General features: G+C 40.0%; 1 protein-coding gene across 1 annotated transcript; it reads left to right on the top strand.

Moving 5' to 3' along the window:
* Positions 1-75,028: 75,028 nt before the first annotated feature.
* On the top strand, positions 75,029-143,689 carry ACADL (acyl-CoA dehydrogenase long chain). The gene is made up of 11 exons (XM_037849451.1): positions 75,029-75,303; positions 100,813-100,968; positions 102,492-102,629; positions 108,465-108,629; positions 121,138-121,204; positions 127,040-127,204; positions 127,845-127,946; positions 128,943-129,056; positions 135,918-136,045; positions 138,071-138,157; positions 141,786-143,689. Exons 1-11 carry the CDS (start codon positions 75,227-75,229, stop codon positions 141,877-141,879), a joined length of 1,293 nt encoding a protein of 430 aa, XP_037705379.1. The 5' UTR covers positions 75,029-75,226; the 3' UTR covers positions 141,880-143,689.
* Positions 143,690-144,179: the final 490 nt, after the last annotated feature.

Raw genomic sequence — 144,179 nt, 5'->3', positions numbered from 1 at the left:
GATATTGGGAAGATAAACTATTAATATCCTGATGAATGAAAGGAAAGATATCAGTTATTATTTTAATCCTTTAGGGTCTAAAAATGGTAGCAGCACACACACTCACACACAAGCATAATCTCTATGAAAGTGGGAAACACATCATCTTTGCACACCAATGTATCCCTAGAGACTAGCATGGCACCTGGTGGCTGATGGTCATTCAGTCAACAATTGTTGAAAAGATGAATGGACTAATCCAAGAAAATGGATCAGATTAAGCCAAATTAAATTTTTGAGAGCATGTAGAGCCAACCAGCAAGCAATTAGAAATACAGAACTGAAACATGAAATACTGTTGAACTAAACTGATCTAACACTTACTGAAGGCTTTAAAATATATTTGGCATTGGAAATTTAAAAATAATAATAAGACTACTGTTCCTACCTTCAAGGTGCTAATGGTTTATTAGGCTGGAAATCTGTATTTAGTTTATCTTTCTAGATGGAAGTTATAGTTTGATGATATCTCCAAGGAAGTGTATGCACTGAAAAAGGACAGAAGTTTGAGATCAGAATATTTAAGAGTACCTATTTAATGGGTAAGAAGAAGAAGCTAATAAGGAAATAGACTAAGACCTTTCTGAAAGATTGGAGAGAATCTAAAGAATATGATGTTACAGAAGCCAATGGAAGGGAGAGTTGTAATGCATTTGACACCAAGAAGAAGTCAGGTTGTTGGTGAGCCAGAAAATGTGAGCAATAAAGGCAGATACTATTCATCAGCAGATGAATGGATAAACAAAATGTAATATACAATGGAATATTACCTGGCCTTAAAAAGAATGAAGAAGAACCTAAGATGGCGGCTAGGTGAGACGGCAAAAAAACACCTCCATGAAAAATACTAGATAAAAGCCAGAAAGTGACCCTATTGCTGACAGGGCGACGCAGGAATGAGACACGGATACAAAGCCAAGAATTAAGGGAGCAGGGGGCCCACTTGCATCTCGTGCTAAGTGGACGACAATGCAGCCTTGCTCCGGCTATTTATTTCAGAAGATCAGGTGTAGATGCTAAAGGTGCTCAGGTGGGGGAGAGCCCATCAGGTGTATCCAACCTAGGTTTAAGATAATGGTAGTCACAAGACACACCTCTTCACAGGGCGGGCCTGCATGGCATTCTATGCAGGCCTGCGGCTCAGCATTCCAAGTCACCACCCTAGATATGCCTCAGGCAACATGGAAGACTGTTTCCCACATATCCCCCTTTTTATTTTAGCTGCTGGCCAGATCTCTGTCTGCCACTTGGGCTCCAATCTGAGCCAGGTGTGGGAAACAAAGTAGCCACGGGGGCAGGAGACCTCCCTTAAAAAAGGGTGAGGGTTCAGACCCTCACAAAGCTGGGGGGGTGAGGTTCTGTGCCCCACCTCTGTTGGCCCCCATGTTTTCTCCTGATGGCCCCTCTGTGACTGTGCCTGTCTTAGGTTGTTCCTTCCCTGAGGAATTTACCCATCTCTGGCTAACCAGCCATCCTCCAGGGCCATATAGGGTGATGTAAGGGAGGGGCAATGCCCCCCAAGAGAGTTAGTTTTGTCTCCTTGACAGCCTATGCCCCGTGGCCTCCATGCCCAACAATGGTTTGGATTCAGGCAGCCAAAATAAGGAGGAGGGAAAACTGAATGAACTGTTGCCTTGTTGCAGCAATGGGGGGTTAGGAATATAAGCCCAATAGGTATAATTTCCAGAATGAGCACATGCTGGAGATATAATTTCTTTATCTGCCCCCAAGTTGGATGTCGGGCTTCCCTAGTTCGGGGTGTTGGCCCGATCACTGTTGTCTTCAGTGTCAGACTCTGGAACTGCATCACTGGTGGCTTGACGTCCCACAGGAATTCTCTTTTCTTTGCTGGGTTCATGGTACGGCTTCAGTCGTCGGGCTGGTATCCAAAATGGTGCTCATCCGTCACCTGGGGAAACACAAGCATAACCTCTTCCCCATGTTAATAAAGTACCCATTGTCCATTCATTAGTAATGATTATCCACCTGGCTAACATAGTCAGCTAGAGCAATTTGCCAGGCTAGATGTTGTTGCAAAATAACTGAGAGTTCTTTAGCAGTTATAGGGAGCACAATTAAATGAAGGTCAAAACCATTGAGTTGTTTTGCCTTTTTTCTGCCTTGAGCAACTAAAGTAGCTAAGAGATCTAGATAAGGGGAAATGGATTTTACAGAAGAATTTGGCAAAAAGATCGATTCTACAAGCTTATCATTTTGCAAAAGAAAGCCTGTGGGGGATTTGGGAGTGGAAAAGATAAGTAGAGATAAAGGTTGTGTAGGATCAACACGGGATATCTGAGCTTGTCGAACTTTAGCTTCCACTAATTGTAATTCCTTCTCTGCAGCTGAAGTTAAAGATCTAGGGCTGTTTAATTTAGAATCTCCACAAAGGAGAGAAAATAGGTTGGAAAGCTCATAGTTAGCTATACCTACTTTGGGGCAAAGCCAATTAATATCCCCTACTAGTTTTTGTAAATCATTTAAGGTGGTAATAGCATCTCTGTGGAGTTGTACTTTTTGGGGTTGAATTGTAAGTCTATTGATACTAGAACCCAAATACTGTACAGGTAAAGCACGTTGCACTTTGTCAGTAGCAATATGCAATCCTACATTCTGTAAAGCTTTTTGAACAGCATAGAACAAAGCTTCTACTTCAGTCTCCTGAGGTGCAGAGCACAAAATATCATCCATATAATGGATTATATAAGCTTTAGGAAAATTTAAATAGACAGGCTGTAAAGCACGGTTGACATAATATTGACATATTGTAGGACTATTTAGCATACCTTGTGGTAAGACCTTCCACTGATATTGTTTAGAAGGGGTTTTATTGTTAAGGGACAAAATAGTAAAAGCAAATTTTTCCTTGTCTTGATCAGCTAAAGGGATGAAAAAGAAACAGTCTTTAATATCAATGACCACTAAAGCCCAGTTTTCAGGAATCATGCTAGGATTGGGGAGCCCAGGTTGTAAAGGTCCCATGGGCTGAATGACAGCATTAACACCTCTTAGGTCAGTTAACATTCTCCATTTTCCTGATTTTTTCTTTATTGGGAACACAGGAGAATTCCAAGGACTAAAAGACTCTTCGATATGTTGCAAGGACAATTGTTCTTGAACCAATTCAGGTAAAGCCTCTAATTTTTCTTTTGTAAGCGGCCACTGCTCTACCCATACCGGTTTTGTTGTAGTCCATACTAATGGGACAGGTTGGGGAGGCGAATGAACAGCAGCCGCCACTAAAAAAGGTTTGTATCCTAAACCAAATTGATCACATTTTGGTGAGACTTGGGTGGGTGAAGGGGTACCTTGCAAACATACGCCAAGCCCACAGCTAGGGGCACACCCCATATTTGCCATCATTTTGTGGCTTTGAATACTGTACAATCCACTAGGAGGAGGGATATGTACAGTAGCACCCCATTGTTCAAGTAGGTCTCTGCCCCAAAGATTAAGAGGCAGAGCAGCCACATAAGGTTGTAAAGTGGCTTTCTGTTCCTCACGGCTAAGGCAAGGCAAAATACGAACACTTTGCATAAGTCCCTGAGGGGAGCCTAGGCCCACAACAGTAATTCATGCCTCTTGCAAAGGCCAATGTCGGGGTCAATGTTGTTGACTAATAATAGAGACATCTGCGCCCGTCTCTATAAGCCCAGTAAAGCTATGCCCATGAATTGTAAGAGTGCACATAGGGCGCGGCTCCTGCAGAACCTCTGTGAGAAAAATTCCTGCCTTTCCTGTGCTACCAAAACTTCCATTTTCCCAATTTTTTGAGAAGGAACCAACAGGTACATAAGGTAATAATAAGAGTTGAGCAATTTTTTCACCTTTATGGGCAGTCCATGGAATAGAAGAAGACATGACCACCTGAATTTCCCCAGTATAGTTAGAGTCAATGACTCCAGTGTGTACACAAACACCCTTAAGATTGAGAGAACTGCATCCAAGCAAAAGACCCACCGTCCCTTTAGGTAAGGGGCTATAATAGCCAGTGGGGACCTTAACAGGATTATTGGGGAGAAGACATACCTCAGCATTGGCAGCGAGGTCTACTGCTGCGCTCCCTTTCTGTGAGGGGCTGGGAGCCCGCCCCAATTGCCGTTTCCCGAAAAGGAGGTGCCGTCCTTATGAAAAGCAGATCGGCACTGGTTAGCCCAGTGTCGACCTTTTTGGCATTTTGGGCACATACCAGGCTGCTTTTGTGGAGATTTATTTTTAAAGTGACCGCATTCTTTTCTGGTATGACCCACTTTTCCACAGGAAAAGTATTTTCCTGGGAAACGAGAGCCAACTCTCAAATTAGCCATGGCTTGAGCCATCATTTCTGCTTTATAACCTTCAGTCCCAATATCTTGGCATAAACGAATATAGCCAGTAAGATCAGCTTTACCTTTAAATGGGGCAATGGCTCGTTGACAATCTTTATTAGCATTTTCATATGCTAGCAGCTGCAAAATAGTATCGGCAGCCTCTGAACTAGTAACCTGCCGGTGTATTGCCTCTTGGAGCCGGGCAATGAAATCTGGATACGATTCTTTTGGCCCTTGTAAAACCTTTTGAAAGGATTGTGCAGCTTTACCCTTAGATTCAAATTTGTTCCAAGCTTGCAAACAACAACGGCGAATCTGCTCGATTGCCTGATCATTATAAACAGACTGATTTTCAACATTGGAATAAGCTCCTTGGCCCAGTAATTGATCTAAATTTATATTTACTTTCTGTTGCCGATTATGTGCAGCCTGTCGTTCTGCATGCTCAGTCCACCAAGTCCTAAATTGTAGTTATTCTCCTGGGCTAAGGACTGTATGGGCTAATGTGGTCCAATCTATGGGAATTAGACGAGAACCTTCAGCTAAATTTTGCAATATGCCAACTGAAAAAGGGGAATGAACCCCATACATTTGTACAGTTTTTTTCAATTCTTTAAGAACTGCAAATGGGACATGCTCATGGAAGTAAGTATAAACTCCATCAGGATAATTAGCATCTTGTCCAGGAGGCACTTTCTCACGAACCTTAACAGGGAAGGCAACAGGACAACATATGGCCTCTAAATCTCCTTGCCGCCTGGCTTCTGCCAGACCCTGCTGTATGCCAGAGAGGCGGGCAGGTTTAACTGCCGGGGTACAGCTATGTGCAGGAAGAGGCAGCAGAGCAGGTGGGGGCCATTCCTCCCAGCAAGGTGCAGAAGGAGGTTTGGGGCATTGACAAGAATAAAAAACTTGAGATTTTACTGGATCTTTTTTACCCTTATCATCATCAGAAAGAGGATTGGAACCAGTATTGTCATCAGACTCATATTCTTCCTCATCATCATCAGTTTTTAAAGTTTCAAGAACAGGCTTAATTAAAGACCATGTAGACCAAATAGTAACAGGTAAATCAACTCCTTGCATACGTTTTTGTTTCAGTTCCTTACCTACCCGCTCCCAGTCATGCAGTTCAAGGGAGCCAAGGGTAGGGAACCAAGAGCAGTATTTTTCAATAACCTGTAGCAATTCTAAGATTTGTGACTCCCCCACCTTGACACTGCTGGCCCGCAGCAGCTGCCATAAGAGGGAAATACAGAAAACATATTTATTGTGTCCTTCAACATTACCCATTACCCTGCTTATAATGCTCGGGAGTCGTTCTACAATGGAACGCATACAAACACGGCCGTTACCTCCACCCGAGTTCCAGCACCACTGTACCTCTTTCGTTCAAGCGATTCTTCTGTCAGGAACCAGGTCCGGTTCTTAAGTCCCTGTTCGGGCGCCACTTATTGCTGACAGGGCAACGCAGGAATGAGACACGGACACAAAGCTAAGAATTAAGGGAGCAGGGGGCCCACTTGCATCTCGTGCTAAGTGGATGACAATGCAGCCTGGCTCCAGCTATTTATTTCAGAAGATCAGGTGTATATGCTAAAGGTGCTCAGGTGGGGGTGAGCCCATCAGGTGTATCCAATCTAGGTTTAAGATAATGGTAGTCACAAGACATACCTCTTTACAGGGCGGGCCTGCATGGCATTCTATGCAGGCCTGCAGCTCAGCATTCCAAGTCACCACCCTAGATATGCCTCAGGCAACATGGAAGACTCAGTTTCTCACATGACCCAGAACACCAGTTCCAGTGATGCACCAGCTGGACAAGGTCTGCTAAATCCACAGGGACTGTGCATTTGGTGAAACCAGGAGTCTACGTTCCGAAACGAGTAAGTGAGCCGGCTGAAAGTCTGGTGGCTGAGCTGCGATGTGGGGAAACCATGGGCTGGCATTTGGAAATGGACTAGTTCTTTAAAAAAAAAAAAACCCAGGAGTGGCTGCGGATACAGTGGCAAGAATGTCACAGTGAAGTGTGGCAGGAATGGGCTGTGCCAACACCTCAATATCTGGCATGGAAGATAGCCCTTCCCACACCCGTTGCTAATTGTCTTGGAGCCAGGAGGGCAGAGGAGAGTCAAAAGGAGAAAGAAACCAAGCCCCTTGCAGCCATCTCCCCAGCAAGCTGGGGACGCTCCTGCCCAGGGCTGGAGCCACAGCCCAGAGCCACGCCAAGGGTCCCAGTGTGATGGGGAGTGTTTCCCACGGCACTGTGTACATGCCACAATATCAGCCGTGGACAGTGGCTTTAGTGCACCCACAGCTAATTGTCATGGAGCTGGGAAGGCAGAGCTGTGTGAAAAGGGTGATATTAACATAGCCCATTCAGTCATCTTTACATCAGGCTTAGAACACCCTGCATGGCCTGGCAGCCCAGGGCTTCCCTGGTGGGTTGGCATGCACTTGTGACATGGCACAGCCTTCCCTCAGCAGATGTCCTGGAAGAGCACAACTGAGAAGGGGGACCCACTCGGAAATTCCAGGGACCCTATGCCAATACCAAGGACTTGCGCATCAGTGTCAGAGACAATCTGTGGCAAGACTGAAATGAAGGCTTAGACTCTTGCAACAGCCTTAAATCTCCGGGAACACCTGGGAGGTTTGATTTTTAAAGCTGCCCTGCCTCCCTAACCACTCAGACACATGCCCCACATTCAGGGTGGACAGCACCAACAACACACCCAAACTTAGTGCACCAATTGACCCCCACAAGAATCAGACCCCCATGCACCACAAAGACAAAGTCAGGGAGAACTGACTTGAGGGGAACAGATGACTCGCAGACACCTTCTGTTGGCTAGAGAAAGTGTACACCACCAAGCTGTAGATCTGACAAATTAGAGACCAGTATTTTTCATATCCTGAAAGAACCCTATCAAGTAAAGCAAATGCCAAGAGAACAAAAACAACAGAAAATTTTAAAGCATATGATAAAACCAGACAATATGGAGAACCCAAGCCCAAACACCCAAATCGAAAGATCAAAAGAGACAGTACTTGAGCAATTAATCAAAGAACTAAAGACAAACAGTGAGAGCATGGCACGGGATATGAAGGACATGAAGAAGAGCATGGCACAGGATATAAAGGACATAAACAAGACCCTAGAAGAGCATAAAGAAGAAATTGCAAGAGTAAGTAAAAAATAGATGATCTTATGGAAATAAAAGAAACTGTTGACCAAATTAAAAAGATTCTGGATACTCATAGTACAAGACTAGAGGAAGCTGAACAATGAATCAGCGTTCTCGAGGACCACAGAACATAAAATGAAAGAACAAAAGAAAGAATGGGGAAAAAATCAAAAAAATCAAAATGGGTCTCAGGGACATGACAAATAAAATAAAACATCCAAATTTAAGACTCATTGGTGCCCCAGAGGGGAAGAGAAGGGTAAATAGAAAGAGTATTCAAAGAAATTGTTGGGAAAAACTTCCCAAACCATCTACACAACATAAATAAACAAAGCATAAATGCCCAGCTAACTCCAAATAAACCCCCTCCAAGACATATTCTGATCAGACTCTCAAATACTGAAGAGAAGGAGCAAGTTCTGAAAGCAGCAAGAGAAAAGCAATTCACCACATACAAAGCAAACAACATAAGACTAAGTAGTGACTACTCAGTGGCCACCATGGAGGTAAGAAGGCAATGGCATGACATATTTAAAATTCTGAGAGAGAAAAATTTCCAACCAAGAATACTTTATCCAGCAAAGCTCTCCTTCAAATTTGAGGGAGAGCTTAAATTTTTCACAAACAAATGCTGAGAGATTTTGCTAATAAAAGACCTGCCCTACTTCAGATACTAAAGGGAGCCCTACCAACAGAGAACAAAAAAGGAGAGAGAGAGAGAAAGAAATTTAACAGACATATATAGAACATTACATCCCAAATCATCAGGACACACATTCTTCTCTAGTGATCACGGATCTTTCTCCAGAATAAACCATATGCTGGGAAGTAAAACAAGCCTCAATAAATTTAAAAAATTTGAATTTATTCAGAGCACATTCTCTGACCACAATGGAATACAAATGGGGTCAATGACCATCAGAGACTTAGAAAATTCACAAACACCTGGAGGTTGAGGGTGGGGGGGAGATGAAAGCATTCCCGGATGATTAGGGGCTGGGGGACTTCATCGCCAGTAGATCAGTCCTATGGGAAATGCCAAGGGGAGTTGTGCAGGCTGTAAGGAAGGGGCACTAAACAATTGACTGAGACCACATGAAGAAATGAAGATTTCCAGTAGAGATCACATGGTAACTATAAATACCAATATTACTGTATTTTTGATTTGTGACTCCACTGTTTACTTCCTACAAGATCTAAAATACATAAACTGTAATGATCAATCAGTGGTTTTGGACTCAATGTAAAATACGTAATTTTTGACAGGAACTACATAAAGGTGGGGGAATGGAGGAGTATAGAAACATAGTTTGTGTGTCCTATTGAAGTGAAGTTGGTATCAAAGAAAAACAAGATTGTTATTGATTTAAGATGTTGGATTTAAGCTCCACGGTGGGCACAGGGAAGGTGTCAGAGAACAGGACCATGGAGATGGAGAGTAGAGTGTAGGTTGCAGGAGGTGGGGGAAGGGGCAGTGGGGAGCTGGGACGTGAGTTTTGGGTTTCTGTTTGGGGTGAAGGGAAATTTCTAGTAATGGGTGGTGGGGGGGGGTGATGGCATTGCAACATTCTAAATGTGATTGATCCCACAATGGAATGCTGGGGAGGGGTTGGAGTGGGAGGATTTGGGCTGTGTGTGTGTTTCCACAATAGAAAAAAAAAAAAAAAAAAAGACAGTCTAAATAGATAATGACAATTTAATGCCAAGGTTGATCCTGCATGGGATCTGAGGATGGAGGAGAGGAGGCTCAGAGGGACATAGTTGGGACATAAGGACTAAAAAAAGGAAATATAGAATGTAAGCTTTGTATCAATGTTGAATTTCTTGAACTTCTTGGCTGCACTTGATGGGCTTGCATGAGAGGGTGTTCTTGTTCATGGGAAATGTATATGTGAATTATATTGTTTGTTCAAGGATGTGTGCAGCTTGCTCTCATGTGTTCGGAGGACAGAGCAGTGCATGATGGGTGATGGATGGGGAGGGAGGGAGGCGGGGAGGGGAGGAGGGAAGTAGTGGTGTGACAGGATGTTGGAGTTGGTGGATCGGGGTATCAGGGGAGGGGGTCGGGTTATGCTCAAGTTCTGTGTGTGGGGTTTGTATTGTTTTTGCAACTGTTCCTGTAAGTTTGAATTTATTTCAAGGTAAAATTAGAAAAAAAAAAGTACAATAAAACTCCTAGAATATAATGTTGGGAAGCATCTTCAAGACCTTGTATTAGGTGGCCACTTCCTAGACCTTACACCCAAAGCACAAGCAACAAAAGAAAACAGATAAAGGGGAACTCCTCAAGCTTAGAAGTTTCTGTATCTCAAAGGAATTTGCCAAAATGGTGAAGAGGCAGCCAGCTCAATGGGAAAATTTTTTGGAAACAATGTATCTGACAAAAGACTGATACCTTGCATATATAAAGAAATCCTACAACTCAATGATGACAGTACAGACAGCCCAATTATAAAATGGGCAAAAGATACGAAAAGACAGTTCTCTGAAGAGGAAATCCAATTGACCAAGAAACACATGAAAAAATGTTCAGCTTCACTAACTATTAGAGAAATGCAAATGAAGACCACAATGAGATACCATCTCACACCAATTAGAATGGTTGCCATTAAACAAACAGGAAACTACAGATGCTGGAGTGGATGTGGAGAAACTGGAATTCTTAATCATTGTTGATGGGACTGTATAATGGTTCAGGCACTCTGCAAGTCAGTCTGGCAGTTCCTTAGAAAACTAGATATAGCGTTACCCTTCGATCCAGTGATTGCACTTCTCGGTATATGCCCGGAAGATCTGAAAGCAGTGACATGAACAGATATCTGCACACCAATCTTCATAGCAGCATTATTCACAATCGCCAAGAGACGGAAACAACCCAAATGTCCTTCAACAGATGAGTGGATAAATAAAATGTATATACACACGATGGAATATCATGCAGCAGTAAGAAGGAACAACGTGAAACATATGACATCATGGATGAACCTTGAAGACATAATGCTGAGAGACATATGCCAGGCACAAAAAGAGAAATGTTATATGCTACCACTAATGTGAACATTGAAAAATGTAAATTAAATGGTATATAATGTAGAATATCTGGGAATTAGCGATAGAGAGCAATTTATGAAGAGGGAATGATAACCTAATAAGAACAGACAATTATGGTCTCTTTGAAATGTTCTTTTATTGTATGTTTTTTTTTTAATTTTTTTTTAAATTTTTTTTGCATAGTTGATTTAAAAAGGAAAAAAAGGTTAAAAAAAAAAAAAAAAAACAAGGAAAAAAATATGTAGTGCCCCCTTGAGGAGCCTGTGGAGAATGCAGAGGTATTGGCCTACCCCACCTCCATGGTTGCTAACATGACCACAGACATAGGGAACTGGTGGTTTGATGGGTTGAGCCCTCTACCGTAGGTTTTACCCTTGGGAAGACGGTTGCTGCAAAGGAGACGCTAGGCCTACCTATAATTGTGCCTAAGAGCCTCCTCCCGAATGCCTCTTTGTTGCTCAGATGTGGCCCTCTCTCTCTACCTAAGCAAACTTGAAAGGTGAAATCACTGCCCTCCCCCCTACATGGCATCAGACACCCAGGGGAGTGAATCTCCCTGGCAACGTGGAATATGACTCCCGGGGAGGAATGTAGACCTGGCATCATGGGATGGAGAACATCTTCTTGACCAAAAGGGGGATGTGAAAGGAAATGAAATAAGCTTCAGTAGCAGAGAGATTCCAAAAGGAGCCAAGAGGTCACTCTGGTGGGCACTCTTACGCACAATTTAGACAACTCTTTTTAGGTTCTAAAGAATTGGGGTAGCTGGTGGTGGATACCTGAAACTATCAAACTACAACCCAGAACCCATGAATCTCGAAGACAATTGTATAAAAATGTAGCTTATGAGGGGTGACAATGGGATTGGGAAAACCATAAGGACCACACTCCCCTTTGTCTAGTTTATGGATGGATGAGTAGAAAAATAGGGGAGGGAAACAAACAAACAGACAGACAAAGGTACCCAGTGTTCTTTTTTTACTTCAATTGCTCTTTTTCACTTTAATTATTATTCTTATTATTTTTGTGTGTGTGCTAATGAAGATGTCAGGGATTGATTTTGGTGATGAATGTACAACTATGTAATGGTACTGTGAACAATGGAATGTACGATTTGTTTTGTATGACTGCATGGTATGTGAATATATCTCAATAAAATGAAGATTAAAAAAAAAAAAAAAAAAAGAACAGACAAGCTATTGTGGGTAAATTTAATGTTCTTGGAATGCCCAGGAATGACTATGGTTTGTGAATTTCTGGTGGGTATGGTAGGAACAAGTTCACGGAAGTGTTGCTATATTAGGCTATTTTCTTCGGGTAAAGTAGGAACATATTGGAGGTAGTTATTTTAGGTTAGTTGTCTTTTTCTTATTGCCTTATTCTGGTTTGTTTGAAATGTTTTTTTTATTGTCTTTTTTTTTTTTAATTTTCTTGACATACTTAATAGTTGATTTAGAAGAAAGTTAATTTGAAAAAAAAAACAATGAAAAAATATGAAAAGCCCTCCTGAGTAGCTGATATAGAATGCAGGGGTGTTGGGCTTCCCCACCTCAATGGTTGCTGATGTGCTCACAGACACAGGGGACTGGTGGTTTGATGGGCTGAGCCCTCTACCACGGGACTTGCCCTCGCCAAGACTGTTTCTGCAAAGGAGAGGCTAAGCCTGCCTGTAATTGTGTCTAAGAATCTCCTCCTGAATGCCTGTTTGTTGCTCAGATGTGGCCCTCTCTCTCTAGCTAAGCCAACTTGGCAGGTGAAATCACTGTCCTCCCTGCTATGTGGGATCCGACACCCAGGGGAGTAAATCTTCCTGGCAATGTGGAATATGACTCCCAGTGGGGAATCTAAACCTGGCATTGTGGGATGGAGAACATCTTCTTGACCAAAAGGGGGATGTGAAAGGAAATGAAATAAGCTTCAGCCACAGAGAGATTCTGAAAGGAGCCAAGAGGTCACTCTGGGGGGCACTCTTATGCACAATATAGACAACCCTTTTTATGTTCTAATGAATTGGAATAGCTAGCAGTAAATACCTGAAACTATCAAACTATGACCCAGAACCCTTGAATCTTGAAGATGACTGTATAAAGATAAAGCTTTTGAGAGGTCACAATGTGATTGGGAAAGCCATATGGACCACACTCCCCTTTGTCGAGTATACGGATGGATGAGGAGAAAAATGGGGGCAAAAAAAGAGGCACTTAGTGTTCCTTTTTACTTTAATTGTTCCTTTTTAACTTTAATTTTTATTCTTATTATTTTTGTGTGTGTGGTAATGAAAATGTTCAAAAATTAATTTTGGTGATGAACACACAACTCTATAATGGTACTGTGAACAACTGAATGTACATTTTGTATTACTGCATGGTATGTGAATATATCTCAATAAAATTGAATTTAAAAATGGAAAAAAAAAAAAGGAATGAAGTCCTAATACATGCCACTACATGGATGAACCTGTTGATTGGAATAAGTCATTATGTTGATTGAAATAAGCCAGACACAAAGGACACAAAGATATTGTATGATCTTATTTACATGAAATAACTGGAATATGCAAATTAATAGACAGGTTAGCATGGGTGAAGGGGAGGAGAAATGGAGAGTGTAGAGTGTAGAGTTTCTTTGGGAGGTGATGGGCAGTTCTTGTAATGGATAGTGGTGAAGGCAGTACAAGATTGTGAATGTAATTAATCCCATTGAACTGCACACTTGGCAGCAGTTGGGAAGGGAAATTTTATGTTGCATCTGTGTTTCCACAATTTAAAAACACGAGAGAGAGAGAGAGAGAGAGAGAGAGACTGAAGAGACAATGACAATTAAATGCAATACATGATCCTGAACATTATTAGGACATATAAGAGAATTGGAATGTAGACTGTAACCTTTATGTCAATAGTAAAGACCTTGAACTTGGTAATTGTATTTGAGGGGCTACATAAGTAACTATCCTTGTTTTTGGAAAATATGCATGGAAATGTCAAGTGTTCAAAAATCATGTTGTATACAACCTACTCTTAAATGTTGAGACAGATAGAGCAAATAAAGCAAGATGTTAAAAGTTAGTTGATGGTGTAAACATACAACAGAATATTGAGTGGCTGCAAGAAGGAAAGAAGTTGTGAGGTGTGCAACTAGGTGAATGAAACTTGAGGCCATTATGTTGAATGAAATAAGCCAGAAACAAAAGGACAAATATTGTAATTCCTCTCTAATATAAACTAACTATAGTGAGAAAATGCTGAGAAGTGAATTTGAGTGCATAAGTTATCAGAGGATAGAATGTGGGCAGAGATCGGGCAATCAATAATGCAGAGCACAGAATGTTCAATAAGGCTTATTGTAAAGATTCCTAGACTGCAATCTCTTACAGCATTCACATCTATACTTGAGTTTTAACTGGTATTTAAGATATTTATTTGGCACAAAATTTCTATTCATCTTGGCTCAAGAAGAAATAGATCTCAATAAACCAATTACGAGTAAAGAGGTTGACTCAGTAATCAAAAACTTCCTGACATTATCAGAGAAGGCCTCAGGGAGGAGCCAGAAGTTGGAAGTCAATGGGACCTAGAAGAGAAAGGAGAGGACATCACCTTGTGATGGAAGGCAGGGATACAAGCCAAGGAACACCAAGGATCACCAGCAGCCAGCACCAGGATGTTAGAGGCTTTGGGAGAAAGCATCACCTTGTGATGTCTTGGTTCCTGATTTCTCCTAGCCTCAAAACTGTGAGCCAATAAACTCCTGTTGTTTAAGCCAACATGTTGTGTGGTATTTGTCACAGCAGCCTGGAAAATTAAGAAACTAGCTTTCTACTGGTTTATATTTACCTAAATATTTTTTCATTCTTTTACTTTCAAACATTCTGGGTTCTTATGTTCTGTCTCTCGAAAACAGTTTATAGCTGAATTTGGTTTCTGTTTTTAAGGTTTTGTTGTTGTTTTTAATTGCTCTAATCCAACCAGATAATCTCTGTGTTCCAACTGGCAAGCTTAATCCGTTTGCATTTCATAGGATGCCTTCCCATTTGTTTGTCTCTTTTTTCCATTTTTTCAAGATTTTTTTCTATCATTCTTCAAACCATTTGTTGTTCTTTGTATTCATAAAAACTGTGCATTTCTGTACATTATTATGTATGGAACTATTCTATATGGAGTGGTTTTTCAGTTGATTTTCTTGGGTTTCTAGCTATAAAATCATGTCATCTGCAATTAGAATTTCCCCCTCTTTGTCAATTTTTATGTGTATTTTCTTCTCTTGACTCCAGGGCAATGTTAGATAATAGTGGTGAGAAGAGGCATTTTTATCTTATTCTTTTTAATTTTAGCCAATTCCTAGGGGCGCATATTTGAAACCTAAACCAAAGTGAGGTCAGGCTAATAGTTATGAATCCTTGGGAGAGTATTTTTCCCCATACCTAGTGCCAAGATGGAAATACTCAAGCCCCCTTTTCATCTGCCTGTGCTAGTGGCAAACTTTTCCTTTGTCTGTCTTTTCACTTAGCATGCAACCTTGAAAGGATTCCAACTTAAGGCAAAACCTCAGTTTCTTCTCCCCACCTTTTTTGGTTTAAAGATCTTATTTTCTCTTACCATGTTATCTAGTCCCCAGTTACAAAGATTGGGTAAGTTCCCACCTTACCTCCAAAAGAAGTCAAATTTCCAGCTTGCACTTACTCTACCATTTGTTTTCCTCTTCATTTTTGGCATCCAAGAAGTTCCTGTATTTCTTGTAGACTCATTTATGCATTTTAATTTAAATTTTGAAAATGTAATAACCTTCATAAGCCTCAAAAATTGTAAAGTAAGCAGTGAGAATTCTCCCTATTAAGTCAGTCCCCCACTCCCCCAGTTCCTAACATGCACACACACACACCCCCCACAAACAACCCGCAGGAAACAACTATTAGTTCCTTGTATATCTTTCCATGTTTTTCTTTATGACTGTGCAATAAAATTTAAAAATATTCTAATATCTACACTCTTTTACTCAAAAGAAAGCATGCCATACACATTATCCTGTACATTACTATTTTTTCTTAATGTATCTTGGAGATCTTTCCATATTTGTGTGTGGAGTGATTCTTCATTTTTATACAGCTATATCATATTATTGTTTGGATTGAACAAAATTTATTTAATCAGTTCCCTACATTTAGGATAGTCACAGTCTTTCTTTTCTATTATAAATGGTGCTGCCAAGAATAATTTGTGCATAGATTATTTACTGGGTATGTAAGTATATAGCTGTAGGATAAATTCTTCCAATTAAATTGTTGAGTCAAAGGGCATTGGCATTTGTGATTTTGATGGAAATTACTAAATTGCCCTCCTTAGAGGCTGTACCAATTTTTCACTCCTACCAATGATGTATAAGAGTGCCTGTATCCCGACACATTTGATTATTGAAAAGTGGTACTGTATTTTTATAAGCTTTAGTTTCATATCAGTTATTATGAGTTGAGCATCTTTTAACATACTTAAATTCCATTTGCATTTTCTTTTTTGGTAACTATATGTTCACATATTTCTTATGTTGGGTTCCTCAAAACCAGACCCTCATAGAAGGATTTGTGTGCAAATAATTTATGAGACAAGTGTTCCCAGGGAAACTGGTAAGGAACCAAGATAAGGAAGAAGCAAGGGTATGATGTCAGGTAAAGTCCCAGGTTCAGCCTAATCCCACAGGGAAACTCTGGAGTATGTATGATACCTTATAGTTTGTCCTGACTCAGTGCAAGTGTGCTGGGTTTTTGTACTCCCACACCAGTAGGTCATAGCTGAGCACTTCCCTAGAAGGACATAAATGGCCAAACTCCTCAGGCTCTTTGGTACTGCATTTCTGATTTTTTTTTCATAATCTAGTATTTTTTTAATATTATATTTTATTTGATTTAGTATTAAATTTTATTTGATTGTAGCATACTTGAATTTTTTTTATTAATCTAAAGACTACAAAATTCAATTTTAACATTACAGTCCCTCTTGAATTAATGTGATACCTCTTCACAAACAATCTAAGGACTTAACAGTAATATAATTCTATTTGTGCTGCATTTGTGTTATTGTCTTCTTATATTTTGCTTTGTATATGTTACAAACTCACCAATAAATTTTCATAACAATAGTCTTTTAATGGATTTTTTTTAAATTTTAAATATTTCCCCAAAGACTTATTCTTTCCAATGTTCTTCATTCCTTCCTGAAGATCTGAGATTCTATCTAGAATCCTTTTCCTCCAATCTGAAAATGTTTGTAGTATTTTTGAAATGAGTTTCTCTAAAAATGTCCTTAGTTAACTTCCAATTATGAAGGGTATCTTTACTTGGTATAGAGTTCTAGGTTGACTTTGTTTCAGTACTTTAAATATTTTACTCAATTGTTTTCTGACGTCTAGAGTTTCTGATGGTGTTGTGCCTTTTTCTTCCAACTGCTTTTAATATAGTCTTTTTACCTTTAATTTTCAGTAATTTTGCTGTGTGTCTAGTTGTAGTTTTCTGTGTATTTATCCCTTTGGGGGTTGCTGACAGTCATGAATCTGTGGGTTGATATCTTCCATCAGTTTGGAAAATTTGTGAACATAATCTCTTCAAATATTTATTTTGCCTCATTTTCTCTCTCCTCATCTTCTGTGACTTGAGTTTATGCATGTGTTAGATTTTTCTATGGGTATCTGACACCCTGCTGTATTTTTTTCTCTCTGTTTCAGTTTAGATAATTTCTATTGACTTTTCTTCTGCTGTGTCTAGTAGGCTGTTAAGCCTATTCTATGAGTTATGATTTCAGACATTGTATTTTTTCAGTTACAGAACTTCCATGTTTCTTTTTTGGAGTTTCTATTTCTTTTTTGAATTCTCCATCTTCTGACTCACTTATCTTCCAATTTCTTTAACGTATTTATGAGTTATTTTTAAATTCTTGTCTGCTCAGTCCTATGTTTGGATCATTTGTAGATCTGTTTCCTCAACTCTGATTATAGGTCACATTTTCTGCTTCTTCATATCTCCTATAATTTTTTAAAATTCTATACATGTGAGAAGACAGATAATCTTCCACAGGAAGGGGCTGCTGTTCATTTTGCCAAGAACCTAGGGTGAGGTGTTGTTTTCTCTTTAACCTAATCAGTAGTTGAGTTGACTAGGAACTAGGTTTCCATCCACTTCAGTTAGTTTTGATTCAATTCTTGTGGTGGACACTGTCATGTATCACCCAGATTCCCCATCAGATAGAGAGTATTTATTTCCATAGCAGCTGTGAGTGCTGTCACAAGATTGTTCCCAGCTGTCAGCCTTCTTTGGCAATTGTTTCAGCTGAAGAGATCTACTTTGATCAAGGTCACATTCAATGACTGAACAATGCAGAGGTATACAGACATGGACTCCTAGCTCCATATCAGGGTAACTCTAAAGGGCAATCCCAACTTCAAATTTTCTTGTGGGTTTAGTTAATGTCTTTTCAATGTGGTAGTTATTTTTCTATATTGTTCTTTGTTATCTAGGAAGATTTATATATTTTTTCTAGTGAATATCTCTATAATTATATATATAACTTATATATATTTATAATATAAAGCCCATTAGTCCTCTATTAAATCCCTCCTATGAGCAATGATAAAATTAGCCTGTTTTCTCTATCTGTTCTCTAGATTTCCATTTTATCACTCAATTTTGGTCAGTAATATAACTTTCTTATTGTTTTCCTTTGTGCTATTAAATATGATTCTCAACTGCATCCAGCCCAACTGCCAACTCATTTTGCAAACAAGAAATACTGTCTTTGCAATTCAGAGTGAGCCTCTTGCCTTTAGGAAGTATATCTTCCCTGAGACTTTATGAAATTTGCGGCCACTGGGCACTTTTAACATCCTCCATACTCCTATTCACTTTCTCCCATAACTTTCTTCCTGATTTCAACCCTACTCTCACCAGTTCCCATCCTGTTTTTGCAAACAAGAGATAAAGCTTTTACACTTAAGGGTGAGTTCTCATTTAGAAGTGTATTTCTGCAAGGGCTTTCTTACATCCATCAGTCTACACTTCTTTTCATCACTTTTTTGAGGTTTCCATCAGATCTCAGTTGCTTTGGGGAAACTCTGTATGTATGTTCAGGTATGTAAAATATACTCATCTACTAATTTCACAGAAAGTGGAGTTTGTGAGTTGTTCCCCTTGTTGCTTTTTTCTATGATTTTCATGAGCAGAAAGATGCCAACTTACGCAACCAGGTACATACCAAAAATCTCACTATGGATGTTAAGTATGTTTGTTATTACTTTATCGATTATCTCTATGGGCTTTATAATTGAAAGAGTAAAGAATGCAGGGCACTGGCCAGATACCCTCATCAAGGTAAAGACACCCATCCCTTTCACTGCTGGGAGTGTTTAGAGCTGACAGCTTTCAGCCCCACCTCCAGGGACAGACCACACCAATGCTAGGTCACTGCTGGGTTATAAAGGCCCAGCACATGTGTGTCAATTCAGGACAACTCTGAAAGATTATCCCAACTCTAGAGAACCTGTGGGGTTGACTAAGACCTTTGTTGCAACTGCATTGCAGTTCAACATCTACCTCTGCCCATTCCTATGCTCTTCACTCTTTGTAGCTATTGATCCTACGAGCACTACCAAATGAACTTCCTGCATGTGAATCTCTATGTCAAAGTCTTTTCTAGGATACCCAACCTAAGACAATTGGTTACAGATATGGACCAATAAGCAAATTCGAAAATGGGATTTTGGACCTGGATCACCTGCCCTCCAACTGGCAATGAAGATCACATCACTGGAGATAGGAGGAGCATGAATATCCCCTGGCTTGCTGTACCAGTGCAATTGGTGAAATATTCATGGGTGGTGAACTGGATTTGATATCGATGAAAGGAAGTGTACTGGAGGGGGCAAAATCTGAGGCATTTGAGAAATTCAGGGGAAGTTGCAACTATTAGGCCTATAGAATTATTATGGCTAGAGGAGTGGGAGGGGGAGATACATTAGAGGAAGACAATGAAAGGATGACAGACCGATAATTAAGGAATAAATACATAAACCAGAGGGCATCCTTAGCAACCTACAAAGAGACTACCATTTCCTGTAGCCAGAGAGAAAATACTGAGGGTCAGGTCCTAGACATAATTACAAAGTATCAGAGCTCCAGAGGAGACTGAATTCTCAATTATGGTGAGTCTGCTGCAGCAAAATCAGAATCCCTAATTAGGAAGAACTGGGACCATGAGGCATTGGATTAAGGTCTTTGGTTTGATAAATACAAATATCTGGAATCCCAAATCCCTCTGAATCCTCTGTGCCCACAAAAATGGTACACTCTTCTTTGTTAAAGACTTGATCTCCCTCTTGGTTTGGGGATGATGCAGAACCCTTATAAAAGAGTTTCCCTCAAAATCTACTCCAATCACCTCTTCTGGCCATAAGAACAATAATAAGGGTTAAGTCATGATAAAATCTGGCTAAGGAAGTGCTGAGCCTGCTAACATAAAAAATGATTTATACCCAACATGTACTGGCAGGAGTCAGGAGAGTATGTATGAGTTTCGATCCTAATGATGATGGATAAAGAGTAGGATATAAAGTTGGAGAAGGGCAAGGTTATCAATATGGGAACATATTGATCCACTTCATAATACAGGATTTAACACTAGCAAGGACCCTAGGATATAGTGATAATATGCTGCTATAATACCTATAGGAATACTGGCGACAGCATTCATCCACATTAAGTGAGATAGATGTACCAGAATTTCCATGGCAGACAATGGAAAAAGAGATCAAAAGATTCATAGAATTTGACACGCTAAAGTGGATATATTATGTAAGAGCAAAAGACCCAACAGCTGAGTATCCTGAAGGACCTTCTGTTTACCAAAATGATAAAGAATGTGCTTCAAGGGATGCACCAGCCCCAGAAGCTAACTGGTGTCTACCCACTGGTGGTTAACTGACAGTAGGAAATGCTGTTCCAGAGGTGGGCTCCTTCATAAGAATGGAAATAATAGGATCCTAGAATAATGGAAGCCTTGGTTATGGGTGGGGATACTTAACCATGGGAAGCAAGGTGAGATCGCATATTGTAATGAGTAGCAAGACTGGAGGGGCATCTAGGGAGACATGACCTACAGAGAGCCATGGAGATGATCAGCAGAATACAGCGTCCCTTGGGGAAAAATAGATGGGCAGCCAACAAGGCAATGATAAATCTATAAAATTAAAAGAAATCAAGGAGAAATGATCAGGACCCTAAAGGCAGTCACTTGTGAAAAACAAAGTCATAATAAACCCTTGCTCAATTTTCAGACATGAGCTAGTTTTCAGACCCAAACTCATAAATTGAAGAAAAGCTGGAGAAACAACACAAAACACCACAGCAAGAGTATCTAGTGATGAATATCCTCATCCTTCCTGAAAGGCTCTATGGCCATTTACTTGAATAACTGAGGACTGTTGACATTAATACAAAGAGACCCAAAGCATTATCATGGCCCCTGGTTAGCATGGTGCTATATGCTACATGGAGTCCAGAAAATAGAGTTCTCACCAAGATCTGGCACATACTGGGTTCACTAGGTCCAATAGTGGTCATTCTCTGAATGTAAAATGGAAAATGACATACTTGGAATTTGTCAGAACCTCCATATTAGTTCCATGGCCTGTGGTATAAGAGCTAGTATAGAGGGGAAAACCAAGAAGAAACCTTTGAAACTGGTTCCCTCTCCCCACCCCCCATGCCACAGCCAAATCAAAAATAATGTCACATTCAACAGAAGTGATTTGTGCCACCCTTAAAAAGCAGAATGATTCAGAGACAGTGGTTTCAATCATATCTCCATTTGATTCATGAATCTGGCCCCTTTAAAAGTCATATTAATGCCAGAGAAAGACAATGTATTACCACAATCTCAACACGTAAGTAACACCAATCGTAGTGGTCTTATATACATGATATACAGTAATTTATCTGGTAAGTATGTTGTTTTCTATCCTGTGATGGTTAATTCCATGTGTCAACTTAGCTAGGTTATAGTGTTCAGTTGTTTTGTCAAGCAAGCCCTACCCTGATTGTTACTTTGAGGATTTAAATTATCAATCACTAGATTCCATCTACGGTTAATTACATCTACAATCAACAGAGGATATTGCCTTAATCGATGAAAGGAGAGTCCTCACCCTATCACTTGGAGGCCTTAAAAGAGAACTGAGGATCTGAGCATTCAGAAAGAAGAATTTCTATCTCTACTTCAGCCAGCCAGCTTCTTCTAGAGAATTCATCATCACCTCTCAAGTTTCCAACTTGTACCCTGCCCTATGAAATTTGGATTTGCCAATAGCCATAGTCACATGAGCCAACTCCTATAATAAATCTCTTAATATTTACCTATGTATTTATGTGAGTGGAGATATATATCTCCAGTTCATTCTGTTTCTCTGGAGAACCCTAACACAATCCCTCTCAGGAAGTTTGATAGCAAACTGTTCTCCTTCCCTTGGAACAGATAATGTTATATATTATACATTATACCCACAGGCTATGTTAATGCATTCCTCCTCTATCATAAAAGAGTATGAGAGATGGCCACAGACATAGGGGACTGGTGGTTTGATGGGTTGAGCCCTCTACCATGGGATTTGCCCTTGGGAAGACTGCTGCTGCAAAGGAGAGGCTAGGCCTCCCTATAATTGTGCCTAAGAGCCTCCTCCCGAATGCCTCTTTGCTGCTCAGATGTAGCCCTCTCTCTCCAGCTAAGCCAACTTGAAAGGTGAAATCACTGACCTCCCCCCTATGTGGGATCTGACACCCAGGGGAGTGAATCTCCCTGGCAACGTGGAATATGACTCCCAGGGAGGAATGCATACCCGGCATCGTGGGATGGAGAACATCTTCTTAACCAAAAGGGGGATGTGGAAGGAAATGAAATAAGCTTCAGTGGCAGAAAGATTCCAAAAGGAGCTGAGAGGTCACTCTGGTGGGCACTCTTATGCACAATATAGACAACCCTTTTTAGGTTCTAATGAATTGGGGTAGCTGGTGGTAGATACCTGAAACTATCAAACTACAACCCAGAACCAATGAATCTTGAAGACAATTGTATAAAAATGTGGCTTATGAGGGGGGACAGTGGGATGGGGGGGCCACGGGGATCACACTCCCCTTTGTCTAGTTTGTGGATGGATGAGTGGAAAGGTGGGGGAAGGAAACAAACAAACAAACAGACAAGGGCACCCAGTGTTCTTTTTTACTTTAGTTGCTCTTTTTCACTTTAATTATTATTCTGGTTATTTTTGTGAGTGTGGTAATGAGGGTGTCAGGGATTGATTTTGGTGATGAATGTACAACTATGTAATGGTACTGTGAACAATCGAATGTATGATTTGTTTTGTATGACTGTGTGGTATGTGAATATATCTCAATAAAAGGAATATTAAAAAAAAAAAAAAAAGGAGTATAGGAGTACCTAAGATGGCAGCTAGGTGAGACAGGGCAAAAAAACACCTCCATGAAAAATACTAGATAAAAGCCAGAAGATGACTCAGAATGCCAGTTCCAGTGATGCACCAGCTGGACAAGGTCTGCTAAATCCACAGGGACTGTGCATTTGGTGAAACTGGGAGTGTGCATTCTGAAACAAATGAGTGAGCTGGCTGAAAGTCTGGTGGCCATGCTGCCATGTGGGGAAGCCATGGGTTGGTGTTTGGAGATGGATTGGTTCTTTTAAAAAAAAAAAAAAAAAAAAAAACCCGGGATCAGCTTTGGATATGGTGGTGAGAGCCATGTAGTGAAGTGCAGCAGGAATGGGCTGTGCCAACACCTCAATGTCTGGCATGGAAGATAGCCCTTCTCACATCTGCTGCTAATTGTCTCGGAGCCATGAGGGCAGAAGGGAGCCAAAAGGACACAGAAACCACGTCCCTTGCAGCCAGATGGGGAGTGTTTCCCACAGCACCACAAACACACCACAATATTGGCCGTGGACAGTGGCCTTTAGTGCACCCACAGCTAACTGTCCCAGAGCTGGGAAGGCAGAGTTTGCAAAAAGGGGGAAATTAACATGCCCAATTCAGCCATATTTACAGCAGGCCGGGAATGCCCCTGCACAGCCTGGCAGCCCAGGGCTACCCTGGGGGGCTGGCATGCACTTGTGATGTGGCACAGCCTTCCCTCAGCAGAGGTCCTAGAAGAGCACAACTGAGAAGGGGGACCTGCTCGGAAGTCCCAGGGACCCTACGCCAATACCAAGGACTTGTGGGTCAGCGGCAGAGACAATCTGTGACAAGACTGAAATGAAGGCTTAGACTCTTGCAACAGCCTTAAATCTCTGGAAACACCTGAGAGGTTTGATTATTAAAGCTGCCCTGCCTCCCTAACCACTCAGACATACGCCTCTCATTCAGGGTGGACAGCACCAACAACACACCCAAACTTGGTGCACCAATTGAACCCCACAAGAATCAGACCCCCACACACCACAAAGACAAAGTTGGGGAGAACTGACTTGAGGGGAATAGGTGACTCACGGATGCCATCTGCTAGTTAGTTAGAGAAAGCGTATGCCAGCAAGCTGTAGATCTGACAAATTAGAGATTGGTGTTTTTCATATTCTGAAAGAACCCTGTCAAGTAGAACAAATGCCAAGAAGCCAAAAACAACAGAAAATTTTAAAGCATATGATAAAACAAGACAATAGGGAGAACCCAACCCCAAACACCCAGATCAAAAGATCAGAGGAGACACAGTACTTGGAGCAATTAATCAAAGAACTAAAGACAAACAATGAGAGCATGGCACAGGATATAAAGGACATAAAGAAGACCCTAGAAGAGCATAAAAAAGAAATTGCAAGAGTAAATAAAAAATAGATGATGCTATGGAAATAAAAGAAACTGTTGACCAAATTAAAAAGATTCTGGATACTCATAGTACAAGACTAGAGGAAGCTGAACAATGTCTCAGCATCCTTGAGGACCACAGAACGTAAAATGAAAGAACAAAAGAAAGAATGGGGAAAAAATCAAAAAAATTGAAACGGATCTCAGGGATATGATAGATAAAATAAAACGTCCAAACTTGAGATTCATTGGTGTCCCAGGAGGGGAAAAGAAGGGTAAAGGTCTAGAAAGAGTATTCAAAGAAATTGTTGAGGAAAACTTCCCCAACCTTCTACACAATATAAATACACAAAAGCATAAATGCCCAGCAAACTCCAAATAGAATAAATCCAAATAAACCCACTCTAAGACATTTTCTGATCGGACTGTCAAATACTGAAGAGAAGGAGCAAGTTCTGAAAGCAGCAAGAGAAAAGCAATTCACCACATCAAAGGAACTAACATAAGACTAAGTAGTGACTACTCAGCGTCCACCATGGAGGCAAGAAGACAGTGGCATGACATATTTAAAATTCTGAGAGAGAAAAATTTCCAACCAAGAATACTTTATCCAGAAAAACTCTCCTTCAAATTTGAGGGAGAGCTTAAATTTTTCACAGACAAACAAATGCTGAGAGATTTTGCTAATAGAAGTCCTGCCCTACTTCAGATACTAAATGGAGCCCTACCAACAGAGAAACAAAGAAACAAAGAAAGGAGAGAGAGAGATAGAGAAATTTAACAGACATATATAGAACATTACATCCCAAATCACCAGGACACACATTCTTCTCTAGTGATCATGGATCTTTCTCCAGAATAGACCATATGCTGGGACATAAAATGAGCCTCAATAAATTTAAAAAAATTGAATTTATTCAAAGCATATTCTCTGGCCACAATGGAATACAAATAGAAGTCAATAACCATCAGAGACTTAGAAAATTCACAAACAACTTGAGGGTAAAAATGAGGGGAAAATGAAAACATTCCCAGATAATCAAAAGCTAAAGGACTTCATCACCAGTACATCAGTCCTATAAGAAATGCCAAAGGGAATTGTGCAGGCTGAAAGGAAGGGACAGTAAACAATTGACTGAAACTACGTGAAGAAATAAAGATTTCCAGTAAAGATCACATGATAAATATAAATACCAATACTACTGTATTTTTGATTTGTAACTCCACTATTTACTTCCTACGGGATCTAAAAGATATAAAGTGTAATGATAAATCAGTGGTTTTGGACTCAATGTAAAATATGTAATTTTTTACAAGAACTACTTAAAGGTGGGGGAATGGAGGAATATAGAAATATAGTTTATGTGTCCTATTGAAGTTAAGTTGGTATCAAAGAAAAATAAGATTGTTATAGATTTAAGATATTAAATTTAAGCCCCACAGTAAACACAAAGAAAGTATCAGAGAATATGACCATAGAGATGAAAAGTAGAGTATGGGTTACAAGAAGTGGGGGAAGGGGCAATGGGGAGATAAGAAATGAGTGTAGGGTTTCTGTTTGGGGTGAAGGGAAATTTCTAGTAATGGATGGTGGGAAGATGATGGCATTGCAACATTCTAAATGTGATTAATCCCACTAATGGAATGCTAGGGAGGGGTTGGAATGGGAAGATTTAGGCTGTATATATGTTTCCACAATTGAAAAAAAAAAAAAAAGACTGTCTAAATAGATAACGACAATTGAATGCCAAGGATGATTCTGGATGGGATCTGAGGATGGAGGAGAGGAGGCTCAAAGGGACACAGTTGGGACATAAGAAAAAAAAGGTAATATAGAATGTAAGCTTTGTGTCAATGTTGAATTTCTTGAACTTCTTAGCTGCACTTAATGGGATTGCATAAAAGAATATTCTTGTTCGTGGGAAATGTATATGTGAACTATATTGTTTGTTCAAGGATGTGTGCAGCTTGCTGTCATATGTTCAGAAGACAGAGCAATAAGTAATGGATGATAGGGAGGGAGGGACAGAAGGAGGGAGGAAAGAAGGGAAAGAAAGAAATGGTGGTGTGATAGGATGTTAAAATGTGGATTGGGGTATCAGGGGAGGGGGGTTGGGGTATGCTGGAGTTCTGTGTATGGGGTTTGTATTGTTTTTGCAACTGTTCCTGTAAGTTTGAATTTATTTCAAAATAAAAAAAAAAAGAGAGTATGAAGAGATGTAAATGATCTGGATATTCCATACGTCACTTCATTTCACTATAAAAATGATATCATTTAATCAGTTAGATGAGCAAGAAATGGCAAGTAAAACATATGTGCTCCAGAGACTGAGAGATAAGCTCTAAAGATTTAAGGGTCTGTCAAATTAGTGAAGATTTTAGGGGTCTGGTTGTCTGAGGTAGGCCAGGACATACCCTCCAAAATAAAGAACCAATAGTTTATCTGGCACTTGCCACCACAAGGAAGGAAACAACACCTTGTGAGCCTGTTCAAGTTCTGGATACAGTGTATTCCATACCTGGGAATACTGCTCCAATTCATACACAAGTGACATAAAAGCTACTGATTTGAGAGAGGCCTGGGGAAAACAGCTCTGTAGCAACCGAGAGTGTCATTTTGGAGAGAAGCTGCAGCCTAGAGAACATCCTGGGAGAAAGCCATTTTGAAACCAGAACTCTGGAGCAAATGACAGCCATGTGTCTTCCCAGCTAACAGAGGTTTTTTGGACACCATTGGCCATCCTCCAGTGAAGGTACCTGATTGTTGATGCATTCCTTGGACACTTTATGGCCTTAAGACTCTAACTGTGTAACCAAATAAACCCCCTTTTATAAAAGCCAATCCATTTCTGTTGTTTTGCGAAAAGGCAGCATTAGCAAACTGAAACAACCCACTTTAAGCAAAAATGTGGCAGTGAGCACATAATTCTGGAACCCACTGGTCTTATGAGGCACTGCACCACAGAAGTTGCCAGCTTCATAGAATAATATAATTGCCTATTAACAGAAAGACTGAGATACCTAGCTTGGAGATGATGCCCTTTCAGGATGAGGTGTCATCCTTCAGGACACAATGAATAAAAAATATTTATACAGTGCTGTGTCTCCAATAAAAAGAATAATGAGCTGTATCCCACAAGGGGTGAGGAAGTATCCCACTTATCATCACTCCCAATGGCCAGATTAGGGAAATCATGCTTCCTATCCCTGAAACTCTGGGCTTGGTGGGCTTAGACACCCTGATTTCCAGAGGGAGAATACTTCCAACAGGGGATACAGCAAGAATCTCTTTAAATTTTAATGTTCAGCCTCCATCTGGCTCTTCCTGCTAAAAGACCAGGAAGCAAGGGATAATTGGCCTTCATCACCAGGAGGTAGAGTGGCTATTACACCATGGAAGCAGGGAGGAATATATTTGGTACCCCATGATCCACTTGGGTATCTCTTAACACTGTTACCCAATTTTGACAGTAAATGGACAAATGCAGTAGCCAGGGCCTCAGAAGTGCATGGTAACCAGAAGCTCAGACCCTTTAAGGATGAGGATCCGTGTCACCCTGCCAGGTAAGCCACCTAAACCACCAAAGGTGCTAGGCAAGTTCGAAGGCAATCTGGAATGGGTAACTGAAGTGGAAGACAATGCAGTGTTGAGGCTACATGCAGTGGCAGGGTTATAGTTTATCCCACTCATACTCCTCTTCTAATTTTTCCAATGCAAAGAAACTGTCCAAAATCCTGAAAGGCTATTCCCAAAACTTATTCTATAAAGAAAGGAGATCCAAGTGGCACAATGGATCTATTCTGTGATCCTATTCTATGTCAAGGCTCATGCACTTAATCCTGCAGCTGCTGAGAGTGGTAACAGCTGACAACTCTCAGCTGAGTTCCTCTCCAAACTTGCTCTCAATTGAGGAGAGCCACCTTGTCCAAAGTCATGCATCTTCCCCAGAGCCAGCCCATATGCCTTGACTATTCGGTGCAGTGGTACAAAGCCCAACCCTCTTACCTCAATTTGGAACAACTTTTCAAAGTCAAGCTGTCCTCACAACTTCCCATGGAATGGCCTGCAATTTCATTACAGTTCAACTTCTCCCTCTGCTCAATCCTATTTCCTTCACATCCCCACAGTGTCATCCCAAGAGCATGCCTCCCACAAACCTCCTTTATGCAAATCTGTGTCAAAGTCTCAACTATGACAGAAGGGTCTTCAGGTAATCTAATCTTCAAAGTTCTAGGAACACCTATGTAAATTTATTCCTTAAATTTCTTACACTTAGAAAATATTTTGAAAGGATATGTGCTTTACTAGAATGAGATCATCACCCCATCTGTCAGCCCTTGGTTAAAAGTCAGCAATCACATCACTATCCTAAAGTGGCTACATGACAATGAAGAAGCAAGACGTCTACAGGCTTGATTCACTGGCCTCCAAAACACCTACACCCTATCCACCTACCTTACCTCTTTATTCTTTCGTATTTTGCAGTCCTGCATTAAATCACTGGGGAGTTTATAACACAAGAGAATGATCTCCTTCCTGTGTGAAGGGGAGGCTATTTCCAGTAACCATTTTTATTTAAAACCATTTTCATTTAAATTTTTGCTTAAAAAAGCAGAGTGATTCATTGAACCAGTCTCATGGACTCAGAACTCAACATTAGAGAAAAATTTGAAAGTTATTTTTATTGAATAGAAGCGGCAAGACATGACAGATTTTTCCATAAACTATTCCATGACTATAAAATGATCATATTCCAAATAACTAATGAACCATATCATCTATCGATATTCAGGGAAATATCACCACTCCTTGAAGAACCCTCTCTGAACTCCAGAAATCTAGAACTCAGTTTTAGTTCTTTCCTTTCCCTCATTCCTGCCACCTCCTCCAATCTGGTGGCAAGTTCTGTTGAGTCTATTTCTAAACAATATATATTGAAAATCCATTCACTTCCTTCCATCTCTACCACCACATCCATTTTCAGGTGACCATCATATGTCCCCTAGAAGAGCACACTAACTTCCTGACTAGGCTCCATAAATCACTCTCCAATCCTTTCTCCACACACAGTCAGTGATCATCTTAAAAATGTAAGCAATCATTCTACTCTCCTGCTCAAAACCCCTCCAGGGCTTCTCCTTGCTGCTAAAGTAAAACCCCAGATCCTTATCCTGGGCCAAAATGTACTGCATGACCCAGCTAGACCCTGATTGTCACTCCCTCCTTCCAGTCACACCTTTTCACACTCACTACACTACATTTCAAACAGGCCAGGCTTTCAGTTGCTCTCCAAGCTCTTTCCCTCCAGTCTTTGCAACTGCTGTTCTTTTTGCCTATAAGGTAGAGATGATACATAAAATGAAAAATTGTCTGCTATCTTTTTTTGAGAACTCACTCCTCAAAACCAATGGGGTAAGTAAGAAAAGAAAATGGGAGAAAAGAATGGAGGGAGCAGTATATCACAGAATCCTAATGAGCTTGTATTTAGTTTTGGCTGGATGAGATGAGGAAGAAAAGAATAAGTCCCTAATCCTCCTGCTCCTGTTTTCATCACTTGTGAGAGACTTGAGAACCATGAAAACAAGGAGTTTCTCTTTGGACTGAAATGCTAACCAGCACATAACTATGCTGCCTCCTTTATAATCTAAGAAAATTTAGAGCTATTATATTTGATGCTACTTTTCTGCTTCAAGAATGATATCAAGAATTAGACCATTAGTATAATTTGCAGTGATTCTAGATGGAGCAGAAAAATTGAATCAGGCATGAACAGGTTTCTTCACAAGATTCCACCCTCCAGAGACATGTGTTTTAGGGGATTGAACTACTGAGCTCTAATTATTGAATCTTTATAAGCCTGATTGTTTTCAAAACAGAGTCTCTTAAGCTTCATATTCAGAAAAAAATCTGTAGTTTTTACTTTCAAATGCTCTAACTACTGTTTTAGTCATGACTGAAGTCAAAAGGAGGACCGTGTAAGCAGGGAGAGTGAAATAAGAGAGAACACCCTTAGACCCTACATAATTTTTTGCCCAGCTCATTCTTTGAGTTACAACTGACTATAAGGGAAACAAGTGCCACCAGGAATGCAAGAGAATTTTGAATTTTGGTGCAAAATTGGCAGAAGGCACTTTTTTGTGTGTTAGAAAGGATTCATAATACACATGGATTTGCCTCACATAGACTCAACTTGAAAGTGCTCTTAGAAGCAATCATTCATTAAGATGAGGATATGACCTTTTTTTCATAAGTGCCTATTTCTGTTTTATTATTTCACCCCTTCACAGCAGGAAATGGTTGTACTTGACATAATTTATAAATTTATAAGCATAGCAATAAGGTGCACTTGCCAGCCTTCCCCACCCCAGCTCACTTTGCACAATTTCACTGTATTCTATATAAATCACATAATCTTCAGGCAATCCAGGGGAACTATCTGTGACCTGGAGCTGGGACCCATGCATACTCTTTTAGGACTAGGCCAATAAGTCCAGTGATGTCTTCCTGTAGAAAATGGCCTGCAATTGCCATTGCATGGTGCAAGCAATTGCCATTGCTATGGAGACAATGTAAAGGGCAGAAAAGTTTAATAGTTGCCTAACAATCCTGACTTCTTTGAAGTAGAAGAAACTATTGTTTCTTTATCAGGTGTTGGCATGCTCCAGATGAGCTCTAGATGTCCCAACCAGCAGACAGATCCCAATGATGTCATCATCAATGTCAAAGTCTACTACTACAAAAGAAAGGAGTAGTGTAAGCTTGAGGCAGTTGAGCTCTCAAACATGGCAATAGTTTTATTAACCTCAAGAGCCAAAGGCCAGATGGTCTATCAGTGATCAGTCTTCTAATGTTGGTCTTCTGCATTACAACTTCCTGTAGGAAGTCCAGCTTTTCATTTGTGGATCATGGGCATACCAGAGCTGCTTTTCCAGATTGGATTTGCAAAGGAGGATACTGCTTTATCAAGGCTCAATGTTTATTTGGTATCAACTTCTGAAAATCCTTTTGTCAATGTGGAGTCAGAGGATACTCTGCTCTTTTTCACTATGAGCTTGCAACTGAAAAGGATCCAGTTGTGACTGACAACATTGACAGTGTCAGATTTTCCAGGATGCCACTCCCCCACAGAATCTTTAACAACTAGCAAAAACTAGTAGAGCCATTGTTTTGGTTTCTTTGGCTGCTCAAGGAAATACCACGCAATGGGTCAGCTTAAACAATGGGAATTTATTAGGCTGAAAGAAAGTCCAAATTAAGATGTTATCAAGGCAATGCTTTTTTCTGGGACTGGCTGCCAATGATCCTTGGTCCTTGGTTCCTCTGTCACATGGCAGCCTCTCTTAGCCTCTTTGTTCTCTTCTGAGTTCCATTGAATTTTAGCTTCTGGCTGCTTCCTCTGGCTTTCCCTTATTTATCTGATTTTCATTCCATCTATAGAGGATTAAGGATTACAACCCATCCTGACTGAGGTGGACCACACCTTAACTGAAGTAGCCTCATCAAGTCCTACTTCCAATGGGTTCACATCAACAGGAATGGATTAGACTTAAGAATATATTTTTCAGAGTACATACAGCTCCAAACTACCACATTCCAACCTATGGGCTCTAAAAAGACATATTCTTTCGACATGCAAAATACATTCAGTCCATCACAATATCCCAAAAGTCTTATGTCATTTTGTTAAAGTGCAAAGTACAACGTCTCATAAAAATTGGTTATTGGTATGGTATGTACTAGGACCCAATTTCCCTCCACTTGTGAACCTATGAAACCTAAAGAACAAGCTACCTGCTTCCAGTAGACAATGGAGGGACAGGCATTCCCAATCCAATAGAGAAAAATTGGAAGGAAAATGGGAGTCACAGGTCCCAAACAATTCCAGAAACCATCAGGGCAAACTCTATTAGATTTTAAGGTGTGAGAGTCATTCATAGATCCATGTTTCATCCTCTGGAACTGATGGAGCAACAGCTCCACCCCTCCTGAACACCGGGGTGAAAGACCCCCTCTCTCCAAGCACTGGGGTTTTAACCAGGTTCTCCACAAGCCCCAAGGTATAGAACCCATCATCTCCAAGCATTGGGGTGGCAGCACTCTCCCTGAACAACAGGGTACAAGTCTTGTCCCCTCCAAGCATAGGGCAGACCTGCCCTTTCCACATATATGAATGGGTCCACTCTCTTGGCCTGAGGATATCTTTTTAGTCCAGACCTCGGCTTCCCTGTTCTGCTCTTGAAGTCATTCTTCCTTGAATTTGTCCCTTCTTTGTCCTTTTTAGTGCAAGCTGGCATTGGTACTGCTCATTCAAATTTCACAAAACACTTGTCAGCTTCACATGTAGTTCACAAGGGTCCAAACCATTAGACAAAAGGACTTTCCACAGATCCTTCCTGCATAACTGCATTTCCAATCCTGGCTTTCTCTGAAATGGATGACTGGTTCCATGTTCAATTAAACCATCACACGGAGCCTTATTCTCTGGGGACTCATATGGAAGCTTAAAGAGGTCCCTGATAGAGGAACTTCTGGTCCTAGTCTCAGAGAGCATTATCTGAATTGGCTCATCATTTTCCAAGTCTTCCACTTTTGTTTACTTTGTGCCCAGGTTATCCCTTTTCTCTTTCATGTCACTGTAAGTTGCAAGGAAACACCAGGCTGCACCTTCTACACTTAGCTTGGAAATCTCCTCAGCTAAATACCTAAATTTATCGCTTTCAAGTTCTGCCTTCCATCTGATATCAGAACTCAATTTTGTCAAGTTCTCTGACACTTTAAAACAAGGATCACCTCTCCTCCTGTTTCCAGTAACACGTTCATCATTTTCTTCTAAGGCCTTGTGCCAGTTTGAAACTGTTATGGACCCCAGAAGAACCATGATCTTTTAATCCAATCTTGTTGGGTGGAACCCTTTGATTGAGTGTTTCCTTGGAGATATGACTCACCCAACTGTGGGTGAGAACTTTGATTAAATTGTTTCCATGGAGATGTGACCCTGTCCATTCTGGGTAGGTCTTAATTAAATCACTGGAGTCCTTTAACAGAGCTCACAGAAACAAGGAACTCAGAGATGCTAGGAGAGACATTTTAGAGAGAAGCTAAAATATTTAATCCAGAGTTTGCCCCTGGGAGAAGCTAAGAGCTGACACAGACCCAAACACTTGGAGATGCTGGGAAATGCAGACAGAAGGATGTTTGGAGATGCTAAGCTTGAAGATGAAGCCCAGAGTTAGCCCTAGAGAAGCTAAGAGAGGACTCCTAGATGCTTAAAAAGAATCACCCCAAGAGAACCAAGTAGAGAGCTGAGAGAAGCTAAGAAGGACAGAAGCCCAGAGACATTTTGGAGAAAGCCATTTTGAAGCCAGAACCTGGTTGCAAAGGACCAGCAGACACCAGCCACATGCTGTCCCAGCTGACAGGTGTTCTGGACACTATCAGCCTTCCTTCAGTGAATGTGTCCTCTTGTTGATGCCTTAGCCTGGACACTTTTATGCCCTTAAAACTATAAATTTGTAACCTAATAAATCCCCTTTATAAAAGCCAATCCATTTCTGGTATTTTGCATAACAGCAACTCTAGCAAACCAGAACAGGCCTCATAGGAAGTACCTTTAGCTTCCATATTTCTACTAACAGTCTCTTCGAAGTAATCTAGGCTTTTTCTATTAAGATGTTACCAATTCTTCCAGCCTCTACCCATTACCAAATTCCAAAATAGTTCCACATTTTTTTTGTTAATTTCTTTTTTTTTTATTAAATTCCGTTTTATTGAAATACATTCACACACCATACAATCATCCATGATATATAATCCACTGTCCACAGTATGATAACTTAGTTATGTGTTCATCACCACAATCTGTCTCTGAACATTTTCCTTACATCAGAAAGAACCAGAACAAGAATAAAAAATAAAAGTGAAAAAAAACACCCAAATCATCCCCCCATCCCACCTCATTTGTCCTTTAGTTTTTATCCCCATTCCTCCACTCATCCATACACTAGATAAAGGGGGTGTGATCCACAAGGTCTTCACAATCACACTGTCACCCCTTGTAATCTACATTATTATATAATTGTCTTCAGGAGTCCAGACTGCTGGGTTGGAGTTTGGTAGTTTCAGGTATTTACTTCTAGCTATTCCAATACATTAAAGCCTAAGAGGTGTTATCTATATAGTGCATAAGAATGTCCACCAGAGTGACCTCTCGACTCCATTTGGAATCTCTCAGCCACTGAAACTATTTCGTCTCATTTTGCATCCCCCTTTTGGTCAAGAAGATACTCTCAGTCCCATGATGCCGGGTCCACATTCATCCCCGGGAGTCATACTCTGCATTGCCAGGGAGATTTACACCCCCGGGAGTCGGGTCCCACGTAGGCGGGAGGGCAGCGAGTTCACCTGTCGAGATGGCTCAGTTAGAGAGAGAGAGGGCCACATCTGAGCAACAAAGAGGTACTCAGGGGGAGACTCTTAGGCACCATTACATCCACATTTTTTTGTATTTGCAATAGCAGCACTCCACTTTCCTGGTACCGAAATCTGTTTTAGCTTCCTTGGCTGCTCAAGCAAATTCAATGCAATGGCTTAAACAATGGGAATTTATTAGCTCATGGTTTTGAGCCTAAAAGAAAGTCCAAATCAAGGTGTTATCATGACAATTCTTTCTTCCCAAAGACTGGCATTCTGGGACTGGCTGCTGGACAATCCTTGGTCCTTGGGTCCTCTGTAACATGGCAATGCAAAAGGCAGCCTCATCTGGCCTTTCCGTTTTCTTCTGGGTTCCACTGATTTCAGCTTCTGGTTGCTCCCTCTGGCTTTCTCTCTTATCTGTCTGAATTTCATTCCACTTATAAAGGAGTCCAATGATAGGATTAAGATCTATTCTGATTGAGGTTGCCTCATCAAAAAGTCCTACTTCCAATGGGTTCACACCCACAGGAATGGATTAAGTTTGAAAACATGTTTTTCTTGATTGCATATGGCTCCAAATCACCACACTTTCACCCCAGGCTGATCTTGATAGGAAGGCTCAACACTGAGGGAGAACACTTGCCAACACAGAGCCAGTTTGCAGAGTCTGTGAATGGTGTTTATGCATTAGTTTATTTGTTGTTTTTTTTTTCATTTTTATTGAGATTGTTCAGATACCATACAATTATCCAAAGATCCAAAGTGTACAATGACTTGCCCCTGGGTACCCTCATACAGCTGTGCATCCATCACACTTAATTTTTGTTCAATTTTTAGAAACTCTTCACTACTCCAGACAAGAAACAAAGTGAAAGATGAAAAAAGAAAAAAAGAAAAGGAAATGCTAATCCTCCCCTATCCCCAACCAACCCCCCTCAATTGTTGACTCGTAGTATTGGTATAGTACATTTGTTACTGCTTATGAAAAAATGTTGAAATACTACTAACTGTAGTATATAGTTTGTAATAGGTATATATTTTTTCCCTATATGCCCCTCTATTATTAACTTCTAACCATATTGTCATACATTTGCTCTGGTTCATGGAAGCGATTTCTAGTATTTGTACAGTTGATCATGGACATTGCCCACCATAGGATTCAGTTTTATACATTCCCATCTTTCGACCTCCAACTCTCCTTCTGGTGACATATATGACTCTGAGCTTCCCCTTTCCACCTCATTCACACACCATTCGGCGCTGTTAGTTATTCTCTCATCTTGCTACCAACACCCCTGTTCATTTCCAAACATCTAAGTTCATCCTAATTGTACATTCCGCCCATACCAAGCAACTACTTCCCATTCTTAAGCCTCGTCCCATATCTTGGTACCTTATATTTCATGTCCATGAGTCCACACACCATAACCAGTTCCTACCAGTGAGACCTTGCAATAACTGTCCCCATGTGTCTGGCTTATTTCACCCAGTATATTGCCCTCGAGGTTTTGTCATCAACCCATTTTTTTTTTAATATGGTTTTGTTCACTCACCATACATTCCATCCCAAGTAAATAATTGATGGTTCTATGCATGGTCATACATTTATGTGTTCACCACCTTCACCACTATCTATATAGGGGCATCTACATTTCTTCTACAAGGCAGGAGGGAGAGTCAAAGAAGGTAGAGAGGCAAAAGAAAGAGGAAAAAAAAATGACAGCTAAGAAGCAGCAAAAGGAAAAGTAACCTTAAATCAAAGTAGAATAAAGAATCAGACAATACCACCAATGTCAAGTGTCTAACATGCCTCCCCTATCCCCCCCCTCTTATCTGCATTTACCTTGGTATATCACCTTTGTGACATTAAAGGAAGCACAATACAATGATTCTATTAGTTACAGTCTCTAGTTTATGCTGATTGCATCCCTCCCCCAATGCCTCCCCATTTTTAACACCTTGCAAGGTTGACATTTGCTTGTTCTCCCTCATAAAAGAACATATTTGTATATTTTATCACAATTGTTGAATACTGTAGATTTCACCAAGTTACACAGTCCCAGTCTTTATCTTTCCTCTTTTCTTGTGGTGTCTCACATGCTCCCCACCTTTCTCTCTCATCCGTATTCATAGTTACCTTTGTTCAGTGTACTTACATTGTTGTGCTACCATCTCCCAAAATTGTGTTCCAAACCACGCACTCCTGTCTTCTATCACCCTGTATTGCTCCCTTTAGTATTTCCTGTAGGGCAGGTGTCTTGTTCACAAAGTCTCTCATTGTCTGTTTGTCAGAAAATGTTTTGAGCTCTCCCTCATATTTGAAGGACAGCTTTGCTGGATATAGGATTCTTGGTTGGCGGTTTTTCTCTTTCAGTATCTTAAATATATCACACCGCTTCCTTCTTGCCTCCATGGTTTCTGCTGAGATATCCGCACATAGTCTTATTAAGCTTCCTTTGTATGTAATGGATCGCTTTTTTCTTGCTGCTTTCAGGATTCTCTCTTTGTCTTTGACATTTGATAATCTGAATATTAAGTGTCTTGGCATAGGCCTATTTAGATCTCTTCTGTTTGGAGTATGCTGTGCTTCTTGGATCTGTAATTTTATGTCTTTCATAAGATATGGGAAATTTTCATTAATTATTTCCTCTATTATTGCTTCTGCCCCCTTTCCCTTCTCTTCTTCTTCTGGGACACCAATGATACGTACATTATTGTACTTCGTTTCATCCTTGAGTTCCCGGAGACATTGCTCATATTTTTTCATTCTTTTCTCCATCTGCTCCTTTGTGTGTAGGCTTTCAGGTGTTTTGTTCTCCAGTTCCTGAGTGTTTTCTTCTGCCTCTTGAGATCTGCTATTTTATGTTTCCATTGTGTCTTTCATCTCCTGTGTTGTGCCCTTCATTTCCATAGATTCTACTAGTTGTTTTTTTGAACTTTTGATTTCTGCCATATATATGCCCAGTGTTTCCTTTATAGCCTCTATCTCTTTTGCAATATCTTCTCTAAACTTTTTGAATTGATTTAGCATTAGTTGTTTAAATTCCTGTATCTCAGTTGAAGTGTATGTTTGTTCCTTTGACTGGGCCATAACTTTGTTTTTCTTAGTGTAGGTTGTAATTTTCTGTTGTCTAGGCATGGTTTCCTTGGTTATCCAAATCAGGTTTTCCCAGACCAGAACAGGCTCAGGTCCCAGAGGGAAGAAATATTCAGTATCTGGTTTCCCTGAGGGTGTGTCTTAGAAAATTGCTCCACCCTTTGATGCCTCAGGTCACTGTGCTTTTCTGCCCAGCAGGTGATGCCTGTTAGACTATAATTCTTGACTGGTATGAGGACGTGTGGCCGTGTTCCCCCAGGCTCTGGGGTCTGGTTCTGAATGGAAAGGGCCCCACCCCTTTCCTCCTAGAGAAGACAGACCCCCCGGTGGAGGTCATTAGCATTTCAATGGTCTCACTCTCTGCTTGTGCTGTCTCCACCCTTCCCCGAGTCACAGCCCTGGAAACTGAAAATGACTGGGGCTTTCTCCAGTGAGCCAAAAAAGACACAGATAGTCCCCTTCAGACCCAGTCCAAGGCGACCCTCTGGCTCCCCAAGGTCAGTCATCACCCAAAGCCTCTGTCTGTTTTTTGGGGATGCGTACCTGTAGTGAGCAGTTCACACTCACTACTTATAACCCCAGTTGGAGCTCAGCTGAGTTATATTTGCTCAGGCTATGGGGGAGGGGGTCTCACAACTTGGATCCGCAGGTTTTACTTACAGATTTTATGCTGTGTTCTTGGGCATTCCTCCCAATTCAGGTTGGTGTATGATGAGTGGATGGTCTCGTTTGTCCCCCCACAGTTATTCTGGATTATTTACTAGTTGTTTTTGGTTTTTTGTAGTTGTTCCAGGGGGACTACTTAGCTTCCACTCCTCTCTATGCCACCATCTTGCCCCCCCCCAGTTTATTTGTTTTTGTTAGCTCCTGGAACTCAACAAAGAGATAGAAATTTTTAAAAGGAGTCAAACAGAATACTGGATTTGAAGACTACAATTACTGAAATGGAAAATTCCCTACAGTGTTTCATCAGCAGATTGGAGCTAGCAGAAGAAAGAATCAGTAAACTGGAAGAAAAGATTATTGAAATGATTCAGGTTAAGAAGCAGAAGAAAAAAGAATTTTAAAAAGTGAACAGAGTCTAAGAGAACTGTAGGACACCATTAAATGTACAAATATAGGCATATGGAAGTTCCAGAAGGAGAAGAAAGAAAGAAAGGGCCAGAAGGAATATTCAAAGAAATAATGGCAGAAAAAATCCCGAATTTAATGAAAGATATGAATATGCATATTCAAGAAGCCCAATGAACACCATACAGGATAAATTTGAAGAGAATCATGCCCAGACACATAGCAGTTGAAATTTCAAATGCCAGGGATAAGGAGAGAATTCTGAAAGTTGACAGAGAAAAATGACATGTTAAGTATAAGCAAACCCCAATAAGATTAAGCGCTGATTTCCATCAGAAACCATGGAGATAAAAAAGGCAGTGGGAAGAAATATTTAAAATGCTGAAAGAAAACAACTGCCAACCAAGAATTTGTATCTGGTGGAAGTTATATCCATCAAAAATGAGGGAGAGAGTAAGACAATTCCAGATAAACAAAAGCTGAGGGAGCTTATCACTATTACACATGTCCTATGAGAAATGCTACAGGGAATTCTTCAGACTGAAAGGAAATGACACTAGACAGAACATCAAGGTGGCAAAAGGAAATAAAGAACTCTGGTAAAAGTAACCATATGGGTAATTATAAATGCCAGTACTATTATATTGTATTTTTTGGTATGAAACCCCACTTTTAACTTCTTATAGATTCTATAATGCAAACGCGTAAAAAATAAAGATAAATCTATGATTTTTGACATACAATGTACAAAGATGCAATTTGTAACAAGTATAACAAAAAGGTGGGGACAGAGGGTGATGAAAGGTGGGGACAGCTGGTGATGAAAATGTCCATTACTGAAGTTAAGCTGGTATCAAATAAATTGTGTGTGGCATAGATTTAGAATGTTAAATTTAAGCACATTGGTAACCACAAAGAAATTATATTAAATATATACACAGAAGGAAATGAGAAGGGAGTCAAAATGGTTCACTACAAAAAAAATCAAATAAATATGAAAGTAGGTGTGATGGTTAGGGTCATGTGTCAACTTGGCCAGGTGATAGTACCCAGCTGTCTGGTCAAGCAAACACTGGCCTAACAATTGCTGTGAGGATGTTTGAGGCTGGTTAATAAACCAACAGGCTGGTTTATTAAATCATCAGTCAATTGACTGCAGCTGTGACTGGTGACTCACCAAAGGGCATGCTTTCCACAATGAGAGAATGCAATTGGCTGGATTTAATCCCATTAATCAGTTGAAGACTTATAAGCAAGACAGATTGAGGACCTTCACTTCTTCTTCGGCTGCCCAGTGAAGAATTTCCTGAGGAGTTCGTCGAAGATCCCAGTTCATTTCCTGAGGAGTTCGTTGAAGTTGCTCGTTCATTTCCTGAGGAGTTCATCGGACATCTTCCTTGGAATTGACAGTTTGCTGATTGCTCTATAGAATTTGGACTTGTGCATACCTACAGTTGTGTGAGTCACTTTTACAAATCTGATAGTCAGAGACACCTCTCATTGATTCTGTTTCCCTAGAGAACCGTAACTAATACAGTAGGCAATAAGGGAAGATTTGAAGTACAAAGAAAAGTATAAGACTTACAAAGACCAAATAGAAAAATGGGCAGAAGAAAGTCCTGCATTATCAGTAGTGAATTGAAGTGTCAATGGATTAAGCTCTCCAATCCAAAGACAGAGTAACAGAATGGATAAAAAAAAAAAAGCATGTCCCAAATATATGCTGATTACAGGAGACTCACCTTATATTCAAAGACACAAGTAAGATGAAAGTGAGAGGATGAAAATAAATATACCATTAAAATGGTAAACAAAAGAGAACTAGGATAGCAATACTAATAACAGATAAAATAGACTTTAAGTCAAACATTATTATGAGGGATAAAGAAGATCGCTATGTACTGATAAAGGGGTCAATTCAACAAGAAGACATAAGAATTACAAATATATATGTACCATTGGCAGAACTCCAAATTATATGAAGGAAATATTGACAGACTTGAAAAGCAAAATAGACAGTTCTACTTTAATAGTAGGAGACTTCAATACACCACATAAAATAATGGATAGAACATCTAGACAAAAGATCAATAAAGAAATAGAAAATATGAATGGTACGATAAACCAACTAGACTTAACAGACATATACAGAATATTTCACCCCACAGTATCAGAACAACCCTTTTTCTCTAGTGCACATGGGTCATTCTCCAGGATAGACTGTATGTTAGGTCACAAAACAAGTCTCAAAAATATTGAAATCATATGATATATCTTCATTGACCACAATAGATGGAAGCTAGAAATCATTAACAGAAGGAGAACTGGAAAATTCAAAAATGTGTGGAAATTAAATATCATACTCTTAAAAAACCAATGGATCAAAGAAGAAATCACAAAGGAAATTATCTTGAGGGGAATGAAAATGAAAACACAACCTACCAAAGCTTATGGGATTCAGTAAAGGCAATGCTAAGAAGGAAATGTATAGCTCTAAATGCTTATGTTAAGAAAAAGAAAGATCTCATTCAGAGCCTTCATACCTGGAGGGTCTAGAAAACTAGAGCAAACTAAATTCAAAGTGAGGAAAATGAAGGAAATCCCAAAGATTATGGTGGATATAAATGAAATAGAGAATAAAAAAGCAATAGAGAAAATAATTGAATCCAAAACATGTTTCTTTGAAAAAATCAATAAAATTGACAAACTTTTAGTAATATGGACAAAGGAAAAAGAGAAATGATGCAAATTGCTACAACCAGAAATGGAAGGGAGAACATTACCATCAACCCAACAGAAATAAAAAGGATTATAAGAGTGTGGTGGCTTGGAGCTATGTACCCCAGAAAAACATGCTATTAAACTTAATCCAGTCGTGTGGTATGAAGCCTTGTAAATGGACCTTTTGATGAGGTTACTTCAGTTAACATGTAGCCCAACTGAATGAAGGGACTTAATCTTATGACTGAAGACCTCACAGGGAAGATCACAAAGAGAGATAAAGTCACAGGGGCATAGCCATTAGCTGACAGTCAATGGAACCTGGAAGAGAAAAGAAAACCCAGGAGGGTTGCCATGTGCATTGCAAGTGACAGAAAAGTCAAGGGCCAGGGATTGCCAGGAGCCACCCCTAGAATACCACAGACTTTTGGAGAAGGCATTTCCTTGATGACACCTCAATTTTGGACTTTTACTAGCCTCAAAACCATGAGCCAATAAATTCTGATTCTTTATGCCAATCATTGCATGCTATTCATTTTTTTTAATAAGGTTTTACTGAGGAATATTCACATACCCTACAATCATCTGCAGTGTACAATTATTCACAGGACCATCATATAGTTGTGCATTCATCACCAGAATCAATTTTTGAGCATTTTCCTTATTCCAGAAGAAATAAAAATAAAAGTAAAAAAGAACAGCTAAAACATTTCATCCCCCCCCCCATTTTTCATTTAGTTTTTGTCCCCATTTTTCTAATCATCTGTCCATACACTGAATAAAGGGAGTGTGAGCCACAAGGTTTTCACAATCACACAGTCACACCATGTAAGCTTTGTAGTTATGCAATCACCCTCAAAAATCAAGGCTACTCGGTTGCATTTTGACAGTTTCAGGTATTTCCTTTTAGGTATTCCAATACACTAAAAACTAAAGAGGATATCTATATAGCACGTAAGAATCCCCTCAAGAGTGACCTCTTGACTCCATTTGAAATCTCTCAGCCACTGAAACTTGTTTCATTTTGCTTCCCCCTTTTGGTCAAGTAGATTTTCTCAATTCCATGATGCCTGGTCCAGGCTCATCCCCAGGAGTCATATCCCATGTTACCAGGGAGATCTCCACCCCTGAGAGTGCACACTATTTGTTTTAACAGCCAGGAAACTGAAACAAAGAGGATAATATGAACAACTGTGTGGCAACAAATTAGATAGCCTAGATGAGATGGACAAATGCCTAGAAGGACACAGACTACCTACATTGACTCAAGAATAAATACATGATCTCAGCAGACCAATAACAAGTAAAGATAATGAATCAGTAATCAAAAACCTCTCAACAATTATAAATAAGAGTGCTGAATTGTAGTGAATTGGGTTTAAGGGGTTGTTTAAAGTCATATTTGTCACCAGAAGTAAATCTAGAGATTAAAATATGGAATTGTATAACACAGTGATCCTTGAGGTGGATGTTGTTGAAGTTTAACACTACAAATATAAATAAGTTATTTCATGAACTAGTACAAATGTATGACACTTGTACAAAGAGTTAGTAATAGAGTGGCTTATGGAGGAAAAGTACCTATTACAAACTATAGACTATAGTTGAGAGTAATATCTTAATATTCTTTCATCAACAGTAATGAGTGTACTGCACCAATACTATGGGTCACTAATGGGGAATTATGGGGTATGGGGTGTCCTGGGTTTTCTTTTTTTATGTCTATCTTTTTTCTTTTTGGAGCAATGAAAATGGTCTAAAATTGAGTGTGATGATGATCGCACAACTAGGTGATGAAACTGTGAGGCACTGATTCTATACTTTGGATGGATTATGTAATATGTGAATATATCTAAATAAAATATGCAGTTGAAAAAAAAGCTAAGTCTAATATTAATTAATGCCCCCAAAGTCACCCCTGAAAGCCTCCTTGTTGCTCAGATGTGTCTCCTCTCTAAGCCAAACTGAAAATATGCTCACTACCTCCTCCCCACCCTCAATGTGTGACATGACTCCCAGGGATGAGCCTCTCTGGCACCAAAGGATTAATACCAAATGTTGATCTGTGATGCTTTCAGACAAAGATCTTGATCGAAAGAGAGAATTGTTGAAAGAAATAAAACAAAATAAAGTTACCAAGGCTAAGAGTTCTATAATGGATTTGGGAGGTCATTCTGGAGGTTTCTCTTAAGCAGGTCTCAGCCAGATATCACAAACTGCCACAGAATGCAAAGCCTCAAGCAACAATATTCCTCAAAACTCAAGGTTATCCAGACACCATAAACAAACCAGAAGATAAATAATTCAGGTAACTGTCTAACCTGAAGGATAAATGGAGTACACCAAATATCCACAAACAACTTGTCTAATCTTTACTTTTAAAAACCTTTACCTGGATGCACAAAGATGGGACACAACTTGGGTTGCTACCTGAATTTGTGCACCCCAAATTGTAATTCTAAGACCCCAAATAAATGCCTTTATTGCCTTACAAAAAAAAAAAAGTTACCCTAACAAAAATTTTATATATTCTTTTGGCCAACTTAATTTATCTCCAGGAAATAAATTCCCAAGCTCTGCAAATTAAAGCAACAACAACAACAAAACAAACAAACAAACAAAAAAAAAAAAAAAAAAAAAAAAAAAAACCACCTCCCAACAAAGAACAGCCCAGGACTGGATGGCTTCACTGGTGAATTTTACCAAACATTCCAAAAAGAATTAATGCCAATCTTGCTCAAACTCTTCCAAAAAAATTGAGGATGGAATACTTTCTAACTCAGTCTATGAGGCCAACATCAGGCTAATACCAAAGATGGATAAAGTACCACAAGAAAAGAAAATTGCAGACCAATATTCCTTCTGAATATAGACGCAAAAATCCTCAACAAAATATATCAAGTCAAATATAACAGCACATTAAAAGAATTATATACCATGACCAAGTGGGATTTACACCAGGTATGCAAGGGTGGTTCAATATTAAAAAAAATCAATTCATGTAACACACCACAATAATAGAATGAAGGAAAAAATATGAACTTCTCAATTGATGCAGAGAAGACATTTGACAAAATCCAGCACCACTTCTCAATAAAAACACTTAGAAAACTAGGAATAGAAGGACACTTTCTCAACATGATTAAGGGAATATATGAAAAACCCACAGCTAACAACATACTCAATGGTGAAAGACTGAAATCTTTCCCTCTAAGGTCGGGAACAAGATGAGGATATCTACTTGTCACCACTGCTATTCAACGTTGTACTGGAAGCTCCAGCTAGAGTAATTAGGCCAGAAAAAGAAATAAAAGCATTCAAATTGGAAATGTGAAGTAAAACTTTCTCTATTTGCAGATGACATGATCCTATATATAAAAATTTCTGAAAAATCCACAAAAAACGACTAGAGCTAAAGTAACAAATTCAGCAAAGTGGTAGAGTTTGTGACCAACATGCAAAAATCACTAGTATTTCTATACACTACTAACAAAAAATATCTGAAGAGGAAATCAAGAAAAAAAAATCCACTTACAATAGAAACTAAAAGAATCAAATATCTAGGAATAAATTTAACCAAGTATGTAAAGGACTTGTACATGAAAAACTATGAAACATTGCTAAAAGAAATCAAAGACTAAATATATTGTAGGAAATTCTGTGTTCATGGATTGGAAGGATAAATATTAAAGTGTCGATTTTCCCCAAAGCAATTTACTGATTTGGTACGATCCCAATCAAAATTCTAACAGACTTCTTTGCAGAAATGGAAAAGCCAATCATCAAGTATATGTGGAAGGGTAAGGTGCCCTGAATAGCCAAAACTATCTTGAAAAAGAAGAACAAAGTTAAAGGACTCACACTTCCTCATCTTAAAACTTACAAGAGAGTTACAGTAATCAAAACGGTGTGATGTGATACTAGCACTAGGACAAATATATAGACCAATGGATTTGAATTGAGAATTCAGAAATACACCTCACATCTGGCCAATTTATCTTTTACAAGGGTGCCAAGTCCACTCAATGGGGAAAGTATACTCACTTCAAAAAATGGTGCTAGGAAAACTGGATGTCCATATGCAAAATGAAGGTGGATCCCTACCTCATACCATATACAAAAATAGACTCAAAATAGATCATAGAACTATATATAAGAATCAGAAGTATTAAATTCCTAAGAGAAAATGTAGGAAAGCATCTTCAGGACTGGGTGTTAGACAATGGTTTCTTAGACTTTACACCAAAAGCACAGGCAAAAAAAAAAAAAAGGACAACCTATCGAATACAAGAAAATATTTGGACACCACATATCCAGTAAGGGTTTAATATCCAGAATATATAAGAACAAATCCTACCAACAAAAGACAACATGATTTCAAAATGAGCAAAAGACTAAAATAGATGTTTCTCTAAACAAGATATAAAATGGCCAATAAGGACATGAAAAGATGCTGAACATCATTAGTCATTAGGGAAATGCAAATCAAACCCTCGATGGATGCCATTTCACACCCACTAGAATGACTGCTGCAAGCATACCTTGTTTTATTGTGCTTCTTTTATTGCACTTCACAGATATTATGTTTTTTACAAATTGAAGGTTTGTGGCAACCTTGCATTGAGCAAGTCTATTTACACCATTTTTCCAACAGCATGTGCTCATTTTGTGTCTCTGTGTCACATTTTGGTTATTCTCACAATATTTCAAACTTTTTCATTATTATTATATCTGTTATAGTGATCTGTGAACTGTAATATTTGATGTTATTATTGTAAATTGTTTTGGAACACCACAAAATGCAACCATATAAGATGGTGAACTTCATGGATAAATGTTGTGGGTGTTCAGATGGCTCCACTGATTGGCCATTCCCTCATCTCTCTCCCTTTCTTCAGGCCTTCCTATTGCCTGAGACACAGCAATATTGAAATCAAGCCAATTAACAATCCTTCAGTGGCCTCTAAGTGTTCAAGTGAACAGAAGAGTTGCATGTCTCTCACTTTAAATCAAAAGCTAGAAATGAGTAAGCTTAGTAAGGAAGGCATGTTGAAAGCTGAAATAGGCTGAAAGCTAGGCCTCTTGCCCCAGTCCAAGTTGTGAATGCAAGGGGAAAGAGTTCTTCAAAGAAAATAAAAGTGCTACTCTAGTGCACACAAATGATAAGAAAACAAAACTTCCTTATTGCTGATATGGAGAAAGTTTTAATGTCTAGAAGACCAAACCATCCCATAAGGGAATGTTGTATTCCCTTAAGCTAAAGCTTAATCCAGAACAAGTCCCTAATTCTCTTCAATTCTATGTAGGCTGAGAGAGGTGAGGAAGCTGCAGAAGAAAAGGTTGAAGTTAGCAGACATTGGTTCAAGAGGTTTAAGGAAAGAAACCACCTTCAGAACATGAAAATGCAAGGTGAAGTAGCAAGTGTTGATGAGAAGCAGAAGCAGCAGGTTACCTAGAAGATCTACTTAAGATAGTTGATGAATGTGGCTACACTAAACAATAGATTTTCAACACAGATGAAACATCCTTCATATTGGAAGAAGATGCCATCTAGGACTTTCATAGCTAGAGAGGAGATGTCAAGGCCTGGCTTCCAACTTCATAGGTTAGGCTAACTCTCTTGTTAGGGGCTAATACAGCTAGTGACTTAAGTTGAAGTGAATTCTTATTTATGATTCCAAAAATCTTAGGGTTCTTAAAAATTATGCTAAATCTACTCTGCCTGTGCTCTATAAATGGAACAACAAAGCCTGGATGACAGTGCATCTATTTACAACATGGCTTACTGAATATTTTAAGCCCACTGTTGAATCTTACTGTTCAGAACAAAAAGATTCCCTTCAAAATATTACTGCTTATTGGGCACGTGCCTGGACATCCAAGAGCTCTGATGGAGATGTACAATGACATGAATATTGTTTTCATGCCTGCTTAACCAATATCCATTCTACAGCCCATGGGTCAAGGAGTCATTTTGACTTTCAAGTATTATTATGTAAGAAATACATTTTGTAAGGCTATAGCTGGCATAGATTTGTGATTCCTTTGATGCATCTTGGCAAAGTAAATTAACAGCCTCCTGGAAATGATTCACCATTCTAGGGTCATTAAGAACATCCATGATTCATGGGAGAAGGTCAAAATGTCAACAATAACAGGAGTTTGGAAGAAGTTGATTCCAACTGTCATTGATGACTTTAAGGGGTTAAAGACTTCAGTGGAAGAAGTAATTTCAGTTGTAGCAGAATTAGCAAGAGAACTAGAAGTGGAGCCTGAACATGTGACTGAATTGCTGCAATCTCATGATGAAACTTTAATAGTTGAGGAATTACTTCTTATGGATGAGACAAGAAAGTGATTTCTTGAGATGGAAAGTACTGTTGAAGATGCTGTCAATTTTGTTGAAATGACAACAAAGGATTTAGAATATTACATAAACTTGTTTAATAAAGTAATAGCAGAGTTTGAGAGGACTGACTCCAGTTTTGAAAGAAATTCTCTGGGTAAAATGCTGTCAAACAGCATTGCATGCTACAGAGAAATCTCTCATGAAAGGAAGACTCAATTGATTAACTTCACTGTTGTCTTATTTTAAGAAATTGCTACAGCACCCCCAATCTTCAGCTACCACTATCCTGATCAGTCAGCAACCATCAACACTGGGGTAAGATCCTTTGCAGCAAAAAGATGATGACTCTCTGAAGGCTCAGATGATGGTTAAAGTTTTTTAGCAATAAAGTATTTTTAATTAAGTAATGTACATTGGTTTTTAGTTATAATGCTATTACATACCTAATATACTACAGTATAGTGTAAACATAACTTTTATATGCCCTGGGAAACCAAAAAATCACATGACTTATTTTATTGTGATGTTCGCTTTAGTGTGGTGCTCTGGAACCAAACTCACAATATCTCCAAGGTATGCCTGTATTTAAAAAAAAAACACAGAAAATAAGTGTTTGAGAGAATATGGAGAAATAGGAACACTTATTCATTGTTGGTGGGAATGTAAAATAGTGCAGCTGCTATTGAAAACAGTTTGGTGGCTCCTCAGAAAGTTAAGTATAGAAATATCATATGACCTGGCTTTTCCACTTCTTGGTATATACCTACAAGAATTGAAAGCAGGGACTTGAACAGATATTTGCACCCCAATATTCAGAGGCACATTATTCACAATTGCCAATAAATTAAAGCAACTCAAGCATCCATCAACAGATGAATCAATTAACAAATGTGGTACATAGTTACAATGGTATATTATTCAGCTATAGAAAGGAATGAAGTTCTAGTACACATGACAACATGGATGTATCTTGAAGACATCAAGTTGAATGCAATAAGCCAGATACAAAAGAACAAATATTGTGTCCTCACTGACATGAAATAATTAGCGTATGCAAATTCATGAAGTCAGAAAATAGAATACAGGTTACCAGTAGTTGGGTGGAATTTGAGAATGAGAATTAATGCTTAATTGGTTCAAAGTTTCTTTTTGGGATGATGGAAGAGTTTTGGTAATAGGTGGTGGTGATGGTGGCACAACATTGTGAAAGTAATCAACATCATCAAATTATATATTTGAATGTGGTTAAAAGGAGAAATTTTAGGTTGTATATATGTTACTAAAATAAAAATTTTCAAAACACCATAGGACGGCACAACACAAACAATGAACCTTAATGTAAACTAAGGACTATAATTAATAGTATAATTATAATAATATTGTTTCATTGATTGCAATGAAGGTACCACACTAATGCAAAGTGTTAATAACAGGGAAAATTGTGGGGAGTGGGGCATTTATTGGGAACTCTGTAGTTTCTCCATGATTTTTCTGTAAACCTGCAACTTCTTTAATAATTAAAAAAAAATACACAAATGCATAGAACTCTGACTCACAGTCTGTAGTAACCATTCCAGGAAAACAAATCACAACCTCTGCAGCAATTGACCCAAAACAGGACTTAGTAACTGCCAGTTTCCCTAATTTTTGCCCCTGCTCCAATTTAGGACCAACCAAAGAAAGCCAAATATGCTTCCCTAACCAACCACATAGGATGCCCCACTTGTAGTTAGCCTCTCGCTTTTCCATACCAACAACTTCCAGTCAGGGCACATCTGAAGCCTTCCGTTTATTCCACTATAAAGCTCCCTGCAGGTCTTTCAGTCTCTGGCATATTCAAGTAATGATGGTTGACTCCCTTGCTATAGCTAGCTCTGAATAAAAATTCTTTGCTTGTTCTCCTTTGGCTGGTCTTCATTTACTTCTGTAGTTTTCCTGGAGGTCTTACTAGGATACAGTCTCTACTGCCTGTTACCATAGACCCCAGTTTTCAACCAGGCATAGTACGCAGAGGATCCTTATACCTTGCTGCTCACGGCTTGTCTAGTCCACGACAATGTGGTAAGTCAGCACTGGTCTGAACTCTGCCCTCTGTATTAAGTTCCTCCACTATTTTTTTCTCACTTTGTTGCCCAGGTTTTGTTATTGATTCCATAGCCAGCTCTCTCTCTCTTCCTCTTTATCCTTCAATAATTGGGCATTATTGGTTTATTATTTATTTGGCATTCTTGGTAGAATCAGGTCATTCTTTTTCAGCCCTTTTTGCTATCTGTTGTGCTAATGTTTTGTGTTCTTCTGTCTAAAAGTGTGGTTTGTTATACAAGGAGAATCATAGGATAGGGTAAAACACAGGCATAGGCTCCAATGAGCCTGTTGTTCAATCTGGCCTCACAGGCCAGTGAGTTTGCAATCCTTATTGGACTCGCATTGACTTGGACAAATTTTTCTATAAGTCACCAAAAAAACTGGATGAGGTTTTCCTGTTTTGATTTTTTTTTTTTTTTCCTTGTCCTGAGAGCTTGGCTTTGATCCAGATTATTCACTGTAGTTTTCCACTGTTGGGGGACCCAGACTGTCTTGTCTGTGTTTAGAGGCAGCCAACTTTCTGTTTGGAAGCTCAAGACATGAGGTACATAAGCATTGCTTTAATATCAACCTTTGCCAGCTCTCATAGGATTGTCTAAATCTAAATCTCCTCTTCCAGGAAAAAAGAAATCCTGCTTTTTATACGTACTTTCATTACATCCTTCTTCTTACACCTTTCTTTCTAAATGGCATAATTTCACCAAAGATGATTTGGGCCCTCAATGGCCACTCTGGGGTATATTTGACTTGAACAAGTGTTCATTTGTTAGGCACTTTGGAAGATCAACGGAATAAGATTTCTCGGACCCAATCGGCAGCATTTTTTTATAGGTGTGCAGAGACCTCCAAATGAAATTCTGAATCAAAACTTGCATCATTTAAGATTCTTTGACCAAAGCTAATGAGCACTTTGACAAGCGAAAGCAACAACAAACTGTATTCATTTCCCTAGAAAATCCTCCCCCTCCTTGCCTTACAGTTCTTCCAGATATAGCTCCCCATATCCAGCTCTCTCTCTTCCCCTTTATCTTTCTGATCTCTCTCCTTCAGCATCTCCATCCACTTCTCCCTCCTCTTCCCTTAATCTATACTCCTCCCATTTCCCAACAATTCTCCTGAAACCCAAAATGCCAGTTGCCTGTAGAGCACCATCCCTCCCATAAGTCAGGTACACAGGCAACTATAGAAAGCAAACCTTGGACCTGGGCTGAAGTAAGTGCTATAATTAAAGATTTCCCTAACCCCCAACAAGACCAGCAAATATTCTTGGGAGAGTTTAGAATTCTTTTTTGCAAATGACTTTTGCAAATGACCCAGTTGATCTATATCAACTTTGTACACATGTTGGTTGGAATCTCAGATCCAAAGTTCTGGATGACAAATGCTAATTGGACTGACCTGAAAAGTGATGTACAGGAACCCCCTTGCCACAATAAACTTGAAGTCCCAAAAAGACTGAAAATAGGGTTAAAAGCTGTGGTGGTTTGAAGATATATATATCCCCACCCCCAGCCCCCAGAAAAATGTCCTTAAATCTAATCCATTCCTGTGGCTATAAACCCATGGTTAAGTAGCATCTTTTGATAAGGCTACTTCAGTTAAGGTGTGATCCGCTTCATTCAGGATGGGACTTAATTCTATTACTGGAGTCTTTTATAAATGGAACAAATATGTAGAGAGAAGACCACAGAAGCAGGAAGTTGAAAGCAATGAAACCCAGAAGAGAAGAGAGAGATCAGCAAATGCCACCATTTTGCCTTGCCATGTGACAGAGGAGCCAAGGGTTGCCGGCAACTGGTCTTTGGGAAGAAAGAATCTTTGATGATGCTTTTTTTCCCCAACTTTTTTAAAATTCAGTTTTATTGAGTTTTATTCACATGCCGTATAATAATCCTCAGTGTACAATCAATTCTTCACAGTACCATCATATAGTTTTGCATTCATCATCACAATCAATTTTTGAACATTTTCATTACTTCAAAAAGTAAAATAAGAATAAGAATAAAAATAAAAGTAAAAAATAAAACCCCAAAACATCCCATCCCTCCAACCCCCAATATTCATTTAATTTTTGTCCCCATTTTTCTACTCATCTGTCTGCGGGATACTGATCACGTGCTTCGACTTGGCGGGCCTGGGCTGGGGGACCTGATCAGCCCCTGGGGAGGGTGGTGGGCACGGGCGACAGCGCCCTCCACAGCCCCCCAGGCCTGGGAAAGTGGAGCCGGAGGCAGGCCCCATTTCCTCACCCAAAATACCACCGTTAGGGGAGGCTTGCCGGAGGGAACCGCCTTTTCCCCACCCCCTTATCTTGCCCCTGACACTCCCCATTGCCAGAGCAACTCCCCCACTGTCAGTGCGCATGCACAGTTACCAAAACTACTCCCGCCCCTTGTCTATCAACCTCCGCGCCCTCTCTGAACCAATCCAAGCCTTCGACCTCTACAGCTACCCCGCCCTCTAATCGCCCAATATAAGCTTGTGCTCTCGCCTAATAAAGCTCTCTTGGTTTCATCATCCCTCAAAGAACTGTGTCCTGCCTGTTCTTTCTCGCCGCCCTCCACGCCTTGCACGCCCCCCCGCCGGGGACCTGGCCAAGTCCCCCGCCTCGCCTTCGCCTCCGTGAAAGAGCCCCCGCCGCCGGTACCTTCAGAGCAAGCCTGGGAGCCTAGGATTTAGCTACCGGCCGCCACCCCCCCCCCCAGATAAATCAACTGCGACCGCAACTGGCGCCCAACGTGGGGCACTGGGATTAAAAGTCCTCTCCACGCAGCGGTCCAGTGGAACCGCCCGCTCGCCCGGACGCCTCTCCAGCTCCCCTTCTCCTCGCCTGCAAGGTAAGGGCCGCCTCTCCCTCGCCGCTCCCGGAGCCGCTTCTCCCTCGCCGCTCCGCGTCAGGGGCCGCCTCTCCCTCGCCGCTCCGGAGCCGCTCCTCCCTTCCCCAATTATCCCGGCTGCCTCTCGTCCTTTTCTTCTATAACCCCCATTCCTCCTAACGCTCTCCCTCTTTCCCTCCATTACTTTGCTGTAGTCCTTTGTATGTTTCTCTCTTTGTTTGGCGCCCTCTGCCTCTTTGCAACCGCCCCCCCAGACTGCTCCAAAATGGCGAACTTCCTCCTTCTTCTTCCACTGAGGGGAGGAAGTGCTCTAGTGATGACGTCAGCCCTAAGCCAGACCGGAAACCGCATGCGCTTTACCCCGCCCTTTCACAGGGCGGAGCTAGTCCGCCATCTTATGCCTTAGGCCCCGCCCTTTCACAGGGCGGAGCTAGTCCGCCATCTTATGCCTTAGACCCCGCCCTTTCACAGGGCGGAGTTAGTCCGCCATCTTATGCCTTAGACCCCGCCCTTTCACAGGGCGGAGCTAGTCCGCCATCTTATGCCTTAAGCACCGCCCTTTCACAGGGTGGAGTTAGTCCGCCATCTTGTGCCTTAGATCCCGCCCTTTCACAGGGCGGGGCTGGTCCGCCATCTTGTGTCTTGGCCACGCCTACCGCGCCGCCATCTTGCGACGCTTGGGGCCTCCCACTTCCGCCTCCCCCTTCGACAAGCTCCCCCTCGGAGCCGCTACCGGCAGCTGCCGCCGCCCCTCCCACCCTGCCGACTAACAACCCCTGGCTGCCTTCTACACCTCAAGGCAACCCTTGGGACAACGCTCCCCCTACCCCTACTCCCGTGCCAGGCCCTCTGCTTTGGGTGCACCCTGCTAAAAGCCAGCTTAGGAAAATTTGCCCCGCAGTGTGGCTCTGAATCAGCCTAGCTTCAGATCTAGTCACTCTGGCTGTTCATGTATTTGGAGAGCCGCCGGAAAAAAATTGTTTGGCCCCTGGACGCAGGCCAAACCCGCCTGCTTACACGTATCAGGTCTGCCGAGTCCTCGCGTTTTCCACCTTTTTCCCGGGAAACTTGGCCATTGATAAAGCACTTTCTGACCTCAGAAGCATCCTGGAGCATCGACAGGATCCTTGGTTCATTAGCCACATTCGTAGTCACTCAGGCCTTCCGGGGCCCCTGGCTAATGGCAATAGTATAGTAGACCAAGCGGTCTCAGCTCAGAATACCCAAGCTATACTAACCCACACGGCAGCCCCTCCGGGGGATGCTGTTAACCAGGCCAAGTTATTGCATTCCAGGTTTCACTTTTCGGCTACGTTGTTACATCATCTATGTGGCCTCCCCCTAGATACCTGTAAACATCTTGTCCGCAATTGTGCAACTTGTGCGCCCTTTGCGCCGCTTGGCCCCCTGCAACCTCAGGGAGTCAACCCATGAGGCCTAAAACCCAATTCTAAATGGCAAATGGACGTAACTCACGTTCCGTCCTTTGGGCGCCTCAAATATGTGCATGTAATAATTGACACCTTCTCGGCCATGTGTTATGCAGTCCCCCTTGCCGGGGAAACGGCCAAACACTGTATCAAGGCCCTAAGACAAGGAATTCTCTTCATGGGAGTTCCCTGGGACCTAAAAACAGACAATGGGCCTGCCTATCGCAGTGCCTCCTTTGCGGCCTTTCTTCAGTTATATAACATCACCCATCATTTCGGCATCCCCTATAATCCTCAGGGGCAAGCCATTGTGGAAGCAGTCCATCGCCGCTTAAAAACACAAATTGAAAAAGAAAGGGCAATGCTCCCCCAGGCAACTCCAGGGGACCTTATCATAGCAGCCCTTATTCACCTTAATCTACTCACATTCAATAAGGAAGGGCTTTCGCCCCTACATAAACATTGGGGGCCCTCGTATAGGCCCACCCAGGCCCCGATGGTTTACTGGAAGGACCCAGAGAATAATGCCTGGAAGGGTCCCTCCCCACTCCTCGCCCAGGGGCGCGGGTTTGCTTGTGTTTTCCTAGATGATGCAGCACAACCAATCTGGATCCCAGGAAGGGCAATCCGGCCCGCCACCAGCAACCACGCGTCTAACGAGACGAGAACGCCGTCGTCTCTGCAGCCTGGTGCACCAGATGACAACAGTACACCTGAGCCTGAACCCCAGCCCGAGTGAGACCCCAGAGAATATAGAGATCAGAGAAATTATACGCCTCTATAGGCAGGCAAAAGCCAGCCCCCTACACCTCCACAACCCTCACCCTAGTATTGCTTCCCTTCTTACGATCATGTTGGCTCTCGCCTCTTCTACCCGGGCCATCTCTCAGCCCCACTCCCCCCACCAACCTTGGAAATGGACCTTGGCACGATGGGAAGATTCCACAGTTATACAAACCCAAGTTACAGCAGGGCGACCTTCTTTTCTTGTCAACGCAACTGATTTATTTCCCACTCCTTTAGTACGCCCCACTGGTTGGAATCAAGCCCAATATTACATGTGCCCATCCTCAAACTCTGGAAAACCTTACTGTAATACTCCCAACCAATATTACTGTGCATATTGGGGATGTGAAACATTAGCCACTTATTGGAAGCCTTACACCACTGATCTTTACCTAACTCTAAAATGGGCTCCCCTGAACTGCAAGCCTCCTGAAGAACCCATTACCTGGGGTATCTATGGAGGTTATCACCACACTGCACCTACAGGTGACTGCTCACATTTAAATCTCACCGTGCAGCTCCCTGCTGATCCCTCTTGGCTCCTCGGTCGAACTTGGGGCTTTCGGATTTACATAAAAGGGACCGACCCGGGTTCCCTTATATTAATAAAAAAGGAGGCTGTACTAAAAAACCCCTCTGCCATTGGTCCTAATAAAGTCATTAACCCCCTTTTTCCACAGCCCTCCAGCCGCACCTCAACTCCAACCAGCCACACCTCAGCTGCAAACAACGCATCGCCAACCCCACCACCCCAACCTTTCCTACCCCCCTCTCGTTACTCCTCTCCCCTTCTCGGCCTTATCCAAGCGACCTTCGCCTCAGTGAATTCCTCCCACCCCAATCTTACCTCCTCTTGTTGGCTTTGCCTCTCCACTTCTTCCCCCCTATATGAACCAATTGCCTCCAACCTTTCCTTTTCAGAAAATACAGAAAACAGCCCCTTGGAATGCAGTTGGAATACCTCTGCCATCCCCCTAACCTTTCATTCAGTCTCCTTTACAGGAAAGTGCATCCGCCCTCGCTCAAGTAACTCTCCCAACCTCACAGCTTGTGCCAACTACTCATCTCCCAGCAGCACTGCCAAATTTCTTATTCCTCACAACTCCTCCCAATGGCTCTGCTCCTCTACAGGACTTACCCCCTGCCTTAACGTGCAAACCATCAATATAACTAAAGAAACTTGCCTCCTAATTGTCCTTATCCCTAGGGTCCTGTACCACAGCGAGGAAGACTTCTTCCTCCGCCTGGAAAAAACTGCAGCATCACCGCCCTCACAATTGCCTCCCTCCTAGGTCTTGCAGGCGCTGGCACCGGAATCGCTGCATTAGCCAGTCAAGGCTCCGCCCTAACTCACCTCCGGGCGGCTGTTGACGAGGACATTCGTCACCTACAAGACGCTATTTCCCATCTTAAAAATTCTGTCAATTCCCTCTCTGAGGTAGTGCTCCAAAACCGCCGAGGTCTCGACCTTCTCCTCCTCAAAGAAGGAGGCCTCTGCGCCGCCCTAGGAGAAGAGTGTTGTGTTTATGCCAATTCCACAGGTCTCGCCGAAGACAGCCTAAAAAAGGTCCGAGAGAGACTGGAGCAACGTAGAAGAGACCGTGAAGCCACCAGCTATTGGTCCCACATCTTTACTCCCCTCCTTCCTTACCTTCTCCCTCTCCTCGGCCCCCTACTAATGATTATTCTAGCTCTCACTTTAGGACCCTGCATTATCCGCAGAATTGTCCAGCTTGTAAGGAAACAAACGGATGCTATTTTTTCCTCGTTCGTGCAAGTCCAGTACCAGCGACTCGCCACCTCTGACGCTCCCTACTCCGAGATGACAACCAACCCTCCGCGACCTCACCGCCACCGGTCAACCCGCCGACCGCGAGGCCCTTCTCGATCGCCTGGACATCACACCAACCTCGAGCTCCAGCTTATCTGAACCTCCAACTTTAAACCTCCCATCCTCATCCATCCCGCAAGCAGCAAGGCCCCTGTCGAGCGCCCGGGCGCCACACCAACGCTGAGCTCCAGCCTTGCTGAGCTACCGTCAACCCTTTTTCCCCTCCCCAACCTTCCCCTTCCCTCATCCTTTAGCGGACCTCTCCGGTAAGCTTCTTCCTTTAATTAGAAAAAAGGGGGAAATGCGGGATACTGATCACGTGCTTCGACTTGGCGGGCCTGGGCTGGGGGACCTGATCAGCCCCTGGGGAGGGTGGTGGGCACGGGCGACAGCGCCCTCCACAGCCCCCCAGGCCTGGGAAAGTGGAGCCGGAGGCAGGCCCCATTTCCTCACCCAAAATACCACCGTTAGGGGAGGCTTGCCGGAGGGAACCGCCTTTTCCCCACCCCCTTATCTTGCCCCTGACACTCCCCATTGCCAGAGCAACTCCCCCACTGTCAGTGCGCATGCGCAGTTACCAAAACTACTCCCGCCCCTTGTCTATCAACCTCCGCGCCCTCTCTGAACCAATCCAAGCCTTCGACCTCTACAGCTACCCCGCCCTCTAATCGCCCAATATAAGCTTGTGCTCTCGCCTAATAAAGCTCTCTTGGTTTCATCATCCCTCAAAGAACCGTGTCCTGCCTGTTCTTTCTCGCCGCCCTCCACGCCTTGCACGCCCCCCCGCCGGGGACCTGGCCAAGTCCCCCGCCTCGCCTTCGCCTCCGGGAAAGAGCCCCCGCCACCGGTACCTTCAGAGCAAGCCTGGGAGCCTAGGATTTAGCTACCGGCCGCCACCCCCCCCCCCAGATAAATCAACTGCGACCGCATCTGTCCGTATGCTGGATAAAGGGAGTGTGATCCACAAGGTTTTTACAATCACACGATCACACCATGTATGCTACACAGTTACACAATTGTCTTCAAGAGTCAAGGTTACTTACTGGATTGCAGTTCAACAGCTTCAGGTATTTCCTTCTAGCTAGTCTAATACACTAAAAACTAAAAAGGGATATCTATATAATGCATAAGAATAACCTCCAGAATGATCTCTCGACTCCATTTGAAATCTCTCAACCACTGAACCTTTATTTTGTTTCACTTATCTTCCTTCTTTTGGTCAAGAAGTCTTTCTCAATCCCACAATGCTGAATCCAGGCTCATCCCTGGAAGTCATGTCCCATATTGCTAGGGAGACTTATACCCATGGGAGTCATGTCGCACATAGTGGGGATGGCAGTGAGTTTACCTGTGGAGCTGGCTTAGAGAGAGAGAGGCCACGTTTGATGATGCTTTGATTTGAACATTTTCTTGGCCTCAAAACCTTAAGCTAATAAATTCTCATTGTTTTAGCCCACTCATTTCATGGTATCTGCTTTAAGCAGCCCAGGAAACTAAAACAAAAGCCATACCTGGATCATTTCCAGTAAAACTTGATTGAACCATCATTCAATCATGCAAACAGAGAAAAGATGAAACTATAGAGATTGACAGGATAGTCTAGAACATTCCTTCCAACAACATTTGGGAGCTGGGTTGTGGTAATATTCAGGAACTTGGATTACAGTTTGCAAATTCACCTCTATATCACTTCAGATTGATCCAAGAGAATGGCAATTATCTGCTGAATTGGGGCTGAACAAGGGCTACTTTAAAGTATCTGCAAAATATAACCTGTTCTCTGATAACTCATTGATTACTCAAAGAGAATGAACCTCGGAAACATGTATGGGGCAAAAGGAAAGTATTTGTTTATATAACCCATGATACATGTACTGAATTTTTTATTTCCTCATATTGATTAGAAATGGTGGCACTTTGTCAGTATTCTTTAAGACTCTTCAGTATTTTCCCTCCTGTGTATGCCTAAAACTTCCATTTCATCTTTTAATGTTATTTTGATATTTCATTATGGAACAAAAAATCAAAATAAGATTGTGTTCAATATAAGCCCCCATCTGTATATGTCCTTCTACATTATGTCCGCTGTGTATCTCACAGCCCTTATAAATCCATTCATCCTTTCCTTCATTAGCTTTCTTATTCCCTTGTACTCACTCACTCATCAGATATAATAGAGTGCTTAGCATGTCCAAGACTCCCACACACATCCTTTATACTTAGAGAGACACATAGACAAATAAGACAACAACCCCTCATCAAAAAACTGTTTCCCCTATGTTTATCAGCAATTTGTAAATACCTCTACAACTATGCCTTTCACTTCAATGTCTATTTGTTTACATGGATTAACATGTTTTACATGAACTTCACAACCCTGTGAGGTGGATGCTGTGCTATCCAAATTTATGATTTGGTGGGTTTATGCCTGCTCATACTTGTTATGTCTTGCCTTTTACTTCAGCTTCTACTTGTTTATGTTTATGTTTATGTCTTTGCTGGGATTGTTTGTTACAGAAGTTATTCCCTCACTAATACAGAAGGTGATGACTTTCCAGGTAAAGAGAGTCACATAAACAAAAGCAGAAAGGCAGGAAAACACACCGAATGGTTGGGAACATGAGTTCTTTGTGGTCAGGGACCAGGTCATATTCATCTTTGTGTTTGTGGAATTCAATACATGCATGTTTATACATATGCTTGGTTGACTGAATAAATCTAGAAGAGGAATAAGTAAACACACAGAAAATTACTCTATAAATCAAATTTTTGAAATGAGAATGTGGAGAAATCTTTTTATTTGGCAGATTTTATCAGGTGGAGATGGAAGATATGGCAGAGCTAAGGCAAATATGTTCACCAACCATATCTTTTCCTCCTGAGTACAAAGACAAAAACTTTTTTCTAGCCCCTAGACATCTAGATGAAGTCATGTGGGGTCATGTGACTAGTTACAGTCCATGGAATATGGGAGAATAGAATACAAGCCACTTCCAAGTCTGGTCCCTAGAGTTCCCTTTATATCTTCTGTCCACTCTGTTTTCCTCTCCCTCAACAACCCTGAAGCCACATGTTCTAGTTTGCTAATGCTGCCAGAATGCAAAACACCAGAAATTGATTGTATGTTATAAAAGGGGGTTTATTTGGTTACACAGTTACCATCTTAAGGCCAAGAAGTGTCCAAGGTAGCACATCAACAATCGGGTACCTTTACTGGAAGATGGCCAATGGCATCCAGAAAACCTGTTAGCTGGGAAGGCACGTGGCTGGTATCTGCTCCAAGTTCTGGTTTCAAAATGGCTTTCAGGATGCTCCTCTCTAGGCTTCAGCTCCTTAAAAATGTCACTCTTAGCTGCTCCTGGGGGGTTTGTCCTCTCTCAGCTTCTCCAGAGCAAAAGTCTGCTTTCAAAGGCCATCTCGAAAATGTCTCTCACCTGCAGTTCCTCTGGTCTCAGCTCCTGTGTGTTCTTCAAAGTGTCCCTTTTGGCTGTAGCTCCTCTTCAAAATGTCACTCTCAGCCACACCAGGTTCCTTCTGTTTGTCACCTCATTTATATGGCTCAGTGATTTAATTTAGACCCACCCTAAATGGATGGGGTAACAGCTTCATGGAAATTATCCAATCAGAGCCATCACCCACAGTTGGGTGGGGCACATCTCCATGGAAACACTCAAAGGATTCCAAAATCAAATCAACACTAATATGTCTGCCCACACAAGATTGCATCAAAGATAATGGTGTTTTGGGGGACATAATACGTCGAACTGGCACACCACATGTCAAAGATATCAGTGTCATAAGATAGAAGAAAGCTTGTCCCTAAATGTCTATCCGGTCACTGCCAACCCACCTTCACTTTCACTGAGAACTGTGATATAAGTAAGCAATAAACTTTAATTGTGTTAAACTCCTGAAATGTTGGGGTTGTTTGTCACAATAGTTATTCCCTGACTAATTGTGCTGGTTTGAATGTATCATGTCCTCCAGCAAAAGTCATATTCTTTGATGCAGTTTTGTGGGGCAGACATATTAATGGGGATTAAGTTGGAATGCTTGGATTAGGTTGTTTGCATGGAAATGTGCCCCACCCAACTGTGGGTGATGACTTTAATTGGTTAATTTCCATGGAGGTGTTATCCCACCCATTCAGGGTGGGTCTAAATTAAATTACTGGAGCACTATATAAGATTAGGCAGAAGGAGCAAGCTGCTACAGCCAAGAGGGACACTTTGAAGAAAGCACAGGAGCTGCAGATGAAAGACAGCTTGAAGATGGCCATTGAAAGCAGACTCTTGCTCCAGAGAAGCTGAGAGAGGACAAATACCTCAAGTGCAACTAAGAGTGACATTTTTGAGGAACTGCAGCCTAGAGAGGAATGTCCTGGGAGAAAGCTATTTTGAAACTGGAACTTTGGAGCAGATGTCAGCCACGTGCCTTCCCAGCTAACAGAAGTTTTCTGGACACCATTGGCCATCCTCCAGTGAAGGTAGCTGATTGCTGATGTGTTACCTTGGACACTTATGGCCTTAAGACTGTAACTGTGTAACGAAATAAACCCCCTTTTATAAAAGCCAATCCATCTCCGGTTTTTTGCATTCCGGCAGCATTAGCAAACTAGAACAGATTTTGGTACCAGAGAAGTGGGGTGATTTTTCTGCTGAGTTTGTAAATACCAAACATGTTGGAATGGCTTTTTAAATGGATAAGGGGAAGATTCTGGAAGAATTGTGAGGAGTTTGATAGAAAAGGCCTAGACTGCTTTGAAAAGACTTTTTGTGGAAATATGGACTCTGAAGATACTTCTGATGAGGCCTTGAACAGAAATGATGAATGTGTTGTTGCGAACTGGAAGAGAGGTGATCCTTGTTTTAAAGTGGCAGAGAATTTGGCAAAATTGAGTCCTGGTGTCAGACAGAAGGAAGAATTTCAAAGTGACAACCTGGAATACTTAGCTGAGGTGATCTCCAGACTATGTGTGGAGGATGTACCCTGGCTTCTCCTTGCAGCTTACAGTAAAATGCGAGTGGAGAGAGATAAACTTAGAACTGAACTCTTGGGTTCCACGAAACCAGAAGCTGATGGCTTGGAAAATTACAGGCTTCCAGGAGGTGGAATCCCAGAAGCTGCAGCCCAACCTGCGGATGTTACCAAACATGAATCCAGCCACCATTTCAGTGCAAGCCAAGATTGGAAAAGGAGTTAAGCAGAAAGGATTTGTAGAAAGTCCTATTGTCTGATGGCTTTGACCCCTGTGTGCTTCATGCAAAGCCAACAGAATTTTTGTGAGATCTTTATAGACAGAGATGCTGCCAGTCTGGACTGGAGGAGACAGACAGGGAACAAATTGAAGGAAAAATTTCTTCAAAGACAGAGCCATGGAGGTTGAGGTCTGGAGTCAAGAGGTCTCAGGCTGGGAGAGGGTGAGTTTGCCCCACCCTCGATGCTCAGGAAATGTTCTGCCACCCCAAGCCCCAAAGAGGGTGGAATGCATTCCCAGGAAATTGGGGAGAGCCTGGCTGCCACCACACTGTTTTGAAGAGGTTAAGCATGTGCTCCAGAGATGGAAGGGAATCCGGGTGCTGCCCGATGTTTGAGGAGGGTGAGGCCGAGAAGGTAGTCTCCCCAATGTGTGGATATGTTGAAACACTCACCCAAGCATTTGGAGAGGAAAGGGCTGCCACAAAGGCCCTTAGGAGTGGTTAGACTCCCGCTCTCTCAAGCCCCAAGGATGTTCTGAAATGACTCTCAGACTTTGAAATCTAATGCAGTTTGTCCTGCAGGTTTTAGGAACCGTTTTAGTCCTGTGAACCCTGTTTTCCTTTCAGTTTCTCCTTAGGGCAATGGGAATGTTTATCTTATGACTGTCCCTCCTTTGTATATTGTCCCTCCTTTGTAAACTTAGAACAAGCACATAACTTGTTCTAAGTTTACAGGTCACAGTCAGAAGGGAATTTTGCTTTTGGACAGACCATACCTGTAACTGATTTAATGGGATCTTGTACTTAACTATTGTTACTGAAATGATTTAAGTTTTTGTGGTATTGTGATAGGATGAATGTATTTTGTATTTGGAAAGAATATGTTTTTCTGGGGTCCAGGGGGTGGAATGTGCCAGTTTGAATGTATTGTGTTCCCCAGAAGAAGCCATATTATTTGATGCAATCTTGTGGGGCAGACATATTAATGAGGATTAAGTTGGAATGTTTGAATTAGGTTGTTTGCATGGAAATATGTCCCACCCAACTGTGGGTGATGACTTTAATTGGTTAATTTCTATGGAGGTGCTATCCCACCCATTCAGGGTGGGTCTAAATTAAATTACTGGAGCACTATATAAGATCAGGCAGAAGGAGCAAGCTGCTACAGCCAAGAGGGACACTTTGAAGAAAGCACAGGAGCTGCAGATGAGAGACAGTTTGAAGATGGCCGTAGAAAGCAGACTCTTGCTCCAGAGGAGCTGAGAGAGGACAAATACCCCAAGTGCAACTAAGAGTGACTGCATCCTAGAGAGGAATGTCCTGGGAGAAAGCCATTTTGAAACCAGAACTTTGGAGCAGATGCCAGCCATGTGCCTTCCCAGCTAACAGAGGTTTTCCGGACACCATTGGCCATCCTCCAGTGAAGGTAGCTGATTGCTGATATGTTACCTTGGACACTTTATGGCCTTAAAGACTGTAACTGTGTAACCAAATAAACCCCCTTTTATAAAAGCCAATCCATCTCTAGTGTTTTGCATTCCGGCAGCATTAGCAAACTAGAACACTAATATAGAAGATAACGACTTTCCAGGCCAAGGGAGCCACATAAACAAAGGCAGGGAAGTAGGAAAACATATAGAATGATTGGCAGTATAGGAGGATCCGTCAGAAATCAGCAGTAAGGAAATATTCCTAGCCAGGTGCTAGAAAGGCCTTAATTTCTGGACTAATCTGAAAGAATATGAAGAGTAAGACTCTTCTGAAAGTGAGACTGTCAAAGTAATATTTAAGGAAGTATAAGTTTGGCTGCACTGTGAAAATTTAAGTTCTTTTGAAGACAAATAACAAAATACCAACTCAAGCTGGATCTAGGAGTAAAAGAAAAGTAATGTCATTAGGTCTCAGTCTCTTTTTTTATTATTCATTTTTCTCCTGTGATGGTTTTACTCTCAGGAAGTGATGTTCCCCAGTAAATGCAGTCTTGGTTTCTACTAGCAGCAAATCCAGCAAAATCCAGTTCAGAACTGAGGCTCTTTGAAGAGGACATGATTAATATGTCAGTTCTGAAACAATCACTCTATTCAAGTCCAGGTCACATGCTCACAACTGTAAGAGCAGAGCAACCCCATTGTATCTGCTATCTGTTGCTGCAGTGCTGCTGTGTAACAAACAACCACAGAACTGCAACAGCTTACGATGATAAGCATTTATTATTCATACATCTGCAACCTGCTGGGGGTTGGCTAGGAAGGCTCAGATCCTTCTCATTGCCTTCTCATGGTTTGGTAGAAGCACAAAAGAGCAATCAGAAACCATTGAAGCCTCTTAAGGCCTAGGTTTACTTTCACCTAATCTTCTTAGCTAAAGCAAATCACATGGGGTGAGGAAATGTACTCCAACATTATGGGAGAAACTCCAAAGTCATAAAGGGTATGGATACAGGGAAGGGTAAAGACTTGGGGCTATTGATGCAAACAATCTACCACATCCACCTAAATCCCATAGACATAGTGGGAGAGGGATGATTCTCCAAGGAAAATGTGGGTGCTGTTAAAGGAAAAGTTGATAGTGGGAATATAAAGGAAGCAAGGTCTGAAAAATGTCTAAGAATCGCTAGCATTTGGTTGACTGCAAGTAGAAGTGAGAGAAACTGGATCAAGGATTCAAGTCTACATGACTTAGAGAATGCTGTCATCAACAGAGTTGGGGATGTTTCAGGGAAAAAAGAGCAAGGAAAATGTTAAGTTTGGTTTTGAATATATTGTGTGCATTGATGAAAGAAAAGAAAAGAAAGTTGAAGTAGAAGGATGATAAATTAAAGATTGTTCATCTAGCTGACTCTGTAGTATCAAAAAACTTGACTTTTGATTTCAGGATTTTCAGAAGATTTTTGAATTTCATCTTGGGTCTGAACAGCCAATTCTTTATTAAATATATCCCTTTTATTCCAGAGAAATAGTTCTTGGAAGGAGAGTTTCTGGTAAAATCATTAGCATTTTATTTCGCCTAATTACTTTCCACAAGTACCGTTAACTATCTTAAAGTGCTCAATATCATGCAATGTCTTTGGGATCTCAATAAGAAAATACTGAATTAAATTTGATGCTGGGTTTAGAGCACTTTTTTTGAAGTCTGATTCCTTTTAATTGAAATCAGAGTGTAGAGTCTGTTTTGACTCTCTATTAACTAGGATATTTGAATAACTAGAAAATTTCAAACCCATGATTATCAAGTGGTATCTGATATCTTTCTAAAAACAGATGCCTTTCATGTTGGAGAGCTTTCTGCATTCCACAGCTAGGACACTTTGAGCAGTTTCCTGCACCAATAGATAATCTTTTATCTCTTCTACAGCTTCAATTAGAGCCTTAAAATCTTGCTGCCATTTTCTCCATTTCAGCTGGGCCTACTAATGGGGAGGCAAAATTCACCCTGAATCCATAGACTCCATCCAGTCTGTGACTGACACAACACCCCCACATAGACTTCAGGCAAACAGCTAGGTCTGGGAAGCTAGCACAACCTTCCATAGCTGGCAAGGACATGGTGTTTCTTAAGATTTCTTCAGGCTTTGAGGCAGCTCCTGGTAAACAAAGTTTGCCCTGGGGACGCCAGGACTTACATCACACCCTTTGGAGATGTTCCTTCTCTACCCTTCTCTCTCCATGTGGGTGACTGCCTCCCAGGCCCCTTGCATTTTCTTTCCTTCTTTCTTCAGCTCTAAGAAGCCTAAAGACCCTCAGACCCCAGAAGGCCTCGGGCTTAAATTTCTAGGCAAGAGTTGGGTAGTTTTCTCATCAGTTTTTCTCAGAATAATGAAGTTTTGTTCAGCTTCAACATTTCCAAGCCCCCAGCCCTAGACAGACTACATGTTCTGAAAGTTCAACTTTGAAAGAGGGGCAGTAGGAGGCTTTGAGTATCAAAAATTTGAGAAGCTCAAGAAGAAAATGTTTTAATGATTATTGTGTTTGTTATGAGTCAGGTAGTTGACAAATATTTCATCTGTCCTCACAAGTCGTTGTTTTATTTCTGTTTCAGTTGAGAAAGCTGAATCCAGGATAAGCAACTTGCCTCTTTATTTAAGATGAGGTTCAGATGGGAAATGAGAATTTGAAGGAATTACCAGCAGATAGGGAGATGCACAGGCTAATTTTTTAAAAATCAATTCTGCTCTTAGATGATAAGTGAAATTTGTGGTCCACATAGTTTCAGGCCACAGACTGACACTAAACAAAATTTGGTGCAATTATAGACTCACTTGATCAACTATTTTGCCTTTAATTAAGATGCATATCACCAAAGGAGCATACCCTACAGAAGCAATTCTCCCAGTACAGGATGGGAGCTTTAGCAGATACATTCTTAGTCTTGCCATTTAGGTTTCTATCAAAGTTATGTTGGCCAAATTTATCTACTCAGATAAAGTTAAAAGGATTGTCAAATTGAGATCACCTCCAGTTACTATGGCAGAGAACATATATCCTTGGAGAAATCCTACCATGAAGACCAAAGGCCAACTATTTAGAGGATTAATTCTTATTACACAAGAGAAATTGTCCTTTTGACATTGTCCAGAATTAAAATAACAGCATTACATATGTTAACATTTCTTTACTCTAAGACGGTAATGCCCTAAAACTTATATAAAGTTTCTATACTTTATTATCAGTTTTACTTTGTATCAAAGGAAATATATACTTATTCTAGGGAGCTCTCCAGACAGAATGAACATAAAAAACAGTGCAGCCCTAGAATATAAATTTTATAATCCATTTTACTTTTGAGCAGTGATTGATTATTTAAAAATGGGTGTGATGGAGTGGCATCAGCAAAAATGGCAGAGTGGAGAGCTCTGGGACCTGTCGCTCCCCAGAAACACTGAAAAAACTGGTGAAAACTATCAGAATCAACTTTATCAAAATTCTGGAAGATAGTCAAAGGTTAGAGCAAACAAGGGAACACTTACTCAGGAGAAAGGCCTCAAAGCATGTAGGAGGGCTTTGTGGAGTTTTCACTCAACCTGCCTTAACTTCTCTCCCCAGCATGGCAGCTGTCTTGGGGATGGAAGTCTCTGTTCCTGGTGTGGCCTCCTGATTCTAGAGGGAGCAAAACAGACCCTACTCCTGAGGAATCGTGTTTGTCTGTTTTGACCCATCTGGGGGCTCCTTGAAGAATTGATGCAAGGATCCTGCCTTTCCTTCACTTAACTCAGAACACTCAGGGTAGAAAAGTAGCTACATGGAGATGTTCCTTGAAAACTTTGAAAGACAAATTGCAGTTTCAACTTTCTTAGTAAGACTATCATCAAGATAGTCTTCAAATCAAGTATAAAATAATAAAATAGTGGTCCATAACCACTCAGTTTTTATACATTCATAAAACAGATTCCTGGTGATTCTGGCTAGAGAACCTGGCATTTGCCCTAGGCTCGGAAAGTACCATGTGGCCATAACCATACCTATAGGCGTGGGGTAGAAGCATAAGAAGTTCCTTTCCTCAAAAACTTACCCTTTAATTGAAAAGCCATGACATACACACAAGACAATTTTTGAAAGTAAAAGACAGCATATCTTTGTATAATATAAACTAAGTACTTCTGGAATCAGAGAAAAAGGGCTAAATATGGATGGTTAAGAAGTGTTAATAATTATTTTGTTTGAATTGGAAGACTAGGGGTAACTTTTTTCCCTCTTTCACCTTGAAATTTAAAATGTAGTGGTTTTTTTTTAGGAGTTGCTCTGCCTTTTTTTGTACTCCAAAATATGGGTATTTTGCAAGGATGATAATAATAATTGCCAATAATTAGCTTGCTGTGCTTCTAGCATTGACTTTCACTTGACCTTCATTGTCTGATAAAACCTCCCACAAAAAAAAAAAAAAAAAAAAACTCCCACAAACCCCATGATATAGGTGAGAAAATAGAGGTTAAGAGAATTTATGCCATAGCTACCAAGTCAGTGTCTCCTAGTGTTTAGCCTGTTCCAGTCATCTCATATACAAAAGGGGCCTTCAGATATTTCAGACAAGCCCAAGTACATTCTAGACATCCAGTTGAGCCCTGTCCTTGCAACGCCTTCCATTATTGCTGTTTTAATTATGATATTATAAGAAATGATATTATAATAATTAATTATGATGTGATCTCCACATTCTTGAACTTCTCTGCTGTCTGAGTTAGTTTTTGGTACTCTCAGCTTCTCATGTGACCTCTGTGACACTGCCATATTCATCTTCGTAGTTAAATGGATTTTGAAACTTCCAAGAATTCAAACAACTCTTCTGTCCATGATCTGAAGTCTTTTCTCTTCTTTGAAGAATGAATACTATTTCCCCAAAAGTAGAGGAAGATGAAAGTCTAGCATTATCAGCAGTAGCTTACATTAGACCAGAACAGTTAGCCAGAATTATTACTCAGATTTTAGAATCCAGATACAGTGGGCTGAATTATATACCCCAACAGAAACATTCTTAGTCTTAATTCAAGTCCTTGTGGGTGTGAACCCAGTGTAAATAAGACCTCTTGAAGATGCTTGTTTTAGTCAAGGTGTGGCCAACTGAAGCAGGGTGGGCTTTCATCCAGATTACTGGAAGCTTGATAAAGAGGTCCTGGAAGTCACAGAATTGAGAAAGGAGAGGACATTGCCACGTGACAGGAGGGGGGATTCAAGCCAAAGAACCCCAAGAATTGCCAGCAGTCAGCACCAGAACATACAAACTCTGGGAGAAAACAAGTCTTGCAGATGCCTTGAATTTGGACTTCTTTTGATTCTGTGAGCCAATAAAAATTCCTGTTGTTAAAGCAAAACCAGTTTGTTGTATTTGGTGATAGCAGCTTAGGGAAGCTAACACCAGACAAACCAGACACTCAGTTGTACCTCATCACATATTGATATTAGCTTTAAAAATTCCTAGTGTTGGTTATGAACTTTCTAGGATGCAGGAAGCCAAGGGCAGCATTCTTAAATGGGAGCTTTAACATTCTCTTTCTTGCTTTCTCTAAAATAGGAAGAAGTAGCTTTTGAAATAAATGAACAGAGTAGAGACTTAAAGCTAACGCTGGTAACTCTTGCTCACCCTGGGGTTTAGCCGTAACACAAGGATTATCTAAACTGTACAATAAAGATAATGACCTAAATCCTTGGAAACCAGAAGAAGCAGCTGCTGCAAATCCTTTCTGAATGAATGATAGCTAATTAAATCAGTAGGAAGGTGTGCCAGTTTGAATGTATTGTGTCCCCCAAATGCCATTGTCTTTGTAGTTTTGTGGGGCAGACGTTTTGGTGATGGTTGGATTTGCTTGGAATGTGCCCCACCCAGCTGTGGGTAATGATTCTGATGAGATGTTCCCATGGAGGCATGGCCCCGCCCATTCAGGGTGGGCCTTGATTGGTGGAGCTATATAAATGAACTGACTCAGAGGGAGGAAACTAACGGAGTGCAGCTGGGAGTGATGTTTTGAAGAGGAGCAAGCTTGCTAGAGAGGAACGTCCTGGGAGAAAGCCGTTTTGAGGCCGGAGCTTTGGAGCAGACGCCAGCTGCCTTCCCAGCTAGCAGAGGTTTTCCGGACGCCATTGGCCATCCTCCGGTGAAGGTACCCGATTGCTGAGGTGTTACCTTGGATGCTTTGTGGCCTTAAGACTGTAACTGTGTAGCGAAATAAACCCCCCTTTTTATAAAAGCCAATCCATCTCCGGTGTTTTGCATTCCGCAGCATTAGCAAACTAGAACAGAAGGGTCAGGTTCTATAGGTTTTATTTGTATCCTGGAAACCAGGGAGGGGCCTAGCCTTTTCTTAGACCTAAGGTGTGCCAATTTGGGTATATTATGTCCCTCCAAAAGACATGCTTTAATCCAATCTTGTGAGATATTTGGATTAGGTTGTTTCCATGGAGATGTGACTCACCCAACTGTGGGTGATACTTTTGATTATTTTGATTATTATTCAGCATGGGTCTTGATTGGTTTACTGGAGTCCTTTAAAAAGAACCAACGCAAGCCCAGATGGTAGCTGTCACTAATGCTTAGACATGCTTGGAGATGCAGACACAAGGATACTTAGCTAAGAAATGAAGCCCAGAGATTGCCCCAGAATATGCTAAGACGGGTCCCCCAGGCACTTAGAGAGAAACATCCTGGGAGAAAGAACCACAAACACACAGGAGCTGAGAGAGGAGCTGGAACACAACCCAGGATCAGCAGACACAAGCCACGTTCCTTCCCAGCTAACAGAGGTTTTCGGGACACCATAATGACCTTTTCTCAGTGAAGGTATACTCGTGTTGATGCTTTAATTTGGACATTTTCATGGCCTTCAGACTGTAAATTTGTAACCAAACGAACCCCCTGTATAAAAGCCAATCTATTTCTGGTATTTTGCATAACTGCAGCATTAGCAAACTAGAACATAAGTAAGGAAGAACAGTAACCATTTTGCTGGGTCCTGGACTCCTACTGCTGCCAGCCCTGTACTGGATGCTTTACATATTTACCTTGTTTTATCCTCACAACAACACTGTGAGATAGACACTATTAATATCTCCGTTTTACAAATAAAGAAACAGAGATTAAATAACTCAGAGAGAGGTTTCAAACCTCATTCTGTCAAGTGCTATAGCCCATATCTTTTCCATTAAGCCATAAAAATAAAGTGGACCAAAGAAGCAAATCAAGAAGGCCATACACAGTGTCCATTCTCTATTCTGGACTGTTACCTTACCCCTTTATTATCTATTACAATCTGCCCTGTATTTTAAATCATCTTATACAATCTTATCTTTACAACTGCATTTCAAGCTCTTTGAAAGTAGAGATTTTATCTTGTACAATGCTGTACCCTCAACATTAGGAGGAAGTCAATAAATATTTATTGAATAAGAGAATGAATGAATGAATGAATGAATGAATTCCATTCTCCTGGCAGTTTGTAACTCTGTATCTCCCACCACATCAAATCTACATCAAATAGTCTAATATTCAATGATAGTTACCAACATTAATGAAATGGTTACAATGCAAGAAACATTTGTGCCACACTCTATAAGCACCAACACACTTAATCTCCACTGAAAACAGACAACTGGTAAATGGCAGAGCCAGGAGTCAAATCCAGGTAATCTTAAACCTTAATCTGGGCACTTAACATCAGAGCATTGTCTCTCATGTACTCCCTATCTAACAAAACTAATTTCCTACTTCTTCCGAACATATATCCTCCAGTTAGTCTATTTTTCTTGTTGTCCCACAGACCACACTCATTCCTTTTTATGGGCATTTCCTAATTTTGTTCCATACTCCCCACTGTCCTGATCTTTCTTTCTCCTTTGCTTTTTCATAAAGGTCCAAGTTCAAGGTGCATGCACTAACTGGAATATTCCCTTATTACCTTCATTAATATTTCTATTAATACAACTTGCCTAGTAGAATGCTCAGGTAAAAGATGTGACATATTCCTGCAACGGAGATGTAATTCATTCCGGGGGAACATGAAATACTGAGATTTGTCTAAATTATCTGGGACTACATTTAACTTTTCGTCTCATTTTAGCACAGACGACTCTGCATTCAGAAATATATTGGTACTAATTTTACAAAAGTAAACATAATAACTTCACAGTGGAGAAACCTGTTGGACATCATCTTAAGCAAGAGTGACCTACATTTATTTCACCAAGAACAGGGCACATTGGCATCATGGACACTCTGATATGAGTGTTCCAAGAGGAACTCCACATTATTTACACATCAGTGGTGCTATGATGACACCTCAAACAAACATAAATGAATTCATTTCCACAAAATAACTGACCTTTATTCTTCAAAACTGTAGATGTCATGAAAGATTTAAAAAGTCAGAAGGAATTGCACTGGGTTAAAGAAGTCTAGAGAGACATGATAACAAAATACCCTTTATTTGAGGAAAATATTGCAATGAAAGGACATTATTTGGACACTTGTTGAAATTGGAGTATGAACTGTAGATTACTTTAGAATATTATGTCAATGTCAAATTTTCTGCATTTTGTAACTATACTATGGTTACTAAGAGAATATCTTTATTCTTAGGAAATACAGATTGGGGATAAAGGGTTATGATGTATACAACTTATTCTCAAATGATTCAGAAAAAAAATATGTATATATGCCAAAAGGATCAAAATGTTAGCAATTGGGGGATAGAATAAAGGGTATATGAGAGTGTGTTTTGCAACCTTTCTGTAAGTTTGAAATAATTTCCAAATTAAAAGTTAAAAAATAACTTCGGTGAAATAGTGATAAACTGAGCCTAAAGTTCTCAAATAAATATTTGTTTTGGGAAAAAAATACAGAAAAGAAAAAGCACATAAAGGAAAAGAAGAAATAAAGGTGCCAGGTAACAACTTTATATGTCAAAGGAGGCATTCAAACTTTTATTCAGAGTTGTGGCAGATATCCAAATCAATTGTTTAGTGTTTTTACATTTGAAAAAAAGTTTGTATATCATTTTAAGTGTTGTGTAAAAAGCAGCAAATACATAAAAAACATAGAAAATCTATTCCTACGTTGTTATATAATTGAAAATTATGATGAAACCCATCTGAACATAAAGCATTCATTACTCCCTCTTAGATTAGTTGCCTTGGGTTTTTTACATTACTGTATTTCCTAAGGACTTTGGACTTTTCCCAAAGCTCTTGCTTTTGGCATCTACATGGGCATACCTGACCCTAATCACAGATTAGAAAGATAGCCATCCACATGATTTTATTTGAGAGATATCCCAAAGGCCTGCTTGCCTAAAAACTCTCCCTCCTGGTTCTATCTTAATCTGAAATATCACTATTAGAACCAATTCTTTGAATAAGGGAAAAAATAAACTATTTTTTCCACAATTGATTAGAAAAGGCCATTGTAAAAAGTCACCATGACCTAAAAGGCAGGGAAGACCTATGATTATGTGGGTGGAGAACAAAACCAGCTTACACTTATTGTTATGTGCCTAGCATTGCACTGAGCACTTTGCAGGGAGTATCTCACTAATTCCTTACAATCTTATAGGGATCCATAGCTCTCAATCTTTATTGTGGATAAGAATCACCTGTGAGACTTGTTAACTCTACAGAATCCTGCTGGTTCAAACAAATGCTGCTGCTGGTAGTGACTATCAGACCACACTGAAATACTTTTGATCATTATCCTCTGTGTTGGTTTGGATGCATTATGTCCCCCAAAACACCATGTTTTTTGATGCAGTCTTGTGCTGGCAGATGTATTAGTGTTGATTAGGTTGGAATCCTCTGATTTTTTCCATGGAGATGTGACTGAATCAGCTGTGGGCAAGACCTTTGATTGGATAATTTCCATGGAGAAATTACCCCACCATTCAGGGTGGGTCTTAATTGAATCACTGGAGTCCTATAAAAATGTTCACAGACAGAAGGAGGTGCTACAGCCAAGAGAGACATTTTGGAGATGGCCATTGAAAGCAGACTTTTGCTGACACTTTGCTCCGGAGAAGCTAAGAGAGGACAAAACACCCCAAGAACAACATTTTGAAGAACGCACAGGAACTGAGAGACAAGCTGGAACACTACCCAGGATCAGCAGACATCAGCCACATGCCTTCCCAGCTAACAGAAGTTTTCCAGACGCCATTGGTCTTCCTTCGGTGAAGGTATACTTGTGTTGATGCCTTCATTTGGACATTTTCATGGCCTTCAGACTGTAAATTTGTAACCAAATAAGCCCCCTTTATAAAAGCCAATCCATTTCCGGTGTTTTGCATAATAGCAGCATTAGCAAACCAGGACATCCTCATTTTTCAGAGACTCAGCAAGACCATGAAGGAAAAGGGTCTCTAATTGCCCCATACTGGCAGGTTAATTAATAAGCTAATTATCACTCTGAAAGTGCAAGAGTTTGGTTTCATGAAACTAGTAAATATCCTAGCAAGCAAAGTGGTATACATAATAGAGCCACAGATTTCAAATTGTAGAGGTAGCTTAACATGGTAGGCCAGGAAGTCCAAAATTCTAGCAAGCCTGGATGGAGCCCTGTTCTCTCTTGTCAACGAATAATATTCACATTCTTCTAATTGTTTCTTTTTCAACCTTTTCTTGCTTATGTTCTGCATTCCATCAGTTGTTTGTTCTTGATTTTCTAACACAAAAGTTTTCCTTTTCACCGCCTACATTTCAGATCCTTGGTGCCTCTGATTGGGACAAATAGAATAGCCTTAATGAATTGGTTAGCTCCTTAGAAATCCACTCTATAAACTCCAGTTCAAAACCTTGAGGGCTTTCCAATTACAAAAGTAACACACAGGCAGAAATCTCAATAGCTCAGACTTTATTAATTGAAAAACAGATTCCTCAACACTATTGATGACTTGAGAACAAAGGAAACGGCAAGACTTGAGTTCAACTCAAATAGTATTGGAGAACTGAAGTTTTTTATTTGCATACTGAATGTATTTTAATTTCTTTCGGGAAGTCGTGACTTCTGAGGGCAGCATAATTCTTTTAAAACCGTGTTTACATAGTTGGCAAAGTGAAGCAAATCAGTTTCCGATGTTAAAAAGTATAAACTGTATGCAAAATTTTGTGGGTATGTGTTTGGGGGTGCACTTTGCGGCTCTATGGCTTTCAACCGATTCTCAGAGGTTTAAGACACCATAAAAATTAACCACTACTTAGAAAAACACGGAAGAACCTGCGGGCAAAAGCGACAGCTTGACTGATAAGAGGGCCCTGTAGCAACGGTGAGCTACATTCGTCGCGCGGCTGCCTGGCTCCGAAAGTCGGGGAGGGAGCGAGAAGCGCATTTGTTAGGGGACGGCGAAACAACGAAACCGCGGAACCACGCACAGGGACTGCCCCGCTGACACGCTGCTCGCCCCGCGCCCCGCCCGCCGCCCACTTCTGCGCCGTCCCACTGCGCTCCCGGAGTCTCCGAGAGGCCGGTGGATCGCGTTCCCCTTCATTGCTGCCCTTCATCCACCCACCATGGCCGCGCGCCTCCTAGGCGGGTCCCTGCGTTTCTGGCGCGGCCGATGGGCGTCCCGCTTGCCGCCAGCCACGAGGTGAGTGCCCTTCCTGGCTCCGGCGGTCCTGGCTGCGGAGGGCGGCAGGGCCGGGGCGGTGATGCTCAGACTTCCTGGGGGCGTGGAACCGGGCGCGGGGCTTGAGCTCGGCCGGGAGGGGTGAGGCTGATCTTTGTCCTTCTGCTCCCCGAACCCGGGTCGGGCAGACACCAGAACGAGCCGCCTCTCCTACCGAGCGGAAAGCCGGAAGGGGGGGGGGGGGGGGCGTTTCACTAAATGCTCACTCCCCGGCCCCAGGCGCGTCTGGTTCTGCGGCCTGAGGGGGAAGGGGGCTTGGAGCCTGCGTTTTGAAGAGTTCCGTGAGGCAGGAGTGGGTGGTTGGCACTTGGGAACGGCTGGCAGTTCGGGCTGCGAGAGTTCCAGTTCCTGGAGCGCTGCAGAACTTTGGCTGAGGGTGTCGGCTGCCGCCGCTAGGTCTCGCCGCCGGATAATGAACTTCGGAGCCCGACCCTCTCCACTTCACAGGTCTGGAGAAAACACCCACCGCCATCTGTAGCGGCGTGGACCCGGTGAGGTGTCCAAGACAAATAACCCGTCGTCAGGAATGACCTGGTGATGACCCCATCTGACAAAGAGGTTAACTGTAGATTTATTAACGGATCTTTTAATTAATTAAATGCAGAGGAATTAATGGAGAGAGCTTTGAAGTGGCCCAGCAACTTATTAAGGTGATGTTTTAAGATCAAGAGTTTCAGATACCAGCAGACTCGTAAAATCCATTGGTTGAGTAAATGAACTGGAAGCACCGACGTGTCAGTATTTAATGAGGGTGACAGGGTATGTAATTAGCTAACTACAACCTGTGGTAAAATATTCTAAGATACTGCAGGAGCCTGAGAGGGGGGAGTCAGTGCTTCCTCTTCCTGGGGAGGTGACCTTGTTTTAGGATACACATACTTTTCTAAGCTTTTCCCAGGAACTTCCTTAAACAGTGATCATCAAACTTTTTTGACATCAGGACCCCTTTACTTTGTTAAACTTAGAGGATTCCAAAATCCTTTGTTTATGTGGGTCATATATATGGATATCAATAGGAATCTACAAAATGAGCATTTTAAAAATATTTAATTCTTTTGAAAGTAACGGTAATAACCCTTTACATGTTAACATAAATAACATTTTTATGAAAAATCGCTTTTACAAAAAAGAGCATGTGAGTGGAGTGACATTATTTTACATTGTTGCAAATCTTAATGCCAGCTTAATAGAAGACAGCTGGATTCTCATTTCTGCCTCTGCATTCAGTCTATTGCCGTGAGTTATTTTGGTTGAAGTATAAGAAGAAAATCTATCCTCACATGGAGAATATTGGAAAAGGGAGGACCTGAGACCCCCTGAAAGGGTCAGGAGCTATATTTTTATTATAACAGGCTTCTCAAACTTTAATGTACCTGTGAATCACTTGGGGATCTTGGTAAAATAGATTATGATTCAGTAGGTCTGGGGTCAGGCCTGAGAGTTTATTCATAACTAGCTCCCAGGTTTGCTGGTAGAGGCTGCTTCCCATTTTATAATGTACATAAGGTTTTTTTTGTTTTGTTTTGTTTTTTTGACCACGGCTTAGCCTGATATATTAGTTGCAGTTTATTGCCTTAGGGAAAAAATGGCCAATTTATTCAGTACAGATTTCTTGGTCTCTTTAGTGAGAAACGGATGTTCCAAAACACTTGTTGCCAAGCATTTTGGTTCTCTTCCCTCAGCATATTCTCTCTTGAATACTGTGGTGGTTTGGAGCGATGTACCTCAGAAAAACTTTCTTAAACTTAATCCATTCCTGTGGGTGTGAACCCATTATAAATGGGACCTTTTGAGGAGGTTATTTCAGCCAGGGTATGGTCCAACTGACTCAGGATGGGTCTTAATCCTATTACTGAAGGCCTTATAGGGAAGACCACAGAAAGGGAAAAAAGCCACAGGGAGCAGCCCGAAACTGGAAGTCAACAGAACCAAGAAGGCAGGAGAGGCCACCATGCGTATTTCCCTGTGACAGAAAAGCAGCCAGCCACAGAACACCACATTCTTCAGGGAGGAAGCATCGCCTTGTGATGCCTTGATTTTAGACTTCCCCAGCCTCAAAACCATGAACCAATAAATTCTTTTGGTTTAAGCCAACTCCCTGTATGTATTTGCTTTAGGAATGAGGAAACTGAAACAAACACCTGTGACTGATCTAAAAGACTTTATTCTGTCTCATGCCTCTTTTGCTTTCCTGTGTCTTAGTGTATTTTAGCCAGAAATATTCTAAAGGTTTCCTGAACACAATGTGAGATATAAAATTTTAAGATCGGAGAAACTAAGATGGCGGCTAGGTGAGACAGGGCAAAAAAACACCTCCGTCAAAAACACTAGATAAAAACCAGAAGGTGACCCAGAATACCAGTTACAGCAATGCACCAGCTGGACGAGGTCTGCTAGTATCAGAGGGGCTGTATACTTGGTGAAACCGGGAGTCTGCATTCTGAAATGAGTGAGTAAGCTGGCTGGAAGACCCGCAGCTGCGCGGCATTGTGGGGAAGCCAGGACTAGGTGTTTGGAGACTGACTGGCTCTTTTTAAAAAAAAAAAAGGGAAAAACCCAGGAGTGGCTGCAGTTGCAGGAATGGGAACCACACAGTAAAACACAGCAAGGGGGGGCTGGTCCGGCGTCTCGGTGTCTGGCCTGGAGGATAGTCCACTGCAGATATCCTCGGGTCCAGGGGAACGGAGGGGAGAGCCAGAAGCTGAAGGAAACCCCGCAGCTCGCAGCTGGCTCCCCAGAGGGCTGGATAAACTCCTGCCTGGGGCCGTGCCCACAGCCCAGAGCCCCGCCAGTTGTCCCGGAGCTGGGAAGGACGAACTGTGTGAGGAGGGGGGGCTTTGAGATGCCCTGTTCGGCCATCTTTGCATCAGGCTGAAAGTGCTGCTGCACGGCCTAGCGGCCCAGGGCTTCCCTTGAGGGATGGCTTGCACCTGTAACATAGCATGGCATTCCTTCGGCAGAGCTCCTGGAGGATCACGGCTGGGAGGGGGGACCTGCTCGGAGAACCCAGGGACACTACACCAAGTCCGGTGGTTTGTGGGACAGCGAGAGAGAGGGTCTGGGGCTGAAATGAAATGAGGGCTTAGACTCTTGCAGCGTCCTTGAATCTCCAGGAACCTGGGGGATTTGAATATTAAAGCGGCCCTTCCTCCCTGGCCACCCATACACATGCCCCACATTCAGGGCGGATGGCTCCAGCAACACACCCAAACTGAGTTCTCCAACTGAACCTCACAAGAATCATTTCCCCACACACCACGGGAACAAGGTTGAGAACTGACTTGAGGGGTATAGGTGACTCACAGACACCATCTGCTGGTTAGTTAGAGAAAGTGTGCGTCACCAAACTGTGTTTCTGAAAAATTAGATTGGTATCTTTTTTTTTACAACTTGAAAGAACCCTGTCAAGCAAAGCAAATGCCAAGAGGCCAAAAACAACAGAAAATCTTAATGCATATGATAAAATCAGATGATATGGAGAATCCAACTCCAAACACCCAAATCAAGATATCAGAACAGACTCAGTACTTGGCAGAATTAATCAAAGAACTACAATCGAAGAATGAAAACATGGCAAAGGATTTAAAGGACATCAAGAAGACCATGGCCCAGGATATAAGCAACATAAAGAAGACCCTCGAAGAGCATAAAGAAAACATTGCAAGAGTAAATAAAAAATAGAAGATCTTATGGAAATAAAAGAAACTGTTGGCCAAATTAAAAAGACTCTGGATATTCACAATACAAGATTACGGGAAGCTGAAAAACATCTCAGTGTCCTAGAAGCCCACAGAACAGAAAATGAAAGAACAAAAGAAAGAATGGAGAAAAAAATCGAAAAAATCGAAATGGATCTCAGGGATACGACAGATAAAATAAAACGTCCAAACTTAAGACTCATTGGTGTCCCAGAAGGGGAAGAGAAAGGTAAAGGTCTGGAAAGAGTATTCAAAGAAATTGTTGGGGAAAACTTCCCGAACCTTCTACACAATATAAATACACAAAGCATAAATGCCCAGCAAACTCCAAATAGAATAAATCCAAGTAAACCCACTCCGAGACATATTCTGATCAGACTCTCAAATACTGAAAAGAAGGAGCAAGTTCTGAAAGCAGCAAGAGAAAAGCAATTCACCACATACAAAGGAAACAACATAAGACTACGTAGTGACTACTCAGCGGCCATCATGGAGGCGAGAAGGCAGTGGCATGACATATTTAAAATTCTGAGAGAGAAAAATTTCCAACCAAGAATACTTTATCCGACAAAACTCTCCTTCAAATTTGAGGGAGAGCTTAAATTTTTCACAGACAAACAAATGCAGAGAGATTTTGCCAATAAATGACCTGCCCTACTTCAGATTCTAAAGGGAGCCCTACCAACAGAGAAACAACAGAAAGGAGAAAGAGATATAGAGAATTTTAACAGACATATATAGTACCTTACATCCCAAAGCACCAGGACACTCATTTTTCTCTAGGGATCACAGATCTTTCTCCAGAAGGGACCGTAAGCTGGGGCATAAAATAAGCCTCAATAAATTAAAAAAAAAAAATTTTGAATATACTCAAAGCACATTCTCCAACCACAATGGAATACAAATAGAAGTCAATAATTTTTGAACTGTAACTCCACTATTTACTTCCTACATGATATAAAATACACAAACTCTAATGACAAATCAGTGGTTTTGAACTCAATGTAAAATATGTAATTTTAGACAACTGTATAAAGGTGGGGGAATGGAGGAATATAGGAACATAGTTTATGCATCCTATTGAAGTGAAGGTGCTATCAAAGAAAAGATTGATATGGATTTAAGAGGTTAATTTTAAGCCCCACAGTAAACACAAAGAAATTATCGGAGAATATAACCATAGAGATGAAAAGTAGAGTATGGGTTAAGAGAAATGGGGGAACGGGCAATGGGGAGGTAAGAAATGAGTGTAGGGTTGCTGTTTGAGGTGAAGGGAAATTTCTAGTAATGGATGGTGGGAAAGAGCATTACAACATTGTAAAAGTGATTAATCCCACTAATGGAAGGCTAGGGAGGGGGTGGAATGGGAAGATTTAGGCTGTATATGTTTCCACAATTGAAAAAAAAAGACAGTCTAAATAGATGACAATTGAATGCCAAGGATGAGCCTGGATGGGATTGGAGGATGGAGGACAAGAGGCTCAAAGGGACACAGTTGAGACATAAGGAAAAGGAAATATAGAATGTAAGCTTTGTTTCATTGTTGAATCTCTTGTACTTCTTAGCTGCGCTTAATGGGATTGCATAAACGAATGTTCTTATTCATGGGAAGTATATATGTGAATTACAGTGTTTGTTCAAGGGTGTGTGCAGCTAGCTCTCATATGTTCAGAAGACAGAGCAATAGATGATGGATGATAGGGAGGGAAAGAAATAGTGATGTGACAGCATGTTAAAGTTGGTGGATTGGGCTGTCGGGGGAGGGGGTCAGGGTATGATGGCATTCTGTGTATGGGGTTAGTATTGTTTTTGCAACTGTTCCTATAACTTTGAACTTATTTCAGAATAAAGATAAATAAATAAATAAATAAATAAAATTTTAAGATCCAAGCAGACTTGGATGTAAATTATGGCTCTATTATTTACTAATTATATCGATTAGTGATTCAGCATCTCAGAGCCCGTTTTCAGTCTCAGGACATTAGGAAAAAGCCAAAAGACAGAAAAGTTATACAGATGCATGTGCACTGTGCTGGTTTGGACGTATTACGTTCCCCAAAACGCCATTATCTTTGATGCAGTTTTGTGTGGGCAGGAAACATATTGGTGTTGATTGGGTTGCAGACTTTTGACTGGATGTTTCTGTGGAGATGTGATCACTCAAACTGTGGGCGAGATCTTTCATTGGATAATTTCCATGGAGGTGTGGCCCTGCCCATTCAGCATGGGCCTTGATTAGTTGACTGGAGCACTGTATAAGCTCAGACAAAAGGAGTGAGCTTGCCCCAGCCAAGAGAGACACTTTGAAGAACGCAGAAGAGCTGAGAGAGGAACTGCAGATGAGAAACAGTTTGAAGACGGCCGTTGGAAGCAGGTTTTGCTATGGAGAAGCTAAGCAGGGACAAACACCCCAAGAACAACTGAGGGTGACATTCTGAAGAGCAGCTGCAGCCTAGAGAGGAATGTCCTGGGAGAAAGCTATTTTGAAGCCAGAACTCCGGAGCAGATGCTGGCCATGTGCCTTCCCAGCTAACAGAGGTTTTCCAGACGCAATTGGCCATCTTCCAGTGAAGGTGCCCGATTGTCGATGTGTTGCCATGGACACTTTGTGGCCTTGGGACTGTGACTGTGTGACCAAATGAACACCCTTTTATAAAAGCCAATCTAGTTCTGGTATTTTGCTTAGCGGCAACATTAACAAACCGGAACATGCACGTTATAACTTTATTTCTACACTAGATATTGGACTCAGTCATTTCAGTGACAAGAGGAAAGTACATTTTAGTCTTTTGGTATAACATTACAGTGGTCTACAGTGGTCTACAGTGGTCTACATGCCCTGGTCTCCTATTTCCTCCAACCTTATCTTACCACCCTTGTCCTCACTGAATCCACTCCTATCACATGTGGCCTCTGTGCTGCTTCTAGAACTCATCAGGCACATCCAGCCTTAGAGCCTTTCCTTTAGTTGTTCTCTTGTCCTAGAATTCTTTTCCTCCAGAAATCTGTTTGGCTAACTTGCTTATTTACTATGTGTTTTATTTATTATTATGTTGTCTCCTCTTGTTAGAATGTAACCGTGAAGACAAGGCTCTTAGAGTTGCTCACTGATGTATCCCAAGTTACTAGAACAGTTCCTGGCACATAGTAGGTAATTCAGTAAATATTGGTTGACCAAATGAATTAAAAACCATTAAAAATGATGATTTGAATAACAGGGTAGCAACCAGAAAAATATTTAGGAAGACAAAAAGCAGACCAAGTATAAAAATTGTAACATTAAATATTTAAATATTAAAATTTCACAGGAAAAGTTTAATACTTAAAAGGCAAAGCTTTCAGATTGTATTAACAAATGAGACTCAGTTGTAGAACCGAAGATGGTGACTAGGTGAGACAGGGCAAAAAAACACCTCCGTGAAAAATACTAGATAAAAACCAGAAAGTAACCCAGAACACCAGTTCCAGAGTAGCACCAGCCAGACAAGGTCTGCTAAATCTACAGGGAACGTGCATTTGGTGAAGCCAGGTGTCTGCATTCTGAAATGAGTGAGTGAGTCAGCTGAAAGTCCCTCAGCCATGCTGCGGTTGGCATTTGAAGATGGACTAGTTCTTTAAAAAAAAAAAAGCCCGGGAGCAGCTGCAGATACGACGGGGAGAGCCCCGCGGTGAAGCACAGTGGGAGCGGGCTGGGCTAAAGCCTCATTGTCTGGCATGGAGGATACCCCTTCCCACTCCCACTGCTGACTGTCTCAGGCCCAGGGGAGCAAAGGGGAGCCAAAGGGAGAAAGGACCACACAACTTGCAGCCATCACCCCAGTGGGTGGGGGACGCTCCTACCAGGGGCCAGGCCCGCAGCACAGAGTCATGCCAGGAAGCCCAGTGTGACAGAGAGTCTTTTCCACAGCACCGTGCACACGCCACAGTGTCGGCCGTGGACAGTGGCCTTTAATACACCCACGGCTGATTGTCCCGGAGCTGGGAGAGCGGTGCTGTGTGGAAAGGGGGAAGTTAACACGCCCCATTCAACCATCTTTGAAGCGGGCTGGGAACACCCCTGCACGGCCCGGCATCCCAGGGTTTCCCTGGAGGCCGGCGCACACTTGTGACATGGTGCAGCCCTCCCTCAGCAGAGGTCCTGGAAGAGCACAGCTGGGAAGGGGGAACCACTGGGAAATCCCAGGAACCTACACCAATACCAAGGACTTGTGGGTCAGTGGCAGAGAACAGCCTTAAATCTCCAGGAACACTGGGAGGTTTGATTATTAAAGCTGCCCTGCCTGCCTAACCGCTCAGACACACACCCCCCATTCAGGGTGGACAGCACCGACAACACACCCAAATTAAGTGCACCAGTTGGACCCCACAAGAGTCAGATCCTCACACACCACAAAGACACAGTTGGGGAGAACTGACTTGAGGGGAATAGGTGACTCATGGATGCCATCTGCTGGTTAGATAGAGAAAGTGTATGCCACCAAGCTGCAGTTCTGACATATTAGAAATCAAGTAAAGCAAATGCCAAAAGGCCAAAAACAACAGAAAAATCTTAAAGCATATTATGAAACCAGACAATATGGAGAACCCAAACCCAAACCCAAACACCCGAATCAAAAGATCAGAAGACACACAGTACTTGGCACAATTAATCAAAGAACTACAGACAGGCAACGAGAGCATGGCATAGGATATAAAGGATCAGAAGACACATAGTACTTGGCGCAATTAATCAAAGAACTACTAGTAGACAGGCAACGAGAGCATGGCACGGGATATAAAGGACATGAAGAAGAGCATGCCACAGGATATAAAAGACATAAAGAAGACCCTAGAAGAGCATAAGGAAGAAATTGTAAGAGTAAATAAAAAAATAGAAGACCTTATGGAAATTAAAGAAACTGTAGGCCAAATTAAAAAGACTCTGGATACTCATAATACAAGATTAGAGGAAGTTGAACAACAACTCAGCCTCCTCGAGGACCACAGAACAGAAAATGAAAGAACAAAAGAAAGAATGGGGAAAAAATCAAAATGGATCTCAGGGATATGATAGATAAAATAAAACGTCCAAATTTAAGACTCATTGGTGTCCCAGAAGGGGAAGAGAAGGGTAAAGGTCTAGAAAGAGTATTCAAAGAAATTGTTGGGGAAAACTTCCCAAACCTTCTACACAATATAAATACACAAAGCATAAATGCCCAGTGAACTCCAAATAGAATAAATCTAAATAAACCCACTCCAAGACATATTCTGATCAGACTGTTAAATACTGAAGAGAAGGAGCAAGTTCTGAAAGCAGCAAGAGAAAACCAATTCACCACATACAAAGGAAACAACATAAGACTAAGTAGTGACTACTCAGTGGCCACCATGGAGGCGAGAAGGCAGTGGCATGACATATTTAAAATTCTGAGAGAGAAAAATTTCCAACCAAGAATACTTTATCCAGAAAAACTCTCCTTCAAATTTGAGGGAGAGCTTAAATTTTTCACAGACAAACAAATGCTGAGAGATTTTGCCAATAAAAGACCTGCCCTGCTTCAGATGCTAACTGGAGCCCTACCAACAGAGAAACAAAGAAAGGAGAGAGAGATATAGAGAATTTTAACAGACATATATAGAACATTACATCCAAGGTCACTGGGACACACATTCGTCTCTAGTGATCACGGATCTTTCTCCAGAATGGACCTTATGCTGGGACATAAAAACAAGCCTCAATAAATTAAAAAAAAAATGAATTTATTACAAGCACATTCTCCAACCACAATGGAATACAAATAGAAGTCAATAACCATCAGAGACTTTGAGAATTCACAAACACCTGGAGGATAAAAATGAGGGGGAGATAAAAACATTCCCTGATAATCAAAAGCTGAGGGACTTCATCACCAGTAATCAGTCCTATAAGAAATGCTAAAGGGAGTTGAGCAGGCTGAAAGGTAGGGACACTAAACAATTGACTGAAACTACATGAAGAAATAAAGATTTCCAGTAAAGATCACATGGTAAATATAAACACCAATACTACTGTATTTTTGATTTGTAACTCCACTATTTACTTCCTACAGGATATTAAATACATAAACTGTAATGAGAAATCAGTGGTTTTGGACTCAATGTAAAATATGTAATTTTTGACAAGAGCTACATAAGGGTGGGGGAATGATGGAGTATAGGAACATAGTTTATGTGTCATATGGAAGTTAAGTTGGTATCAAAGAAAATCAAGATTGTTATAGATTTAAGATGTTAAATTTAAGCCCCACAGTAAACACAAAGAAATTATCAGAGAATATGACCAGAGAGATGAAAAGTAGAGTATGGGTTCCGAGAAGTGGGGGAAGGGGCAGTGGGGAGTTAAGAAATGAGAGTAGGGTTTCTATTTGGGGTGAAGGGAAACTTCTAGAAATGGATGGTGGGAAGGTGATAGCATTGCAACATTCTAAATATGATTAATCCCACTAATGGAATGCTAGGGAGGGGTTGGAATGGGAAGATTTAGGCTATATATGTGTTTCCACAATTGAAAAAAAAAAAGTCTAAATAGATGACAATTAAATGCCAAGGATGATCCTGGATGGGATCTGAGGATGGAGGAGAGGAGGCTCAAAGGGACACAGATGGGACACACACACACAAAAAAAAAGGAAATATAGAATGTAAGTTTTCTATCAATGTTGAATTTCTTGAACTTCTTAGCTGCGCTTAATGAGATTGCATAAAAAAATGTTCTTGTCCATGGGAAAGGTATATGTGAATTATATTGTTTGTTCAAAGATATGTGCAGCTTGCTCTCATATGTTCAGAGGACAGAGCAATAGATGATGGATGATAGATAGGGAGAGAGGGAGGGAAAGAAAGAAATGGTCGTGTGACAGAATGTTAAAGGTGGTAGATCGGGGTATCGGGAGAGGGAGTTTGGGGTATGATGGAGTTCTGTGTATGGGGTTTGTACTGTTTTTGCAACTCTTCCTGTAAGGTTGAATTTATTTCAAAATAAAATTTATTAAATTTAAAAAAAAATGAGACTCAGTTTAAAGTTGTATATAAAGGATAAATTTAGGACTTCTGGGAAGATGGAGTAGGTGAGGTGGAATGGGCTTCTCCTTCTCCGTAAAAGGAACTAGAAAGGGACCTGTTCCAGTTTGCTAAGCTGCTGTTATACAAAATACCAGAAATGGATTGGCTTTTATAAAGGGGATTTATTTGGTTACAAATTTACAGTCTGAAGGACATGAAAATGTCCAAATGAAGGCATCAACACAAGTCTACCTTCACCAAAGGAAGGCCAGTGATGTGTAGAAAACCTCTGCTAGTTGGAAAGGCATGTGGCTGGCATCTGCTGATCCCAGGTTGTGTTCCAGCACCTCTCTCAGCACCCGTGCGTTCTTCAAAATGTTGCTCTTGGGGCATTGTGATGGTTAGGTTCATGTGTGGACTGGGCCAGGTGATAGTACCCAGCTGTCTAGTCAAGCAAACACTGACCTAACAATTGCTGTGAGGACATTTGAGGCTGGTTAATAAACCAAACAGGCTGGTTTATTAAATCATCAGTCAATTGACTGCAGCTGTGACTGATGACTCACCAAAGGCCGTGCCTTCCACAATGAGAGAATGCAACTGGCTGCATTTAATCCAATTAATCAGTTGAAGACTTATAAGCAAGACAGATAGAGGACCTTCACTTCTTCTTCAGCTGCCCAGTGAAGCATTTCCTGAGGAGTTTGTCGAAGTTGCGAGTTTGTTTCCTGAGGAGTTCATCGAACACGTTCGTTGAAGATCCCAGTTCATTGCCTGAGGAGTTCATCGAAGTTGCCGGTTCATTTCCTGAGGAGTTCATTGGACATCTTCCTTGGAGTTGACAGTTTGTTGACTGCTGTACATAATTTGGACTTGTGCATACCCACAGTTGCGTGAGTTGCTTTTACAATTTGATAGTCAGAGACACCTCTCATTGATTCTGTTTCCCTAGAGAACCCTAACTAATACAGGCATTTTGTCCTTTCTTAGCTTCTCTGGAGCAAAGTCTATGCTAGCATCTATAAACCATTAGCAAATGTCTGCTTTCAATGGCCATCTCCAAAATGTCTCTCTCAGCTGTTCTCCAAAATGTCACTCTCAGCGGGCCTAAGGTCCTTCTGTTTGTGAGCTGTTTTATAGGATTCAGTGATTAAATCAAGACCAACCCGGAAAGGGCGGGGTCCGTATCTCCATGGAAATAATTTAATTAAACATTTCACCCACAGTTGATTGAGTCACAGCTCCATGGAAACACTCAAAAGATTCCAACCTAATCAACACTAATACATCTGCCCCCACAATATTGCATTAAATAACTTGGCATTTGGGGGGACATAATACATCAAAACTGACACAGGGCCAGAAGATACCAGGGAGCATGGTTCTGGGGTGTGGCCAGCCATAGAGGGTCCCCCACAGTATGTGTAGGGGACACCACAATAAAATGGAGGAGAGGTTGCAGCTGGAGGGATGCGGTGAGTTTGTTCCCCATCAGGACCAACCCTCCCACCACCACCCAGACTGGCAGCAGCAAAACTGCCAGCGGTCAATGGAGTGAGCACAGCGGCTCTCTGCTCATCTACCTTGATAGTTTGCTGGGGAGTGATCCTCCACAGCCATATAGCAGGGAGCTCCCATGAGGGAACCCATTGGGCAGCATTTGCTCCCCCCATGGAAGTCTGGGGGTTGGGCATGCAACAGCAAGATGCGGGGAAGGGAGAGGTGCCATACCAGCAATCAGGAGCCACTCCCACACTCCAGAGACTCATGGGTGTAAGGCAGGCCGAGAACCCAGCAGGCAGGGCCCACGTTCCATCTGTGGGGTGTCCTTGATCACACTCCTGCCTACCTGCTCAGAGCCTACATTGCAGCTCCAGGACAGGCATTCCCCAGTGCACAAGGAGATCTGGTGCACTGATTGGTTCCCCACCCAATTTGGACTCCACCCACCACACAGAAGTTGGGGGAAGACCTATGCCTGCTGGGTACGTAAGGGAAACTGCACTCCAGCAAGTGGTACCTCAAGATCACCATCTGCTGGTAGGTAAGGGAAACTGCACTCCAGAAAGCTGTGCCTCAGGAGTGCCAGCTGCTGATAGACTTGGGAAACTGCAGTCCAGCAAACCAAATTATATGCAAGTGCTCAACTAATCCTGCATTTCCCAAATAACCCTATCAAGACAAGCAAATGCCCCAAAGCCAACAAACAATTACAAAGCACTTGAAGGATCTAGAAGATATGGACAAGCCAAACAAAGAAATTAAAAAGCTGCAAGAGACACAAAATTTGGAGCAATTACTTAAAGAAGTACAAACAAATCTCCAAAACAACTACATTGAGATGGCTAAAGACATAAAGGAAATCAAGACTCTACAAGAGTATAAAGAAGAATTTGAAACAGTAATTAAAAATTAGCAGACCTTATGGAAATAAAAGATACTATGGCTCAAATTAAAAATGTGCTAGGGATACACAATAGCAGATTTGAAGAGGTAGAAGAAAGGATAAGTTAACTTGAGGACAAATAATTGAAAGCTGGGGTAGCTGTACTAATATCAGACAAAACAGACTTTAAATGCAAAGATGTCATAAGAGATAAGAAGGACACTGTATATTAATAAAAGGGATAATTCACCAAGAAGACAAAAGAACAAATGAAAAAAAATGAAAAATTTGAAAATGGGTCTCAGAGAAATGATGAACCACATGAAGTGAACAAATATAGAATCGTTGGTGTCCCAAGAGGAGAAAAGAGGGGTAAAGGGCTAGGAAGAGTGTTTCTAGACATAGTTGAGGAAACTTCCCAAACCTTCTAAATGACATAAATATGCAAATCAAACATGCCCAATGAACTCCAAATAGAATAAATCCAAATAAACCTACTCTGAGACATATACTGATGAGTTTGTCAAATGCTGAAGAAAAACTTCTGAAAGCAGCAAGAGAGAAGCAGTTCATCACATACAAGGGAAACAACATAAAACTAAATACTGACTACTCAGTGGAGACCATGAAGTTGAGAAGGCAATGGTATCACATATTTCAGATTCTGAAAGAAAAAAAAATTGCCAACCAAGAGTCCTTTATCCAGCAAAACTCTTCTTCAAAATTGAGGGAGAATTTAAAATTTTCACAGATAAACAAATGCTGAGAGAATTTGTTAACAAGAGACCTGCCCTGCAAGAAATACTAAAACTCTACCAGCTGAAACATAGGAAAAGAGAGAAGTCTTGAGAAGAGCACAGAACTGAAGAGTTATTAACAAGGATAACTTAGAGGAAAAAAAGAGAGAGTGGGAAAAGATAGATATAACAACTAAAAACTAAAGGATAAGATGGCTGGTTTAAGAACTCCCTTCACAGTAATAACTTTGAATGTGAATGGATTAAACTCTCCAATTTAAAGATACAGATTGGTAGAATGGATTAAAAAATATGACCCACTGATATGCTGTTTAGAAGAATCTCATTTTAGACCCTGCAACACAAAGAGACTGAAAGTGAAAGGATGGAAAAAAAATATTCTACTCAAACTGCAATCAAAAGAAAGCTGGGGTAGCTGTACTAATATCAGACAAAACAGACTTTAAATGCAAAGATGTCATAAGAGATAAGAAGGACACTGTATATTAATAAAAGGGATAATTCACCAAGAAGAAATAACAATTATAAATGTTTATGTGCCCAATCAAGGAGCTCCAAAATACATGAGACAAACATTGGCTAAACTTAAGGGAGCAATAAACACATCTACAGTAATAATGGGAGACTTCAATACACCACTCTCTTCTATAGATAAATCAACTAGACAGAGGACCAGTAAGGAAACTGAGAGCTTACAGAATATGATAAATGAATTAGACTTGACAGATATATATAGGTCATTACATCCCATAGTACCAGGGTATGCATTCTTCTCTAGTGCCCATGGAACATTTTCCAGGATAGATCATATGTTGGGGCACAAAACAAATCTTAATAAATTTAAAAAGATTGAGATTATTCAAAGCACATTCTCTGACCACAGTGGAATGCAATTAGAAACCAACAACTACCAGAGAACAAGATCTTTCACAAGTATATGAAGGTTAAACAACACACTCCTAAATAACCAGTGGGTCAAAGAAGAAATTGCAAGAGAAATTGGTAAATATCTAGAAATGAATGAAAATGAGAACAATACATATCAAAACCTGTGGGATGCAATGAAGGCAATGCTGAGAGGGAAATTTATATCTCTAAATGCATATATCAAAAACCAAGAAAGAGCTAAAACTAAAGACCTAACTCAACAACGGAAGAGGCTAGAGAATGATCAGCAAACTAATGCTATAGCAAGCAGATGAAAAGAAATAAAGATTAAAGCAAAAATAAATAAGCTGGAGGAAAAAAAACAATAGAAATATCAATAAAACCAAAAGCTTGTTCTTTGAGAAGATCAATAAGATTGACAGACCCTTAGCTAGACTGACAAAGTCTAAGAGAGAGAAGACCCAAATAAACAAAATCAGAAATGACAAGGGGATAATTACTACACATCCCAAAGAAATAAAAAGAAGTCTTAAGAGGATACTATGAACAACAAGCTAGACAATTTACAGGAGATGGACAATTTCCTGGAAACACATGAACAACCTAAACTGACAGAAGAAGAAATAGAAGACCTCAACAAACCAATCACAAGCAAAGATATCCAATCAGTCATCAAAAATCTACCTAAAAATAAAATCCCAGGGCCAGATGGCTTCAAAGGGGAATTTTACCAAACTTTCCAAAAAGAATTGATACCATTCCTGCTCAAACTCTTTCAAAAAATTGAAGAAAAAGGAACACTAACTCACTCTGAGTTAGTATCGCTGTGATACAAAAAACAGATAAAGACACTATAGAAAAGGAAAACTATATGCTAATCTCACTAATGAATTTAGATGCAAAAATCCTAAACAAAATACTTGCAAATAGAATCCAAAGGCACATTAAAAGAATTATACACCACAACCAAGTGAGGTTCATTCTTGGCATGCAAGGGTTGTTCAAAATAAGAAAATCAATTAATATAATTCAACACATGAAGAAATCAAAAGGGAAAAATCAGCTGTTCATCTAGATAGATGCTGAAAAAGCATTTGACAAAATTCGACATCCCTTTTTGATAAAAACACTTCAAAAAGTAGGAATTGAGGAACCTTCCTCAGTATTATAAAGGGCATGTATGAAAAATCCGCAGCCAGCATAATACCCAATGGTGAGAGGCTGAAAGTCTTCCCCCTTAAATCGGGAGTGAGACAAGGATGCCCATTGTCACCTCTGTTATTCAACATTGTGCTAGAAGTTCTAGCCTGAGCAATTTCCCAAGACAAAGATATTAAAGGTATAGAAATTAGGAAGGAAGAAGTAAAACTATCATTATTTGCAAATGATATGATCTTTGAAAAATCCTGAGAATTTGACCACAAAGCTACTTGAGCTAATAAACAAATTCAGCAGAGTGGCAGGATATAAAGTTAATGCACATAAGTTGGTAATGTTCCTATACACCAGTAATGACCTAACTGAAGAGGCAATCAAAGAAAAAAAAATTCCATTCACAATAGCAACTAAAAAAAGTAGAAAAAAAAATGAAGTACCCAGGAATAAACTTAACCAAGGATATAAAAAACCTCTACAAAGAAAACTACAAAATTTTACAAAAGAAATTTTAAAAAGGACCTAAATAGTTGGGAAAATATTCCATGCTCATGGATAGGAAGACTAAACATTGTTAAGATGTCAGTTCTACCCAAACTAATCTACAGATTCAATGCAATCCCAAACAAATTTCCAACAAGCTACTTTGCAGACTTGCAAAAGATAGTTATCAAATTTATTTGGAAGAGAAAGGGTCTCAAATTGCCAAAAACATCCTTAAAATGAAGACCAAAGTGGAAGACTTACATTTCCAGACTTTGAAGCCTACTATAAAGCTACAGTGGTCCAAACAGCATGCTGTTGGCACAAAGATAGATATATTGATCAATGGAATTGAATTGAGAACTTGGAAATAGACCCCCCAGATATACGGTTGACTGATTTTTTATAAGGCCCCCAAATCCACTGAACTGGGACAGAAAAATCCCTTCAACAAATGGGGCTGGGAGAACTGGATAGGTGTAGCAAAAAGACTGGAAGAGGACCCCTACCTCACACCCTATACAATATACCTCACACCCTATACAAAAAACATACAAAAATTAACTTAAAGAGGACCAATGACCTCAATATAAGGGACAGTACCATAAAACTCCTAGAAGATAATGTAGGGGGAACATCTTCAAGAACTTGTATTACGAGGTCACTTCTGAGATCTTACACCCGAAGCACAAGCAACAAAAGAAAAAATAGATAAATGGGAACTCCTCAAAATCAAAAGCTTCTGAATCTCAGATGAATTTGTCAACAAGGTGAAGAGGCAGCCAAGGCAATGGGAGAAAATATTTGTAAACCATGTATCTGGTAAAAGACTATCTTGCATATATAAAGAAATCCTACAACTCAACAATAATAGTACAGATAGCCCAATTATAAAATGGGCAAAAGATATGAAAAGACATTTCTACAAAGAGGAAATGCAAATAGTTAAAAAAAACACATGAAAAAAATGTTCATCTTCACTAGCTATTAGGGAGATACAAATCAGGATCACAATGAGATATCATCTGACACCAATAAAAGTGACTGCCATTAAATGAACAGGAAACTACAAATGCTGGAAAAGATGCATAGAAATTGGAAATCTTATTCATTGCTGGTGGCACTTTACAAAGGTACAACCACTCTGGAAGACAGTTTGATGGTTTCTCAGAAAATGAGATATTGAATGACCTTATGATCCAGCAATTCCATTTCTCGGTATATACCCAGAAGATTTGAAAGCGGTGACACAAACAGACATGTGTACACTGATGTTCATAGCAGCATTCTTCATAATTGCCAACAGGTGGAAACAATCCAAGGGTCCATCAACAGACAAGTGGATAAACAAAATGTGATATATGCATATGATGAAATACTATGTAAGAAGCAACAACATCCTGAAACATATGGCAACATGGATGAAACTTGAAGATATAATTCTGAGTGAAATAAGTCAGACACAAAAGGAGAGATAGCGTGTTACCGCTTCTATGAACTATCAGAACAATGTGAAATCAATGTCTTATAATGTAGAATATTGGGGACCTAGTGATAGACAGTAACTGGGGAGGGGGAATGATAATCTAATATATTCAGATATGTTAACGATGGTGAATTCAAAGGTATGGTAATGGATGGGGTGATGATGGTTTATTAATGGGATTATAAGTATCAAAGCTGTATTGAAGGTGAATAGAATTGAAAGGGGTTGTTTAAAGGCATGTTCCCACAGATCAGTACCACAAATATAGATAGGTGCTTGCATGATATACGTCTAAGCTGTGACACTAGTGCAGAGAGTTGACAACAGAAGGGTGTACCAGAAAAACCTACATATTGCACACTAGGGACTATAATTAATAGGAACACCATACTAGTATTACACAAATACTAGGGACAAATAATTGAGGGCTGACAGGAGCTACGAGATGCTTTGGTCATGAGAATTGTTTAAAATGGCGAGTGATAAGGATTGTACAACTAAGTGACAGTAATGTGAGATATGGATGGATTATCGTGGGCATAACATATGCTATGTAAACTTAGGAACCCCCTGTTTATAAGTCAAAACCTTGATATTGAGTCTTGCTCGGGTGAAACTTATGGTTGTAAAGGGGAAGTTAAACCCACCTATAATTATGCCTAGGAGTCACCTCCAGAGAACCTCTTTTGTTGTTCAAATGTGGACTTTCTCTCTTTAAGCCTAACTCTGCAAATAAATTCATCACCCTCCCCCCGATGTGGGACAGGACCCCCAAGATGAATGAGCCTTCCTGGTGTTGTGGGGCATGGATTCTGGGAATGAGCCTGACCCTGGCATCAAAAAGGGGAAAAGAAAGGGAAAAAAAAAAAAAGTTTTAGTGGCTAAGAGAGTTCATATAGAGTCAAGAGGCTGTCCTGAAGGTTACTTCTATGCAAGCTTCACCTAGATATGCCAAATGACCACAATGTGATAAACCCAAGTCTACAGTAGTCCCAAAAACCTTAAAGAAAACCCAGATCCCTATCTGGGACTATATAAAAGTTTCACTCACAAAGTTTATTCTTCAGAGATTTAAATCCTTTAGAGTGCTCCTATGCTAGTTAAGTCCCCAAACCTAGAGACAATAGCCTCTTCAAGAACATCAACTAGATGTGTCCTGTTTGCTCATAAAATTGACACCCCTTTTCAACATGAACAGGTTAGGGTGGTTATTGCCTAGACATCCCTGAATCAGATCACGAAAGTGATTAAACTAGAGGAAGGGGTGGCAACAGACAAGATGGAATTTAACAAAGGATTGTGAATACTGAATCTTTATATAATTTCCTTTTTCTTAGTTGCTATGGTACTAAAATACCTAGGAGGAAAGAATTGAAATGGTAGAACTGTAACCCATAGCATGCTTTGAAATTTGTTCTATAGCTACTTGTTAAATTGTAATTTGAAAGCTATACCTTTTTGTATATATGTTATATTTCACAATAAGGAAAAACTGAAGCTATGGTATTATAACTCCACTTTGGAAATTCCCTACATATCTACTTGTTAAATCATATTTGGAAAGATATTACCTTTTTATATATTTATATTTCATAATAAGGAAATAACTGAAACTGTGGAATTGTAACCTATAATATTTTTTGAAATTTGCTCTCTAACTACTTGTTAAATTGCACTTGGAAAGTTATCACTTCTATGTATATATGTTATATTCGACAATAAAAAATATGACAAAATTAATTGCAGAAGGTAATGTAATTAAAAAGACCCTTAATGTACAGTTTCTGTTTAGGGTGATGAAAGAGTTTTGGTAATGGATAGCAGTGATGGTTACAAAACATTGTGAATGTAAGTAAAGCCACTGAGTTGTACATTTAAAAATGGTTAAAATGGCCAATTTTATGTTCTTTGTTTTTTAACACAATAGAATTTTTAAAACAGAAAAAAAAAACAGATAAAAGATAAACTTAAAGCAAAATGACACAAAATACAAGTTAAAGATACATAATTCAAACTAGAAAGAAAAATAATCCATTTTTGAAAAAAAAAAAAGATTGAAACAACCTAAATGCCCAAAAACCAAGAATGATTAAGTAATAGTAGTATTACTTGATTCACTTAATCTTTAAAATGATAATTAGGAAAGTCTTAGAAGCATGTTGTGGTATTTAGTTAAAAGCTATGAATAAAAACACCTTGAATAACCCAGTAGATTTTATTCTTGATGATGATTGTATAACGATATAACTTTTCTTGTGTGAGCATGCGACAGTGAAAACCTGATGACTGATGCTCCCTTTAACCAGTGTATGGGCAGATGAGTGCGGTCGCAGTTGATTTGTCTTGGGGGGGGGGCGGCCGGTTGCTGAACCCTCGGCTCTCGGCGTTGCTCGGAGGGTACCGGCGGCGGGGGCTCTTTCCCGGAGGCGAGGGCGAGGCGGGAGACTGGGCCCGGTCCCCGGCGGAGGCGTGCAAGGTGTGGAGGGCGGCGAGAAGGGAAAGACAAGACACTCTTCCTCCAGTAGGGGTAGAACAAAAGGGGGGTTTATTCAGGGGGGTAAAGCCAAGAGCGTTTATTAGGGGTGAGCACAGGTTATATAGGCTGGCATAGAGGGTGGGGGTTGTTACAAGCCAATGCTGAGGGGATAAAGGCTAGGATTGGTTCTGAGAGGGTGCGGAGGTTAGGATTGGTTCTAAGAGGGCACGGAGGTTGTTTGAAAAGGGGCGAGAGTTGCTCCGGTAACGGTGTCTGGCAACAATGTATGCGCACTGGTGGTGATGGGAGTTGCACTGGCAACGGGGAGTGTCCGGGCAAGATAAGGGGGTGGGGAAAAGGCGGTTCCCTCCAGCAAGCCTCCCCTAACGGTGGTATTTTGGGTGAGGAAATGGGGCCTGCCTCCGGCCTCACTTTCTCAGGCCTGGGGGGCAGTGGAGGGCGCTGTCGCCCGTGCCCACCACCCTCCCCAGGGGCTGATCAGGTCCCCCAGCCCAGGCCCGCCAAGTCGAAGCACGTAATCAGTATCCCGCAGATGAGTAATAAAATAATGGCAAAATATATATAAATAAAAGGGGGATAAGGGTGTGGGATGGTTTGGATGTTCTTTTTTATTTCTTTAATTTTTTATATTTTTTCTTTACTTTGGAGTAATGAAAGTGATCAAAAATTGACTGTGGCAATGAATGCACAACTATATGATGATACTGTGTGCCAGTGACTGTATACTTTGGATGGATTATATGGTGTCTGAGTATATCTCAATAAAATTGCATTTAAAAAAAAAAACACCTTGAAGTCTACTATGAGTACAGTTACGTGAATGTGTCTTTTCTGGATAAAGACCAAAAATAAGAAAAAAGAAAGAAAGAAAAGAAGTAGGGTCCAACTAGGAAGAGAGAAACTTAAAAGAGAATTCAATGCTGCGGTCGCAGTTGACTCGTCTGGGGGAGGGTGGCGGCCGGTTGCTAAATCCTAGGCTCTCAGGATTGCTCCGAGGGTACCGGCGGCGGGGGCTCTTTCCCGGAGGCGAGGGCGAGGCGGGGGACTTGGCCAGGTCCCCGGCGGGAGGCGTGCAAAGTATGGAGGGCGGCGAGAAAGGAACAGGCGGGACACGGTTCTTTTAGGGTGAAGAAACCAAGAGAGCTTATTAGGGGAGAGTACAAGCTTATAACGGGCGGTCTAGAGGGCGGGGTAGCTGTAGAGGTTAAAGGCTTGGATTGGTTCTGAGAGGGCGCGGAGGTTGTCTTTGGTTGTTGGGTGTTGCACAATGATTGGTGCATGCGCACTGGCAGTAGGGGACGTTGCATTGTAACGGAGGGGTTGAGTGGTTAGACGAGGGAGGCGGTCTTACCCGGCAAGCTTCCTCCAACGGTTGGTTTTGGGTGAGGAATTGGGGCCTGCCTCCGGCCTCACCTTCTCAGGCCCGGGGGGCTGTGGAGGGCGCTGTCACCCGTACCCACTACCCTCCCCAGGGGTGGATCCGGTCCCCCGGCCCAGGCCCGCCAGGTTGAAGCACTTAATCAGTATCCCGCAATTCCCCCTTCTTTTCTAATTAAAGGAAGAAGCTTACCGGAGAGGTCCGCTAAGGGATGAGGGAAGGGGGAGGCCGGGGAGGGGAAAAGGGGTTGACGGTGGCTCAGCGAGGCTGGAGCTCGGCGTTGGTGTGGCGCCCGGGCGCTCGACAGGGGCCTTGCTGCTTGCGGGATGGACGAGGGTGGGGGGTTTAAAGTTGGAGGTTCAGAGAAGCTGGAGCTCGAGGTTGGTGCGATGTTCAGGTGATCGAGAAGGGCCTCGCGGTCGGCGGGTTGACCGGTGGCGGTGAGGTCGCGGAGGGTTGGTTGTCATCTCGGAGTAGGGAGCGTCAGAGGTGGCGAGTCGCTGGTACTGGACTTGCACGAACGAGGAAAAAATAGTATCCGTTTGTTTCCTTACAAGCTGGACAATTCTTTCGAGCGCAGGTTTCTTCGACTCTGGAGACAAAGGTGGCGAAAGGCTCGCTCGGCTCCTGGAAGAGCTTGGTGAATTTATTAGGCCGACAGGCGGAGCAGTTGGCAAAAGCTCGCAAGGCGATTCCCCGAAGGATAGGCCAAAAGGTGGCAGGTACATTAATATAAGCAGATGCATTTATAAACGCTCCCGTGCCTAAGTAGGCTTCGGGGTGATGATAGACTCCAGTGGCTGCGTCTTGCTCGCTTTGCTTAGCTGCTTCCGCCTGGAAGTGAGCACGCCAATCAACAAACTGGCCGGGGTTAAGAATGGAACGGGCAAGCGAGGCCCAGTCTTGGGGGAGGCAAAAGTCCATGGCGAGATCCTGCAGTATTTGGGAAGCGTATGGGCTACCTAACCCGTCCTCCTTGACGGCCCTGAGAAGCTGCTTGATAGTATCTGAGTCAATGGGATACCAGTCGTACGGTTTCTGTGGTGTGGGGGTAAGGTTAAGAGGAAAGCAGCGAAAAGCACGAGAGAAAGGAGGACGCGCTTGCAGAGGGCCTGGCACAGGGGTGGGGGCAGGGGCAGCGTTGCCCCAAGGGTTGCCTTGAGGTGTAGAAGGCAGCCAGGGGTTGTTAGTCGGCAGGGTGGGAGGAGCGGCGGCAGCTGCCGGTAGCGGCTCCGAGGGGGAGCTCGCCGGAGGGGGAGGCGGAAGTGGGAGGCCCCAAGCGTCGCAAGACGGCGGCGCGGTGGGAGTGGCTAAGGCATAAGATGGCGGACTAACTCCGCCCTGTGAAAGGGCGGGGTAAAGCGCATGCGGTTTCCGGCCCAGTTTAGGGCTGACGTCATCGCGGGAGCACTTCCTCCCCTCGATGGAAGAAGAAGGAGGAAGTTCGCCATCTTGGCGAGGCTTGGTATTGCTTTGTTTTTGGGGGGCGACTTCGAGCGCGTTGTTAATTTGCTCGACTAAGGATTCTGTGTCCGAATCGTGGTCTACATTAGTATCGCTGTCTGAATCTGTTGGCTGGGTTGATAGGGCCTCCTTGGATTTAATGGGGCCTCGATCAGGGGGAAGGGAGCCTTGAAGGCAGGAGCGGACGGTTATTAAGGTGGGGAGCAAGCCGGGAGGGAAGCGCTTGCTCTCATGTTCTATGGCGTTGGTGACCCGATCAATAAGGCGATCATAAGTAACAGGGTCCCAAAGATGGCAAGTGGTGAGCCATGGGTTAAAGGGCAGCTGCCGGACAGACACTTTACAGCGATGTGTGTCTAGGAGACCCGCCAGAGCGCGAACTTGGGGTGCTTGGCGTGCAGATAGACGATTACCCATAGCGGAGTGAGAAAAGAAAAAAAAGGGGGGTTGATTATTGAGTAAAGAAAATGAGGTAAACCGTGGCCGCGAGGCCGAAGGAGACGGTGAGAATAGAAGGCAGGACTTTCTAGTAGCGAGAGCAGTTTGGGGGGGGGGGCGGTTGCAAAGAGGCACACCGCGCTAAACAAAGAAACAAAGACACAGAGGACCACAGCAAAGTAATGGAGGGGAAGAGGGAAAGCTACTGGAGGAAGAGTGTTAGGAGGAATGTGGGGGATATAGGAAGAGAAGACGAAAGGTAGTCGGGGGCAAGAGTTAGGTTAACGCGGGAAAGGAAGAGCGGCCCGGGCGCGGAGCGGCGTGGGAGGGGCGGCTCCAGACGTGGAGCGGCGAGGGAGGGGCGGCTCCGCCGGGCGGCGAGGGAGAGGCGGCCCTTACTTTGCAGGCGAGGAGAAGGGGAGCTGGAGAGGCGTCCGGGCGAGCGGGTGGTTTTACTGGACCGCTGCATAGAGAGGACTTTTAATTCCAGGTGCCCCACGTTGGGCGCCAGTTGCGGTCGCAGTTGACTCGTCTGGGGGAGGGTGGCGGCCGGTTGCTAAATCCTAGGCTCTCAGGATTGCTCCGAGAGTACCGGCGGCGGGGGCTCTTTCCCGGAGGCGAGGGCGAGGCGGGGGACTTGGCCAGGTCCCCCGCGGGAGGCGTGCAAAGTATGGAGGGCGGCGAGAAAGGAACAGGCAGGACACGGTTCTTTTAGGGTGAAGAAACCAAGAGAGCTTATTAGGGGAGAGTACAAGCTTATAACGGGCGGTCTAGAGGGCGGGGTAGCTGTAGAGGTTAAAGGCTTGGATTGGTTCTGAGAGGGCGCGGAGGTTGTCTTTGGTTGTTGGGTGTTGCACAATGATTGGTGCATGCGCACTGGCAGTAGGGGACGTTGCATTGTAACGGAGGGGTTGAGTGGTTAGACAAGGGAGGCGGTCTTACCCGGCAAGCTTCCTCCAACGGTTGGTTTTGGGTGAGGAATTGGGGCCTGCCTCCAGCCTCACCTTCTCAGGCCCGGGGGGCTGTGGAGGGCGCTGTCACCCGTACCCACTACCCTCCCCAGGGGTGGATCCGGTCCCCCGGCCCAGGCCCGCCAGGTTGAAGCACGTAATCAGTATCCCACAAATGCAAACAGAAAAACATCCTTTACCAATATTTGAATATAGGATAAAAAGTTTTTAGATGTGAACTTGACAATGTACAAAGTGGTAGACAGCTTTGAAGTCTCATTTTAAGCAATATTAATCCTTAGAAGTCTCAGTGGGCATTTTGATTTACACCTAGAGTGTCTCTGTAACGTGGCAATAACATAAACACACTTTACAGTTGATGTATCTGCCATTTTAAATTGTGTGATTCTCAAAATATTAGTTTTGGAGAGTTTTCATTATTTTAAACATTGTATGTAAAATGAAAACTTATCGATATTATCCTATTGTGCAATTTGAATTTTGCATAATTTGATTCACATATTACGTGATGACACTCTGTTTCACCTCAGCTCAGTCATGTGGTTAGTTCTAGGCATTGTCCTATTTATGGATTTGTAAGTGTAGATTGAGTAAAGAGGCTATTGTACTTCTTAATCCAATACTGTTGAGGTAAAGCCTATGAGACTGGTGGTACTCAAAGTTGAACACAGGTTTGTCAAATCTCAAAGCCAATACTCTTTCTACCTGCCTCTCAAGTATCTCTTGGGGGAAAAATCAGGATTTTTCCATATTGCTCAATAGAATTAGTCTTCTATGTTGTTCAGTGGCATTAATTTGGATATGAAAAGCAGCAGTTCACTTTTTTAATGTATTTTTTTTTAAAGATTTTCTCATTCTGGAGGGGAAGAACGTCTAGAAACTCCTTCTGCTAAAAAATTAACAGATATAGGAATTAGACGAATCTTTTCTTCAGATCATGACATTTTCCGGCAAAGTGTAAGGAAGTTTTTTCAAGAAGAAGTGGTTCCTTATCACACAGAGTAAGTGCACATTTTCCTTTAATGTAATGTACACTGGGAGTATGATAAGGGCCATTTCTCGAATGTTATATGTAGTTGTCCAGAAAAAAAATTGTGTGTGCAATGCTTTATTAACATTTTTACTGCTCTTCATCATAATACTGTAAAATCCAAGAGTTCTTAAGTTAGGTCAGAGTTCTTTTCATGGATTCCAGAATCTACAGTCCAAAAGAGGAAAAAAAAATGGAAACTTGCAGCTTAATCAAAGATTAGTATTTTTGAAAACTATGCTTAGGTGACAACAAAATATTAGTCAATTTCATATCCTTTTTTTTTAACCTTGAATGAATTAAAATTAAATGCTCAAAGGCCAGCATAATTCAAATCTTATTAGACAATTGGCTACCTCAAAGTATTTTTACTACTGGATGAGATATTGATTAATGAATTAATTACTGATCACCTTTATTGACAGGAATACTATTATTTCTATTAAAATAGGATTTTGCTATGCTTCTAAAATTTACTCAATACCAATACTTTAGTACAATTAGAATAGTACTACTAAATTATTTTAAAACAGCTTGCATTTAGTTTGTATTAATGACTTCCTTGGTAAGAATGACCCAAATTAGCTGAACTCTCAAGCCATGTCTAGTTTTTCATGAAAATAACTTGCTTCTTAAAGATAAAAGAAATGTGATACTTCACTCTAGGAGGATCTTTTTTGTTTATTTCCTCACTGCTTTTATGTTCTAGAGGAATTGTTAGTGAAGCCTAGAAGTAAAAACAGTAGAAGTTGATGACTTTGAGGACAATATTTCCAAAGCTATTCTAGACAATAACTACATCAAAACAAAATTCTTGAGGAATGTTGCTACCATAAGTCTGTATCTTCAAACAGTCCCATATTGTCCTCACTATAATCTAACTTAAAAAAAAATTCTAATTTTTCACTATCTCTGACTAGTCCTGTTTCCTCATCATGCCATTCTCATTTTTAAAGTAGAAAAGTTGAGACTGCATAATCTTACCTAAATACCTAATCTGTTTAGAAGTTCATTTGACAGAAACTACATTACAGGTCACTTTTTGCTCTTCTTTTGTTCCTACTTAAACCATAATAAGGTTGCCTTCTCTTGTTGGCTTTTATATGTGTGCCCAGAAGTTTAGCACTTTAAAGTAAATATACAGAATGTGCTTTACAAGCCAGGGTGGGCAAATTTCCATGACTATATTGCACAACTAAGCTAGTACTAAAATCACCAGCTGAGGGAAACTATACCCATGAATACAAATGGGTGTAATTTGCAGGTTCAATAAACAATCAAGGGAGGGTGAAAGGGGGGCAAATGTGAGAACATAAGAAAGAGAAAGAGAAGAAATGATAAAGTCAGATGCAGATAGAAGGATTTGGCCTATGTCAATGGTTGCTTTGAATTCAGGGAGCATTCCTGCCCAAAATCACTTGTAAATTTAAAGTTGTGTTCATTTAAGTAATATGAAAAAAGTTTCTCTTATTTTTAAATGCTTTTTATTTTCAGATGGGAGAAAGCTGGTGAAGTGAGTAGGGAGCTTTGGGACAAAGCTGGAAAACAAGGACTGCTTGGTATCCACATTGCAGAGCATCACGGTGGTAGTGGTGGGGACTTATATTCAGCAGCTGTTGTCTGGGAGGAACAGTAAGTTTGTAGACATTTGAAAAGGAGTCTTCTGTAAGCACATTACTTACTGTTAAAACCCAGATGAGCCCCAAGACCAAAGAACATGCCTGGTACAGAGTTACCCATGAATTTAATTAGGGACTTACACACAGGAGATGAATCTTCCTGATTGCAACCAGTTGGGAACAGTGAAGCCAGCATTCTGCATGGAGAGAAAAAGAGAGGAGTGCCAAGCAGGGGGCTTATAAAGGTTTGTGACAATGAAGTTTCTCATGAGATTTGGTTACAACAAGGTCTCATGAGATTTGGTTACTAACAGTGATTAGAGGAGGGAAGTTTTCATGCTTCCCACCCTGTGGAGGGAGGGGCCTGTTGTCTGGTCATGTAGGCAGCTGCATGTATCTCATAATGAAGGAGGGGGCAGGACCCCGGGCCCTGGGTCCTCACAGCTGACAATGTTGACCATAGAACAGACATTGCAGGACAAGAGACAACAGAACACCAGGAAACCCCACCCCCCACCCCCCACAAACAAACAGAAATAACTACCCCACAAAGAGATGCTACTGACGATTGGTAAAATCTGTGATTTGGGGTTTTATTTTCCAATGCATTGAATTCCACAAGGCCAGCAGGGCTTCCACACAGTCCAGTTTGCAGGGGTTACAGTCCAAGAAAGGCCACTAGCACCTGAAGGTGACAAGTCCATGCAAACCCACCATTGGGTTCAATTGTGGGCATGAGTTACAGCTGAGGCCCCCAAGGTGCTATGAGCAAAAAGAAAGATGTTTCTGGGGAACAGTAAGGGTAATTCCTGCTGATCTAACAATATACAAGCTAAGTTTCCATTAGTGGACAGAAGAGTTCCTGGGGAAGGGGTGCTATGAGGGGGTTTTAGAGACCACACTTTTTCCTCCTGCAGTTGCAGGGAGTCTGCTGGGGTTAAATCTGTAGTTAGCTTAGGCATAAGAAGTGTCCACAAAGTGATAACATGCAGTACCGTAAGATATGGGGGGAATGGGAGGGGGTGGTTCCAGGTTAGTTATTTTGGCATTTTGTGTATAAACTATGTTAATGCTTTAATTTTGGGTGACTCTGATACCCCATGGGCTTAGGATTCCTAACCATTGCAGCTGCATTGACTACTGCCAATCAGTTGGTGCACTGCCCATGTGCTGATCCATCAGTATACCAGGCAGGCTCTGGTATACTGCCACATTCATCAACAGTGGGCACAGAAACAGCCATCTTGGGACAATCAGCAGCAGGGGACAAGCATTGCTTTTCCACATAGGAAACTGGTCCCAGAATATGCATTTCTGCACTTAAGGGGCTGTTGTTAAAGACACTGCATTGCAGCAGATAGGCTTTCAATTTTGTCAGAGTGCTCAGCTGATGACTCCCTGAATGTGGTTTATTTGCTGTATCTTTTATCCATCCCTGTATGGGAATGGCAGTGCGCAGTGACACAGGGCATCTCTGGGTTAGTCCTTCAACTTACAGCAGGGCATTATGGACAGTGCATAGTTGTTTTTCTAAGGGGCTATATCATAGCTCAGCACCTTTCCAAAGCTGTGACTAAATGCTGAGGGGAACTCGTTTTGCCTGTTGCTTTTTGCCTTTGTCACAAGCCTCACCCAAAGCCAATATCAGTACTAGCCATATCCAATTTACAAAGCACGTGTGGGTCTACTCCCCCTGAAAGCTTGAGCTTGTGTGATGGCTCATTTAGCCTTTAAAAGGCAGTCTGCTGTGGAACATCTCATTCCCATGTTTTCCCTTTCCTGACTAGGACATAACAAAAGTTTTAGGATTTGTGCTAAATGGGGTATAAACAGTCTCCAATAACCCAACAAACCAAGGAGAGCCATTAGCTGTTTAGGAGTACGTGGGATGGGGTAATTTTGCACTTTATCAACACAGCAGAGGGGATAGTCTTAGTCTTACCCAACCAAAACAGCACCCAAGAATTTGACAGAATACCCTGGCCCTTGTAATTTTTCCTGATTCACTGCCCAACCTCAGCTTTCAAGGTGGGCCACTACAGCTTTGGCAGCAGTCTCTAATTCTGAAAGAGAGTTACTGGTTAACATAACATCCTCAATGTAATGAAAAATAGTACTTCTGCTGGAGGTTTCCACATTTTTAAATCTTGGGCTACAAGACCATGGCAAATAATGGGACTATGGATATATCCTTGTGGTAGCACAGTAAATGTCCATTGTTGTCCTTCCCACGTGAAGGCAAACACAGGCTGGCTGGAGGGGTCTAAGGAAATACTAAAAAAAACCATTAGCAAGGTCTAACACAAAATGAAACTGGCCCATGTACTTATGTCCTGTAACAAAGTAGCTATATTTGGTACAGCTGCAAACAAAAGAGGAGTTACTTTGTTAAGCTCGCTATAATCAATAGTCATTTACCAGGTTCCACTGGTTTTTCTTACTGGCCAGACTGGACTATTAAGTGGGCTGTGAGTGGAGATTATAATGCCCACTCTCTCTAATTCCTTGATGGTAGCAGTCACTTCTTGTTGGCTCCCTGGCAACTTATATTGATGCACTGCTTTTGTGTGTCGGGGGAGGGTATACATTTACCAGTGACCACTTAACATGTACTCTTTGGATGGTTTTGACCACTCAGCTCTGGAAATGAAATTCACCTACAGTAGTTTGCAAAGTGATATTCTGAAAAATATCAATTGCCCGTATATATTCTGGAATATAGATATGTACACTGTGTACTTTTGAGGTGGTAGCTAGCCAATCTGCGTTAGTAATTGTTGTTGTATTGCTATAATACTTTGGCCTCCATACCCAGTTTTGGCCAATGTAGGCCCTCTGAGCTGTGGCCATTTTCCATATATTGGGGTGCATTTTGCTCCAGTATTCACTAGTGCTGAAATTTTATGTTCGTTAGTGGAAGACCAAAAAATAGTTAACTCAATATGCAGCCTCCAATCCCCAGCACCCCCATATATAGCTCTTATTTGAGGATCTTGACCCATCCCCTATGTGAGGGGAAAAGGCTTGCCATGCCTCCTTGGCAGAGGGAGTAGAGGGCTCTTTGTACTGTAAGGGCTGAGTTTTTGGCCAGAATTCATTTCTCCCTCTGGTTATCTGGTTCTAAATTCAGTGTATCTCCACTCCTTTGGTAATTTACTCCATAGCCTTACTGGCACAGGGATCAGCTGTGTATCAATATCTTCTATTTTAGTGCCGGCAGCTGTTAGGTCAGCCCACATCTGTCTGTGCAACACATGGTTTGGACCATCATGTTCTTTTGGGGCATGGCCTGTAGCCCTGACCTGAGCTCATTTTTGCTTTAAGCATTCAGATTCTCCTAGATCCTCTGCTACTTGGGCAGCCCTAGAGATGGATTATCCCATCAATGGGCTAAGAATGGGTGTCAGTGTCCCATACCATTGATTTGGAGTACTATGTAAGACTGCGTCCTTTATGCCATGATGAAAGTTTCATTATCTGGTCTCACAAAATTAGCAGCATAAACTGCATGTTTCATTCCTAGCCCCTTTAGTGTATCTTATAATTCATCAAGCTCCAATGGGGGGTGATCTGGGTCATATCCTCCACATTGAGCCAAGTTTCTTTACACTTAGTCGCTAACCATTTTAATAGTGAGCTGGACTCATGTTGGGTTGCTAAGTAATGTATATGTTGGTGGAGGATAGGGTGAATGGTAATAAAGACCTTTACTTATTTCATGTCCTGAAAGCAGTATTCCCTCCATGCCAGTGTCCCACAAGCACAGCAACCAATTCAGTGAAATTTCTTTAGGTTTTTGTCTGTATTGATTCCCAGTTCTCCATAACTCAGGGGCAGTAGTGCTGCTAGGCAGTGACAGCTGCAGCGTCCCTCCTACCTGGGGATCAGGGTGTTGTATCTGCTCCATATTGATCTTTTGTTGGATCAGAGGATGAACATGCTTACTTTCCTTGATTTCAGGTTCCTGGTCAGATGGAGGCTTATCCATATGTGAAGAAAATTCAGTGGGATCGTACACTTGGGATACCAGTCAGGGGAAATCACAGTATGCCAGGCTTACCCTTTTGGCAGCTTGCACCGCCTCACTATAGTATTTCTAAATTTTCATCTACATGGTGCAGCCTCTCATTTAATGCATCCTTCAGAGCTGCTTGGGCCATCCACATGTCTCTTTCTAACTTAAATTCCTCTTCTAGGTGGCAAATCTCAGCTCTGACTACCAGAGCCTCTTCCGTGGCCGAGCGAGCGCACAGCTCGGCAGAGGCTGTGAGAGAGCTGCGGCAGCCAGATGGCTCTCCCTTTACTTTTGAAATCCTAACTGTCCTGCAGCCTGCTGCAGGAGAACCAGCAGTCTGGCCCGGGAGTTCTGGGTGTTGCCATATTCCCTTAGCAGCCCCCACTCTTCCAGGAGGGCTGCCACACCTCCCCACATGGGTGTTTCAGGCCATCCCAGGATTCCCCTCCAGGAGTCTCCTTTCCCAGGACTCTCATCATTCCTGTTACAGCCAGTGGTTCCTTGGCCTTCTGGCTGGCACACCAAATTTTCCAACCCAGATTCGCCCCAAGACCAAAGAACATGCCTGGCACAGAGTTATCCATGAGTTTAATTAGGGACTTACAAACGGGATGATTCTTCCCAATTGCAGCAGGTCAGGAACAATGAAATCAGCGTTCTGGCACTGAGAGAGAGAGAGAGGAGAGAGAGAGGGGAGGAGGGAGCTTATAAAGGTTTGTGACAATGGAGTTTCTCATGAGATTTGGTTACAGCAGGATCTTGCAAGATTTGGTTACAACAAGGTCTCACGAGATTGGTTACTAACAGTGATTAGGGGAGGAAAATTTCATTGCTTCCCCCTGGGTGGGGGAGGTGTCTGTTGTCTGGTCATGTAGGTGGCTGTGTGTATCTCATAGTGGAAGAGGGGGGTGGGGCCCTAGGGCTGTGAGTCCTCACACTTACCTTTCTGAGATGGTAGTAAAAAAAAATGCTTTTTGATCTTAGAAGATTGAAAATTCAGTGCAAATTGTGAAAGATTATCTCACTCATTCACTCTTACCCATTTTTTGAGAGTGGGGAAACAAGAAAATCCCCTTCTTAGTTGTTAATAGGTGCTGTTGAAAATTAAAGAGCTTTATTTCTGATTGGCACATTTTTCCCCTTTTAAAAAGATGATTGAAAGAGAACAGCAGAGTGGGAAAATATTTCCATCAAATATGATAAAAGTTAGTTTATAAAAGAAAGGTTATTATATAACAGAAATAATCTAGATTTCAAGTTATATCATAATCCTTCAACTTTGGAAGCAATGTAATTATCTACAAGTAAGAAAATGAATATGTAAATTATGGTACATAAACTATATGAAATATTTTGCAGCTACTTAAGATTGTAGTTATGAAAACTATGTGGGAAGAAAATTAGGGGTTATGTTGTAAATTAAAAAGAAAACAGCAAAATGCAAAATGTACGCCCTGATTGCTGTTATATTAGAATATATGCTAATGGCAAAGGCAGTTTGTCAATATGAAAATCATTGTTGTATTCAGGTAATACAATTGTAGGTGATTATTTTAGGAATATTGTATCTTTTAATTCATTAAATATGTGTTAGAAGCACTGTTATGTTACAGCCTAAAATCAAAAGATTAGTTTTAAAAAAGAGAAAGAGAGAGGCAACTTTTAGGAATTTCAGAGGTTTGGGGTGGGGACAGCCTATTGCCATACGATTTGAAGTCCTTTAATATTTTGTTGTTGTTATAATTGTTTTTCATTGAAAGTCAAAGAAACTAAAAACAGAACAAAATAACTATTTTGTGTTTAAAATTTTCTTCTTTCATTTTTTCTTCTAAGAGCATATTCAAACTGTACCGGCCCAGGTTTTAATGTTCATTCAAATATTGTTATGCCCTATATTGCAAACTATGGCTCAGAAGAACAGATAAAGCACTTTATCCCCCAGATGACTGCAGGCAAATGTATTGGTGCTATAGCAATGACAGAACCTGGGGCTGGAAGGTAAGTCAGCATTTGTTTTTGACATTCTGCAAGCAGTACCCTATAAACACACATTTTCTCAGTGTTTGAAAGAAAGTGTAGAGAGGACAGTGGTTTGATGATAGTCTGAACAATATGCTTGGAGGAATACAAAGATGATCACAGCATAATTTGTGACCTCAAATACTTAAAACTCCAGTAGGAAAATAAGGGATTTTCATACACAAATAACAAAAAAGCAGATTGTAATGTATGTTATATTTTAGATGTTAAATAGTGTTATACAAACAAAATGGTAAGACATTAAACAAAGTTAAATGGTGTTTAATTTTGGGCATGATGAATTTTAGATGTAGGATGAATTCATGTGAAAATGTCCAGCAGGCTATTAAAAATATGGAGCTGGAACTCTGGAGGCAGACTGGAGTGGCAATAGATTTTAAAAGTCATTCATGTGCCTTGGGATTGCCCTGAAGACTGAAAATACCAAAATGGAGGAATTAGAAGGTCATTAATCACATTTTAAATAGATTTTGAGTCAAAATAATGTTTTAATAAGACTAAGAGATGGTATAACAAAAGTGACTACATATTCAGAATGATAGAAATCTGTAACGAATGATGGTGATGGCAGCACAACATTGTGGACAAAATTAACAGCACTGAATTATATATCTGAACATGATTAAGAGGGGAAATGTTAGACTGCATATATGGTAACAGAATAAAAATTTTTTGAAAATTCACGTAATTACAGTATGACAAAGAGTGAACCATAAGTTAAACCATGGACTAAAGTTAATAGTGCAATTATAAAAATGTGCTCTCATGATTGTACCAAATGTTCCACACCAATGTAAGGTGTTAATAATAGGGTGGCATATGGGAATCCTGTATTTTATGCATGATTGTAACCCACAAACTCTCTAATAAAGACAAAAAAGAAAAAAAAAAGTCATTCATATATAAGCAAGAATTGAAGAAGTGGGTTTGAATAAGACCATTTATTCAGTTATGTGATTATTATTTAATGTCTTCTATATGTCAGGTATATGGTGTTGAACAAACAAATATTATCTCTGGTCTTTTGACAAGAATGACAAGAACAAGTAAACAAATATATTTATAATTATAAATTATGATAAATACTATGAAGGAAATAGATTGTTATGTTAGAGATTAGTAGTGTCTTTGTGTTTGTTGGGATAGGAGAAAATCAGTTTAGATGTGAGTGCTAGGAAAGGCCTTAAGAAGTGGCTAGATTTAAATGAGATTTGATGAATGATAAAGAGCCAGTTATGCAAGAATAGGGCAAAGAACATCCTCATAGTGGGTACTGATCTTCAAAAGAAAAAGTGAAAAGATAAAAAAGGGACCATGGAGGAAACTGTGTATTGTGTTTCGTTTGGGACTGTGCAAACGCAACTGAATCTGAAGGAGAGTTTTAAAGAAATCCAGACAAGTGCTTTGTCATGAGCATGAGGGGTAGTGAGTTTGAAAAGGCAATGGGATAGGAGTGAAGAGTTAGGAATATAAAATGATGAAAATGTTGAGATCAGCAGACCACTGATGATCTTTTCATTGAGGTTTCAGTAGAGTAGAGGGACAGAAGTCACTTTGGAAGGGAGTGAGTTGGTATTGAAAAGCATAAGCAGAGAGTACAGACAAATCCTTTTCAGAATTTGGTGATGAAAGGAAGTATAGAAAGAGGGCAGTAGTTTGACAGGCTGGGTTGGTAAGGCAAATGGTTGATATCAAAGAAAGCATTGACTTATATGCCAGTGGGAAGCAGGTAGTACAAGCGAAGAGCTTTAAGATGCAGCAGAACCAATAATTGAAAATCCAGGAGTCTTTTTGGTTCTGCAGATGTTAAGGCCCTACTATTTTAAATGTTCTTTTGTTGTTGTTGTTGACAAAGCTACTTATTTTAAAATTTCTTAATATTCCATAATGTCATTTGACAGGATGTTTAAATTGTATTTATCTTTCCCAGATATAAATCTATAACTACATGCCAATACTGATGCTTAATTTTGGCAAAGAGAGGTTTTTCTTCACTTCTGTGGCTAAAAACATGATTAAAAACAAGTAGAAATTTAATCTTTTTCCTTTTCTTTTCAGTTAAGTCTCTAAGATAACTGGCTGACTATCAATATTCTGATTGAGGCATATTAGCTCTGATTCATGTATTCCAAGTCCAACCTATTACATTTTAGCTCTTACATGGAGGCAACAGAGTACAGAAGATATCTTGATTTATTACCATCTTACATATACAAACACAGGCTCACTTGATTTTTGTTTATTAAGTTCTCTGCCCTCATCTGCAGTTAGTTGTATGTAAGTAAGAAGAAAACTGAGAATGAGAATGAACATGAGACAGATTTCTTGAAGGTTAATGAGAGTAATGGAACAGTAGCAAATCAGTCAGATATTTAGTGAAACAGGCAAAGGAGTCATGTAGATAAGAGGATACAAGAATGGAGAAAAGTAGCAGCAGTTGAAGAAGATGTTTAGTGTGTTGAGGAGATGGGACATGCTTCTTTTTTGCCTGCCCAAAGGTGGGTTGGCTGTTCTCTGATTTCTTGCTTTGATTGGGCCTCCACAGAAAAAGGTTGGAATTGCTGGAAAAGATCCAGAGTGTCACTAGTCTTTTCCCCGTTCCCATACATAGGAGACTTCATTATGTATAATTATGTATATTTGTATGATACCTTAACATTTTATAAATGCTCTCATGGTGGTCTTCTTGTTTGGCATCACAATAATCCTATGTGGAATATACAGATGTTAAAATCCCTATTAAAGGGAAAACAGAAAATAAGAAATGAAGTATTTTAACCAAGTTTTTAGAGCAGATTAGGAACTTAGTGAACAGGTGGTGCCTTATGTAGGCACCTTCTGCTTAGCACATTCCAAAATTCCAAACTCCCCGAAGAAAAGCAGTTTAAAAACAGTGAGCACTTTTATCAGTCATGGGAATGGTGGGAACTTTCCCCAAATACAAATTCCCAGATGCCAGCCAAGGGCCAACCTTGTAAGCATGCCTTTCTAAAGACAGTGGCCTCAGGCCTGCTATGTTAACTTTTTTCTGAAAATTTCACATTTTCAATAATGTAATTCCACAAATGTTTATTAGTGTCTGTTGTGTGTGAAGCAATATGCTAGTCAAGGCACATATAAACATAATCTTCACAAATATACAATGACCTCAAGAAGATTGAGTCAGAGAGGATTTGGGAAGGTGGCAGAGTAAGAAGGTCCAACAGTCAGTCCCTCCATCAAAACAACTGTTGAACTGGCAGGAGCTGTCTGAATCAACCACTTTGAAACTCCTGAATACAGAGGAACACTGTGAAGCATCCAGGGAGGAGCAGGAGGAAGAAGCTGGTAAATTGTAATAAAGACTAGTGAATTTCATCCTTCCTACAGGGGCTGCCATCCCCCTTACCCCAATGTCATAGCAGGCAGCAGTTGAGATGGGAGCTCAGCTTGCTGGTATAAGGGTGGGACATAAAGAACTAGTCTTTATGATGAGTGCTTTGATCCCAGATCTCTATCTTTGATCAGCTACTTCAGATAGCACACCCTCCCCCTGCTCTGAGGGTGGCCATTGTTCCAGACCCCTGGGGCAAAGACAGCAGAGGAATCTTAAAGACAATAACCTTCTCAAAACTATGGAAAACAGTTAAAGGGCTGTATTAATCAGGCAAGTGCAAATTAGAAAACACAATTCAGAAGCCATGGAAGAAGCTCCAGGCTCCCTTGCTGATCCCTACCCCACCTCCTCCTCAACGCAGTGTGGAGCCAGCTTGCACTCCCATTGTGGGTTCCTGGCCCAGTTTCAAAGGGAGCAGAGTAGCTCCTGTGTGCATGTGTGCATACTGGGGTGCATGTATGTCAGTGCCAATCTATCAGGTAGAAGTCTGAGAGTGAGCTGGGGAATGTGTCTCAGATTTGCCCTCACAGAGTTTATCCTGAGAGCAGGGAAGCCCCTTGCAGACAGCTGGGACAGTGTGAGAAACAATTAACATGTAACGGCCTGGGGTAAAGGACTACCTGAATTAGGTCACTCAAAAGAGCACCTGGGAGGAGGAGGAGGTCTATTTTGAAGGGAGTAGAGGGGACATTCACACAAATTCCAATACACTGTAGATGGGAAATTACTAAGGCCTCTAACACTTACAAACCCAGGAGAAAAAGCTTGCTCCCGGGCTCTGGCTCCGGTTCCATGCAGGCTCAGATGGTAAGCCCCTGTATTTCCCATTTGCATCCGGCTGATCTTGATGGGAGGGCTAAGCTCTGAAGGAGCTCACCAGCCAAAGCAGAGCCAATTTGCAATGAGAATGAAAGGTACTTTTTGCCTTGGTTTGCTTCTTTTAATTAGCTCCTGGAATTCCAGAAAATCTCTGTCATATCACTAGCTGAATATAAACTTGAGGGACAGCCCAGGGAATAAATTCCAGAGTTAACACTTTTAAATATTAAAATGTACAGTGTTCAACAAAACATGATAAGCAAACAGGAAATTAGGATCCATATGAAGAACCAAGATAGAAATCCAGAAACCATGAATGAAGAAGACCAGAATTAGACTTATTGGACAGAAATTTTAAAATAATGATCCTGAATATGCTCAAAGCAATAAAGAACAACAAGAAGAAAGAACTAAAGAATACAAGAAAAACAATGAGTAAGCAATATGGAAATCTCTCCAGAGAAGTACTGGAATTGAATAACACAATAACTGATATGAAATATTCCCTAGGCAGTTTCAAAAACAGATTGGAGGAAGGAGAAGAAAGAATCAGTGAACTTGAAGCCAAGACAACTGAAATGATTCAGACTGAAGAACAGAAAGATAAAAGAATAAAAAAGAATGAACAGAGCCTAAGATACCCGTGGGACACCATCAAACAGCAATATATGCTTTATGGGAGTCCCAGAAGAACAAAGAGAGAAAGGAGCAGATGGAATATTCAAAAAGCTAATGGCAGAAAGTTTCCCAAATGTAACAAAAGACATAAATTTGCACATGGAAGAAGCCCAACGAACCCCAAACAGAATAGACTCGGAGAGAGCCACACCCAGACACATAGTAATCTAATTGTCCAATGTCAAGGCATGGATGGAGCTCTGAAAGCTGAAAGAGAAAAAACAATGAGTTATGTACAAGGAAATTCCAATAAGATTAAGTGATGATATCTCATCAGAAACCATGGAGGCAAGAAGGCAGTGGTACAAAATATTTAATGTGGTGAAAGAAAACAATTGTCAACCAATAATTTTATATCCAGCAAGACTTTCTTTCAAAAAGATGACATTCCCAGATAAACAATAGATGAGGAAATTTGTCATTAGTAGACCTGCCCTATAAGTAATGCTAAAGGCAGTTATTCAGACTGAAAGGAAAGAACACTAGACAGTGGATCAAAGCGGCATAAAGAAATAAAGACCTCCAGTAAAGGTAACATATGGGTAATTATAAATACTAGTACTGTTGTATTGTATTGTTATATAACTCCACATCTGGCTTCGTACAGGTGCTAAAATGTAAATACATAAAATGTATGATAAATTGATGATTTTGTACATACAAAGTACAAAGATATAAAATTTTAACAAGTACACAAAATGGTTGGTGTAGCAGAGGGATATTGGAACTGTAGATGTGTCTGCTATTGAAGATAAATTGGTATCAAATCAAATATGATTGTTATAGATTCAGGATGTTAAATTTTAACCCCATGGTAACCACAAACAAAATACATGAGAAATATATTCAGAAAGAAATGAGAAGGGACTCAGAATGGTACAATAATAAAAGCCAAATAAATATGGAGGTTGGCATCAATGGAAGACGTCAGGGACAAAAAGGTATAAGACTTACAAACATAAGATAACAAAATGGCAAAAGGAAGTCCTGCATTATCAGTAATCACTTTAAATATAAATGGATTGAACTCCACTGTCAAAAGGAAGAGATTGGCAGAATGGATTTTTTAAAAAAAGATTCAATTATATGCTATTTATAAGAGACTCGCCTTAAATTCAAAGATATAAATAGGTTGGAAAGTGAAAAGATGGGAAAAAATGTACCATCCAAAAAGTAACAACAACAACAAAAAAAAAGCTGGGGTAGTTACGCTAGGATCAGATAAGGTAAACTTTACGTCAAAACCGTTAAGAGGGTCAAAGAGGGTCACTAAAGTTAAAGTGGTCAATTCAACAAGAAGACATAGCAGTTACAAATATATATGCAACTAACAGCAGATCCCCAAAATATATGAAGCAAAATTGACAGATTTGAAGGGAGAAATAGATGGTTCTATATTAATAGTAGGGGATTTCAATACACCACATTCAGTAATGGATAAGAAATCTAAAAAGAAGATCAATAAAGAAATAGAATACTTGAATGATACTTTAAACCAACTAGGCCTAACAGACTTACATAGAACTCTTCACCCAGTGGCAGCAGAATACACATTCTTCTCTAGAGTACATGGATCATTCTCCAGTTTAGACCATATGTTAAGTGACAAAACAAGTCTCAATAAATTAAAAAATATAGAAATCATACAATGTATCTTCTCCAACCACTATGGAATGAAGCTAGAAATCAATAAAAGAGGGAGAAATGGAAAATTCACAAATATATGGAAATTAAACAATGTACTCTTAAACAACTTTTGGGTCAAAGAAGAAATCACAAAGGAAATTAGTAAATATCTTGAGGAAAATGAAAATGAAAACACAATGTACCCAAAATTAGGAGATGCAGCAAAGGCAGTGCTGAGAGAGAAATTTATAGCTCGAAATACTTACATTAAAAAAGAAAAAAGATCTAAAATCAAAGACCTTAACTCAAAGCTAGAATATCTAGTAAAAGAAGAGCAAACTAAACCCAAAGTGAGAGGAAGAAGGAAATAACAAAGATTAGAGCAGAGATAAATGAGATAGAGAATTAAAAAGCAGTAGAGAGAATCAATAAAACCATAAGTTGGTTCTTTGGAAAATCAATAAAATTGACAAACATTTAGCTAGACTAAAAAAAAAGAAAAAAATAGAGGACACAAATAACTAAAGTCAGAAATTAAAAAGGGGATATTACTACTGGTCTTACAGAAATAGAAAAGACTTATAAAAGGATACTATGAACAATTGTATGCCAACAAATTGGATAACCTAGATGAAATGGACAACTTCCTAGAAACACACAAATTACCTATACTGACTCAAGAAGAAATAGAAGATCTCAACAAACTAATAACCAGTAAAGAGGTTGAATCAGTAATCAAGAACTTCTCAAAAGAGAAAAGCCCAGGACCAGATGACTTCACAGGTAAATTTTACCAAACATCCCCAAAAGAATTAACACCTATCTTGCTCATTCTATGAGGACACCATCACACTCACAGCAGAGGGAGATAAAGATACCACAAGAAAGACAACTACAGACCAATATATCCCCTTTGAATAAAGATGCAGAAATCCTCAACAATATTGTAGCAAAGTGAATCCAATAGTACTTCAAAAGAATTATACATCATGATCAACTGGAATTCATCCCAGGTATGCAATCATGGTTCAACATAGAAAATCAATAAATTTGATACACCATATTAAAAAAAAGAGGAAAAAATCACATGACCATCTCAATTGATGCAGAAAAGGCCCTTCTTGATAAAAACACTTAGAAAACTAGGAATAGAAGTAAACTTCCTCAGTGTAATTGGGGCATATATGAAAAACCCATAGCTAACATCATACTCAGTGGTGAAAGACTGAAAACTTTCTAAGATCAGGAACAAGACAAGGATGCCCACTGTCACTACTGATATTCAACATTGTACTGGAACAATTAGGCAAGAGAAATAAATAAAAAGCATCTATATTGGAAAAGAAGAAGTGAAAGTTTCCTTATTTGCAGATGACATGATCCCAGATTCAGAAAATTCTGAAAAAAGTCCATAACAAAGCTACTGGAACTAATAAATGAATTCGGCAAAGTGGTGGGGTACAAGGCAAACATGCAAAAATCAGTAGTGTTTCTATATAGTAGTAATGAACAATCTGAAGAAGAAATCAAGAAAAATCTCCATTTACAATAGAAATTTGAAAAATGAAATGTCTAGGAATAAGTCCAGCCAAGGATATCAAGGACTTGCACATAGAAAGCTACAAAACATTGCTAACCGAAATCAAAGAAAACCTAAAGAAATGGAAAGATATTCCATGTTCATGTATTGGAAAACTAATTATTGTTAAAATGTCAGTTCTACTCAAAGTGATTTACAGCTTCAATGCAATCTTAATAAAAATCCCAACAGCCTTCTCTGCAAAAATGGAAAAGCCAATCATCAAATTTCTCTGAAAGGGTAAGGGGCCTTGTATAGACAAAACCATCCTGAAAAAAAACAGTGTTGGACACTTACACTTCCTGATCTTTAAACTTATTACATAGCCATAGTAATCAAAACAGCATGGTACTGGCATAAGGACAGACTTATAGACCAATGGAATTGCATTGGAAGTTCAGAAATCCACCCTCATGTTTATGGCCAACTGATTTTTGGCAAGAGTGTCAAGTGCACTCAATGGGGAAAGAATGGTCTCTTCAACAGATGGATGTCCATGAGCACAAGAATGAAGGTGGACCCCTACCTCACAACATATACACAAATCAACTCAAAATGGATTATAGACCTAAATATAAGTATCAGAACTATAAAACTCCTTGAAGAAAATGTAGGGAAGCATCTTCAGGAATAGGTGTTAGGCAGTGGTTTCTTAGACTTTACACCCAAAGCAGAAGCAACAAATGAAAAAATAGATAACAGGGCCTCATCAAAATTAAAAACTTTTGTGCATCAAATGACTTTATCATGCACATAAAGTGGCAACCAATCAATGGGAGTAATACTTGGAAACCACATATCCAATAAGGGTTTAATATCCAGAATATATAAAGGAATCCTATAACTTAACAATAAAAAGAGAAACAACTCATTTAAAGAATGGGCAAAAGGCTCAAATAGACATTTCTCCAAATAAGATATACAGATGGCCAGAAAGCACATAAAAGATGCTAACATCATTTGCTATTAGGGAAATGCAAATCAAAACCAGAATGAGATACCATTTCACACCAACTAGAATAGGTACTATAAAAAGTAGAAAATTACAAGTGTTGGAGAGGATGTGGAGAAATAGGAACACTCATTCATTGTTGGTGATAATGTAAAGTAGTGCAGCCACCATAGAAGACAGTTTGGTGGTTCCTCAGAAAGTTAACTACAAAATTACAATATGACTTGGAAATCCCACTTCTGGGTATATACCCCAAATATTTGAAAGCAGGACCCAAACAGATATTTCCACACCAGTGTTCATAGCAGCATTATTCACAATTGCCAAAAGATGGAAGCAACCAAAGTATCCGCCTTTGGTTGGAGAAAGTATATATGATATATATCTACAATAGAATATCATTCAGCTGTAAAAAGGAATGAAGTTCTGATATATGCAACAACATGGATGAACCTTGAAGAAATCCTGTTGTGTGAAATAGGCCAGACACAAAAGGACAAATATTGTATGACCTCACTGATATGAAATAATTAGAAAAAGCAAATTCCTAGAGTTAGAATCTAGAATATAGGTTACCAAGATTTGGGGTGGGGATAGGGAATGGGGAGTTAATGCTTAAATTGTACAGAGTTTCTATTTGGGTTGATGGTAATGTTTTGGCCATGGGTGGTGGTGATAGTAGCACAGCATTTTGAATATAATTAATAACATAAATTATATATTTGGATGTGGTTAAAGGGGGAAATTTTTAGGTTGTGTATTTGTTACTAGAATAAAATTTTTTTAAATATACATAGGACTGTACAAAAGAAACAGTGTACCCAATTGATGGACTATAATTAATCATATAACTATAAAAATGTTCTTTCATGAATTGGAACAAATGTACCACACTAATGGAAGGCATTAAAAATAGGGTGGTGTGCCGGTTTGAATGTATTGTGTCCCCCAAATGCCATTGTCTTTGTAGTCTTGTGGGGCAGACGTTTTGGTGATGGTTGGATTTGCTTGGAATGTGCCCCACCCAGCTGTGGGTGATGATTCTGATGAGATGTTCCCATGGAGGCATGGCCCCGCCCATTCAGGGTGGGCCTTGATCAGTGGAGCTATATAAATAAGCTGACTCAAAGAGAGGGAACTGAGTGCAGCTGTGAGTGATGTTTTGAAGAGGAGCAAGCTTGCTGGAGAGGAACGTCCTGGGAGAAAGCCATTTTGAGGCCAGAGCTTTGGAGCAGAAGCCAGCTGCCTTCCTAGCTAGCAGAGGTTTTCCGGACACCATTGGCCATCCTCCGGTGAAGGTACCCGATTGCTGAGGTGTTACCTGGGATGCTCTGTGGCCTTAAGACTGTAACTGTGTAGTGAAATAAACCCCTGTTTTATAAAAGCCTATCCATCTCTGGTGTTTTGCATTCTGCAGCATTAGCAAACTAGAACAGGTGGTATATGGGAATTGTGTATTTTATGCATGATTTTTCTGTAAACCTACAACTTCTCTAATAAAAAAAATAAAAGATTATATCTGGTAATTCATGGTGTTTGCTTTAAGCAGCCTAGAAAACCAGAACACTAGTATAATTTCCCTGTTTGGTTTCTTGGCTGCTAATACAAAGGAAACTTTTGAGGCTAGGAGAATTCCAAAACTGAGACATCAGCAAGGTAATACTTTCTTCCCGAACACACTGTGGCATTCTGGGGCAGGCTGCCAGTGAACCTTGGTCCTTGGCTTTTCTGTCACATGGAATGTACACGGTGGTCCCTCCTGGCTTTTCTCTCTGACTTTGACTCAGCCTACAAAGGACTTCAGTATTCCAGATTAAAACCCAACCTCATTCAGTGGGTTTATACCTTAACTGAAGTAACATCTTGAAGAAATCTTATTTATAAGATCCATCAGAATATGGACCAAGACCAAGAATATTTCCAAACTGGCGTACACAATTCATTCCACCATACACCCCATTTCAAGATTCTTAATCACATCTGCGAAGTCCCTTTTTCCATATAAAGTAACATTTACATGTTCTTGGGATCAGGAACTAATATCTTTGGGAATCATTATTCAGTCTACTAGATAAAGCTGAACTCCACAACAATAAGTGAAGTGGATTATTTATACATGATGTTATCCACTATAGGATATTCGAGAAAACTGGAAGCTACCTAAATGTTCAACATAGGAAATTGCTTTAAAAAATCATGGCAAACTTATGTGATGAATTCTATGCAGCTGATAAGAATTATCGTATAAAAAACATCAGATGTTGTTAATCGATCAAAATCATATATGTATGATTCCTATTTTACAAAAATATATGTGTATCTATAGCCATAGAAAAATACTGGAAGGAAGTATTTTAAAATATTCATTCTAGAAGGTAAAATTATTTTAAAAATTTTCTCCTTTGTGATTGTGTTTTTCATATTTTAATAATATTTAATTTATATTTAGAAAAATTAACAACCTATTCTACTTTTAGAGCAGACTTATTAGAGGGCATGGTGTTTGAGACATTCCCTTTTAAATAGCTAAACTTTTGTTGAGTAGGGATAAGAGAAGGAACCAAAGTGAATAAAGGCAGAAAAATACATGGTGGCACATAATCTCGGGGAAATAGTGACCCCTGAAATGTTGAGTCCAGTCTGAGGATCTTTGAATGATAGTTGGGCTTGTCATGCTTTATAAAATCTGGTTGGCTTATATAATCTTAATCATATATTCATGTATATAAGTGCTTTAAAATATAATATATGGACATGACTTTTCAGTGCACCTGTGTGAACATCCGTAATATCAGTTAAAGACCAATTTTTATAAGGGTATAACCGGTAGTAATTGCACATTATTTACACACTGTTTTGGTTTGCTAAAGCTGCTGAAATGCAATATACCATAAATGCCCTGGGTTTTAACACTGGGAATTTATTAGCTTACAAGCTTACAATTCTAAAGCCATGAAAATTTCCAAATTAAGGCATCAGTGGGATGATACCTTCTCTGAAGACCAGCTACCAGCGAACTTGGGCTCCTCTGTCAGATAGCAAGGCACATGGCAACATCTGCCAGTGCTTATCTCCTGGGTTTTGTTGCTTCAACTTCTGGATTCTCCTTCTGTGGCTTTTTTCCTTCAAACTTCACTGGGGCTTTTTCTGTGAGCTTCTCTTAATTTCATCTGTCTGCTTCTGTATGGGTTTTATCCTTTATAAAAAGGACTCCAAAGATTAAGACCCATGGTGAATGGGCTGGGTCACATCTCATTTGAAAGAACCTAAATAAAAGGTCCCACCCACAATAGGTCTACAACCACTGGAATGGATTAAAAGAACATGACCTTTTCTGGGGTATCTATAACCTCCACACTACCCACACAATTACATGAAAACATTTGCATAATTCAGTTTTTGCCAATTGTTGAATTTTTCACCTTTTCTATTACAGTGATTTGCAAGGAATAAGAACAAATGCCAAAAAGGATGGAAGTGATTGGATTCTCAATGGAAGCAAGGTGTGTGAAAAGAGTCTTCCATAGCCCTTTTCTCCAGAGTCATGCCATGGGAGGCAGTGTGTCAAAAACTAAATCATCACTGATTCTTTGAGATCCAGGGACTCACAAAGGAGTTGAGTTCATTTGAGTTGTTTTGGAGACAGTAAGAAATTTGCAACATTTATATTATATGAGATCTGTGGGAGCCTCTTCCACATTGCATTTAGCTTGCCTTTTCACTAATATGGCAATGATTGTTTTAGCTTCCAAACAGCCCTTATTAAACCAAAAAAAGGGAAGGTGAGAGTCACAATGCCCAAATATAGAACAAAAAATAGGCAATGGTAAATAAACTATAGAGGGGAGATTGGGGAAATGGCTTTCTCAGAAATATCAAGAAGAGTTTCAAAAGATCCTAGGAGAGAAAGATATCACTAATAGAATTTAAGAGTCCTTCAATCCTTTTGAAATCAGTCCATCAATCAATATAGAATTGGAGAACCCCTCCAATTAAGATTACAGTTGGGCTCAGGAGTAAATATATTCCTTAGAATGTTAGCCTTTTTATCCTCAGATGATAATTGTGTCTGTATATATGCAGTAAATATTTATTGTTGACAGAGTGTTAAGTGAAAGATATTAATTTTCTACACTAAGGAAGTCTTTCCCGAAATCTGTTCAAAGGCTTGGTAAAGGACTTGTTTGTTTGTTTGTTTAAATTCAATTTTATTGAGATATATTCGCACACCATACAGTCATCCACAGTGTACAATCAGTTCTTCACAGTATCATTATATAGTTGTGCATTCATCACAATCAATTATTGAACATTTTCATTACCACACACACAAAAAAGAATAAGAATAAGAATAAAAGTTAAAGTAAAAAAGAACACCCAAAACATCCCATACCCCCATCCCTCCCTATTATTCATTTACTTTTTGTTCTCATTTTTATATTCATCTGTCCATAACTGTTTAAAGGGAGTGGGAGCCACGAAGTTTTCACAGTCACACAGTCACACAGTGTAAGCCATATAGTTATACAGTCATCTTCAAGAATAAAGTCTGCAGTTCAACAGTTTCAAGTTCCTCTAGCTATTTCAATACACTAAAAACTAAAAAGGGATATCCATATAATGCATAAGAATAACCTCCAGAATGACCTCTCAACTCTATTTGAAATCTCTCAGCCACTGAAACTTTATTTAGGTTCATTTCTCTTCCCACTCTTGGTCCAAGAAGGCTTTCTCAATCCCATGAATCCAGGGCCAAGCTCATTCCCATGAGTCATGTCCCACATTGCCAGGGAGATTTACAACCCTGGGAGTCATGACCCATGGAGTGGGGAGGGCATTGAGTTTGGGGGGAGGGCAGTGAGTTTATCTGCAGAGCTGGTTTAGAGAGAGAGAGACCACATCTGAGCAACAAGAGGTTCTCTGCGGGTGACTCTTAGGCACAATTTTAAGTAAGCTTAGCCTCTTCTTTGCAGTAACAAACTTCATAAGGGCAAGCCCCAAGATCTAGGGCTCAGCCTTCTAAATTGGTAGCCCCCAATGCTTGTGAGGGTATCATTAATTCCCCAGGTGGGGAAATTTAATATTTCCACATTTTCCCCTAGTCCTTCAAGGGTTTTGCAAACACATTTTTATTCTCTGTCCATATTACTCTGGGATATACTGGGGCATCACACTAACCTGTACAAACCAACCAGATTTCACTCCCTATTCCACATTCCATGCAATTATGTTGTTTGAATAAACTGACCATACAAATTAAATTATATAGAGTATTACAAAAAATATAGATTTTGTACCTAATAAACATCTCTTCCTTTGGTCTCACACAGAAATTGAAGTTTTAAGAACACCAACAATATTGTCTTTTACCCTTTAGTCTGATTTGCTTTAGTCCTAACCAAGTCCATTTTGTTCATACCTCTAATCAAAATTTTTTCAGACTCCTTAGCATTTGCTGTATGGGGTAATGCTGACATTCATAGCTGCTGGACTCTGGCTCTGAGTCTCAGGTGTCACACAGATACCCAAAGTTCCAGGGACCAACCAGGTTATACACAAAGAGCTCAGCATCTCAGAATTTAGAAATAACCATTTCAACTAGCAATAGATGGAACTGCTGTAAGAGCTTACAATCCAGGAACCTTTATAAACCTTCCCCTGATAACGCATGCTTTCAGACTCAATTCTCCGAGTTTGCACATTATAGTTAGTTCATATTATTGAGGCATTATAATGTTTTTTTTTTTCATTTCTGGTTTATTTCACTCAACATACTGTCCTCAATGTCCATTCACCTCATAACTTCACTCCTTGTAGCAGCTCAATATTTTAATCTATGTATACACCACAGTTCGCCATTCTGTTCATCAGTTGATATTCCTCTAGGCCATCTCCATTCACTGCAAATCATGAATACTGACACCACAAACCCTACTGTGCAAATGTCCATTCGTGTCCCTCTTTTCAGTTCTTCCAAGTATACACCCAATGACCAAGTTGCAGGACCATATGGCAACTCCATGCTTAGCTTCCTGTGGAACCACCACACTTCCTTCCAGATGTACTGCACCACTCTACTTCCCCATCAACAGTGATTAGGTACATATCTTTCTCTACATTTTCTCCAGCACCTGTATCCCTCTGTTTATTTTTTTAGACAATTTTATTCACACACCGTACATTCCATCCAGTGGTTCCCTGTATAATCACATAGTTATGCATTCACCACCACTATCTATATAAGGACATTTCCATTTCTTCCACAAAGAAAGAGTAAGAGGTGAAAAAAGAAAAAGAGAAAAAAAACTGACAGCTCTCTATGCAGCCATCTTGTCCCACCTCCTAAAGGACTAATTTTTGTTTGTTTTCTTTATTTAAAAATTTTTGATGTCTGATTAGTTATAGGCAAATACCTTTGTATTAACAAAATCAGAAGTTTGAATTTCGTGGTAGTGTCACATTGCTATAAAAGCGTCTAAATACTCTCTGTTTCTTTATTTGTGTTATCGGGCTGGGAAGAGTTTGTGGACTGGCATCATTGCAGACCACATTTTGACCTGGCTGACCCTAAAGAAAATTCCATAATATAGTTTCATAATTATTATATGGGAAAATAAAGTCTGTTGTCAAATAAATTTGGAAAATATGTACAACTTCTCAATCTTCGATATGCTGATATGTATTATGAATCTCTAAAAGTGGGCTATAATATGTTTTATGCCCCAGAAAATTCTCATTTTACAGACTATCTTGAGTAACTCTAACATGCAGTCAATTAACACTGTAATAGATGGCTTGTTTTGACAAAAGAGTGGGATATTTGGCCAAAACAAAATGAGAAGCCATATTCTCCTATGATTGTGGCTTTCTAAGCAGGCTTATTCAGCTCTTTACGATCCTCTGTGGTAACTACCCAGGAAGGGTACCACTTACTCTGCTTCAAAACTCTGTCGGGAATGGCAAACTTTGAAAGCAAGTGGGGTTTTTTTTTCCCAGCTGCTAAAACAAATGTCACACAGTGGGTTGACTTAAACAACAGGAATTTATTGGCTCACAGTTTTGAGGCTTGAAGTCCAAAATCAAGGGGTCAGCAAGCCAATGCTTTCTCCCAGAAGACAGTGGTGTCCTGCGGCTGGCTGCTGGCAACCCTTGGTCACACACGGTACATGGCTGCAATCTTCTTTCTCTTCAGCATCCCACTGGCTTCCAGTTTCTGGCTGCTGTACCTGGCTTCTCCTTCTGTGTCCAGTTTCCTTTGCTTATGAGGACATCAGCCATATAGGATTAAGGCTCATCTTCATTCAGTTTGGGCACACCTTAGCTAATAACATCTTCAAAGGTCCTATTTACAAATGGGTTCAAAACCACAGGACCAGGCATTGGGACCTGAACACGCCTTTTGTGGAGGCATGATTTAATTCTCAACAGCAAGAAATAGTAAAGGAATGGATAAATAAATATAGCACATCAATGCAATGAGATGCAGCCATTAAAATATCTACACAAAGTTTTTAATAGTATAGGAAAATATTTATATTAACATTAAGTAAAAAGACCAGGCTAAAAATGCTAATATAGACTAATTTCAACTTTACAAAAAGAATAAAACAAGAAAAGAAATTCACAAAGATATTTGTATAATGGTCTGATAGAAGATTTTTTCCATTTTCTTTATAACCTTACATACTTGCTGTACAGTATCTACAACAAACATTATTTTATAAGCCTTCAATGCCAAGAAAAAAAGATGGTCTCCAGTAGGGATGATTCTAGCCCTGGGCAAACTTTTGACCCTCATAAATGGGAAAGAAACCAAGAAGATCCTCTTACAATGTTCTCTATCACCTTTATTAGAAAAGGGCTCAGTCATTTGCAAATACTCTTGTCAGGGCAGGCTGTTGTAAAAATGTTTCAGAATCTGTGAGCCCTCTTTGGTAATTATTTCCAAGCGGATAAATCCACTTGATTTTACCAAATTGAGATCATAGAGTTAAAGTGAACAATTTTTGTCCTATGGACTGCTCCTCCCTTCCTTTCCATTCCATTGTTTGTCTATGATCTATAGTTACTATAGGTCTGACACCATGAATTTTAGAACGTACATATACTCATTAGGGATCTGGATGCTGTGCAATTTAAGACAAACAAGAAAAGCAGTATCTCAGCAGTTCAACTGTTGCAACAACGCAATTGGTCATTGTCATCTTAGAGAGGTAGGAAACTGGAATATCTAAAAGATTTTTGAACAAGGGAGTGGTATGATAAGTAATACTTTTAAAATAATATCTTTACCATGATGTTTATATTTTAAGGAAGAAATTTTTTTCCATTTATTCAACAAACATTTTTGAAGTCCTCCTATATGCCAAATACTATTCTAAGCACTGAGGATAGATATTTGAATAGAAGGTGACCCCTGCCCTCAAGGAGCTCCCAGTAGGCAGAGATGAAGGGAAATAAATAGATTTTAAAAATATTAAAATGGATTTGAGAGAACTACATGCCTAATTTGATATGAAACAGGATGATAGCTGGTTTATTGGTGGCATTCATTGAAATAGGAAAGATAGATTGAGATTCAGGATGGGAGTCAGAGTGGGAAGGAATACTTTCTGCCCATGATCATCAGGTGGAATTATCTATAAGTAAGTAGATATACAGGTCTAGAGCTCAGCAAGAAATTTGGCCTAGATAAAAATTTCAAAGTCAGCAGAGCACATATGGCAGCTAAAGCCCCAGAAATGGTTGCAGTGACCCAAGAAACATAATGCAAATTGAGAAGATAATTATTAATATTTGCTATGGGTATACTTTGTTTTCCGATGTGATATCATCTGATAATCTAATCTCTCTCATTTTGTTTGTTATTGTATCCCTCCTTAATCTTAGTCTCTTCCTTTTTTCGGCCATTTTGAAAATAATAGGCCATCAGTTAATGAAAATCAAAACTGTGCCTTTTCAAATACTGATCTCAAGAGTACAAATACTTTAATAGTCTGGTGCCATTTAGAGAAGATTTCGTTTTCTCTTCTGTAGCTTCATTCTTTTATACAACTTATTTTAATGGACAGTTTGGCTTTATTTTGCAAAAAGCATAATCTCTGTTAATTATTATTTACAAACTTAACAATGAAAAGAGAATGTGTAGGCTTTAGTCTTCAAAGTATTGGGCTGTTTTCCCCTGCCCTATAGTAACCTCATGTATGAATAATCAACTCTGCAGATACTTGGGTAGGGGGCAGAGAGAGGTATACAGCATGTCTTGCCTGTTTTCATTTTCTTGAATTTGCTTTCTTTCAATTATCATGGAACATTATATTGTATTTGGGGTTTTGTAGGTGTTCATCACTAATGGGTGGATGAGTGATGTTGTGATTGTGGTGGCGGTCACAAATCATGAAACTCACTCCCCTGCCCAAGGCATTAGCCTTTTTCTGGTGGAAAATGGAATGAAAGGATTTATCAAGGGACAAAAGCTACATAAAATGGGATTAAAAGCCCAGGTAAGTCATAACACAAAACATATTCAAGTAATAATTTAGTATACTATCAATCTGCTAGATGCCTTAAATAGAGAATATACATGTGATACAATCATACCTTCCTACATTGAATCCCTAAAATATACTTTTCAGAAATGATAATGGAGATTTGCTCCACCATTTGTGCTCCTGTGGTTCTTTCTGGTGGTCGGCAGCAGAAGTTAATCAGGGAATTTTAAATAGTTGCTATTTAGAAATGGCCAAATCAATTGCATGGCAATTTTCCCTCTATTTGTGAAGTTGAAGAAATTTATGAAGTAAGGAAAGAAAATTTTTTTCTCCCATACATTTTACTGTTACTAAAAAGAAAAACATGTTTTACTTAGTATATATTTGAAATCCTTAGTTCTCAGTACCTAAAGAACTGAACAATATTGGAGCGGGAGAGACAGTGTATTGCAATGGGAAAGGCACAAGCTTTGGAAACTGATAAAACTGGGTTTGAATCCTTGGTTCACACTTACTAGTTATGTTAATATTGACTCTAATTTGGCTTTAAGTTTTCCTTTTTGTTTTTTTCAATAAATGGTAATCTTTACCTCCTCGAGTTATTGGAAGATATAACTGAGAACGTTCTCTACTTCATTGCATGGTCTCTTAGGATACTGCGGAACTGTTCTTTGAAGATGTACGGTTGCCAGCTAGTGCCCTACTTGGAGAAGAGAATAAAGGTTTCTATTACCTCATGAAAGAGCTTCCACAGGTCAGCAATGTATTAAAATTCTGTCGTTTTGATTGGATAATGAACTGGAATAGACATATATAGAGCTGTATAAATCTGTGCGTGCAAAACTTGTAACACAACCATTCATTTGAATATACTTAAAATTTTAAGAACTATGTGAGTGGTAGGCTAGAAGAATAAATAACTGAACTTAGGGAGATCCAATCAAAGCTTATGAAGTGAGTGGGAAAATTAAGTGTTTTGATTCTGTGACTCCTTCTTGGAATGATTTTAGCTTCTTACCTACAAGTCAAAAGCATTTAACTCTTTGTGAGGTAATGTCAGCTAAAACACTTGGTACATTTTTACAGTAATGTAAATCAAAGGGGTAAACGGTGTTCAGACTGAAAAGTTTTAGCCACATAGGATGAATTCTCATATCTGAGTTTTTGGACTTTGGACAGGGTAAGGAGGTACACTTTCCTAGTGACTGCTGTGGCATGGGCTAAGCATGAAATTGGGGAAAAGGGCAAGAACAGTAGCATGGAAATAGAATGTAAAAATCACCAGCAAGATGAGATTAAACTGACTATGGATACGTATGCACAAATAGGCAGAATTTAACTTACACACTTTAAGATGTTGATTTTCATGGAGATGTTAGGATATGTGATGCACAAAAGTCAATAAATAAAAATTAACAAGCGTGGAATTTCTTCACCCATCCATAAGTGAGAGGCAGATGAGGATATTAAGTAAATTACATATCATATATCTATATATAATAAACAGTCATTCATAAAATAAGGAGATTTGTTTCAGAGAGTTATTCTTTTAGATGTGTCAAAATAATGACTTAAGTCTCTGTGGGAGCCTTTTCTTACAAAAAGCTAAGAAATAAACTTTAGGAGTTTTATAAAGATTATTTACAAGATTTATTATAGTGTAAATCATGTGGATATTTACGAGATTTAACATAGTAGAAATCAGTTGTGTAATTAGAATAATGTGCAAGACTTAATTTTTGCATTATAGGAAAGGCTATTGATTGCTGAGCTGGCAATTTCAGCCAGTGAATTCATGTTTGAGGAAACGAGGAACTATGTTAAACAAAGAAAAGCTTTTGGGAAAACAGTTGCAGATATGCAGGTAAACCTGTCATCATGGGTTGGTGTTAGATTTACTCATCTGAAATGTTTCTAGACTAAACACAAAGTTGGAGTAATTTTCATATAGGTATTGGAAGTCATGGAAGTATACAAAATCACTGAGAAAGAGTGGAAAGTCAAACGAGATTTTAAGAGTCCTGAGAAAAACTGTAAGATTTAAAGGTGGAGTGGGAAAAGAAGAAGCTGCAAAAGAGAGTGAGTATAAACAGGTAGAAAGGAGAATACAAATCAGGTGAGTGTAGTCACAGAAGCCAAGAGGATAGACTATTTCTAGAAAGAACAAATGGTGCCAAATGCTGTTTAGGGGAGAAATAAGGTGAAGGCAAAGAGTGCCCTTTGGAATTAATGATACAGAGATTATTGTTGACTTTAGTAAAACCATTTATTGAACTGGTGATGGAGGGTACCAGATCAGAAGTAGCAGAGGAGTGAATAGAAATGAGAAAGTAAAGATACTGATGGTGGGTAGCTCTTTCCTGAGTTTGGCTATGAAGGGTAGTTGACAGAAAGGCTGGTAGCTGGCGGGGGGTGGCAGGATTTGTGGGTCAAGGGAGATATTTGGGGCTTATTAATTTTGTATTGTTTTTTCTAGGAATGGAAGTAGTGGAACATATTTTAATACTCAGAGAAAGGATTTAGTAAAAAGGGAAAGAATGTAGGTATGGAGGGGATAATTATCTTTGAGAAAGTGAGAGTGTATGGCTGCTGAAGCACATGGAACAGACTTTTCCATCTCTACAGGAGAAGTACTTCCTCCATTGTACCTGGAGAAAAGGAGGGAGGAATGGGTATAAGGTCAGTCAGATATGAAGCTCTGGTGGTAGAAAATTACAAAGGTTCTTTTCTGAAGGCTTCTGTTTCCTTAAATAACCATAGGGATGGTCAGTTCTGAGAAGGAGGTTGCATGTGAAGGGAGAGGGAGATGGAAGTGTCAGAGGAGAGACAAAAAGGTTTGAAATACCTTCCTGAGAATGAGACACTGAACTAACTAGAGAAGGTGGTAAAGCTGCTGCCAATATTGAGGACCCAGATGAGCTCTGTCAGCATGAATGTATTGTGGTACCTTCTGCTTTTTGTGTGTCATCTTTACTGTAAGAGTTTAGCTGCCCAAGCACAAGCACAGAGAAGGTGGATGATTGTGTTTATTTAAGGTTAGGTTTTGCTGGGAAGTTTAAGGTATTTGCAAAAGAATTCAGCAAACGGCCACTATCACCGAATGTGCCAGTCCAATTTTCAGGCCTCTAGTTTATTCTTAAATGAAGGAGATGTTTATAAACAGTGCATTCATTAAATTGGTGGATCATCTCACCCACAAAGAACCTAGAGCTGGAAATCTATTTGAAAAGTTTTAAATGGAATAACTTTGGCTGAAAGGGAAAGGTAGAGATGAAACACCTTCATGGCTTTTCAGGACCAGCATGAAGTAGTTACATAGAAACCAAGTCAGGCACTGTTCAAATCCTAGCATGGATACTTCAATCTCTGTGGTCTAAGCAGGTTGCATTACTTCTCTTGGAAGTCTTTTCTTGTATGAATAATATCAGTAGCTACCTCATAGGATTGCTGTGAAGGTTAGATGAGATGAGATACACAAAATGCTTAGAATATTGCCTACCAGAATAAGGACTTATTAAAGTTAGCTGCTATTGTTTTTCCCTTCTATAATATCCTGCTCCATTTTGTTCCAATAAAGGGAGACTTTGTTATCAACTTCTTCCTCTTGGCTCTTGATCTGGAACTTTCTGAGTCATTTTGGGAACAATTTGCTTCCTATATTTTCATCATGTTAATTTCTTCCATCCTGAAAGGATCCTTTATATCCTAACTTTCCTTATTATCGTAATAGATCTAAAACAGTTTCTCTGAATCTATAAAAATGAGGCACACACTCAATTACAAAAAAAATTATAACAAACAAGATGACTTGCCTAAATTGTGATTTACTTAAGTTCAAGTATGTTATATTTTATATTCCCTTCAGTTTCTAGATCACTGATTTGCATATATGATTGTGTGCCCTTCTCAATGACTGTCCTCTGTCCCCAGGGGGTATTAAGAAATGTTCAAAAGGGGGTGCACGTGACTGGAATGTATAACTGGGTGCATGTTGTTAAATGTTCTGTGTATGACAACTGACTGTCACACTCAAAATTCCCATTGAGAAATACTGACATGATTAATTTCTTTTTATTTCACTAAGCAAATATTTATTGAGTGCTTTCTAAGGGTAGTGTGTGCAAATATAATTTGAAAGGTATGAGCCTGGAATTGCACACTAAAGATTCCATGGAATATGAAGGAAGTTCTTGGTATCACGCTGTGACTTTCTCAACTGTACCCAAAATGGGAATCAACATTTGCTTCTGAAATCCAGCCACCACCCATTTCACATCAAAAATGTTTATTCAAACACTGATGCCTTTAATCCTGTTCTGGCTACTATAAAAAAGGGACTCCAATAGACGTATTTCCTAATCCCCTGGAAATCTACATTTCCTGTGTTTAAGAACTCTGTATTAGATTATAACAAAGATGATTATAATATTCCCTAAATTGCTTGTATAGCTCAGAAAGCATAAAGGAAATAGAAAATTGCTCTAATTTCTATTTAAGGGGGCAAAAATTTCATTTGTTTTTTTTGTTATATTCTGATAGCAAAAGCATGCAGAATAGTTTTAATCCCATCATTTTATTGTTGCCTTCTGTCACATGTAGTTTACTAAAATATCACTAGATGGCAGTAGCATTCTGCTTCCACAGGTATGTTTCCAACTAAGTGTATGTGTTTTAAGATTGCTGAGCTATTTCTTCTAATCTTCCTGTCTCATCTAATTAATTATCTTTGAATAATATTCTCAGCATTCAAACCAGGAATGTTTTTGTAGAAGGTGAATGACCAGCGCATACATGCCTATATCTCTTTTTCTAGAGCTGGGTACTCTATGGTTCTAATTATTCAATCGAAATTAAAAACCTTTAAGTTTTTCTGGGCTAAATGACATTTTCTGACCATATAGCTACTCAGTTTCCTGTCTCTTTGATGTCCTTAGATTTTGAAAGTTTTGGGCCTTTCTAAAAATTTGGATACATGTCACAAAACTTCTTTTTAGAATGGAGGTTTATTCTTAAATAGCCATAATATAGGATTTTCATTTCTTTTCATCCATACTCTCTGTAGTTGATGTCAAGTCTCATGATTTTCTAGAGAATAGACAATGAAACAGAAAATACACATATTAAATCATAAAAATTTCTGCTATTTATTGACTGCTTCCTATGTGCCAGGTACTGTGCTAAATAGATTGCCTCATTTTTTTTTTCCTTCACAACCACCATATAAAATAGGTACTAAAGTTATCCTAATTTTACAAATGAGGACATTGAGGCATAGAGAGGTTAAGTAACTTGCCCCAGATTGCACAGATGTTCTAGCTCTGGAAACTACACTCGTAATCCACACACTGTTTTTATTGTCTGGAAGTTTAAAGTAGGTGGACCATTTTTCTTTTCCCATTTCCTTCATCCATGGACAATGGAGTGAATATTGAATGCTCTTTTTTAGTGATAGCTTCTAGTTAGTCTTTTCCTATTTGCTAGGTGCTCTTGATTTTATGGACACAAAGTATTAACAGAAAGGAGCAGAAGAGAAAAAAGTAACACTTCTTCCTTCCATCTTCCCAAATGTCTATTATCCAGTTTTTAAAATGAGACTTTAAGCAATGGGGTTAACTATAAAATTAGGTACCAGACCTAATTTATTTTATATTTGAATCATAATATATATTAGGATACAACTAATGGTAGTGTTTTGTGGTAGTTTGAAACTGTTATGTACCCCCAAAAAGGCCTTGTTCTATTAATCCATTCCTGTGGGTGCAGACGTGTTATAGGTACATTACGTTATTTCAATTGAGATGTGACCTAGCCCATTAAAGATGGGTCTTAATCCTTTCACTGGAGGCCTTTATTAGAGGATAAAACACATATAGAAGCACAGAGGTAAAACCAAGAGAAGCTCACAGAGAAAAAGCCCCCCGAGGAGCTGAGAGATAAAGCCACTGAAGCCAGAAGCTGAAAGCAAGGAAACCGGAAACCCAGGAGAGAAGGACCAGCAGATGCCAGCCATGTGCCTTCCCATGTGACAGAGGTGTCCCAGATAATGGCAGCCTTTCTTCCAAGAAGGTATCATCCAGTTGATGCCTTAATTTGGACGTTTTCATGGCACTATAAATTGGAAGTTAATAAATCCCCATTGTAAAAGTCAACTAATTTCTGGTATATTGCATTCCGGCAGCTTTAGCAGACTGAAACATTAAGTGGAATTCTGGACTAGATAACCTCCCCCAGGTGCCTTCCAATTCCATAATTCTATGATTCTAAGAATTTTATCATTTAGAAATCTGAAAAAGACTCTGTCCGGTCTACTTAGTAACTTCAGAAGAATTTTTTAAATGCTAGCTGCAGTATTGGGGATTATTGGTGAATATTAAAAATACTGCCTTGAGCAGTTGACCATTCACAAAAACACCATGCTAATTGTTTGGAACAATTATTAGAGATTGATTTCAGAGAGTATGATAAGTGTCTGCAGTGAAGAACAAAGGTTAAATCTGTTTAATAACACCAAACTCAATACCAAGGATATGTAAATACTTAATTTCTTTATCCCATGATAGTAAATTTTGTACCCTTGGAGGCATTACTTCTTCAAGCCTCTGAACCTCACTGAAGGCACCAAAGCAAGAATTCTAAAAGATTCCATCCTGGTCTGAAATTTGACTTCAGTTTCTGGATGCCCCCAGCATTCACAAAGGAATAACTCTCATAAGAGAATCAGGCCTAGAGATCTTGATTCTCTCATATTGTAAGTAGTGCATTAAATTCTCAGACATGGCATCATATAGGGCAAAAGAATCTTCAGACTTGTTAGATTCCCCCTTATTTTCTAAATGAAGTGTCATAGATAATGTCATTGAGTGGAGCCAGGAATTAGGCTTAGAACTCAATTTCAGGGTTTGCATGGAATACATATAATCATCTATTTTCAAGGCATAGAAGAAGAGTATTTCCCCACTTTTTTTTCATTTCTTGTTAAATCCTTAGAATTTTTATGAATAAACTTGGATGTGTAGGATGAAAGTAGGACACTTGGTAGAGATTTGGCCTAATTAAATATAAATGAATTGAAAGGAAGATGTTAAAAGCAAGAGAGAGAGAGAAGAAAGTTTGCATGTTCTGGATTAGAGGCCAGGATACAGAAGTAGAAGGAGTATGGTGTCAGCCAGCCCACTGCTTGGTCTTGGAATCCTTAGATGCCATTTCCATCCTCTGTTTCTGGAACAGGATAGGGATAAAGTGAAAGGAAAGATAGTCAGTTGAATTTTTCATCAGCAAGATAGTCATGTTGATATTCCTACAGGGAATCCATCCCTCAGATTCCTATGCTACCTGACACACTTTAATCTTGCGTGGTCCTGCGTCTTATACTCCCTTTCTACTCTTTTCCAGAAGTGGAAAGTATTAAAACTGCCTCCACCACCATTGGGTTAGTACTGTAGTTTGGGAATTGCTATAGCCAGCAAAAATGCAGGGCAAGTATCCTCCAAGAATCTGACCCCACAAATGCACATGTGGTGCATTTAATTTCTAGTTTCAGTTTCACAGTCACCTTTGTCTCTAACTTCCGTGCATATGCCTTCTATTAGCCATAGAGAAGATCTCACTCATAAATTCTTCAGCAGAATGATCAGAACTCTGTGTCTATCTAAATTTCCTCCACAAGGAAGATAGATCCAGCTGACCAGACCTGGGCGGTGGACCTAAGGGGTGTACTTTTGGAGGCTCTCCAGGTTGGACAGTCAGTATTTCAGGGTCCAACCATTTTCCTCCAGGAGTTTCGAGATACAGTGCCAAAGAGACCAGATGTAAATTCAAAGTTCAAAATGTGAGAGCCAAGAGGCAGGAGTGAAATAAAACTGGATTGAAGTAGGAGCAGGTTAGGAACAAATGAAGATGGTCTAGATAGAATGACTTCCGAGAATACCATTGGTTTTCCAGGCCAGCAGGAGGAAGTACAAAAGTATGTTAATAAGGCAATTCAAGACCATTCAGTTCAAGTTGTAGACTGGGCTAGACAAGCTATTCAGAAAGGTGGTTTGCGGGGTGGGGGGTGGAGGCAGAGAGGTAGGGTGGGATGGAAGAGCTAGGAAGAGTCTGGAATTTGATCTCTTCAGTGCTCTGATTCTGTTATTTTTCCATTGCATTTTACAGATCTGGATTAAATACTTTGGAACATACAATAATAATGTCTAATAAATGTTTTTAATGTTGTGATTATGAACATATAGAACCCTTTTGTCCCCACCCCACCCCTAGCTTGTTACTTTATTTCTTTACTCAAAGAAGAAGCTGAATAGGAAATATGTATACTTAATTTCATTACTAGATAAATATTCGAGGATTTATAGTCTCCGGAAGAAAAGGTGTTTTCAACAGTTGTACCTGAAAGACTGAACCACAAGATGGTGCTCATGCATTAAAGTTATGCTCTTGTTCAAGAAGCTTCTGGTAATGTTTTAAATTATGGAATCCAAAATGTGATATGCTATTTATTTGTTTTTGCATCTTTTCTTGTAGTACAAGTTTCCTTATCACTGAAATATAATGGGTTTTACATTTATGCTGATTGGTTCACAGATGTCTTTTTTGGAGGGAAAACCCCAGCAGCTCCACTTTTGTTTTGCTCTAAAGGTCTTTTATGTTATCATTTTTGATGTGCTAGGTGACAAAATATTTATTTCTATCATGCTCATGTTTTTCTTTCTTTGCCTTTAAACTCAAGACAGTGCAGCATAAGCTAGCAGAATTAAAAACACACATTTGTGTGACCAGGGCTTTTGTGGACAGCTGTCTCCAGCTGCAGGAAGCGAAACGTCTGGACTCTGCCACTGCTTCCATGGCGAAATATTGGTATGCATGCTACAGTAATTAAAATGTGGTGTTTGCTCAGGCTGTTACAGTGTTCTGCCAACTTTAAGCTCAGCCTCGGGGGTCTTAAAGGAAGAAATTTGTGTAACTGAAAAAGAGCCATAGGATGAACTCCAAAACAAAAAAAGCTGAAAAGTCCCATAAAGCCCATTTATCATGTGCTAAAAATTAGTCAAATTGGTAGTTAAGTCTTAACTTGTTATTGAAAATAGATTATTAAGAGACTGAAGTAAGATGACTGATTAGTTCATTCAAGGAATAGTTCATTGTCAAATTATCTGATAGAGTGGCGATATAGGGTGGCCAAAAGAAAACAGTAGGACTTATGAGTCCTGAGATAGAGTCCTAATTCTTTCATTAAAAAACTATGATCTGGAGCAATTCAGTTAATTCTCTCTGGTCCAACTTTTTGTTGTCTGTGAAATGAGGGGGTTGGACAAGATTTTTCTACTTAAGGTATTTTCCATATCTAAGAAAAATCCCATGAAATATTAATTGTCGTGTGAAAATTGCTTGTACTCTATTAAGTGAAAGGAAAAAAAAAATAACCTAATAAGTTTAGAAAGACTTTTGATTTAATTAACAGCAATTGACTATGATGCTAAAGATGAGTCCACTGAAAAAAGACCCCATAAGGCTTTTGTATATCTTAGGATGCAGGAACATGCAATTTAAAACAGATTCTGAAAGTGGGTTTGGTTTCCTCTTTTTTTTTCAAAACATTAGCCCAAAAGTAACCTAGAAAAAATTCCTGTTGTTATTCATTAACTTGGATTCAATTCAGTCAGAATTAGAACAGGGGAGATATGCATAACAGTGCTTTATGTAATGATTCAAAAATAATAAAATTGCCAAGTTGAAAAGTGATGTGGAAAAACTCAGAACTTGTACATTTTGGGGAGATATTTTATAGTAACATTCACAGCAAGTTCTTTGACTAGTAGGAAAAAGTGCAGAAAGTTTTTAGATAAGTTATTTTTGGAAAAAGTGGTATTTGGATAGCTAGCGACCTCATTTTTCTTTGGAAACTCCAGGTTTCTATAGATACTAGTGATTCACATTGAAACAGAGGAAACAATTAGGGTTATAGCTCAGTAAATATTTCACAAAATACTTGCCAAATACAAAAATTTATAGAATTCTGAATATTATTGCCCCCAGAGCCTTGTTGGTTAATTGTTAGATTGTCACTGTATTTTTAAAGAACATTCTCACCTGTCCTATGACTTGAATTAAAAATGATTTCAAATAGGAAAATGCTTCTGGGCTTTTTGTTTCTTATTATTGAAAAATAAATAGAAAATAATTTTTAATTAATTTATATTTTCAAGTAATTTGAGTAAAATCTCTACTAGTTATCTTATGGATCTCAAGTACTTCATATTAATATAAATATTCTTCAGGAATAATAATCCCTCAGTAATTATTTTTAATATGCTTTCTATCTGATGACTTATACTTTAATAGTCTGTTCCCTTAGATTTTCACTTTTACCTTCGGTTTATTTATGGAAAGTCAGATGCCTAAAAAACTTTTATTTTTGAAGTTATTGAAATTCAGAATTGTGACTTTGGGATAGGAAGTGACATCTTTGGAGAAAAAAAGATCAAATACAAAGGAAATAGAAGGCTGAGTAATTATGCAGTTAATTTAGATCATATAGAGAATCTAAATAAATTAGGCCACGTGTAAGTCATTACTGTATCCCTTTCAGACCTAGAGTTGCTGAAAACCTGATAGTGTAAGCTTTCCACATTTTGTTTATAGGCTTAACAAAAACATAGCTAGAAATATAATTTATGAAGAAGGTATTCTTAATGTGAAAATTCTCCTGAAATTTATTTTATATATAATTTATATCATCTTCCCTGGTTGGCTAACATGCCATCTTAATTGTTTGATTAATGTGTGCATTTAAATAATCATAAATTGGTTTCCTGATTGTGATGCACCTTATGAAAACCCATTTTAAACGTTTCTTTTCTGCTTTTTATTTTGTTCACATAGGGCATCTGAGTTACAAAACAGTGTAGCTTATGACTGTGTACAGCTCCATGGAGGTTGGGGATACATGTGGGAATACCCGATTGCAAAGTGAGTATTGCTGTTCTTGTATACTCTTCTTCATGGTGTTGAAGAGAAAGGAAAATTTCTTTACTTTACTTTGTAAATCGAGTATAGAGGGATAAGAGGTGGGAAATGTTTGCATTTTTCATCTGACTAGAGAGTGTTCAAGCAAGTGGAAACAGTTTTATCTTATGGGCTCACCACTAAGATTGTTTTTTTTTTTTCTTTAAGTGAAGAGACCAAAATACTAACCCTTGATGTTTGGCCTTAGTTGAATCATTACATAAGAAGATAAATAACACTATGTTTAAACTAAAAAAAAACAGTTAAGAAAAATTAACTGGCATGTGAAAAAGATCTAAATTGTCATCTCTTAAAATATTTATTTTCCTCTGGAAAGATAACTCAAAATTAACAGAATTTTATTTCTTTTAGATTAAAAGAAATTAAATATGCCCTTTCTTCCTGTGTTATCAGTATTCTTATCAGTTCAAAGCAGTACCAGTTTGTAAAAGGAGGCATTGTCCTCTCCTATATATTTCTCCCGTTATCTCCATAATTTCCTCTTTCCCTATTTCCATAGTCTTGCCTCAGTGATCTCCTCATGGCATTTCTCTTCATCAACTTAGAAAACATATTTTTCCTCTGATTTACCAATATTTTCAGTTTATAAAATTTTCCCAATGAAGTTTTTGCAATATATAGAAAAGTCCAATTTAGTTCTCAATCTGAGAATGAGAATGCTATGGCTTCTAAAAACTTTTTCTAATTTTTATCTAAATGTAGAGCATCTAAAGGGAAAAACTGTCAAACTAATATTCAAATTGGCAGCCTAAGGCTTATCATTTTGGCAAGTATAATTGAAAACATTTTGATGTGCCTATAGCGCTTAATAAGGAAAATAAGCATTTTATTAATGTTACCTTAAGTTAAGAACCAGAGGCTCCAGCATAGATGTAATCTACTAATTTTCTAATGTTTTCTATCTATTGGGCAGCTTAGAAAGCATTAATCATGGGATGTATATGATTTTTAAGCCTTAAAAAAAAAAAACTCTGTAATAACCAGGGCTTTTCCCAGCCTTGGGAATGTCGCTAAATCATTTAATTTTTTATCAATCCTTAGACATGGATTTTGGTATATCCTTTCAGAACTACTTTAAAGGGGCCTTAATAAAAAGAGATTTTAAAAAAAAAAACTTTAGTAGTAGTGAAATCAGAAGTAAACATTGTGTTTTACCAGCACAAATTTAATCATCAGTAGAAATTTTCCTGTGCATTTTCATGTTTTAGTTACAATAGTCAGCCTTCTTATTCACAATATTCACAATGCTAAGAGAGTAAAATAATAATGCATGCTTATGTTTTTCTATTTATCTGTCCTTTTACAACTGTTGTTGGGAAGGTGGACTTGTAGTGGTTAAATATTTGTCTAGAGTTCTAAGAAAGGCATATCAGGTAGAGGGGGTCAACTATCTCAGTCGCCCAAGATTAGAGTGTGGCATGATTCTGGTCTCTGTTTTCCCAGAAGTGTCATTACTTCAAGTTAGTAGAATGCAAAATGTGAAAAAAAAGAAGCAGCTTGGTGGTTTCTTTGAAATCCCTAGTTTCAATGTGAGATAATTATATTTCCTCTAAGGAATAATAATTACCCTTCTTGGCCAACTTGTTAGTTCAAAGATTGTATGAACTTTTAAACAGGACTGCAAATTCTCTCCCCAAATATATAAGGAAGGTAATTTTTTAAAGATGAAAGGAGACAGAGTAGTACCTAATATCACAAAGCTAATTAGATACGTAGGCAATATGTGGATACAGTGCACAGACTTTGATTTGATAAGAAACATTTTTAATTTTGTTTCTTCTATTCCCGAGATCAAGCTATATTATACAAAAACAAATAATATAGCATGATATGGGGAATATATATGTAGCTGAGTTTTGATCTCACAGAGAGAAAAAGGTGCTTTTTAAATTTTGTGGGGTTCTTTTTAATGTTTTTTAATAACCATTCCCCTTCCTTCAACATGCAGGTTTCTTTCAGTCCTGAGTCATTAGGCTTGGAACCCATGAGAAGTGAGGTTTAAGATTTGCCATTTCAGCTCTTCTCTGTCATGCTAGGAGTAGCCCAGGAGCTACAGCTTTGTTGCTGTGCACAGTTAAACATTCTCTGCTGTCTTTCTCTGTTAATTTTAGTCGATTACTTAATTTAATTAGTAACCTATAAAATGTCTACTGATCTCTGTCTTTACATACTCAGTTGGAACTTCTTATGTGAAAGGAAAAAGCCTAACCCAGTCCAAAAATGTATAAATGCATTGCCATTGCTGAAGTAGCCAAAATGTGAGGCTGGTCCTCAAAATGCAAGAGCTGGCTTTTGTGGGCAACAGTGGAATCTGTTCAAAAAATATGTTTAAAAACACAAATGTCTCTAGATATTAAAAGTTTCATCAGAAACTAGGTTCTGAGATGGTAAAATTCCTTTGTAATTCAATAAGTCAAGTCAGTAAATATTTACTCAGTGTCTACTGTTTGCAATTGCCATGATGAATATGGAGAAGGAAAAGTCCAAAATTGGTCATATTCCTAGAGAGCTGGCACAACTAAAAATTAAATGAAATAAACAAACAGGTTTTATGCTTCGGGAAAAAATGCCTTACAATTCTTCTAGTAGGAAAGTTCAAACCTAAATAACTAGTCCGAATGTCTGGGCCATTGAAAGTATTGTGATAAAATAAAAAAGATACTTACCAAGGAAGCAGGACACCTACATTCTCTTTCCAGTCTGTCAATTATCTGTTAAGAAACCATCAAAGAGCAACCATTAATTAGTAAATATGTTAACTCCTCTGCATCTCAGTTACTTTACCTGAAAAATGAAAACATTTATCCTCCCAGATCTCAGAGCTAAGAGAAGGAAATGAGATGAGAAAAAAGTAAAAACAACTGTACAGTGACATAGTTATTATTGCTAACAAAAATGAACTCCTGGTTGCATTTTTGTGTGTTTGTCTGGCAGTGGACTCAGCCACTTGGAATTTTAACTCCATAACGTCACGGGAACAACTATTAACCATTTCCCAAAAAATAAGTGACTTGTTAACTTTATGGGGAGTAATATTTTCTAAAGTATCAGTTTATACCCTTGGTGGTGGTAGTGGTTGTGGAATCTAAAGGGGTGCTGGAAAGCTGGAAAACATGTAATTTCTTTTCTTGTTTTTCTATAAAACCAATGGATTTCAACTTTTCTTAGAACCATTAACAATACAAAAAAAATTTAGACATTCCAGGCATTTCTCAATTTCTGAATTTCTTAAAAAGTTCTACAGCAGACTTTTTAGAATGCTATTAACTGTGCTAAATTTTACAAATTAAATCAGATGAAACACCTACTTTAAAATGCTCTTTTGAATTTGTAATATCTTTAAACAAACTAAAGGAAAGCTATACAGATTATCAAAATTTTATTAGTTTTTTTTTCTTACAATTATACCAATTTAGGATTGATGCCATGCTAGAAAAAAATGATAGAATTTTTATTGTTTGGGTTTTGATAAATGTGTACTTTAAAATAATTAATAATTCTTGGTGAGACAAAATTTATAATTTCTAATATTCTTTTATTTATTCACTCAATCACCTTCTGATTTATCCAGAGCTTATGTGGATGCCCGAGTTCAGCCAATCTATGGTGGTACCAATGAAATAATGAAGGAGCTGATTGCAAGAGAGATTGTCCGTGACAAGTAGACGTCTGCCCACATCCTGGAATCCTATTACTGCTAATCTGCTTTTAAATCTACTCTAGAAAAAATGCAGCCTGGAACAGAAGAAAACACTAACCATGTTTTTATATGCTCTCTCTATAGAGAAAGAAATCAATGTAAATATAATAGTAACATAGTGGAAAGAGAAATCTTTGAATTCAAAGATTCTAAAATTCTTCAATGTGAGGTTTAACTTTAAATTTTTATGTAGCTAAAAGTCAAAGATTTTCTGGTACTAGAAGCCTTAATGCTGAATTCATCCCTAAAATTCCTAAAATCCCTAAAATTCTAAATATAAATTAAATATAAATTCTAAAATATATATATATATAATATATATATATATATTCCTTGAACCTTTAAAATAGAGGCAGAATAAATTTCTGTTGTGATACTGTAAAAACATTGATAATATAGCACATTTACTTTTATAGGGAAATATAATTTAGAATGTTCAGCAATTTTAGGTTTTTGCTCCGGATTCCCCAGAACAGTGGTTCTACCAACACCCCCTGCTCAATTTTGAGCACTGGAACCCTTTCTTCAAAGAAAAGCTTATGCAGAAAGTCCCTGTTTAAGACTGATGACTGCAGAGCTGCTCTGGTTGAAGCAGGAAGCCTTCTTATCTTACTACCTTGGAACCCCAAGGACTTGGCTGAGCATTTGCCTAACCTCAACCAGAGAGTTGCCTCTCTCAAATTCTTACACCTGGGCTTTCAACGGATTTCCATTTCAGTTTAATTTATAGGAGAGCACAGAGTAATCCATCAGGCTGTAATTTCAAGATATTGGTATATTTTATAGATACCAAAACAATGGCTTTTATTTTGGGACTGCATACCTTATTTATTATTTTAACAAATGTTTTGTGTTTTCTGTAAGGCAGGAGGAGATTAAAAGCACAACGGCAAACAAAACTGGCAAGAGAACCTTGTTAATAAAAAAAGTGAATAAGTGAGTGGTAATAAACAAGATAATAATTAAACAAGATAATTTCAAATTGTAATAAGTTTAATAAAAGCAATAAAAATAGGAAAATGAAGAAATTACAGTTGATTTGAGACTTAAGAATAATTATTATTGAAAAATAAACCATTAATTTAATTTGTAAATGGCCAATCTCATTTCAGTACTTGCTTTTCTTTGCATACACTGGTGAGACAGTGAATAAAGTAACTTTTAAATGGAGATAGATGGATGTGTTCTTGTTCAACTCCAAGAACCTAAACATTTTATTTGCTATTGTTGGTGTCAAGCATTGTGTTTTAATACAGCCATTCAACTGGATAGAGCAGAGGGGAGAGAAAATATTTTGATACCATTCTTTCCTAGAATTATACACTTTTGGTTTGCCCTTGAGCAGATGTTTGCATGATTGCCAGCTTTTCCTGCTCAATATGCATTGAATGCCATGCAAAATGTGTTGAAATCAATAATTAATAGATATTATTGTATTTGTATCTCTTCCCACACCCTAATACCAGGTAATGATAAGACTAGATAGATCTAGCACTCCACAGCCCTTTTCCCTTCCATTTCCAATCTTAAAGGAAAGGAAACTAGATTTTAAGAATAAAACTTCTATAAGAGAAAAAGGAAATTAGCGTAATAGGAAAAAGCCTAACCTGTAGAGGCAGACGACCTGAGTTTGAATGTTGGCTCTACCATTAAGGAGCCATTGTACTTGGAAAAGGTATTTAACTTCTCAGGATTCTTTCAGATGAAAATAACCAAAAAAAAAAAAAAAAAAGAAAAACCAATTCGTATTAACCTAAGCAAAAAACTTGAGTGTACTGGCTTAAAAGAACTTTGGACTAGCTCATAGAACCTAAAGAACTGTGGGAACTAGGGTTCTAAGAACTTGACTTTGGGGGCTCTGAGCTACCAGCACATGCGCTACATCCATCTATTTGTGTTTTTCTTTGCCCATTGGCTTCATGGACATTGCAAAAGAACCTCATTATGAGTCCTATAAAAATTGCCTTGGGCAGCTCCAGGCTTACATCCTTCAGCACAGTTTCAGGGCAAGGCACACTGATGGAATTAACAGACCCATCAGGAACACTTGGACTGGGGGAAGCATTCCCTGAAGCAGAGGGTGGTATCAAAAGAAAGGGAACAGAAAAATCTGCTGGACATCTCTAAGTCACACTCAACCACGCACTTATATACAAAGTTATCACAGTCTGCTACAGCTAGGAATAGGTTCTAGGAATTTTTATATATCAGAAAGTAAAGGGATTTCTAAAATAGGTTGTTTTCTTGGAATGATCTCTGGGATGT

This window comes from Choloepus didactylus, chromosome 9 (genome assembly GCF_015220235.1).
Source record: "Choloepus didactylus isolate mChoDid1 chromosome 9, mChoDid1.pri, whole genome shotgun sequence".
In the NCBI taxonomy this organism is placed as follows: Eukaryota; Metazoa; Chordata; class Mammalia; order Pilosa; family Megalonychidae; genus Choloepus; species Choloepus didactylus.
The sequence above is the reverse complement of the archived record's forward strand: the minus strand, read 5'-3'. Positions and strand labels throughout refer to the sequence as shown.

What these genes read in the sequence shown, in the direction of transcription:
- ACADL (XM_037849451.1), top strand. Translation starts at nt 75,227, where the DNA reads ATGGCCGCGCGCCTCCTAGGCGGGTCCCTGCGTTTCTGGCGCGGCCGA. An exon ending in GTGGTTCCTTATCACACAGA is followed by an intron (nt 100,969 to 102,491) that starts GTAAGTGCACAT and finishes TTTTATTTTCAG; the next exon opens with ATGGGAGAAAGCTGGTGAAG. An exon ending in ACAGAACCTGGGGCTGGAAG is followed by an intron (nt 108,630 to 121,137) that starts GTAAGTCAGCAT and finishes TTTCTATTACAG; the next exon opens with TGATTTGCAAGGAATAAGAA.